The 144,179-nt window shown below is 41.7% G+C and overlaps 5 protein-coding genes across 8 annotated transcripts; 3 read left to right on the top strand and 2 right to left on the bottom strand.

Annotated features, from left to right (window-relative positions):
• The first annotated feature begins 19,912 nt into the window (after positions 1-19,912).
• Positions 19,913-21,108, top strand: LOC121997977 (zinc finger Ran-binding domain-containing protein 2-like). Its single transcript, XM_042552718.1, has 3 exons — positions 19,913-20,393; positions 20,734-20,807; positions 20,902-21,108. The coding sequence occupies exons 1-3, from the start codon at positions 20,038-20,040 to the stop codon at positions 20,913-20,915; spliced, it is 444 nt and encodes a 147-aa protein (XP_042408652.1). The 5' UTR covers positions 19,913-20,037; the 3' UTR covers positions 20,916-21,108.
• A 24,364-nt stretch (positions 21,109-45,472) lies between these two features.
• On the top strand, positions 45,473-67,548 carry LOC121978428 (mediator of RNA polymerase II transcription subunit 17-like). 3 transcript variants are annotated; one of them, XM_042530784.1, is made up of 9 exons: positions 45,473-45,676; positions 45,748-45,961; positions 46,882-46,995; positions 47,732-47,817; positions 47,891-48,284; positions 48,355-48,819; positions 48,913-48,977; positions 49,068-49,230; positions 67,110-67,548. In XM_042530784.1, the coding sequence occupies exons 1-9, from the start codon at positions 45,576-45,578 to the stop codon at positions 67,428-67,430; spliced, it is 1,923 nt and encodes a 640-aa protein (XP_042386718.1). In that variant the 5' UTR covers positions 45,473-45,575; the 3' UTR covers positions 67,431-67,548. The 3 variants fall into 3 exon arrangements, with proteins under 3 accessions (XP_042386718.1, XP_042386711.1, XP_042386720.1); XM_042530777.1 differs by having other exon boundaries at positions 48,913-49,230; XM_042530786.1 differs by lacking the exon at positions 45,473-45,676 and having other exon boundaries at positions 45,826-45,961; positions 47,743-47,817; positions 48,913-49,230.
• Positions 67,549-89,852: 22,304 nt separating this feature from the next.
• On the bottom strand, positions 89,853-129,131 carry LOC121997901 (RHOMBOID-like protein 5). Its single transcript, XM_042552603.1, has 5 exons — positions 128,747-129,131; positions 126,969-127,132; positions 125,428-125,591; positions 125,078-125,337; positions 89,853-90,224 (listed from the first exon to the last, which is right to left on the bottom strand). The coding sequence occupies exons 1-5, from the start codon at positions 129,031-129,033 to the stop codon at positions 90,155-90,157; spliced, it is 945 nt and encodes a 314-aa protein (XP_042408537.1). The 5' UTR covers positions 129,034-129,131; the 3' UTR covers positions 89,853-90,154.
• A 345-nt stretch (positions 129,132-129,476) lies between these two features.
• LOC121978417 (UV radiation resistance-associated gene protein-like) lies at positions 129,477-136,294 on the top strand. The gene is made up of 6 exons (XM_042530768.1): positions 129,477-129,863; positions 130,455-130,661; positions 134,216-134,396; positions 134,830-134,993; positions 135,161-135,391; positions 135,902-136,294. The coding sequence occupies exons 1-6, from the start codon at positions 129,639-129,641 to the stop codon at positions 136,016-136,018; spliced, it is 1,125 nt and encodes a 374-aa protein (XP_042386702.1). The 5' UTR covers positions 129,477-129,638; the 3' UTR covers positions 136,019-136,294.
• Positions 136,295-137,626: 1,332 nt separating this feature from the next.
• Positions 137,627-140,342, bottom strand: LOC121978403 (probable auxin efflux carrier component 1b). 2 transcript variants are annotated; one of them, XM_042530760.1, is made up of 6 exons: positions 139,121-140,342; positions 138,597-138,888; positions 138,435-138,520; positions 138,209-138,366; positions 138,058-138,134; positions 137,627-137,975 (listed from the first exon to the last, which is right to left on the bottom strand). In XM_042530760.1, exons 1-6 carry the CDS (start codon positions 140,232-140,234, stop codon positions 137,909-137,911), a joined length of 1,794 nt encoding a protein of 597 aa, XP_042386694.1. In that variant the 5' UTR covers positions 140,235-140,342; the 3' UTR covers positions 137,627-137,908. The 2 variants fall into 2 exon arrangements, with proteins under 2 accessions (XP_042386694.1, XP_042386690.1); XM_042530756.1 differs by having other exon boundaries at positions 138,597-138,891; positions 139,121-140,339.
• Positions 140,343-144,179: the final 3,837 nt, after the last annotated feature.

Below are 144,179 nucleotides of genomic sequence, written 5' to 3'. Positions count from 1 at the left end.
ACTTCAGGTCTCTTCCAGTTGCTGACCGCTTCTACTTTGGCTGGATCTACCTGAATGCCTTCTTTTGAAACAATGTGACCTAGAAATGCCACCTGCTCTAACCAGAACTCGCACTTTGAGAATTTAGCATAGAGCTGCTTTCGCTGAAGGGTCTGCAGGACTATTCTCAAGTGCGTGTCATGCTCCTCTGGGGTTCTGGAATAGATCAGAATGTCATCGATGAACACAATGACAAACTTGTCAAGGTATTCACTGAACACTCTATTCATCAAGTCCATAAAGACTGCAGGTGCATTAGTCACACCAAAAGGCATGACCACGAATTCATAGTGTCCATATCTGGTCCTGAAAGCAGTTCTGGGTATATCACTCTCCTTCACTTTTAACTGATGGTACCCAGAGCGCAGATCTATCTTGGAGAACACTGTTGCCCCTTTCAATTGATCAAATAAATCATCGATCCTGAGCAGTGGATACCTGTTCTTGATGGTCACTTGATTCAAAGCTCTATAATCTATGCACATCCGCATAGATCCATCCTTCTTCTTGACAAACAACAGGAGCTCCCATGGTGAGTGACTAGGCGAATGAAACCCTTGTCAAGCAGCTCCGGTTGTTCTTGTAGCTCTTTCAACTCTGCTGGGGACATGCGGTATGGAGCTTTGAAATTGGCTCCAGACCAGTTCAATCTCAAACTCCACCTCTCTATTGGGAGGTAGTCCAGGTAGCTCTTCTGAACACCTCTGGATACTCAGACTACCCGAACTTCCTCCTGCTTAGGTCTTTCTTCTTCCTCTGTACTCACAATGAATGCAAGAAACCCGGACACCCTTTAGCTAACATCCGGTGAGTGTGAGAGAAGAGAGGAATTTCGGGTCTTCCTCTTCCTATAAATTCAAAGGATGGTTCACCTTCCGACTAAAGATCACTTTTCTTCCAGTTCTGACTATACTTGCCGAGGAAATCCATACCCAAATGATATCGAAATCGCATAGCGAGGACTACCGATTAACACATAGCTCTCCGAAATTGACCGCATGCACCAAGCCATCGACTAGATTCCATGACTTCCCCAGAAGGTTGTCGTGAACTTGGAATTCATGCTTTCTGAGGTACCTGTAATTCTTTGGCAAAAGGTATGGATACAAAAGAATGGGTCGCCAAGATCAAATAGTGCAGAGCTATATGTCAAAAATAACTACTTGACTCACACCGTGGAGGCACTAGCACTTCCTCTTTGGTAAGGAGTATACTCGCATTGTCAAAGGCCGGAACTGTGGAGCTCCAACCTTCCTTGACCGATCGAGGTCCTTCCGAGTTGCGGGCATATAATGTAGTTGAGGCTTGGCTCCATATTGTATTGGCTGGGGTGCTTTGAACAGGACACTGTTTGGCCATGTGTCCTTCTTGACCACAAGAATAACATCCAGTCTTACCCAAGAGGCAGGCTCCTGGATGTGTTCTCCCACATTTAGGGCAGAGAAGGAGCTTAGTCTGCTTGGTTTCTGGTCCTCCCTTCGGTTACTTCCTGAATCCCACCGCTTTCTTTTAGTGCCCTTACCTTTCCAGTTCGATTATTTGATGGGGTTTCGATTTCCAATCTTGGTCTCCAGCTTGATTGGCTTGTGTTGCTCGCTTTGTGCCTTCATGCTGCTCAGGTAGTGCTCAGCTACTAAGGCTCTACTGACCAACTCTTCTCCAGTCAGGGGCTGATGAGTCCCACTGCTCACATTAAGTGATATCACAGGCTTCAACATTCTGAGCATTAGTCTGACTCGCTCCTTCTCTGTACTTACTAGTTCTGGGCAGCTAGCCTGTTGAATCTTTTAACTGCTTCCTCCACTGTCAGATCCCCTGTCTGAACTCCATAAACTCCTCGTAGTGCTTGTTGGTGATCTTTTGGCGAAAGAACTCATCGTAGAACTCGTCTCAAAATCAATCCATCTCATCCGATTGACCGCCTCTTGCTTTGACTCTCTCCCACCACATGCGTGCGTCTCCAGTGGCAGAAGGAGGCACACTTGACCTTCTCGACTTGCGGAGTCAAGAAGCTCCATGGTGCTATCCGATGTCTTGAACCAAGCTCGGCATCCTGTGGCTCACCGTGCTCGAGAAGCTCTCGGTTTCGACCGTATAAGGTAAGCTTCTTGTCTCGGGTCGTGGCGACAGGTGGTAGTGGAACCTCGCTACCACTGGAGTCTCCACAGTCATTGTTTGAGGAGTAGGAGGGATCGTTGTTGATTTGCCATCAGATTGGCAATTACTTGCTGCTGCTCAGCTACTTGTTTCTGAAGTTGGGCAACAACTTCAGAAAGATTGGGCTCAGTTGAGCCTGGCCTCTCTTCCTCCTGAACTTGGTCCTCAGTACGAGCGGTACGGGGACGTCCTCTTCTCGACATCTAGTTAAACAAATAAGAAAATTTGATGATTTCTCTACCCTTTCTAAACATACCAATTTATATATTAAGAAAGGAAATAGCTAAAAGAATAAAACTCTTATCTTACTCATTCACTTATAACTATCAATCCATACTGCAAATAATAATGTAAATAAAGGAAAGCAATAAAGAAAGAACTTAAATACTTTCTTACTTGAAAGCGGCAAGGATGATGCTGATGTGTGTGTGTTGCTGGAAAATGGACCTGCTCTGATACCAACTGTAACGACCACCCTTCCTACTACTACTCTGAGGGTGACCGTTACTTACTTAAACTCTACTTAACTGATGTTACTTACTCTAATATCAGAAATATTAAAGATCTACGGAGAAATAATCTGAGCATAAAACTCCATCGTTTATTTTAGTTCTTACTACACTTTATAGCAAACATACATGGCAATTGCTATCAAGAAAATTATAGAAGATTAATGCCTCTACTTGTCAACAGCTAGCATACATACAAGAAAGTTGTAATTATTCTGCCACCAATTAAAAACATCTCACTGCAATTTCTTAGCAACTACAATAAATTCGGCTACCTACAGCATGAAACTTATAGCTACTGCAGCATACTAGAATTTGAATTGAGCATGCAATCAAACACTGAGAACAAATCTCTAATTTTTTTTCTAATATCTTGAATAAAGAATCTAATTAAACTTTTAGTTATATCAAAGGAAATCAGCCACAGTACTTCCAAACCGAACCAATTCAAACAATGAATTAGCTTATTTGCAATGGTTTAAAGCATAATTATATAATGATGAAGGCATGCTACGGTTTAGCTATATAGACATGCAATTTACTACAACTGAAATGCATCAAATCTGTTACTGCCTTCTAATGGTCAAAACATAATTCCTCGCTGTTTTTCATAAAACAATGACTCATATAAAAATACAGAATACTAGCATATCACTTCACCCTTCTAACAAAATTTGCAAACTACAACAATTAGGGACTCACGGCAGACCAGAATTTCAGCAGCAATTAGAGGATGTTGAGCACGCTGCTTCACAGCAGATTGAATTTCCAGCAGTAAACAAAGGAATACCGAACATAGAAACTTACTAGCTATTCATGTATACTACTTACAGCAATTCAAAATCCCAGCAGTACAACAGGATTCCGAGCATAGAAAAGTTGCTAGCCATTTATGTATACTACAGCAGAAATTTATCATGTGGCAGTTTTCCATTAAAGCAAAACTCATATAGAATACCAACATGCACATAAAAGTACTGAGCTTATAACAACCAACTGTAACAATATTACTGAGCATAAGAATACCACTGAAAATATTGAGCATATAACAATCCAGCATGCATAAAACTTCTGAGCATTTAAGCAAGCATATAACCATGCATTTAACCATCCGAATGGTTCCAGAAATTCAACAGAACAAAAGCATCTGAACAACTTCAAAACAGCAAAACAGAAAGAGCAAAAGAATCTGTATCTCTCTAAATTCTCCTAGTTATTTAAGAAGAAAACTAATTAAATTAACTTGCAGAAATTTATTAGCAAGGTCCCAAGCTCCCATAACAGCCATCACACACACCATCAACATCTCCTTGTCGCCTTCTTCTATGCCATTTTAGCCTTTCCTTTATTTTTATCCATATCTGCAGTAGGAGGAAAAGTAGCATCTATAAGCTAAAAGCTTAGTAAGTGCTTTCTACTCACAAAATCCGATAAGGAATGCATAAACATTAAAGAAAGCAGAGAGTACATGCTCAACATGAAAATAGCAATATAGAACTACATCATGCATCTCTAAAGGAAACAACCATTTAACTTGCTAGAATTTGCAACTTGGATAAAGGAACTTGTTCTATTTGTTTCCAAATTAATACTTTTAATCTTTAAAATAATATTCAACTTTACTTGGGCCCGGCATTGTACCACTTTGCGCGCCTTTCTTAATGAGAATTGAGGTAGCTAATCCCAAGACCATTAAGACACTTCTAGACTTTATGTCTAGGGGCAACTTGGAGCCCATCCCTTGGACCTTGTGTCCGGTACATGCCCTTTAAAAGTAAAATACTTTTCTTTATATACTTCTTTAATCACTTCTTCTAAATAAATGCCTTGGCATCTATTTAAGCACTTAGTGTGCCTTGATTCTAATTTCTGAAACTTAGGATCAGATTGCATCTTAGTATTGCTTTGCTTGTACTTCTCTCATTTATTCAGCAAACAAGAGATATTTAACTACATGGCACTGATATAAAATATTATCCAGTACATATTCAAACAAAACTCCACAATAATTAAAGAAAGAACTACTATATCACTGAAATGTAACCGGATATATATTCAAACCGATTCCAACAGAATTCCTCAGCCACTAAAAGGAGAATACATGGTCATAAGGAACAACTTTTAAGCAGCTCATGGCAGTAAGAGTTTTCCACATTTCAAGCTTGTAAAAACTAACTTATTCATGAACCTAACAATCTTTCATCATGCTGTAACTTGAGGTAATTTATATCCACTTAAGCATGCTTGAATTTGTGAGGTAAACACATCAAAAACATGCTGTGATAAAACAAGGGAAACCTCAAGATTCTGTCCGTGCACTAAAAAACATCAAAGGAATTGAAACCCAATCTTAAACCGGATTGTTAGAGCAAGGGTTGAGATCAAAACCGTATGCTAGAATGAAAATCTGCTCTTGTTCATTACACAACAGCAAAACGCAAACGAAAACCCCGAAAGCTACTCCTACCGCAGGTGAGAAGCACTTACATCCGGTTCTTGGACTTACAATCCGAAGGAAACGCTCTAGGGTTTCGGTGGAGCTCCGATTTCTCCCTTTTTCTTGTGTTTCCCGAGCTCCCCTTGCCGGAATGGTCACCCACGCGTGGAGACCGGCCGGAAAACGCCTCGCCGACGTCGAGAGGAGGAAACCCTAGCCTTGGCTGCGGTTTCGCCCGAGAGAGCCGGCGCCGTCGCGAGAGAGGAGAGGAGAAATTTCGAGAGAAAGTTTTTTAGGTTTTCCTCTCTTAACTTAACCTCTTTTTATAACCTAATTTTAATTCGATTCCAACTATGCTTAAATCTATTTCTCTCCATACTAGGTTAATAAAACCGTGTAGTCCAGTTGGTTGGGCTGGGTTCGGCTGCGATTCGGCTCGGGTCAAGGTCTCGGGTTCGAGTCTCCCCTTCAACGTTTTTTTATCAAACTTCTTTCTTTTTATAACCCTACTAAACGATCTCCAAAAATTACATAAAAATACTCTAAAAATTCCTAAAAATCTCTAGAATATTTTAAAAGTATTTCCAAATATTTTTATGGACTTTTAGAACTTAAAATAAGGAAAATTGGGTCGTTACAATTCTCCATACCTTATAAAAAGTTCGTCCTCGAACTTAGAATAGCTCTGGATACTTCTGTCTCATACTGTCCTCCCGCTCCCAAGTGACTTCCTCGTGCTTCTAGTTCTGCCAGACGACCTTCACAAGTGGTACTTCTTTGCTTCTTTGCTTCTTAGCCTCTTGACTGCTCTGTCCACTATCTGTGTAGGTCTACTCTCAAAACTAAGATCCTCTTGGATCTGCACTGACTGAGGCTCAATCACTTGGCTAGGGTCCTGGAGACACTTCTTTAACATGGAGACATGAAACACCTTGTGAATTGCTGACATGTCTTGTGGTAACTCCAGTTTGTAAGCTACCTTCCCAATCCTGTCTGTAATCAGGTAAGGTCCTACATAGCGAGGACTCAATTTGCCCTTCTTGCTAAATCTCATCACCCCCTTCATAGGAGCAACTTTGAGAAAAACTGAATCTCCTACTTGAAATTCCAGTGGCCTACGGCGTGTGTCAGCATAGCTTTTCTGTCTCAATCCTCTGTCTGATTTTCTGAATAGCCTGAGTGGTTTCTTCTATCAGCTCTGTCTGAATGCCCAGCTCTACTTCCATTTCTTTTCTTTCACCTGCTTCTTGCCAGCATATAGGTGATCTGCACTTTCTGCCATACAACACCTCATATGGTGCCATCCTGATGGTGGCTTGGTAGCTGTTGTTGTAGGCAAACTCAGCTAAGCACAGATACTTGCACCAACTACCTTTAAAATCTAGTGTACAAGCCCTGAGCATATCTTCTAGGATCTGATTTACTCGCTCTGTCTGTCCATCAGTCTGAGGATGGAAGGCTGTGCTGAATTTGAGCTTGGTGCCTAGTGCAGTCTGTACACACTCCCAAAAGTGAGAGGTGAAGCGCCCATCTCTATCAGAAATAATAGATTTGGGAACTCCGTGAAGTCTGATCACCTCTTTAACGTATAGCTGTGCTAACTGCTCTATAGAGTGTGACACCTTGATGGCTAGGAAATGAGCAGACTTGGTCAATCTGTCCACTATCACCCATATCGCATCGTATCCATTTGTGGTTCTTGGGAGACCTGTTATGAAATCCATGGATATGTCTTCCCACTTCCACTCTGGTATAGGAAGAGGTTGTAGAACTCCTCCTGGTCTCTGGTGTTCTTCTTTGACTCTCTGACATGTCAGGCAGGTACTGACATATTTAGCCACATCTCTTTTGAGTCCAGACCACCAGAATTTCTGTTTCACGTCTTGGTACATCTTGGTAGAACCAGGATGCATAGAGTATGGCGTACTATGGGCCTCTTCTAAAATTCTCTTTCTCAGCTCTTCATCATTGGGAACACAAAGGCGATTTCCCTGATAAAGAATTCCACTGTCTGATACTCGAAATTATGAATTTCCTTCTTCTTGTATTCCTTGCTTGATCTTTTGGATATCTGGATCTTCACTTTGCTTTTTCTATATATCCTCAAGCAGGGTTGACTCTAGGGTCAATGCAGAAAGTTGCCCATAAATAATTTCAAGTCCGAAATCTGACAACTTACAGTGGCGGGGCTAATGATGATAAGGACATCAAGGATGCCCTGGACTTTCTGCTTAGTGCATCCGCCACTTTATTAGCTTTACCGGGGTAGAGGATTTCACGGTCATAATCTTTGACCAACTCTAACCACTGCTGTCTCATGTTTAAGTCCTTCCGAGTGAAGAAGTACTTAAGACTCGGATGGTCTGTGATTCTGCACCGGACTCCATACAAGTAGTGTCGCCAGAGTTTCAGTGCAAAGACTACACCGCCACTCTAGATCATGAGTGGGTAGTTCTTCTCATAGTCTTTGAGTTGTCTTGAAGCATAAGCTATAACTTTTCCTTCCTGCATGACGACTCCTAAGCCCATCTTGGAAGCATCATCGTAGATGTCAAACTCTTGTCACCCTCTGGAACAATCAAGATAGGAGCACTGGTCAGTCTCCTCTTGAGTTCTTGAAAACTCGCTCACATTTATCGACCATTCAAACTTCTTGTCCTTCCCGGTGAGGGCTGTAAGAGGCTATCTGGAAAAGTCCTCCACAAATTTCTGTAGTACCCAGCTAAACCAAGGAAGCTTCTCCCTGGCATTCTTGGGTCTCTTCCAGTTGTTGACCGCTTCTACTTTGCTGGATCTACCGAATGCCTTCTTTTGAAACAATGTGACCTAGAAATGCCACCGCTCTAACCGGAACTCGCACTTTGAGAATTTAGCATAGAGTCGCTTTAGTGGTCTGCAGGACTATTCTCAAGTGCGTGTCATGCTCCTCTGGGGTTCTGGAATAGATCAGAATGTCGTCGATGAACACAATGACAAACTTGTCAAGGTATTCACTGAACACTCTATTCATCAAGTCCATAAAGACTGCAGGTGCATTAGTCACACCAAAAGGCATGACCACGAATTCATAGTGTCCATATCTGGTCCTGAAAGCAGTTCTGGGTATATCACTCTCCTTCACTTTTAACTGATGGTACCCAGAGCGCAGATCTATCTTGGAGAACACTGTTGCCCCTTTCAATTGATCAAATAAATCATCGATCCTGGGCAGTGGATACCTGTTCTTGATGGTCACTTGATTCAGAGCTCTATAATCTATGCACATCCGCATAGATCCATCCTTCTTCTTGACAAACAACACAGGAGCTCCCCATGGTGAGTGACTAGGGCGAATGAAACCCTTGTCAAGCAGCTCCTGAAGTTGTTCTTGTAGCTCTTTCAACTCTGCTGGGGACATGCGGTATGGAGCTTTTGAAATTGGACCGGTACCAGGAACCAGTTCAATCTCAAACTCCACCTCTCTATTGGGAGGTAGTCCAGGTAGCTCTTCTGGGAATACCTCTGGATACTCACAGACTACCCGAACTTCCTCCTGCTTAGGTCTTTCTTCTTCCTCTGTACTCACAATGAATGCAAGAAAACCAGCACACCCTTTAGCTAACATCTGGTGAGCTGTGAGAGAAGAGAGGAATTTCTGGGTCTTCCTCTTTAGTACTCCTGTAAATTCAAAGGATGGTTCACCTTCTGGACTAAAGATCACTTTTCTTCTGCGGCAGTCCACTGAAGCACTGTACTTGCTGAGGAAATCCATACCCAAAATGATATCGAAATCCTGCATAGCGAGGACTACCAGATTAACACATAGCTCTCGGTCTGAAATTCTGACTGGTACAGACCGAAGCCACTGACTAGATTCCATGACTTCCCCAGAAGGTAGGGTTGTCAGGAACTTGGAATTCATGCTTTCTGTAGGTACCTGTAATTCTTTGGCAAAAGGTATGGATACAAAAGAATGGGTCGCCCAGTATCAAATAGTGCAGTAGCTATATGCTGAAAAATAACTACTTGACCTGTTACGACCGTGGAGGCACTAGCAGCTTCCTCTTTGGTAAGGGAGTATACTCTGGCATTGTCAAAGGCTGGAACTGGTGGAGCTTCCAACCTTCCTTGACTGATCTGAGGTCCTTCCAGAGTTGCAGGCATATAATGTAGTTGAGGCTTGGCTCCATATTGTATTGGCTGGGGTGCTTTGAACTTGTTAGGACACTGTTTGGCCATGTGTCCTTCTTGACCACAAGAATAACATCCAGTCTTACCCAAGAGGCAGGCTCCTGGATGTGTTCTCCCACATTTAGGGCAGAGAAGGAGCTTAGTCTGTTTGGTTTCTGGTCCTCCCTTCTGGTTACTTCCTGAATCCCACTGCTTTCTTTTAGTGCCCTTACCTTTCCAGTTCTGATTATTTGACTGGGGTTTCTGATTTCCCCCAATCTTGGTCTCCATCTTGATTGGCTTGTGTTGCTCTCTTTGTGCCTTCATGCTGCTCAGGTAGTGCTCAGCTACTAAGGCTCTACTGACCAACTCTTCTCCAGTCAGGGGCTGATGAGTCCCACTGCTCACATTAAGTGATATCACAGGCTTCAGCATTCTGAGCATTAGTCTGACTCGCTCCTTCTCTGTACTTACTAGTTCTGGGCAGAGACGAGCTAGCCTGTTGAATCTTTTAACTGCTTCCTCCACTGTCAGATCCCCCTGTCTGAACTCCATAAACTCCTCGTAGTGCTTGTTGGTGATCTTTTGGCGAAAGAACTCATCGTAGAACTCTGTCTCAAAATCAATCCATCTCATCTGATTGACTGCCCTCTTGCTTTTGACTCTCTCCCACCACATGCGTGCGTCTTACAAGGAGGCACACTTGACCTTCTCGACTTCCAGTCAAGAAGCTCCATGGTGCTATCCGGTGTCTTGAACCAAGCACAGGCATCCTGTGGCTCGATCGTGCTCGAGAAGCTCTCGTTTCGGCCACCGATAAGGTAAGCTTCTTGTCTGCGGGGTCTTGTGGACGACTGGTAGTCGGTGGAACCTCGCTACCATGGAGTCTCCACGATTCTTGTTTGAGGAGTAGGAGGGACTGGTTGTTGATTTGCCATCGATTGGCAATTACTTGTTGCTGCTCTACTTGTTTCTGAAGTTGGGCAACAACTTCAGAAAGATTGGGCTCAGTTGAGCCTGGCCTCTCTTCCTCCTGAACTTGGTCCTCAGTACGAGCGGTACGGGGACGTCCTCTTCTCGACATCTAGTTAAACAAATAAGAAAATTTGATGATTTCTCTACCCTTTCTAAACATACCAATTTATATATTAAGAAAGGAAATAGCTAAAAGAATAAAACTCTTATCTTACTCATTCACTTATAACTATCAATCCATACTGCAAATAATAATGTAAATAAAGGAAAGCAATAAAGAAAGAACTTAAATACTTTCTTACTTGAAAGCAGCAAGGATGATGCTGATGTGTGTGTGTTGCTGGAAAATGGACCTGCTCTGATACCAACTGTAACGCCCACCCTTCCTACTACTACTCTGAGGGTGACCGTTACTTACTTAAACTCTACTTAACTGATGTTACTTACTCTAATATCAGAAATATTAAAGATCTACGGAGAAATAATCTGAGCATAAAACTCCATCGTTTATTTTAGTTCTTACTACACTTTATAGCAAACATACATGGCAATTGCTATCAAGAAAATTATAGAAGATTAATGCCTCTACTTGTCAACAGCTAGCATACATACAAGAAAGTTGTAATTATTCTGCCACCAATTAAAAACATCTCACTGCAATTTCTTAGCAACTACAATAAATTCGGCTACCTACAGCATGAAACTTATAGCTACTGCAGCATACTAGAATTTGAATTGAGCATGCAATCAAACACTGAGAACAAATCTCTAATTTTTTTTTCTAATATCTTGAATAAAGAATCTAATTAAACTTTTAGTTATATCAAAGGAAATCAGCCACAGTACTTCCAAACCGAACCAATTCAAACAATGAATTAGCTTATTTGCAATGGTTTAAAGCATAATTATATAATGATGAAGGCATGCTACGGTTTAGCTATATAGACATGCAATTTACTACAACTGAAATGCATCAAATCTGTTACTGCCTTCTAATGGTCAAAACATAATTCCTCGCTGTTTTTCATAAAACAATGACTCATATAAAAATACAGAATACTAGCATATCACTTCACCCTTCTAACAAAATTTGCAAACTACAACAATTAGGGACTCACGGCAGACCAGAATTTCAGCAGCAATTAGAGGATGTTGAGCACGCTGCTTCACAGCAGATTGAATTTCCAGCAGTAAACAAAGGAATACCGAACATAGAAACTTACTAGCTATTCATGTATACTACTTACAGCAATTCAAAATCCCAGCAGTACAACAGGATTCCGAGCATAGAAAAGTTGCTAGCCATTTATGTATACTACAACAGAAATTTATCATGTGGCAGTTTTTCCATTAAAGCAAAACTCATATAGAATACCAACATGCACATAAAAGTACTGAGCTTATAACAACCAACTGTAACAATATTACTGAGCATAAGAATACCACTGAAAATATTGAGCATATAACAATCCAGCATTCATAAAACTTCTGAGCATTTAAGCAAGCATATAACCATGCATTTAACCATCCGAATGGTTCCAGAAATTCAACAGAACAAAAGCATCTGAACAACCTCAAAACAGCAAAATAGAAAGAGCAAAAGAATCTGTATCTCTCTAAATTCTCCTAGTTATTTAAGAAGAAAACTAATTAAATTAACTTGCAGCAATTTATTAGCAAGGTCCCAAGCTCCCATAACAGCCATCACACACACCATCAACATCTCCTTGTCGCCTTCTTCTATGCCATTTTAGCCTTTCCTTTTTTTTTATCCATATCTGCAGTAGGAGGAAAAGTAGCATCTATAAGCTAAAAGCTTAGTAAGTGCTTTCTACTCACAAAATCCGATAAGGAATGCATAAACATTAAAGAAGGCAGAGAGTGCATGCTCAACATGAAAATAGCAATATAGAACTACATCATGCATCTCTAAAGGAAACAACCATTTAACTTGCTAGAATTTGCAACTTGGATAAAGGAACTTGTTCTATTTGTTTCCAAATTAATACTTTTAATCTTTAAAATAATATTCAACTTTACTTGGGCCCGGCATTGTACCACTTTGCGCGCCTTTCTTAATGAGAATTGAGGTAGCTAATCCCAAGACCATTAAGACACTTCTAGACTTTATGTCTAGGGGCAACTTGGAGCCCATCCCTTGGACCTTGTGTCCGGTACATGCCCTTTAAAAGTAAAATACTTTTCTTTATATACTTCTTTAATCACTTCTTCTAAATAAATGCCTTGGCATCTATTTAAGCACTTAGTGTGCCTTGATTCTAATTTCTGAAACTTAGGATCAGATTGCATCTTAGTATTGCTTTGCTTGTACTTCTCTCATTTATTCAGCAAACAAGAGATATTTAACTACATGACAATGATATAAAATATTATCCAAGACATATTCAAACAAAACTCCACAATAATTAAAGAAAGAACTACTATATCACTGAAATGTAACCGGATATATATTCAAACCGATTCCAACAGAATTCCTCAGCCACTAAAAGGAGAATACATGGTCATAAGGAACAACTTTTAAGCAGCTCATGGCAGTAAGAGTTTTCCACATTTCAAGCTTGTAAAAACTAACTTATTCATGAACCTAACAATCTTTCATCATGCTGTAACTTGAGGTAATTTATATCCACTTAAGCATGCTTGAATTTGTGAGGTAAACACATCAAAAACATGCTGTGATAAAACAAGGGAAACCTCAAGATTCTGTCCGTGCACTAAAAAACATCAAAGGAATTGAAACCCAATCTTAAACCGGATTGTTAGAGCAAGGGTTGAGATCAAAACCGTATGCTAGAATGAAAATCTGCTCTTGTTCATTACACAACAGCAAAACGCAAACGAAAACCCCGAAAGCTACTCCTACCGCAGGTGAGAAGCACTTACATCCGGTTCTTGGACTTACAATCCGAAGGAAACGCTCTAGGGTTTCGGTGGAGCTCCGATTTCTCCCTTTTTCTTGTGTTTCCCGAGCTCCCCTTGCCGGAATGGTCACCCACGCGTGGAGACCGGCCGGAAAATGCCTCGCCGACGTCGAGAGGAGGAAACCCTAGCCTTGGCTGCGGTTTCGCCCGAGAGAGCCGGCGCCGTCGCGAGAGAGGAGAGGAGAAATTTCGAGAGAAAGTTTTTTAGGTTTTCCTCTCTTAACTTAACCTCTTTTTATAACCTAATTTTAATTCGATTCCAACTATGCTTAAATCTATTTCTCTCCATACTAGGTTAATAAAACCGTGTAGTCCAGTTGGTTGGGCTGGGTTCGGCTGCGATTCGGCTCGGGTCAAGGTCTCGGGTTCGAGTCTCCCCTTCAACGTTTTTTTATCAAACTTCTTTCTTTTTGTAACCCTACTAAACGATCTCCAAAAATTACATAAAAATACTCTAAAAATTCCTAAAAATCTCTAGAATATTTTAAAAGTATTTCCAAATATTTTTATGGACTTTTAGAACTTAAAATAAGAAAAATTGGGTCGTTACAAAGATGCCAGCATTTATGATTGATGAGCTCTTTGTACCTCTTCCGACCAGACCCAGTCCTCGACCTCTCTTTCCGTAGAGGACTGCCTTGCTAGACTTGATGAGTCTTCTGCATAGATTTAACAGTCAGTCTCGGAGGGATTCACCTCTCTCTGGGGAGAGATGACCACTGGATTTAGGTAGCTAGACCTACAAAGATGGGCTATACTTTAGGCCTTATGAGTGACTGATCAACCCTCACCTCCACCTGCCGATAATGACTAGACACTATTTTGTTCAGTGTACTTATATATATTGTTTGTTTTCTTGACTGGATCTATCTATTCAGTTATTTATTGACTACTTTATTTGGATAATCTAATGAATTTCTTTTTGAAAATCTTATTAAAGGGTAGGATGTGTTTCTCCTTAAACAAACTTTCAAATTCTAGAAAAATTCATTAATTATATTTTCTCAAATTTCTATTTCCCTAGTATTTTAAAATTTATTTTAGCCTTAGTCTAGGACAAACCCGTAGAAAGCATGATCCTATAGATTTAGGTAACGAGTATCTCACAAACACACTAGGTCTATCTTGATTGTGTATTCAAAAACTTAGAAAAGCATGAGATGTGTCTGGACTTAGATGCTTATATCAGTGCATCAATATAAGTTTGGGTGAAAAATATGACAATATATTGATCAAGTTAAGTAGTCCTTTTTAAAGTAAAAATCTAACTAGACAACAATACTTAACTTGACTAACTAAGTGAACACTGTTATCTTCTGGTAATTAGTTAGTAACTAAAGACTAAAAATTTAAAGACAATTTGTAGATGAATATTATTTTTAAAGTAATATCAGGTTAAGAGAGAGGATATTTAAAAATTATTATTTTTTGGAATTTTTTTATTTTGAGACAAATGCCTTTTGAAAATATGTTATAAAATTTTATGTTTTCAAAAATCATGAAAAACTCTCTTTTGAAATATTCACCTTAATAGCCTTGAAAATTAACTTTAAATTTGTAAAATATTTTCAAAACTTACTTTGAAAAATACTCTTATACTTTTTCAAATGTGTATTTTGAAAAATGAAATAAAAAACATTTTGACAATTACTTTATAACCTTAAAAATGTTTGAAAATTACTTTGAAAATATTTTAGAAAAATAATTTGAAAAACTCTTTTCAAAATTTGCCTTGAAATTTTACAACACCTCTCTGAAAATTATTTTTAAAATTACTTTTGAAAAGTGTTTTGAAATTTGTCTTGAAAAATAATTTGTAGAATTCTTACAAAATTTAGCTTTGTAAAATTATTTGTTTTTAAAAATTCAATTTTCAAAAATTTGAAAACCTTTTTAAAAATTCCTTTCAAAATACTTTGGAAAATTTTTCTTATCATTAACTCCTTCCTAAAATAGACCTGCAAGTTTTTATGAAAAACTTTAAAAATTTTGTTACTTGATATGCCTACTTGTTTGCTTACACTTACTTATTTGTATGTTTTTTGATGAATGTCAAGGAGGAGGGTAAGGGTTAAGTGAGAAAAACTAAAGACAACTCCTAAAAAATTAAAAATATTAACTATAAAATGATTAAGAGAATAAAATAGAAATTGAAGTTACTTATTTTTTCTCTTTTTATTGCTATTTCTTTTTCTATATTTTTCTAACTTTAATCCATATTGTCATTGCATCAAAAAGGGAGAGATTGTTGGTGCAGTTAGCATAAATAGTCAAACCTGAGTTTTGATGAATGACAAGTGGATTAAACTTAGATATGTTGTTTATTTAACCTTTCTACCAAGTGTGCAGGACTTGACTGGTCTAACACCAGGCTAAAATCCAGCTAGGTATAGAGGACCTGATAGTTGGTGTAGAAGTCTAGATAGGTCAAGAGATGATGGCAGAAAATCCGACTGGGTTCGCAGGACCTGACAGCTAGCCGAAATCCATTTGGGCATGCGGACCTGACAACTAGCGCGAAGGCATGGTGGACTGAGGTAGAGTCAAGTGATTTTGCAAGGTAAGTAAGGTAAGTCACTGGAGGATAGTGTTCGAGTGAGGGCGAGTCTCAATTTGGGACTTTAGGCATAGGTACAATTTAGATCTATTTTAGAAATCTAAATTAAGACGCTGTCTAGATCTTGGCCTCAGGGAGATGAGACCTAATTACTAAATTATTTATTTTTATTATGCTAACTTTGTTTTGTAGATTAGATATTTTGTGTTGGACTAACACATTTTACAGGGTGAAAGGAGTACAAAATGCCTTGGGTGAACAATACCTAAGACGCCTTCTATGCAAAAGAAGGTGCCTTGAGCTGGGCATTGGAAGGCGTCTTCGAGAGCTTGGAAGGCGCCTTTGGTCGGATAAAATAGAAGACCTTGGCGATGATATGACACTATTTTTTATGGATAAAGGTTGGGGTTGAAGATGCTTTCAATGCTATGGAAGGCGCCTTCAACGCTCAATAAAAGAAGGTCTTGCCCAATGCTTCTACACAACTCATACACACTTCTTCTACAAGCTTCTACGCGTTCGTATGACTCTCTGACCTCATCCTGCTGCTCTGCTGCGATGTTGCAACGTCCAAATATTGTTGAGGAGCCATCCAACACCGAGCATGATCCGATCATCTTCGAAAGTGTTGGGTAACGAAAGTTTAATTTTGTACTTAATTTCTGCAAAAAGGAAAGTGTAGCATGTTACACTTATCCTAATTTTTCTATTGTACTTGTTTCCTTCTTCTGATAATTTCGGAAGAGGATTATAGTAGATTGTCCATCGATATAGTTTGCATGATTGTGGGTCTTGGAGTAGGAGTCGCTAAAGGTTCCGAACCAAGTAAAAATCGGTTGTTTTCTGATTTTCCTTTTTATCTCTTTTTGTCTTTTCCACTGCATACTTGTTTTTCAAAACCAAAGAAAAGTTAAGTTTTCAAAATCATGTGATTCACCTCCTCTCTCTCATGTGCGACACGATCCAATATTTTCATCTTTGCAATGTTAGGGTCTTGAATCTATTTAAACATATGTTTAGTTATTTTAGGGGAAAGTTTTTTATCAATAAGAATTTACAGCCTTGTCGATTCTTCCCAAACTTTGAGTTTCGTTGCTTATCTCTTGGCATTCTATGGAATCAATAGGGTTTTGAAGATCACTTCTGATATTCATGTGTGAATCAATAGAATTGATAATTATCCATTGCATCAGTTTGTATCAAAGCGAGGGTGATTTTGTGGAGTCAGTTGCCATCTCATTCTTCAGGAACGATGAGTTTTGCTATTCTATTTCTTGATATACTTGCCCGAATCAACAGGGTTTAGAAAATTACTTCCGATATTCATATGCGAATCATCAAATTTAATAGCTTTCCACTACATCACACCAAGAAGACCACAATACGTCAACAATGCTTTTGATGATGATATGATTAGCAATTCAAGGTAGAATTTTCTCTACCATGGGGAGAATGATGCCAAACAAAAGAACAATTTTAATCTTTTTATTTTTTTTGTCGTATTTAGCATACTTTTAATAATTTCTATTTTTTATAATTTAAAATTTTGAGTCCGTTTAGAGTATTTTGGATTTTTAGTATGTTTCAATTTTTTTTGTCAATATTTTTTTTTCCTTTTTTTTATGTCTTAAAGTCTAGAGTGTATATAAATAATTGTTTGAATTAATTACGACCATGCCTTTTCTTCACAAACATCAAGTTTAATTGTCTATCTCCTAACATTTTGCGAAATCAATAGTGTTGATCCTTTGGCGGCTAGCAAGAGGGGGGTGAATTGCTCTGCATAATATAAAATAAATAAAATATCTTTCTCGACTTTTCAAACTAAATTAAGACACACTTGTTTAATAGTAAACTAATTAACAAGAAAGAAAGAAGAAGTAGATCTTTTTACTTGATTTGCAATCAGAAGATTATTAATCCAAGACATTGAAAGCTCACTATCAAATCTCCTTCTAATAGAGAAACCTCTTACAGCAGTTAAAGCACTAGATCACAAAGTAGAACAGAAGAGAAGATTGTTTACAAGTGTTGTTCTAACTACTAAGATCAGGGTTGTATTTATAGCCTTACTTCAGGCGCCTAGAAGGGTTCAGGATACTTGGGTGTGGATAAAACTTTATCCACGATGTAATGGATCACAACAGCTCGATTTGGATAATTTTTTTTTGTCCGGGTGCCTGGAACAACTCCGAGTGCCCGGACCGCCTTCACACAGGGGCGCCTCAGCAAGGCGCCCCAGTTGACCAGACTAGTCTGGGCACCCAGAATAGCTCCGGGCGCCCGGACCACAGTCAACTTCAAGTTGACCTTTTAACCGAGTCTTCCGCTCCGGCTTCGCTTACTTGGGTGATTTCGGTCATTCGGAATAGAGCTCATCCGAACTCATTTTCCGACCTTCTCCTTGAGCAAGCTAAGCTTCTGCTCCAATTTCTCGTCCCTCAGAAACGTCGTGCTCTTCCTTCTCGTCCGCTAGCGTACTCTTTCGCTGCTCCTCGTCCCTCGGACGCATCGAACCCTTCAACTATCTCCCGTGCTGTCCTTCTCGCTAGCTGCGTGTTTGCTCGACTTTTTGTGCTCCTATGTTCCTGCACATTTAGACACAAGGATCAAATCACAACATGACCTAACTTGACTTGGTTGATCACATCAAAATTACCATGAGGTATTTACAATCTCTCTCTTTTTTTTTATATGAGCAAACCAAGTTAAGTTAGGGTAAAAACAAAAAACAAAAAATAGTAAGGCAATAAGTATAGATTTTACAATTAAAAAAATATGCAAAAACCAAGATGTCACACATTTCCTTCGTGAGTGCTTATATGTTGTCAAAGAGCATCTTTATGTCAGCTGAAATATCATCATTGTGAGAACTGACTAGGAGGCAAGATCCAAAAGTCATTGATTGTCGCTCTATTTATCCAGTATCACATGTTCATAGGAGAGCATCTAGGGGACCAACTCTGTCAACCTTGTAACCACTCCCCATTATCAAGATGCCACACATCCTAGAATATTTGTAGTTACTGTCAGTAAGCTCGTATATAGCGTATGCTTGTCTTGAAGCTAAAAATGTGAGGTTGATGATAAGTCTGTTAGTGAGATTGAGAGGAAGTCTATTGCCGAAACTGAGAGGGAGTCAGTCAACAAACTCTCCCTCTCAACCTTTCGGCAAAAAATACATGCAAAAAATGCATGCCGCAAAAAATGCATGCCGAAACTGCGAGGGAGTTTATCGCCAAGGTTGAGAGGGAGAGTTTGTCGTCGAAATTGAGAGAGTCGGTTAGCCAGAATAAGTGGCAGTCTGTCGCAGAGACTGAGAGGGAGCTTGTCGTCAAGACTAAGAGAGAGTCTATCACCAAGATTGAAAAGGAGTCCGTCGACGAAACCAAATGGAAGTATGTTGCTGAGACTGAAAGAGAGTGTCTATCATTGAGACTTTGTTTAACTTTACATCTCTAGAGTGAGTGTATTGGGCTTACCTATATTCAAATTGAGTTCATTCTATGATGAATTTAACCTTCCATAAGAAGCATCCATCGTTTTTCTTTCAACATGACTTTTTGTCCTACAAGGCATGTGGAACGGTAGAGCTCTGCTGCATCACATGTATGATTACTTGTGTTAAAGGTGCATGCGATTACTAGAATTAGATCACATCTACATCAATATATCTCTTTCCACGTACTCCTAAGCAAGAATCTAAAACTTAGGGCTAAGGAGCTCGAGATTAAATGTCGCACCCGTGTACTAGTTTGGATGTGCGTGCGCCAACATACAGAGCACACACCCAGAACACGAGAAGTCACGAGGAAAGGTTCCATTTGGCCGCATGGGCGACGCATGCATGCTACAGCCACAACCATGAATGAATTGTGATATTATTATAGCTTTCTTCGTCCCTTTTCAGGTGCAAAATAATTAAAATGCGATATAAACGTATATCTGAATGTCGAGGTCCATCTCCCTTTTACAATTATACATATGGAACATGAACTCCCCACATAAAACCTTCCTTGGGTTTTCCTTGTTTTATAACTTTATAGGAGAATATCGCATAAAGAGCAGTGAGACGCTAGCTAGGTTGGAACAGGAGCCACAGGTACCACTCCAATAATCCCATGCACCTCTATAAATCTCCTCCCTCGCCATATGCAAATCTTATCCCTCCACGTCTCTTAATTAATTTATTATTAACAAGATCATTCAGTACTTCGTTCGTGGTTCAACTAATTAATCAAGCAATATTAACTTCATTTGCTCGATATCAAAATGAGCGGGGGGATGACGAGGAAGCCTGGGGACTGGGTGTGCAGGTCGTGCCAGTACGTGAACTTTTGCCGGCGGGACTCGTGCCAGCGATGCGGCGAGCTGAAGGTTGGAGTACAGCTCGAGCGGGCGGACTACAGCAGCATTAGCGGCAGCTGGGACGTGAAGCCCGGCGATTGGTACTGCGCGGCCTGCGGGGTCCACAACTACGCCAGCCGCCCCTCCTGCTTCAAGTGCAGCGCCTCCAAAGACGACTCCGCCTCCGTCATCGCCAACTCCTGGGGCTTCCGCTGCAACTCCCCCGGCGGCGCCGCCAACTGGTCCTCCTCTTGGAAGTCCGGCGACTGGATTTGCTCCAGGTACTCAACCAATCTATATTATTTCTTTAGCAATTAGCACCACGCACAGTTACAGCACTTAGTTGATTATTATATCCACGCACCGGTACGACATTGCTCATCAGGTTGCGTACTATCAGCTCGCTCAAGAGATGCTGTGTGACGAAGAGATGCCAAGTGTCGATGATAAACACGACTTTTATATATGCTCTTGCTCTATATGTCACTTTAGACAATTACGTGAATATTTTGTAAAGTAACTATCATTTCAGGAGATGCCATGCATTTTCTTCCCATTTGGATGATTAAGGTAGCTGAGTTAGTGATCTTATCTTACATATGCTGTCTGTAATATATGCAGATTAGGTTGCAACGAGCACAACTACGCGAGCAGGACGGAATGTTTCCGATGCAATGCGCCAAGATCAGACTGTGGTAAATAATCATCAGTTTTTTTTTTATATTTCACATTTTTGAGTTACGAAAATGCCAATTAAATATACATGTTTTCATTGCTCTTCGATATCAGGTTCAGGATACTAATTAATGATTGGCAATTAAGCAGAGAAGTCGATAGATCCAAGTGAGATGCTCTCCGAATGGCTCAATATATATGTATTGTTCCCCTTTTAATTTTGTTTCAGCTGGCGCATGTGGTGTAATTGTCGTACTTCAATATGTAAGGCTCTCTTCTTCGTATAATCTAAGGCATCAGGCATGCATGATATGACCAGAATGAACCGTGTGTATTTATTAACTCTTCTTCGAGCAATAGTATCTCTGCCTTTTTCATAAAAAAAATTTCTAAATTCTAGGATTAATTGAGTCCAACATCCAGACACCTGATAATTAAAAAACAAAAAAAATTCTCTCCCTCTGATAACAGTACCTTGTTATGTTATGGATTGTAGATATGGCACTATGCCCTTCTTAGTTGGTGAACAATGATACAATATTCTCATGAATTATTAAGTGGTCCATGTAAAGGGAAGGGTGTCTATATCAGTCAATAATTTGGCACTTAGATGAAACGCCTCTTATTGAAGCAACCCTAAGCGATTCAATATCACCGGTTTCATCGTAAAATACATATATATAGTAAATTACGAGGGACATTTTATCCTATCACAGCTACTCCTCGTATGATACATCTAACGAGACATTTTGCACGATTAAACGCCTCATATGAACGATTGATAGGTACAAGAAAGGTACCGGCCATAAGGGACGTGGTTAACTCAAAAGAATCAATCCAATTGATCAAATTATAAAGTTCTATTCGAGTAATTTGATTTTTTTTTAAATTTATTTAGATGGATAAGGATTTTGGAATTTTAAATTCAATTAAATCAAATCAGTATCAATTATATTAGGAGAATGATATATTTTACTATAAAAAAAAAGTCAATTTATAATGAATTTTGCTACGATAATTGCTACAATTTTTTTTTTGTCGCAAATTCTACTATGAAATTATGAAAATTTATCGCAAAGTCTGAGACAAATTTCTTTTTTGTCTTAGAATTTGTTGTAAATTTGCGATAAAAATTAATTCGTTGCAAATTTTATAATCTCAAATTTGCAACGAAAATATTTTTTCATCCCAGATTGATGATGATTTTTTTTTCGTCGCTAAAAACATTGTACATTTGCAAAGAAGCCGTGAGATTCCATGAGAAAAAAAATCCCTTTTTTTGTCACAAATTTACTATGAAAACGTATTTTCATCACAAATCTATGACGATTTTTTTTTCCAGAGAAAGATCATGAAATCATGTGGCTTCTTTGTAAATATGTAACGTTTTTGGCGATGAAAAATAATTCGTCATCAATCTGCGACAAAAATAATTTGTGCTAGATCTGGGATGAATCTTGATTTGTTGTAGATCTATGATGAATCAAGATTTGCTGCAAAATTATGATAAATAGTGTTACGATAAGTTTGTGACGAAAATATATTCCTTCTTACTAACCCTATTTGAAATAAATTAATAGTATTAAAAAATATATAAAAAAATAAATTCAATCAAATAACAAATGTTCATATAAAAGAAAATCATGAAGAATCATCACCACCACCATCACCATCATTGTCACAATCATCACTGAATCAGAAGGAATCTGACTTGGAGCGGAACCTAACTGAAGATGTTCATAATAAAGTCATGTTGTCAACATATTTCTCTCATTTACCGATCCATTTCCAATATTATGCCCTTTAAATGGGTAACCTTTTCAGTTAAATTATGTATAGTTGTGTCCTTACTGATGATGAGGAGAAAGAAGATGTATGAATAACTCTTTGGGTTCTGCTCAAAGAACACATTCCCAATATCCTTCCTCCTCCATTTGGCCCCCACTCGCTTCCAGCCATAAATCCAAATTATTACCAACAAATGCCTCAAATCCCTCAATATTATCGCAAGCACATGAAATTCTCTGTGCTACCTCTAGCTCATCATATTTGTCTTGTGTTGTAATAAAACAATTAAAATAAATTTACAATAACAATATTTTAAGAAAGCAAGAATATAAAATTAGAGCAGGTACATAACTAATAGAATCTAAGTTATAAATTAAGATCCAAAATTTATCTAAACCTCGATTGCCTTAGTTCTCTCCCAGCTCCAAGCCTTGTTTTTTTTTTCTAAAATGTACGAGTGAAAGTATATATAAATGCAGGATCCTTTCACATTTCCTTGGTCTAAAAAAGATGATTAGAAATAATGAAATAGTGTAAAATAGATTAAAAAAATAGTGGGGGAGTTAAAAAATTATCAATATGTGTCTATACTCATCGATATTGATAGAACCTCCCACATATGTCCCAGACAAGTCTCCAGAATTAAAAGATTGATTTGTTATTCTGGTGACTCTTTTGTTTACACTCCTCGATTGCCCAAAAATTGGAGATCCTAATCCAATTTTCCTCAGTGATTCATGGTGGTTTTCCCTTAGTCTTAGTATGATTCAGTACATGTCAGATGTGATTGTCACATTTGTTCTTGAAAACCCTCTTTATTTCCAACTCATCACTAGGGTTCCAAGTGAATGACCACTACAATGGAAAAATTAATTATTTATATATTCACTTTTATTTAAGATATAAAATGAATGAGATATACCATAAACTCGCTCCACCACAGCTCTTTTGTCGGTGCTTTAGTACTTGTATAAGTCATTGAATCCCCTCCAAAGGTTATTCACGATTCTATTAATCTCATGAATAACACATACATAATTATCAAAGCTATCATAAAATTACAAATAAAATATGTTAAATAACTAAGATAGTAAAAAAAAAAACATTTTGATTTTCCTTACGATTCTCCGTAAGGAACTATAAACTCTTGAGTGTCTAGCATCTCAGTAACCAAGTGTCTAGAAGGAACATGAGTGGGTACTGGTGATGAGAGCGACAAAGGTACTAGCGAAGGTGAATGGGAAGGTTCTAGTGATGGTGCATGGAAAGGTATTTGCGAAGGTGCATGCAAAGGTCTTGCTTGATAGGGGAGGCATAGGTATAATGTCTGGTGCTGAATCAGACTCTTTAACGCCCCGGCCCAGGCGGGCCCCACCCAGACCGTACCGGGAACGTCACTAGAATTGCCCATCGGGTTGACGACTAACTCCACAGACCACCGGAGGTCCTTTCAGCGTGCTTTGTCCTCACTCGCATGCACCCTGGAAAACTTCCCAGGAGGTCACCCATCCTCAGATTTCTCTAAGCCAAGCACGGTTAACTTTGGAGTTCTTTGAGTTTGGGCTTCCGAAAAGGAAGGTGCACCTTGGTGACATGGATAGTACCATCTAACCTTTTAAGTCATATTTAACCAGAATCTCAGAACCGGGCTATGAGACCTCCGTCTACGACCACCTTGTCAAAAGATATTTTGAAAATTCAAAGATAGGATAAAGTAAATACAAATATGATGCATAATGAATAACATGAACAAACTTACCATATGTGCTAAGAAATGAGAGAGTGCATGAATATTGGGACGACAAGATGTCACCTCTAATAATGATCTATAGAAAAAAATACAGAGCATTAATAGATAAAATATATAAATTTAAGAAAAAGACACTACATAGACAGTTTTGTAACTAATTGAGATGGATAATCTAATTAAGATATGAGTTTTGTAAATTTATAGATTAAAACTAAATTTACTGATAAAAATCAGTATCATATATGAAAATAAAATATCATAAATTTTGTTATATTAAGATAAAAAACTTACCAATTATCAAAAATTAAAGTCCTCATTGTCATTGTTATTCTCATCCTAATCATGTCATCATTGTCATCGTCCTCCTCCTCCTCCTCCTCCTCATCATCATCATCATTGTCATTATCATCATCCTCATCATTCTCATGAATTTAACTTGTATCCACATTTATTACTACTCCGCTGGGATCTTATAATGTTAGAATAATATATTCCTCGGTATGAAATGTACTCACAACTTTCTCTTATTAATATGCAATGCCCTCCCAACGTTCCTCAATTTTTTCCGTGCTTTTGTTTTACAAACAATCCACCAATCAAATTTGTCATGTTTCAAACTAGAATATAAAGCATACAATACTTGAATTGTTTGTTGTGCCAACACAAATGATTCATATCTCTTATACAATCTCTTATAATTTATTTCAAACAAATTATACCGTTGATGCATATTCATCCCTCTAATAGGGTCAAACCAATGACACATGAATCAAATAACTCGTATTTATGGACAAAGTATTCTACCTCTATAATTTCATCCAGCAAACTATAAAAAGCAGTGCTTGCATCTCCATCATTGGTTGACTTAACACAAACTCTACTATTCATTATAGTCTTTCCCATTCCATTTTCTTAAGTATGAAAATTATATATATTTATGAAATATGTTAGTCAAGTGTGTATCAATATTTTGGATTCCATGATAGATAGATTAACAAATCATGTTCAAGGTGAGCTTAATTACCATGAACCTAAATTTAAATATGACAATTGTTATGAACCTTCAAATGTGTAAACCAAAATTTAAATTATCGACTTACACATGATTTGAAACATGGTACAAATTCTTCTTAGCATAAGTGATCAAACTCTTGTGTCGACAATTCAGAATATAAGCTTTCAAAAATCCTACCATAAAAAAATAAATTATAACACTAAAAGTTATGACATAAAAAATTATATATATATATATATATATATATATACTAACTCGTAATATGACAATACTTCTGGATAATTTAATAAAATATATATATGGGTTGCTTGCCATTTTTGACCAATTAAGTATCTCTACGTACATAATCTACTTGGTCGATCAAGGTACTTAAAAATTGAGAATGAGTTCAAATTGGGATCAATAGGACCATCATCATTTTCATGGTCTTCACCTTTTTCTCTTCACATGAGGTTCAAAATAATATTATGCAAAACTTGTTACTATAGGAGGTAGGGATAACCTCGCTTGTGACATTCTTGGTGACTTTCTTAGACTTCTTTGAAGTCTTAGTCACATGAGTCTTTTCAAAAATACTTCTAGGAATAACTTCCCTTATATCTTTGGCTTGACTCCTAGACCTAGTATGGAACCCTATGGTATGATGTCACATCCTTCTTGGCTTTAGGTTTGTATCACAAACCTCTATGGCCATTGGATGACTCCTGTTTTCCTAAACCTAGGTTCTTGTTCTTGGGCCTTTGTTATTCATTTGTGAATTTTCTAAGGGTCTTCTCTAAATTATCAACTCTTGACCTCAAGACTTGATTTTCCTTCTATAAATCCTCAAGTTTAGATTTTTCTTTAAATCCTTGAGTTTGTCTTTTCATAGGCATATATCTAATTTCTTTAGATTTATTGCCTAATTTGTTATCTACCTTTCTATCCTTAGGTTGAGTTTTTTTAGTATGATATGCTACATATTTTTATTTTATCCTATCATGCTTCCTATTTTCATGATAAATAGCATTAAAATGATATAAACTAGACCTAGTATGCTTTTTATCAAGTGTCAAAGGAATTGGTTCAATAAATAATACCTTAAGTTCCCCCTTAAAAGCTCTCCCTTGACTTGAGCTTCCTCATTTGACTTTGGTCAGATCCTTCCCCTTTAGACATTGGCTCTGGTAATGTCCATTTTACTTGGACAAGAAGCACACAATGTGCTCTTTACCCTTTCGTACCATGGGGCCAGCGTTCTTAGACTTCTCCTTGTCCTTTGGTGCCACTTGACCCTTTTTCTTGACCAATTTGAGACACTTACTATTGTAGTGCCCTTTTTCCCTACACTCAAAATAAATGATGTGATCTTTATTATTTATAATTGAAATTTCTATACCTTTACTTGTAGGGGTAACATTTTCTCTATTTGATCTGGATGAAGAGACTTCTTCTTGATCCGACCTTGATGTTCCACGCTCCCCCTCAATTCTTGAGATGGAGGCCTCTTCATCTTCATCCCCTTGCACATGAAACAAAGAGTATGCTCCCTCTTTTCCTTTTTCATTACACTCTATTGAGGATGAAGCTTCTTGATCTTCTTCTTCCGATATTGAGCATCTCTCAACTTTGGACTCCTCTTCTTCTTGATCCAATGAGTTGCCATCTTTGGATTTGTCTTGATTTGGTGTAAGAGGGTTCTTCATTAATCTTTGCCAATTTACTCCAAAACTCCTTGGCATCCTTGTATTCTCCAATTTTACACATAATAATCCTAGGCAATAGGCTAACCAATAATTTAGTTACTTTATCATTTGCCTTGTACCTTTGAATTTTCTCTTGACTCCATTTACTTCTCTTGATGCTTTTGTCTTTGCTATTTGTTGGATCTTCAAAACCTTCCATGAGAGCAAACCATTGCTCTATCTCCATCATAAGAAAATTTTTGGTCCTTGATTTCCAAGGATCAAATGAATACAAGGCACAACAATGTCATATATGTTGGGACACTTTGGAGCTAGAGGGGGGTGAATAGCTTCTCGCGTTCGTCGATGATGATGTGCAGTGGATAAACTCAATGCAAAGCTCCTCAATGCTAACAAAATGGATTTACTTGGTATCCACCTCAAGAAGAGGTAACTAATCCAAGGATCCGACCCTCACTCACACATCCACTAAGAATACACTCCTTCTCGGAAATACTCCAAAGGTGGAGAAACCTCGTATAAGACTCTCAATTACAACAAGAAGAAAGAAGAAGTAAATACAATGAAAATCTTACAAGATTAACACCAATGAAACCCTAGCTAGCTTCTTCTTCTTGTTTGGAATGCCTCTTGACCTTGGAAGTGTAGCAACACTTTACTCCAAAAAACCTCAAGAACTAGTGAGCTCGGTGAAGAGAGTGGAGAAGAAAACTTGTGAGCGATCTATGGAATAGTGCACGTGAAACCCTTTTATCGGGCGCACAACGACTAGTTTTCCACCTTAAGCGATTACACTAATTTCTTAAGGATTCTTAATCGATTAGCCGAGTTGATTAAGAACCTTTCTGTTTGCGCAAAAGTAGACCGTAAGCAATTAAGCTTCCCTTCTTAATCGCTTAAAAAACTCTCTGTATCTTTTGCAAAAACCTGCTTAAGCGATCATCCTGATCGACTAAGCTGCGGTAATTAACTAACCTGGTCGATTACCAAACCCTTTGTTCCTTTCGCAAAAACTAGCTTAATTGATTGTCTCAATCGATTAAGCTTTCGTAATCGATTAACCTAGTCGATTACCAAACCCTAACTTCCAACTCGAAGTCTAGGGTTCACCTACCCAACATCTGGTCAACCGTGACCTGTTGGGATTTCGCATTACTTAGCATCTGGTCAACATTAACCTGCTGAACTTCTTCACCAAGTGTCTGGTCGAACCTTTGACCCACTTGGATTTTTCTCCTTGCGCTAAGTATCCGGTTAATCCTTTGACCTACTTGGACTTCCGCTAAGTATCCGGTCAATCCTTTGACCTACTTGGACTTCCAATCACCAAGTGTCCAATCAATCTTGACCCACCTGGATTTCCACTTCCTGGTTTCACTCACCAAGACTTCCTCACTTCCTAGCTTCACTCACTAGGGCTTTTCACTTACCTTCACTCACAAGGGCTTTTACCTGGCTTCATTCACTAGGATTTCCCTTCTGCCTAGCTTCTAGTCAATACTGACCCACTTGGATTTTCATCTTCTACCAACCTTCCCGTTGGACTTGCCCTTGCTTAACCTCCAGTTAGGACTTCCTAGTCAAATATCCGATCAATCTTGACCTACTTAATTCTTCTTCACATTAAACTAGTCAACCTTGACCAATCTCCTCAAATGGATGATTGCTCCTATAATCTCCATACATTGTCAAACATCAAAAATCAAATATCAAGACTCAAACTTGAGCTAACTCAAGTTTAGTAAACTGGTCAACCTTGACCTAGGAAAATTACACCAACAATACAGATAGGAAATTAGCAAATCCATGAGTTCTTATATTAATCCACATCACAAGTACTCCCTTAATTCTAGAATCTCCATACATTGTCAAACATCAAAAATCAAATATCAAGACTCAAACTTGAGCTAACTCAAGTTTAGTCAAATTGGTCAACCTTGACCTAGGAAAATTACACCAACAATATAGATAGGAAATTGACAAATTCATGAGTTCTTATATTAATCCACATCACAAGTACTCCCTTAATCCTAGAACAATATGTCACGCCCCGGAGGAGTCTCTGTCCGAAGAAATTTCGGCAGCATCTCCCCTGTACGGCGGACAATCTGAAATTTTTCTACAAGCACTATATACCTCAGCCACATGCGGCTGGAATAATAACAATAAAAGAAAATAAACACGACACAGTTAATATCAAATTCAGTCTCTGGCTGACACAACCACGCAGTTAAAAATAAAGCAGCTCACTCGGCTGTACCAAAACCAAAACACAAAACTGCTAGCCGGCTAGGCTTACACAACCAATAACAAATACAAAATACCACATAACAACATCAACACTCCAAAAATAAAATCAGAGTACAGAGCTAAACAAACTGATACATAAAACAAACAAAACATACGTGAGACCGATAAGTCTTCTGATGTGACGTGGGGACCAGTAGACAGGATGCTCCAAGCGACACCATAAATAACCTGGTACCTGAAAAAGATAGTGTCAACGGGAGTGAGTTCAACAACTCAGCGAATATCAATGGACATGAGTAGTAAGATATATCTAACAGCAACAAAACATGGAATACAGCTTCCTAATCATATATAGGGAATATGCAAAACTGAAAGATAACTGAGGAAGCTGTACTCACCAGGAACTCCTATCCAGACAAAAGGGTCGTCAAACCGAAAGTGTCAATAATCCTGTATGCAGGTCAAAAGTATGCATCCAACCAAAATGCAGTAACCAAATGCAGCAAACACAATCGTAAGAATATAAATACATCAATGCATATGATGCTAATGATGCGTCCTGGTCACCCCTGACGCCAGTCAGTCATCTCACACACAAATGGCGAGACCGAGTGGGTAGGGCTATGACAACCGTGCACTCTGTCGTCACTGCTCCTGATGAGTGACCGAGTGGACGGGATGCTGTCGGAGTACCCCATCATAAATGGGGAGCTCAATGCTCTCAACTCCCGGTACACGATGACGGGGAGGTATCTCTGCCGGCTACCACGCTGAGTCACCTGACCAACGGAGCCAAACAGAGTCCACCGTCTGCCGGCTACTACGCTGCTACACTAAATGCCAGCGGAGCCAAACAGAGCGAAACTGACTGCCGGCTACCACGCTGGGTCATATGACCAACGGAGCCAAACAGCAGAACCGCCACACACCTGCCTGATATACCACTAAACCATGAGTGGGGGTGTGTGCAGTACATGTAACTGGCGATGGGCTCAACCATAGTGGAGCCGACAATCGCACAGCATGCAATCATGATGCATGTCACTATGCATAACAAAAACTGATCAACATAACCATATCCATATATACAAATAGGGTACTGTAAAAGCGATGGTCACATACCAAAATCTATAGTACACAGGTCAGATAGAATATCAAAAACCTATGTCCTGAACATAATAAGTATGGAATATCCTGATCAGCATAGAAAAAAAAATCCATATATACATAATATGGGTACCACAATATCAGTAGGTCAAATCCACGGATCTAGGGTATACAAGTCCTCTAAGGTATAACAACCTAGATCCTAAACATATCCCTCTTCCATAGCATGTGTACCAACAATATACACAGATCAAAGAATCAAGGTCTAGGCACACGAATCATATATGATATACAAATAGAGGTACACACGTCAGGTATGGTATAAAAACCTAGGTATCAGATAATCTAGATACACATGCCAGAAAAATAAAATCCAGAACCTAGTCCGAACCTCAGTAGGTATGATATGCCACTTACTCTAGAAACCAAGGTACTCATGGCAATAATCCTGAAACATAAACATGGATACATAACAAACGGCCAACAGATCATGGTATGGGTATCAAACCGTGACATACCAAGGCAAACATGATCATTGCTTGCAGTTATAAAATACTATGCATATCCAATAGACAATATCATAAAGATAAGTCAAGAGGTACCCGCCTCAAATGTAGATCGTGTGTCCTCTAATTAGAGCTCTTGTCTCAAATCAGAACCCTGAAATAAATATACAATCAATCACTTAGGGTCATCACAGATCGGATAATGCAAGCCAAAACCTCAATAAATCCAATCTAACGATCTCATCCTTTTCTTCCAAAAATCCATCCAACACTTGATAATCATTTTCTGTTAATATAATCCACCTTAACTCTACCTCAGACCTAATTCAATATTTAGATCAATAACAACTCAACACGAAACTTACCCAAATTCTGATGCCTCAGTGCTGCTCGCAAGGACCACCGGTCCAGATGGAGACGTCAGGCAGAGATGCCCAGAGAAAGCTCCACCCTAGGGCATGCGTGGCTGCAGTGGAGTCGGAAATGCATTTGCGCAGAGAGGCAGCAGAGGAAGAAGTCGGCATCGGTAAAAGGCCCAGCGTGGAGAAGGTCGGCGCTAGGGTTCCTGTGGGATGCAGCGACACCACCTCGGCTTGGCAGTGAAAGCTAGGGCACAGCAGCGATCGGGGCGATGAGCAGAGGAAAAATCGAGAGCACCGGCAAGGGAGGAGAAGCACATCCCTCGGCCACAGCTCCGGTACCGGAGGAAGAAGCAACCGGCGCCGAGAGAAAAAGACCTAGGGCTCGGTGTGTGGCCGGCGACAGGGCTTTATCCTCGGCTCTCGTCGGCCGGCAAGGATAGATTGGCCGAGAGGAGGAGCCGGCGGTGCCCTCGCGACGGTTAGGGCAAAGATCGAGAGAGGAATTTCGGCGTCGGCACATGGTTTCTGCAGGGGAGAAGAGTTCGGCTCGTGTGGGATGGGGAAAAGGAAAATGAAGAAAAGAAATAAAAACAGAAAAAGAAAAAGGAATAAGGAAAAAGAAATTAAAATTTTTCCTCATTAAAAACAGGATAGCCTAAACAGACTTTCCCGGACCCCATTTTATCCCCGTAAACTTAGTCATATGAGCTCCGAAAAATCCCCGAAAAATTTCCAAAAATTTCGGAAAAATCCCTTATCATTATTCGCTAATTTTCAATATTTTACATTCTCCCCCACTAATAAAAATTTGGTCCCCAAATTTCGTTATCTACCATCAGCAAATACTAACAACAGGTAAAGAGTATAAATGCTGAACGGTAAATAATATCACACACCCCAAGTGAGAAGATGGGGTATTGAGCTCGGATAATATCCTCGAGCTCCCAAGTAACCTTCTCGTCCAAATGATATTGTCATCCGACTTTAACCAGTCGGATCATCTTGTTCCACAACTAACGCTCTTTCCGGTCTAGTATCCGTACCGGAATCTCCTCATAAGCGATGTCGAGCTGAACAGAACTGAGATATCTGTCAGTGCATGTGTCGAGTCGAGTAGGTATCTGCTTAACATAGACAAGTAGAACACATCGTACACGCCTACCAAGGATGGTGGTAGTGCTAACCAGTAAGCTACCGCTCCAATCCTCTCCAAGATCTGAAAAGGACCAATGTATCGCGGAGCTGGCTTACCTCTAAGGTCAATCTCTTCACCCCTTTCGTGGGTGAAACTCGCAGAAATACATGATCGCCAACAGAAAACTCTAGTGGTCTGCGTCTCCGATCAGCATAACTCTTCTGGCGATCCTGTGCCTCTAACATTCTCCGTCTGATAGTACGGACCAACTTTGCGTCATGCTGAGCTCTATGAGGTCCTAATAACTGGGCCTCCTCAACCTCATCCCAGAGGATGGGTGTCCAAACAAGGCCTACCATATAACGCTTCAACGGTGGCATTTGGATAGCCGAATGCAAACCGTTGTTGTAGGCAAACTCTACAAATGGCAGATGGTCCTCCCAACTGCCTCCAAAATCCAACACACACGATCTCAGCAAATCCTCTAGAGTCTGAAAGGTGCGCTCTGACTGTCCATCTGTCTGCGGATGGAAAACTGTACTGTAACAGAGCTCAGTGCCTAAAGGCTGCTGTAGACTCTGCCAGAAACGAGACGTGAAACAGGGCCTCTATCCGAAATAATAGTCAACGGGACACCATGTGATCTGATGATCTCCCGGCAAAATAGATCTACCAATCGATCCAGGAAATCAGTCTTCCGGATCGCTAAAAAGTGCGCGGATTTGGTTAATTGATCAACGATTACCCAAATCGCGTCTTGGTCTCGTCATGTCCTCGACAAACTCACCACAAAGTCCTTAGTAATATGTTCTCATTTCCACTCAGGAATAGAAATCTGCTGAAGTAAGCCGGTAGATCTCTAATGCTCGGCTTTCACTTGCTGACAGACGAGACATCTAGCTACAAAATCCGCGATGTCTTCCTTCATGTCGTTTCACCAATAGAAACACCTCAAATCTTGGTACACACGGGTACCGCCTGGGTGGACAGCAAATCATGAGCGATGAGCCTCCGGAAGTAACTCTTATAAGACCGGATGAGACTGAGGTACGCATAATCTACCTCGGAAGTATATAATACCCTCCTCGTCTCGTGTGAACTCGGTCTGCTACCCGGAAGCTATCTGGCTGCAAATAACCCGCAAATACAGCCTAGGGCTCTCGGATCCTCGTCCTGATCGACGACTGAGCAACCATGGTAACCAGTCTGTGACCACAACTCGGTGGCGAACCAAAGTCACTCTAGACTTCCGGCTAAGTGCGTCGACAACCACATTAGCTTTTCCTAGGTGATAGCTAATGCTATAATCAAAATCCTTCAGGAACTCCATCCATCTCCTCTGTCGGAGATTAGGTTCCTTCTAAGTAAAACAGATATTTGAGACTCTTATGGTCAGTGAGAATCTCAAATGTAACGTCATATAAATAATATCGCCAAATCTTCAAGGCAAAAATAATGGAGACTAGCTCCAAATCATGTACTAAGTAGTTCCTCTCAAGCTCCTCCAACTGCCGAGAAGCATAGGAGACTACCCTCCGTGCTGCAGCAAAACAGCGCACAAATCCTATAGAGATGCATCAGTATAGAGCACGAATCCGTCATCTCCAGAAGGTAAACTAACAATCGGAGCCGACACCAATCTCCGCTTCAGCTTCCGGAAGTTGGTCTCGCAATCCTCGGACCACGTGAACTTCACGCCTTTCATAGTCACCCGTGAAAGTAGCATAGCTATGCGGAAGAAACCCTCGACGAAAGGTCTGTAATATCCTGCGAGTCACAAAAGACTGCGGATCTCCTACACTAATTTCGGCTGCTCCCAACGGTAACAACCTCTATCTCCTGTGGAACCACGGTACGCTTCTACTGGTGACCGTGTGTCCCAAACATCATCACAAAAGACAATCCAAATCAGCACTACTGATAATCACATATAGATGTTCTCGTCGAATCATCTCTAGATCTATGCAAAGGTAGTGTACATGACTCACCTCGGATCCGAAATAGATCACATCATCGTCAACAAAGACAATGGAATTCGATCTAAACATCCTCGAAATACCAGAATCATCAAGTCTCTGAAAACATCTAAGGCACTGTAAGCCTATATGGCAAAACCAAGACACATAATGTCCGTATCACAGACATTCCTAACCATAAGATCCTCAACAATAAATAGATCTGATCACCAACGATATAAATCACCAAAGAATATATCCTCCAGTGTGAGAGCAACGCTTCATCACACGAAACACCATATATGTAGGAGCAACGCTCTACTACAAGAAATCCTCCATATGTGGGAGCAACGCTCCACTCCAAATAATCCAAAATATATATCTACAACAAACATGGGAGCAATGCTCCGCTACAAGCAATCCGCAATATATGGAACGCTCCACCACAAAACAATCCCTAAATATGTGGGATCCAGACTATGTGAGAGCTACGCTCTACCACAAACGATCCATAACATGTGGGAGATACTCTCTACCACAACAATACATAAGTGCCCAAAGTACCTAACTATCTAGCTAGAGACTGCACAAGATCTCTCTACCACAGATCACTGTGGGTAACCTATGGTATAACCACCCAGTAAGCAAATCAAATCCATAGTCAACTATATCATCCTCCTAGTGGGTCGGTCACCCACTAATGGGAGAATTAGTTGACAGGGTAAAACAACCAATATCATAACGTAGACATTTAATATTCTACATTTAACATAGATAGAATCATCATGATGCTACCAAGCATACATCTGACACACGTGCACACACAACATATGTATGATCGACATAATCCTCTAATTGGTACACACCAAAAATACTCACATCATAGGTATAAATTACCGTGATACCTCCAACAATGTATACCGAACCCGTGTGCATATATCATCGTAGGTAAAATCAACAATACCCCTCAAACAACACTCACATGACAAATATACACATATGTCAAGAGTATAATCAACATATACTTCCAATAAGGCATACTAAAACCCAGGTGCATTCACAAATCACACATAATCAACAAGATACCTCGGATACCACACCAAACACATATGCACATATCACGACACCGATGTAGTCGACAAGATACTTCCAACATGACATTCACACCCATGTGCACATACCACTACACAGATTTAAATCAATAAGATACCTCCAATATGTCAATCAGACACGTACAGCTAACTAAATAGCTATAATCCACAAGGAACTTACAATAACCACATCGAGATGGGAATACCCACACTATCTGCAAATGAACTATCCATCATAGAATTCCTTCAACTCATAACAATCATATCTACACACCACATAAATATGCATAATCAACATATTTTAAATCCAATCTACCACACAAACCCTACGCCACCTTTTAAGTTATCCTACAAGGTACATACAGTCTAAATTTAAAGTACACATGGAATAAGATACATCGATCCTCTATCGACTGACCAAAACGACAATAGTATATGGCTAATTCAGTCCTTTCCCACGTCAGTATAAGCTAGGTACTCGATGTGCTCAAGATATCCAACTAAGCACGAATAACTCAAGATTCAAACATCTAAAAGTAAAGTAGGTCAATCCCCTACTGATCGGATCAACAAAACTAATCGGTCATCCACTAACTAATCAAGAATAAATAAAGCCTCTACAAGCATCTAAGGTAAATCGATCACAACTACCCAAATCAAATAAATGTCAATCTATCTTCTACTGACAGATCTAACAAGAGTAAATCAATATTTACTGATGAAATTTACTAAGATAACATGGTATACTATTGGCTAGGTCAACATAAAGATATAAATACTATCCACCACCCAGCTATTAAAAACAGAGGCTGGTATGTGCCTCAATCTGCTAACCAACTAGTAATAACATAAGCTAAAAACTACTAGTGTATGATATGTAAAATCACCAAAGCCTATAATCCTTAATCTCTATTAAGGTCAATCAAGATCAGTGGTTTACCTAACACACAAAATATATGCTATATCAACTAGACAGGTACTAATAAAGAATACTAATACATGTCATAAACGGTAACAGTGAACAGGTCATATACTAACAAAAATGTAGGATAACAGTATACCAACATACCTCCTATAGTTTGGAGATGTCCTGCTGCTGCCAGGTCCCAAAACCCGAAAAGTCACATCGAGAAGACCAAAACACGAAATCCAAAACACGGCTATAAAACACGTACCGTACTCTGATACCAAATAAATTGGTATCAGATAAATCTCGAAAATCCAAAACACATAGCAAGTATCGTATACCTGCTCTGATACCACTAAATTGTCACGCCCCGAAGGAGTCTCTGTCCGAAGAAATTTCGGCAGCATCTCCTGAAACTTTTCTACAAGCACTATATACCTCAGCCACATGCGGCTGGAATAATAACAATAAAAGAAAACAAACACCACGCAGTTAATATCAAATTCAGCCTCTGACTGACACAACCACGCAGTTAAAAATAAAGCAGTCCACTCGGCTGTACCAAAACTAAAACACAAAACTGCTAGCCGGCTAGGCTTACACAACCAATAACAAATACAAAATACCACATAACAACATCAACACTCCAAAAATAAAACCAGAGTACAAAGCTAAACAAACTGATACATAAAACAAACAAAACATACGTGAGACCGATAAGTCTTCTGATGTGACGTGGGGACCAGCAGACAGGATGTTCCAAGCGACACCATAAATAACCTGGTACCTGAAAAAGATAGTGTCAACGGGGGTGAGTTCAACAACTCAGCGAATACCAATGGACATGAGTAGTAAGATATATCTAACAGCAACAAAACATGGAATACAGCTTCCTAATCATATATAGGGAATATGCAAAACTGAAAGATAACTGAGGAAGTTGTACTCACCAGGAACTCCTATCCAGACAAAAGGGTCGTCAAATCGAAAGTGTCAATAATCCTGTATGCAGGTCAAAAGTATGCATCCAACCAAAATGCAGCAACCAAATGCAGCAAACACAATCGTAAGAATATAAATACATCAATGCATATGATGCTAATGATGCGTCCTGGTCACCCCTGACGCCAGTCAGTCATCTCACACACAAATGGCGAGACCGAGTGGGTAGGGCTATGACAACCGTGCACTCTGTCGTCACTGCTCCTGATGAGTGACCGAGTGGACGGGATGCTGTCGGAGTACTCCTGTCCTGTGACCCCAAATCATAAATGGGGGAGCTCAATGCTCTCATCTCCCGGTACAAGATGACGGGGAGGACATCTCTGCCGGCTACCACGCTGAGTCACCTGACCAACGGAGCCAAACAGAGTCCACCGTCTGCCGGCTACCACGCTGCTACACTAAATGCCAGCGGAGCCAAACAGAGTGGAACTGACTGCCGGCTACCACGCTGGGTCATATGACCAACGGAGCCAAAAAGCAGAACCGCCACACACCTGCCTGATATACTACTAAACCATGAGTGGGGGTGTGTGCAGTACATGTAACTGGCGATGGGCTCAACCATAGTGGAGCCGACAATCGCACAGCATGCAATCATGATGCATGTCACTATGCATAACAAAAATTGATCAACATAACCATATCCATATATACAAATAGGGTACTGTAAAAGCGATGGTCACATACCAAAATCTATAGTACACAGGTCAGATAGAATATCAAAAACCTATGTCCTGAACATAATAAGTATGGAATATCCTGATCAGCATAGAAAAAAAAATCCATATATACATAATATGGGTACCACAATATCAGTAGGTCAAATCCACGGATCTAGGGTATACAAGTCCTCTAAGGTATAACAACCTAGATCCTAAACATATCCCTCTTCCATAGCATGTGTACCAACAATATACACAGATCAAAGAATCAAGGTCTAGGCACACGAATCATATATGATATACAAATAGAGGTACACACGTCAGGTATGGTATAAAAACCTAGGTATCAGATAATCTAGATACACATGCCAGAAAAATAAAATCCAGAACCTAGTCCGAACCTCAGTAGGTATGATATGCCACTTACTCTAGAAACCAAGGTACTCATGGCAATAATCCTGAAACATAAACATGGATACATAACAAACGGCCAACAGATCATGGTATGGGTATCAAACCGTGACATACCAAGGCAAACATGATCATTGCTTGCAGTTATAAAATACTATGCATATCCAATAGACAATATCATAAAGATAAGTCAAGAGGTACCCGCCTCAAATGTAGATCGTGTGTCCTCTAATCAGAGCTCTTGTCTCAAATCAGAACCCTGAAATAAATATACAATCAATCACTTAGGGTCATCACAGATCGGATAATGCAAGCCAAAACCTCAATAAATCCAATCTAACGATCTCATCCTTTTCTTCCAAAAATCCATCCAACACTTGATAATCATTTTCTGTTAATATAATCCACCTTAACTCTACCTCAGACCTAATTCAATATTTAGATCAATAACAACTCAACACGAAACTTACCCAAATTCTGATGCCTCAGTGCTGCTCGCAAGGACCACCGGTCCAGATGGAGACGTCAGGCAGAGATGCCCAGAGAAAGCTCCACCCTAGGGCATGCGTGGCTACAGTGGAGTCGGAAATGCATCTGCGCAGAGAGGTAGCAGAGGAAGAAGTCGGCATCGGTAAAAGGCCCAGCGTGGAGAAGGTCGGCGCTAGGGTTCCTGTGGGATGCAGCGACGCCACCTCGGCTTGGCAGTGAAAGCTAGGGCACAGCAGCGATCGGGGCGATGAGCAGAGGAAAAACCGAGAGCACCGGCAAGGGAGGAGAAGCACATCCCTCGGCCACGGCTCCGGTACCGGAGGAAGAAGCAACCGGCGCCGAGAGAAAAAGACCTAGGGCTCAGTGTGTGGCCGGCGACAGGGCTTTATCCTCGGCTCTCGTCGGCCGGCGAGGATAGATTGGCCGAGAGGAGGAGCCGGCGGTGCCCTCGCGGCGGTTAGGGCAGAAGATCGAGAGAGGAATTTCGGCGTCGGCGCATGGTTTCTGCAGGGGAGAAGAGTTCGGCTCGTGTGGGATGGGGAAAAGGAAAATGAAGAAAAGAAATAAAAACAGAAAAAGAAAAAGGAATAAGGAAAAAGAAATTAAAACTTTTCCTCATTAAAAACAGGATAGCCTAAACAGACTTTCCCGGGCCCCATTTTATCCCCGTAAACTTAGTCATATGAGCTCCGAAAAATCCCCGAAAATTTTTCAAAAATTCTGAAAAAATCCCTTATCATTATTCGCTAATTTTCAATATTTTACACAATATATCTACTCTATGACATGGAGGAAAGAATCCAAAGATATAGGAATTACAAGCATTAACACCCAAACAAGAAAAAGAGGGAGAAGAAGCTTATCTGATGCATTGAGTGATCTTCAAATCCAATACTTGCTTTTGGAGTCAATAAGATGATGAAAATAGCTTCGGATCATTGAACGGAGAGCAAGAGTGTAGATCGGAACCAAGATGGATCTCCCAAGGGGAGAACCTTCCTCCCCTTAGAAAGGGGAAGAAACCCTTTAAATAATACTAGGCACGGGCCAGGCACGGTGATAATAAGTCTGTCACACTTGCAAATCAAATTAACAAATGTATTTCCACTGAACCCCTTAACTACACAATCATGTTGTAATAACGAGCCCAGGATCGAACCTCGAGGAACCAACGGTAGGATGTAATTTAGGATTGTATTTTATTCTCATTTTTGGGGTTTTTAACATGAAAATGGGGGTTTGAACTTTGAATCTAAATCTAACTAAAGTAAAGCACAGCAATAAAGAAATTCATCTAAAGCAATAATGAAACCTAACTAGGTGCCAATGATCAAATCATAACGTATTGTCACCCTACGTTTTGATTAAATCATCAACACTCACTTAAACTAAGAATGAACAACAAAACATAAATGAATCTAATCTTAAGCATAGAAATAAGTAGCAAGACATCAAAAAAATCTAATCTAAAGCACCAATTTAAACCCTAATTTAAAACCTATCCACTTAACAATTAACCAAGCACAAATTAAATACAAGTAGAGCTTCAACAATGAAATGAAATGCTAAATTATTTACTAAATCCAATACAAACATAAAAGGAATTTATGATAAGCTATAAACAGTAACAAAATAAACTAAAAAGGGTAAACCGATCCATTCTCACAACCAATCTATCAATCTTCACTCTCTTGTCGTCACTCAAGAGTGTAAAAGTCGAGAACACCCAACTCTGGACCTCAATGAAGAACCTCAGTTGCGTTTCAGTTCGAGGTATGCTCAAAAATGCCGGCGGACCACCTCCGGCGAGCTAGAACAACCCGAAACCCCATAAATGGCTGAAAATGCTGGAAATCTGCAATCCGAAATCTCTAGATCTGGGATGAAGTTGCGGATGATGGTTTGCTGTCGGATGGAGCTCAGGAACACCGGAGGACCACCGCCGATAGTCGTTGATGTGAATCGGAGTCGCCGATTGGAAGAACACCTCCAAATCGCGCTGGAACAGAGAAATGCCGGGAGCCGAATTTCGCTGGAGGAAACACCCTCCGATGGCTCCAGAAGATCGGGATGAAACAGCTGAGAAGCTCTCCACTGAGGTTGAAGCTTGATAGGATGATCAGAGAAAGAATCGGGGTCGAAAATCCCGGGAGAAGCCGCGCGACGCGAAGCTCAACAGAGGAGATCGACAACCATGAACACTATAGCTGATCAAGAATTTCAAGGTTATCTAAGGGACAATGGTATATTATCTTAATAGGCTCCACCTTATATGCCACAATATAATAGTGTATCAGAAAGGGCGTAACTGAACCCTGTTGGCCATTATTAGGTCAATGATGGATTGTGTAAATCTTTCCAAAATCTTTTGGGGTTATATACTCATGACAACTATTTGCTTGCTAAACAGAGTCTTGACAAAGCCAATTTCAACTACTCCATATGAGCTATGGACTAGTAAAAAATCTATCATATCTTATTTAAAGATATGGAAATGTCCTACTTATGTCAAGAGGACTATATCAAACAAGTTGGATGCTAAGTCTGATAAGTATTTATTTATTGGATACCCTAAGGAAACTAAGGGTTACCAATTCTATCATCCCTTAGAATAAAAGGTGTTTGTTTCAAGGCATATTGTATTCCTAGAGAAAGAGTTTCTCTTGTAGGAAGCAAGTGGGAGTATAGTTGAACTTGATAAAGTTCAAAAGACTCTAATAGACACTAATGAGATGCCTAGTCAAGAACCGCAACCGATTATGACACGACCTCCTCAGAGATCAGATAGGACAAATAATATTCCTGAGAGATATGGATCTCTTATAAGATAATCGAATGATATGTTACTCATTGAGGATGAGGAATCTATTGATTATGAAGAAGTTCTAAATAGTTCAGAAAAGGACAAGTGACTTACAACCATGAAGTCAAAAATGGATTATATATATGAAAACTAAATTTGAAATTTAGTGGACCCACCTGAAGGCATTATGCCTATAGGGTGCAAGTGGATTTTCAAGAAGAAAATTGACATGAATGGTAATATAATTACCTACAAGGCAAGATTGGTGGCGAAAGACTATCGTCAAAGACAAGATATTGACTATGATGAAACCTTCTCACCTGTAGCCATGCTTAAATCCATTCGGATATTCATGGTCATATCAGCTCATCATGATTATGAGATATGATAAATGGATGTGAAAATAGCTTTCCTTAATGGAAACCTGCTCGAGGACGTGTATATGATATAGCCCAAAGGTTTCACATCTATTAACATGAATAAAGTATGCAAGCTTTAATGGTCCATTTATGGACTAAAGTAAGCATCCAGGAGTTGGAATATCTATTCTAATGAGGTGGTCAAAGAGTTTGATTTTTTATAAAATCCAGATGAACCTTGTGTGTATCAAAAGGTTAGTGGGAGTGTAGTTATATTCGTAATATTATATGTTGATGACATATTACTTATAGGAAATGATGTGTCAATTCTATAGTCAGTAAAAGTTTGGTTGTCTACGATATTCTCTATGAAAGACATGGAAAAGCAACTTACATCCTAGGGATAAAAATCTATAGAGATAGACTGAAACAGTTATTTGGTCTTTCACAGTCGACATATATAGACAGAGTGCTAAAAAGGTTTAGCATATCTGAATCCAAGAAATGTTTTATACCTGTGAGGCATGGAATTTACCTTTCGAAGTTTATGTACCTACGCATAAAAGATGAGATGATTTACATGGATAAGATACCTTATACGTTCGTAATGGGATCTATCATGTACGTTATGTTATGTACAAGGCTCGATGTATCGTATGCTCTGAGTGTTACGAGCAAATACCAGTTAGATCCAGGAATGGATCATTGGGCGGCTGTCAAAACAATCCTTAAGTACTTTAGAAGAACTAAATATATGTTCTTGGTATATGGAGATGGTGATATGATCATATGCGGGTATACGAATACCAGTTTCTAGACAGACAAGAATGACTCCAAATCCTAGTCTGGATTCATATTCATATTAAATAAAGACGTAGTTAGTTGGAAGAGTTTCAAGAAATACACTGTTGTAAATTCTACTTGTGAGGTGGAATACATTGCAGCTTTGAAAGCAGCAAAGGAAATAGTTTGATCAAGAAGTTCGTTACCAAACTTAGTATAGTTCTATCCACTATTGAAGCATTACCTATTTACTGTGACAACACTGGAGTCATTGCATAAGCAAAGGAACCTATGCCTCATCAGCGATCTAAAAATGTGCTTCGCCACTATCATCTAATTAGAGAAATCATTAGTAGGAAAGAAATACAACTCGAAAAAATTTTCACAGAAAGAAACCTAGCAGATTCTTTGACAAAGGCTCTACCACAAAGCATGTTTGAGAGTTAGATCCATGCTTACGATTTAGGACATCGTGGTGATTGGCATTAGACTAAGTGGGAGTGTTAGATTTTGAGAGGTGTCCTAGGGTAGTAAGCCTTATGATTTTACTATTTATTTGATCAATATATATTCACTATTTGAGAGCATATTATATGTTTGAATAGTCTTAAACTCATTTATTGAATGCACACAATACAATTCATAACATGAGAGAATTTGTGATTGAATTACAACTTGTGATTATCTCTACATGTGCAATTATAAACATATTGAAATTTCCTTAGTTGTCGAATTGGTGCATTTGAATATCATCAATTCTATAAAACTAGTATTAGTTATACTCTTAGTTCGGCCAAGTAGTTGTTTCTCACTAGCTAGAGGCATTGTGATGTCAAGAGTTAAACATCAATGCTAGTTATGATAACTAGTTCATTGGAGTAGCTTGCTGTAAGACTTCATATAGTTCTCTACATTTATGGATATGTCTGTGAAGTTTTTACTACAGCTCGAGTGCAAGTTTCCTTCGACTTGAGATATACAAGTTATCTTGGTCATGGAGACTTATACTTTGGCATCTTAAGCAAGCATCTCTTAGAGGTGTGGACCCGAGATGATTAGGTATAAGTCGAAATGTTCGAAAGTATTTGGATAGCCTACAGAGGATTCACCGCTCCTTGCGAGGAGACGTATACCTTATGGTCACTCGTTAGGATTATTACTCAAAGTCTTTGGCCAAAGCATTACATGTTAAGAGTATGAGACTCTTGTACACATGTACGAGTAATTTAAATCCACAGAACAAGAAAGTATTACTTGAGCTAAGTGTGACATAGTTAGCCTAGTGGGGCAGATATATAGATCATGTCCTAAACCAAGTGGGTATAAGATGAGTGAAAGGAATGAGGCATGACTCACTGTAACTGCTGAAGGATTCAGAATTAGTTATGAGATCAATTGTGATTTTCCAATTAATTGAGGATTATGATGTACTACTAGGTGTCACTCATGATTATTCCATAATTAAGTAGTTAATTATGAACGACCAAGATAAATCGGGAACCTATTAGATTACACGCATTATGAGTCTCTAAAAGACGTAAAATAAGTTAGAGAATATGATTCTTAGATCAAGAGATAAATATTTGGTTGAAACATACATAAGACAAATATAAAAATATTTGTCGAAACGAAAACACGAATGATCCACATCTCTTATGAAAGAGTTTGACCCTATTTGGTTTAGTTATGAACCAATTTGGTTTAGCCATGAACCAACTTGATTTAGTCATGAACCAAACTAAAGGGTTAATGAGCCAATTTTTTGTTAAGGCATAATGAGTTGGATTTGAGCTTTATAATCCAATTCATTAAAGAGAACTATATATTGATATGGTTAAAAGAGAATTAACACACAATTCATTATTGACTTGATTAAATTTTGGAAACCTAAACACAATACCTCTCTTCCTCTTCCTCTCCCTCTCTCTTGTCGCCGACCACAATAAGAGAGTCTCCTCTTATTGCTGTGAGCCACCCAAAGGAAGAAAATCTTCCTTTTACTTCTTCGTCTTCTTAATTCTTCTCTTTCGCTCATAGTTAGTACCTTTCGAAGGTTTTCTTGTTCTCTTAGAATTGTCTTGAAGAGCTCGACATAGATATGAATAGAGGTGATGTTCGATAAATTAACGCCATAAAAGGTTGATGTCTTTCTCATTACTAATTATCTATAAGGTATACATAGAATAATGGTCATTGAATTTTATTTTATTTTATGATTTTATCTGTGTAATTATATTTTACATGTGTATAATATGTCTGATATAATAAATTAACTTATTTATTATTTAATCCTGTAGATATTTACAAAATATATTTTAACATTCCAACACCTCACTGTCATTTAATACCTGCTTCCAACGGACATGAGATTGGATGTTTTTGGGAAAGGTACAATGAAAAGTAAGCTCACATAAGAGACTACACGATTTGTACAATACCAAAACACCTACGTAATTAGAGGAAAATGTAGAACGAGCTATGCACATGGGTAAATCGACGAATTTTTTAACACCCGATTATTTTTAAAAAAATTTATTTATGATTGTAATAATCCGTTTTTCGGAAAATTTAAAAACAAAAAACAATGCATGATCTCATAGCTTGCTTTGTTAAGCCCCAAGCGCACGCCTCGCCCCTCGAGCCCTATTGGGATTGCTTAGCAAACGCAGGTTGCGTCGGACTGGCGAGTTAACATCCGGCTCCGAGAGTTCGACTGTTCGAGGCCATGGAGGAGAGCAGCAGGAAGAGGGTGGCAATCGATCTCGACAGGCTCCCGATCAAGCGCTTGAACGCCATCGATGAGATCGGCAACGAGCAATTCCTTCCGTGCGAGTCTCTCCTCTCCTTTATCTTTCAGTACCGTGGCAGGAGTGCTCTGAGCCTCTTCCTTTTTTCAGAGATGTTAGCAATGAGGACAAGCGGCTCGGTATGCTTCGGCGGATCGACTTCTCGTCCATAGTGGCGGATAGCATTGAGACGAGGAGAAATCAGAAACGAACCTCCAAGGAGGCCGCTCCCGGACCTCAGCAGACTTGGCCTTGGCAGGGCTTTGTGGAGAATCTGCAGCTTGCCCACCAGGAGTTATCAGTCATCATTGATCTGATCAACACGGTTCTTTCTTGTCTCTCTGGAAGTTGCGCATTCTAGTTTAGACAAAAAAAAATGTCCTTTTTCTCGTTAACTCGGGCTCAGGAGTAGCTGTCACTATCTCGATTGAGGAGTAAAATGAACTTGGTAATGTTCTGCATTAAGGTTGTGTATTTGTTTACTTTGGAGATCCCTTTAAGATTAGGCATTTGGGGCTTTTAGTTTAAATAGTTCGTTGGACACGCACTTGGTTTTAGGGCTTACTTTAATGAATTAATTAGTTGTATGTTTTTTGGTCAATGATTAATTAGTTGTAATATCCACAAATTGGTGGTTGAATTCTTATTCCTTGGTGACAAAGTTTTGTCATTTAATTCTCACACAGCCATTGACAACACTGTCCGTTTGCTTCCAGGGTCTTGAATCTGACAGGATTGAATATCATTCAAAAATCGAAATTTGATGAAATAAGGTTAGGAGAGTTTTAGGATCTTAGCAGTCAAAATAGATAGAAAGGATTAAATTTCTTTCCTGTTAAATCCTCCCTTATTATGGCACCCAAGGCTCATTTTCACTTTTGTGATGGTTCATGGTTATTTGCCATGTTGTAATGCTTGCTATAAGTTAAGGCATGTAATGCTCTAGTTGGTTCATATGTGGGTAGTTAGAGATTCTATCTCTTTCCCAATCCTTTATCCTTCTTTGGGACATATGTTAGATTTTGATTTGCAGGTATAGCTAGTTGGTATATCCTATAACACATGATATACCAGTCAGAATTAAATAAGCTGATAATTCTCATCCTTTTCATTTTTGAACATGTTGAGGGTTATTGAGAAGTACAGAGAGGATTTTATGTTAAAGATCTCTTTCATGTAAAATTAATAGATTTTTTAATGTAATTAGATATTATATTATGACTTGTTTCTGGACATCAAATGTAGGTTGAAGCCAATGATGCTGTAGCAGTCGCTGGAATGCAGAGGCCAAAGCAGCTGCCAAATGAAATTCTGTCAGACCTTGCAGTATCTGCAGCAACTAAGCTTCAACGCCTTCGGGTATTATATTTCATTTAACAAAATTTGATAACATTTTTTGGTTTTCTACTCATATTTTTTCAGGTTGAACTGGATTAATTGTCCAACTTAAAACAGAGTTTCACATGTAATTGTAGCCATTTTCTTCCTAAAGAACTCAAGCATTACTATTTTTGTAGTTGCAAGTATTGCATGTTTATACTTCATATGCATGTCGAGGTTCTACAATGCATGTTTGTCTTTTATATCTGTTTCAAAGATTCACACAACTAGCATTTGACCTGAAGCTATTGATGAGGTGTTAATGTGTAGGCTTATATAACTTTAGTTTACAATTTTAAAAATACGGGGATTAAGTTAATAAAATTGGATGCCGAAAATATTTTCAAAGATTAATGAGAAGTTTAAAAATGATCTAATTGATTTATATTTTTTGTTTACACATCTAAAATTTTTCATGGCTTTATGAATGGAGTAAAATGTCATTTTTGAATGTGTGAGGGAACATGGAATATTTCCCAAACTCCAATGGAAGTATATATGATTTACCCTAGCTAGTGACAAACTATATATGTTTAGTTGTTAATGTCAAAGGAAAGGCGCCAAATGTTTTCTTTTGGCACTGATTACTACTTTTCTTGGCAGATTGTTGTGATTCTAATTTCTTTTCTCCAAGCAACCAACTACATTTTATGATGAATATTTCCAAATATGCAACAGTATACACAGTTGTTCTGTGTCTCTGAATGTCATGCAGAATCTTGGTAGGTACTTCAAACAATCTTCCAAAGCATTAGAACAGAGAGTCTCAAGAGAGGCAAGATTTTATGGGTCACTGATTAGGTACTTACTCCATATTTATAACAAAGTGTTTTCCGATCTGGGAAAAACTAATTCATGTTCCATGTGCTGGCAGATTGCAGCAACACTGGAAAGTTAAACGACAGCGTGTGTCAGCAACAAGTCCAGGCAATGAGGGGTTCTCATTTGATTTGGTAGACAATACGTCATCAAATACAACTATACTCTCTCATCCATTGCCCAACACTCTTGTTCACATTGTTCGGGAGACTGCAGGCCTTTTGGCCATACAAAGACCACAAAAATCACATCAATGCATATCAATAAGTTATTCTGCCAGTGATTTTAATTCTAGAAATAAGAAGTCCCTTAAAAGGAATATATACAAGTCAGATGAAATTCTACAAGCAAACAGGAAAGAAACTTTAACTGATGAAGATGTCAATTCATGGGTCAAAGATACACATTCAGTTCTCCATGAAATTCATCAATCAATTTTTTTACAGCAGGTACTTCTCTATTGATTTCTTCAGCATTTCGTAGTTTGTAGGTGCTGATTTTTGTTGTCATGAAATTCAGGTTTTTGATAGGGTAAAGCATGAAAGTTACAGCCCTTCACCAGGAATTAATGTCACTGGGATGCGAGAAGACTTTTTACAGTTAGCAGTTGGTCAAGATACTACTATTTATTTATCGCTTGTGCCCTTCAAGAAAGAAGATGAGTTTCTTGACTCCATGGGGCATTCACAGAATACCACTAATGAGCACCCTCATTCTGACTCATCAGCACTAGTAGTGATTAATGAGAAAGACGTGCTCAATGAAAACAACTTTGGAGTTCCTAGTTCTGCTGGCTTAGAAATTTATGTGATGCATATTTTCCACAAAAATTCTGTGGTAAGATTGAAGGAGAAAAAAATTTCTGCCTCAAGAGCAGCTGTTGCTGGTCAGGCTGCTGCTGATTCTTGTGGGCTCAGTCATTTCTGTAAGACAATTGCTCATAGAATTTTTTCCAACAAAGTTCTGGCAGAAATAGAACGTCTTGTAAGAAGTGTTCCTTTCTCTCAATTTGTTTAATAGTGAAGTTAAGGTGGAGAAAAACATAGATGTTTTGATGTTGTCTTCCTTTGTATGCAGGTCAGTAGGATTCCGTTTGTTCAGTTGTTGTCTCACCCTCCTTGGCATTCCAGAACATCATCATGGTCTCTCTCCTTGAAATTTCCCGAGTCCGTTTTTCATTCTGCCTGTCTGTCTGAGTCTTCAAATAATTATGATGCAAAGGGTTTAATTAGGTCACAGCTTCATACCAAGATAGTGGTCAAGGATGACCAAGTTACAGTGAGCGGAGAAGGTGCACCGAGTACTCTCTGTTCATTCAGAATTTCTCCCAATGTTTCTTCAGTGAGTAGCTATGAGTGTGACTTGGATGATCTTCCACTAATTCTTCTTCAGCAGGTATCCTTGTATCTGTTGCACATAGTTTTTTTTTTTTTTTTGTTCAAGAACAAAGATTATGGTTTTACTCAATTTTTACTTAGACTTTCTTTTCCTAACATCTAATGGGTGAGTTGTGAGTCTGGAATCAACAAGAAGCATCAGTAATTAACAAATTAAACACAGACAAACTAACTACCTTATTGGTTAGCATAAGAGAACAGTCCAAAACAAGTGTTCCAAATGGATTACTAGGCAATTATGAGAGCTTCAAGGTGGCTTCGAAACAGTGCTCTGCCATTCTTTTCATCTTGAGGAATTGTAGCATCAAATTCTTTGGTGCCTGTGGACGCCAAGTTCTGGAGGGGTGAAACTTTATTGATGCACTACATAAAGGTTCAGGGATCGAGTTTGCTCATCAAAGATGTAACAGTGATGCGCCTTGCTAGGGTACAAAAGCAACATCCTCAACTTTAAATGGTTTCTATCAGAAGCTTTTGAATGGCTTTCTATCTTTCTCAACCTCGTTCTTTCTTTACTCTCGTAGCCTGGTGTTCTGCTGATTCAATCTTGTCTTCTGATAACCCTGCTTGGTCTTCACTTGAGCTGATCTGATTTATTCTCATTTTTCAAATCAACTTCTATTTATGCCTTAGACTCATGTTGAAAAGGAAAGCATTTTACAGTGTGTGCATGTTCATATATGTTATTGATGAAGGCGTACTAAAATCTCTCTGTGTGGCCATGGTCCTAGATAATCTTACTGAATCCCATAAAATTTTTCTACTTTTCTAATTCTTTTACTTCCTCTTCATGTTTTCATGCTTCCTGCTTAGAATAGTGATTTCTAACAGCAAGAAACAAAACTATGCACCTAGCTTCACAGTTACAGTGGTATCCAAGCTGATTGCATCCAGGATTCATCTCTGTTTTTCCCCACCTTATCTCCATCAGTCGAGCATGGGCCAGAGACTTTAAATCATCCATTCCAATGGCATGGTTCAATCAGATACCTAGCTTTGATTGGTAATGTGTTCCTTTGAAGCTTGAGCTGTTGTAGCTAGTACATTTTTTTTATAGCTAGGCACATAAGAAGAATAGGTATTGAAAGGATTCTTCTATGTGCAGTGTTCGAAAACTCAGGCTAGGCGGCCGCCTAGGCGCCACCTAGGCGTTGCACGGCAGCAAGCCGCGCTGGAAACCTCCCAGGCGGGTGCCCTAGGCGGCTGGGCCGCCTAGGCGGCTCTCGGCGGCCCTCGGCGGGACTCGGTGGAACTCAGCGGGCCTCGGCGGGCCTCGGCCGAGTTATTTAAGTTTTAAACTTTTAATATTTTGTTCCAAATTTGCTGTTTACGTCTTCGTCGTGCGCCGCTTCGTCTTCCAAATTTGTTGTTTCGTCCTCATCGTCGCTGCGTCGTCATCGTCGCTGTTTCGCCGTGCGCCGCTTCGAAGGCTTCGTCGCTCCGGGCTCCGGTAAGTTTTTATGTCTTGTTTCGTTAAGTTGTTAACTGTTGAGTCATCGTCGCGCAGTCTCCGGCGACGTCGGACGCGTCTGCAGCCGGCGGAAGCGTCGTAGCACGCGTCCGACAGCATCTCGTGAAGCTTCCAGCGGCACTGGAAGCTTTCCGCGACGCTTCCAGAGCCGCTGGAAGCAACGTCGGACTTCGCCGGACACGTCCGGCGGAGCTTCTGGCGGCGTCGGAGGTCTCCCGCGAGGCGCCGGTGGCGTCCGCGCAGTGGTGCGAGTCGCGAGACGGGGACGGCGTTTTTTGTTTTTGTTTTTTCTTTTTTTTTAGATTTATTAAATTAAAACAATTCCTAACGGGGATAATTTCAAATTCAATAATAGGTTGGTTCGTAAAACCTAATAAAATTATCATCCCAATTAAATATATTTTAAATTTATTTTTTTTATAATAAATTGTATTAATTTTTATAAAAGAATTTTGAATATATAAAATTATATATAAAATTAAGATTCCATTATTAATTTTATAACTTATATAATCAGATTTAAATATATAAATAATATACTTAATTTTTTTAAATAAATAATATTAAATATTAATTTATATATTAACAGATTTAAAAATTATAATAAATATTATCATTTATCAGATTTAAAAAATAAAAAATATAAAAAATATTTTAAATTTAAAAAATATAATACATATTATTAATTTATATTTTATATAAATCATATTTATAAATTTTATATATTATTAATTTATATTAATCGGATTTATAAATATTAAAATTATATTAAAATTTTAAAAATTCTAATAAATATTATTAATTTATATAAATCAGTTTTAAAAATATGAAAAATAAATTAAAATTTAAAAGATTCCAATAAATATTATTAATTTATAAAAGTATAAAACAGATTTAAAAATATAAAAAATATATTTAAAATTTAATTTATTTAAACAAATATCGAATAAATTTTATTAATTAGATTAAGATATATAAAAAAATATTCTCAGACTTGTTAATGACTTAATGTTATTGAAATATTTTGTATTGTATGTCTGTATGGTATAATTAAATTTTATTATCATGTTAATATGTTATGTGATTATGTCTTGTTATATATAATTTTTTCAGATTATCTGTTAGACTGTTATCAATGGCAAGCAATCCATTTTCGACAGCATCTGTCACTCAACCCGAATCCGGGATTCTTAGAAGAAAGTCAAATGACATCGGATGGGAGTTTGGGATATTGATTGATCCTAAGAACCTTGACAAAATTAAATGTAAGTTATGTGGAAAAGCAATGTCAGGAGGAGTATATAGGATAAAGGAGCACATTGGAAATATACCTGGAAATGTATCTGGTTGTCGAAAAGCATCTCAAGAAGACAAAAATAAGTGCAAACAAGCTATTTTAGAAGGGAGGAACAGAAAGAAGAACAAAATAATGGAAGAACAAAGTTGTAGAGCAGAGGTGGCTATTTCCGTAGATGAAGAAGAAGGTCTTGAAATTGAAGGGATGGATGGAGTTAAAAAACCTCTTCCACTTGGCCCCATGGATAGATATGCATCGGCAATTGCTCCAGAAAATGCAGGCTCCAGTGGAAGTAAAGTACTTCGGCAAAAAAATATAAATAAGGCTCTTTTCAAAGAGAGAACTCAACAAGTTCAACAATATGTTGGGAGATGGGTTTATGAAAATGGAATCTCATTCAATGCTGTCGATAATGATAGCTTCAAGCAACTAATGAAGGCAGTGGGTCAATTTGGACCAGGATTCAAGCCTCCAACTCAATATCAACTTAGGGAGCCACTATTGAAAGTCGAAGTTGAAATAACAAAACAATTGCTAAAGAAACATGAAGAAGAATGGGCAAAGAATGGATGCTCGATCATGACAGATGCATGGAGTGATAGAAAAAAAAGAAGCATCTTAAATTTGTGTGTTAATTGCAAGGAGGGTACTACATTTTTAGAGTCTAAGAGTCTTCAGAGGAGGCGCATACAGCTGAACTTATTTTTGAGTATGTTGACAAGTGTGTTGAACAAGTAGGAGCTCAGAATATTGTTCAGATTGTTACAGACAATGTCACCAACAATATGGCTGCAGCTAAATTGATGAGAGAAAAACGACCCGGGATCTTTTGGAGTTCATGTGCAACTCACACTATTAATCTCATGCTTGAAAGTATTGGCAAACTTCCACGATATAAAAAGGTGATTGAGCAGTCCAAGGCTTTTACCATTTTCATCTATGCTCACCATAAGACTTTATCATTGATGAGAAGTTTCACGAAGAAGAGAGACATAGTCCGACCAGGAGTTACCAGGTTTGCATCAAATTTCCTCACATTGCAAAGTTTGATTGAAAAAAAAACTAGTTTAAGGGTCATGTTTACAAGTGATATGTGGGAGAAATGTAAATGGTCAAAAACAAACAAAGGAAAATTGGCTTACTCTACAGTGATGAGCATGAGTTTTTGGAATGGTGTAACACTTTGTTTGAAAATATTTGCTCCTTTGGTAAGAGTTCTTCGATTGGTAGATGGAGATAGAAAGCCATCGATGGAGTTTCTATATGGGGAACTTCTTCAAGCTAAAGAAGATATCAAGGTGGCTCAAAATAACGTGGAATCAAATTATCAACATATTACAGTGATTAATGAGTCAAAAATATAGGATAAACTTGATATATCATTGCATATTGTTGCTATTTTGTTGAATCCTTATTTTTACTATAAAGATGGTTCCATTGCTCTTTACGAGGAGGTTGCGATAGGGATTTTTGAATGCATGGAAATTTTGCATGTCAATGAGTTTGATCTATAAGATACAATTATTAACAAGGAATATGTAAAATATAGAGACAAGACTAGGTTATTTGGGAAAACATTGGCAGTAAAAGTATGTGAAAAAAATGATGATACATTTGATCCATGTGCATGCTGGAGTACCTACGGTACTCACAAACCCAACTTGCTAAGAGTGGTTTTGAGGATACTTTCATTAACTACAAGTTCATTTGGGTGTGAAAGAAATTGGAGTGTATTTGAAGTAGTAGCTTAAACTTTAAGTCTTTAATTAAAGTAAAGTGTACTAATTTTTAAAGTTTATATTCATGTTACTAATTACAATATTTACTTTCTTTTTTTTTTAAGATTCATACAAAGAAAAGAAATAAGTTGAATGTCAACAAGTTGAACAATTTAGTATTTGTCCAATTTAATACTAGATTGTTGAACAAACAAAAGAGAGAGAGAGGAATGTCGATGTCTTTCTTGCAAAAGATGCTTCAAATGCATAAAGTTGGATTGTGGATGGTGAGGAAGATGATGAAGGTGAATCAGGTTCCGAGACCACTTGGCAAATAGTTGATGAAGCAACTCGAGCAAACGAAAATCTACAACCCCAAAGAAGCTATGGCGTGAAACAACTTCATGAGGATGATTTTGTATCTGAAGAAGAAGAGGCGGATCACAATCCGGCCGGACGTATGCGGTGATTTACTTGGGAGATTCTCCATCACGTGCTTTGTGGAGACCATTAGCAAATATTTGGCGTGCCTTGGCCAGTGCGCCGGTCTTGCGATCTTTCCCCGCGCGTAAGCCACACTTGCGCCATCAGCCCGACACCGGCCGGACGGCCGTCCGGTCGGACCCAGCCCTCTCCGGACGTTGACTCCACCGAACGGCCGGTCGGCCGTTCGGACATCCCATCTCCGGACGGGCATCCTTCCACTTTGACTCCCACGTGGTGTTGACCTCACCGAACGGGGTCCCCTGTTCTTACCACCGGATCACTTGCCTCCTCTTCAAGTCTAGTTGAAGGAGGCGAATTGTCCGACTGATTGACCGTCAAGCTGCGGCAGTCCTCCGCTAGTATCTTGATCGGCGTCTGGCGGATGATGGCCTTGAACAAATCAACAATGACATTCACCGGATCTCCTGGGGTTTTGCGCCAATCTTCGACATTAAGGTTGAGCATGCTTTCATTAAATGCTCCGAATGGTAGAATGCCACGTGGCGCAATGCCATCAGCCTACGGCGGCGGCGGCGGCATGGTGTTTGGATGCGATCGAAGCGATTCGAAATGGACGGCAAGATGCACGCTTTGATTCCCGTGACCTGGATCCAACGGTGGAGGCCGGCCGACCTCCGCCCTATAAAGCCTTCGTTTCCTTCTCTCCCTCATTTGCTTCCGCGATCTCGACCACTGCCTCCAGTGCTTGGGAGCTCCGGCGATCCTGTTTCTGCTCTCCGACGCTCTCCGGCGTCTTTTTCGCGATCCCTTTCCTCGCAGTAAGATTTTATATTTTTCCTTCCTCCTTTCCGGTGTTTCCTCCGCATTTTTTCCTCAGTTTCGATCCTTGAAACCTCCTCCCGCTTGCTGTCGTTTTTCTCCTGCCTTTTCGCCTTTTGATTCCTTCCGATCGGCCCATGGCTAGCTCTTCAAATCCCGAAGACCAGTCGCTCGGCCCATGGTACACCACCATGCAGTCCCGCTTCGAACAGCGGGACTTTGATATTTTGACAGACAATTTCGAAATCCCAGAGGATTTCGAAATTCGTTTAGCCGGTCCTTCCGCTCGGCCTCATAGGCCGCCGCGCGGAGCTTTCTGTGTCTTCCGAGACCAGTTTACCGCCGGTCTTCGCTTCCCAGTACATCCTTTCATCATAGATGTTTGCAATTTTTTCGGTGTGCCGCTCGGCAGTCTAGTACCCAATACCTTCCGTCTCCTTTGCGGTGTTGTCGTTTTGTTTAAGATTCACAACATCCCCCTCCGACCGGAGGTCTTCTTTTATTTCTATTACCCTAAGCAAGCCGAGCCGGGCACCTTCATGTTCCAAGCTCGACCCGGCTTGGTCTTTTTCAACAAACTCCCTTCTTCCAATAAGCATTGGAAGGATTATTTTTTCTACATCCGTATGCCCGATCAGGCCACCTTCCCGACAAGGTGGCAAGTCAGCTTGCCCCCTACTCCCGAGCTGAAGAAGTTCAAGACCCGACCGGACTACCTCCACGCTGCAAACATACTAGCCGGTCTGCGACTCGACATCAATAAGCTCCTTCATGAAGGAGTGATGTATATCTTCGGTCTGAGTCCTATACGGACTCCTCTTCCGGCCAGCTTCGGTAAGAACTTTACTTGGACATTTGCTTTGATCGCTAACTGATTTCCTTTCTTTCTTTTGCAGCGGACATCGTCATGGATTCAGTGATGGCCGGCGTTTTGAAGAGAAAGGCGGCCGCTCTGGAAGCCGCGGCGGCCAGAGAAATGGAAGCTTTGGGTATCCATCCGGTCGGATCCCACGAAGGGGAGAGCGGGACTCAGGCTGAGTCGGCCGCTCGAGCCTCTCAACAAAAGTGGCCCGGAGCCACCCCTCCCCAAGAACGAACTGCACCCGAGGAAGGTTCCGCTCGGGAGGAGGAGCAGCCTCTACAAAAGAGGCGCCGAGTGGAGACTCCTCTGCGCTCGGCCACATCAACGGTCCAACCGTCCGAGCGAGCAACCGCCGCCGCTCGAGGCAAGGCGCCAGAGGTCGAAGCCATTTCGTCCGACCGGACTCCTTCTGAATGGGACGAGCCGGAAGCCCCCATTGAGGCTATTCCGGTCAGCACCCGTCCACCCGCTCGGCAATCGGTCAAGCGCTCATCTATCCATTCGCAGTTTTCTGCGCCGGCTTCTGATCCCGGTCGGACAATCCCTGGTCACGGCCGCACAGTACGGGTCACCCTTCACCTTGAAAGGGCCCCTGGCCGAGATGTGGGCCGACGCTCGGGCGCGCATTGCAATGATCCCCCTCCGGAACTTGGCCAATAGCCATATGCAGGAGTCCACGGGGGTAAGTTTTCTTTTATTAAGCTTCACTTGCATTTTTCCGCTCGGCCTTTGACAATTTCGCCTTTTTGCATCAGCGATGGGTGGAAGAGATAGCCGTCTCCAACCGCCTGGCTATGGTGGACGAGGAGCTGAGGCAACTGAAGGCGGCAGGCGGTCCGTCCGGCTCTCAGGGCCCGTCTTACTCCGAGCAAGGAGTGAAGAAAGCTCAAGATCTGTTGGCGGCGCGAAGTAAGAAAGCCGATCGGGCCCACGCTGGCCGAGTCCGGCGACAAGTCAAGTCGCTCGACACAAATAACCTGCCACCACCAGAAAAATACGGCCATCTCCGATTTGGAGAAAAGAGCGTGGAGGCTCGGGGCACGAGCTTAAGGTAAAGAGGCGATGGAGCACTCGACGGAGAAGGTGGGCCGCTCCGGCGCAGTAAGCTTCAGTCTGAATGAGGCCCTCGGCGGCTCAGCGGCCTTGAAGAATATCAAGATGTCGAGCCGAGTTGAGTTCTTTGCCTTAAGGCAGGGCTACATCCGCTCGCCTGAATTCTCGGAGAAAATCTGCGAGCGGATGTACACAGCCTTCGACTTGGCTATGACCGCGACCACCAACTATCTGAAGTCTAAGGGTCTTCTTCCAGAGTCCACTACCATTCCGGCCGGCGATCAAGTGGCGCTCCTGGAAAGCATTCCCAAGACCCTTTACGATTACATAGAGTAACTTTTGTAATTCGGCCACTCGGCTAGATATGATCCCTTTTGTACTTAGGCTGCCCGGCCTAAAGTTTTAATTTGAATGCAGTGTTTTCCTTTTGCACGCTGTCCTTTTTAAGTTAGCATGTGTGTCGTCCACTCGCCTATTATCACTCTTCTGGCATTCGAAAGGGAGTGTAGCGAAGTACTTGGAGTTACCTTTCCGCTCGGCTATTTATTTCGAGTGCGTAACCTTTCGCTTAGGTAGCAGAGATCGCTCACTAGAAGCCGACAAGTACCTTTGTGCTTTGAGCCGAGCAGGACGTGGAGTCGGTTTTATCGATATTGAAGGCGAGTTTCCGGAGGAATTGCATCCTTCTTATTGGCCTCACCACACGACGATCTTCCACTCGGGCGTTTATAGACGTCGGCTCGTCTCTCGATATTTAACGTCGGAGCTCGACGGCCTTCCGCTCGGAGGGTTTATAGACGCCGGCTCGTCTCTCGATATTTAACGTCGGAGCTCGACGGTCTTCCGCGCGGAGGGTTTATAGACGCCGGCTCGTCTCTCGATATTTAACGTCGGAGCTCGACGGTCTTCCGCTCGGAGGGTTTATAGACGCCGGCTCGTCTCTCGATATTTAACGTCGGAGCTCGACGACCTTCCGGTTTATAGACGTCGACTCGTCTCTCGATATTTAACGTCGGAGCTCGACGGCCTTCCGCTGGGAGGGTTTATAGACGCCGGCTCGTCTCTCGATATTTAACGTCGGAGCTCGACGGCCTTCCGCTCGGAGGGTTTATAGACGCCGGCTCGTCTCTCGATATTTAACGTCGGGCTCGACGGTCTTCCGCTGGAGGATTTAGCGACTCTTAACGTCGGAGCTCGACGGTCTTCCGCGCGGAGGGTTTATAGACACCGGCTCGTCTCTCGATATTTAACGTCGGAGCTCCGACGGCCTTTACGGCTAACTTTGATTATATACGCCCTGCCGAGGGGCGAGGGGTCTTCGTTATCGAGCGTGCGGCTCGTACATTTATATGCTCGGCCGAACGGCACGGGCTTTTCACGCAGTAAGCCGTTCGGCGGAGAATGCTCAATGTGTTTTCATCTTTTTGCTTCCTGCATTACAAGTACATAGGCGACTAGCACATACACAAAAATGAATTACATTTGTGCACCTTTCATCCAGCTCGATAAGGCTGGAGATGATTTGCACTCCACGGTCGATCCAGCTTCATCCTCAAATAATATGCGCTGGCGAGCTTTTCATAACCTTGAAGGGTCCGCCCACGGTGCCTCAATTCTGAGCGTCGTAGCCGGCTTGACTTTCTTCAAACAAGATCATGGGCCGGAATGATCTAGGGATTGGCGATTGTAATTTTGCTTCATCCGCTACCGGACGGACGCCTTAGCTCTTTCCTCTTGACCAGATCCACTCTGTTCCTCCGCTCGGCGTTGCCCTCATCATAGCTTTGGATCCTAGCGGATTCGACTCCGACTTCAACAGGAATGACCGCCTCACGGCCATAAGGCGTGGCCCGTCCCTTCCTTTGGAGCTGTTCGGATGGCCCATAAGACGCCGACACTTCATCCGCCAACTTCCTCCCAAATGGTCGAGCGGAGCGCGCAAAATACGTTGGTTACTTCCGCTTGGACGTTGCTTTGGGGATAAGCCACGGACGTGAAGTGTTGCTCGATCGTAGCTTTGCACCAATCCTCTAGCATCTTCCACATGAATTGCCGCCCGTTATGCGAGACCAGCGGCGAGGATGCGAACCCGAGATGATGTGTTGCGGATAAATTTTTGACCATCCATTCGGTGATCTTGGCTAGCGGCTCGGCCTCCACCCACTTGGAGAAATAATCAACCGCCACTAGCAAAAATTTCCGCTGCCCGGTCGCCATCGGGAATGGACCAACAATATCCATTGATCGAACGGACATGAAACTGTTGATGCCTTCATTTCTTCTGCTGGTCGGTGGTTGAAGTTATGGTACTTTTGGCATGAAAGACACGTCGACACTGTCCGAGCAGCATCTGCTTGTAAAGTCGGCCAAAAGTATCCAGCTAGCAGGATCTTCTTAGCTAGTGCTCGTCCGCCCGGATGTCCTCCGTACGATCCTTGATGAGGATGTAAGCCGAGTCCTCCGAGCTCATGCATTTCAACAACGGGCGTGAGAAAGCCTTTTTATAAAGCTGATCGCCGATGAGTGTGAACCGACCGGCTCTCCTCCTTAGCAGCTGGGCTTCATATTCATTGGATGGTGTGACGCCCGAGCGGAGGAACTCTATGATGGGCGTCCGCCAGTCGCTTGGAAATGTGAGGTCTTCCATCCGGTCGACGTGCGCCACCAACAGTACTTTTTCAATTGGCTGCTGAATGGCGACCGGCGTTATTGAGCTCGCGAGCTTGGCTAACTCATCAGCTGCTTGATTTTCTGCTCTGGGTATCTTCTGGACAATAACTGCTCTAAAATCAGCTTTGAGCTTCTCGAAGGCTTCAGCGTAGAGCTTGAGCCGAGCGCTATTGATTTCGAAGGTACCAGAGAGCTGCTGAGCGGCCAACTGCGAGTCCGAGTGGAGTGTTACCCGACCGGCTCCCACATGTCGTGCTGCCTGCAAACCAGCTATGAGGGTCTCATACTCTGCCTCATTGTTCGTAGCTTTATAATCCAGCCGGACGGATAAATGCATCTTTTCTTCTTGCGGAGATAGCAATAATACACCAATACCGCTCCCGAGCCGAGTGGACGATCCGTCCACAAATATCTTCCACATGGCTTCTGACTCTGGCCTTTGCACTTCGGTGATAAAATCTGCCAAAGATTGTGCCTTGATTGCCGAGCGGGGTTGGTATTGAATATCGAATTCGCTCAATTCTGTAGTCCATTTGATGAGTCGTCCGGACGCTTCTGGATTCAACAGTACTCTTCCTAGTGGACTATTCGTCCGGACAATGATGGTGTGAGCCAAGAAATATGGTCGAAGGCGCCGAGCGGCTAGAACCAGAGCAAAGTCCAACTTCTCGAGTCCGGTGTAACGAGATTCAGTATCTTTTAAAATGTGGCTCAGAAAATACACCGGCTGCTCATCGCCGCTCGACCTCACCAGTGCTGAGCCTACAGCATGCTCAGTTGAAGACAGATAAATATAAAGTGACTCACCCCCGATCGGCTTGGCAAGTACAGGCAGAGAATTAAGATATGCCCGATCGCATTCTTCGTCCCAGTGAAATTTTGTAGCTGCGTAAGATCTTGAAAAAGGGAAGGCTCGTCGGCCGTTTGGAGATGAATCTGGATAGGCGGTTATCCGACCGGTCAAACGCTGCACTTCCTTTGTATTGCGGCATGTCTTGTAGGGCTTTCACCTTGCTGGGATTTGCTTGAATTCCCGCTCGGTCACTATGTACCCGACGAACTTGCTAGACACTTCGAGGATTTAGCTTGACTCCGTATTTGCGCGTTCGGAAGGTTTCCTCCATATCTTTGAAGAGATCTGCCGCTCGGACGGATTTGATGAGAATGTCGTCACATAAACTTCTAGGTTCCGCCCGACCTGCTCTCTGAATACTTTATTCATTAAGCGCCGATATGTGGCTCCCACCATCACGTTGTAACAATAAGTCCCATCGACCGTAATGAAGGTGACCTTTTCTTGATCTTCACGCGGCGACACTTGGTGATAGCCACGGTAGGCGTCGGCATCTGATTAATTCATGACCGTAGAGTCCACCACCGTCTATCAGGCGGAGGATAAAAATCTTCGAGCAAGCTTTGTTGAGATCCCGAAATCTATGCACACTCTCCATTTGTTGCCGGTTTGGAGACTAATACTCGTTCGCCAACCAACTCGGAACCGAACCTCTCGTATATGGTCGGCTTCGGAAGCTTCTCCACCTCACTTGGGATGATGACGTTACGCTCGTGAAATCTCTTTTCTTTGCGTAGGCGTCCGGTCGGACATGTAACTCGTGTTGCGCTATGTTCGGCGAAATTCCGCTCGTGTGACCAGACGAAGACATCATGATTTCTTCGGAGGCATTGATCAGCTCTTCTTTGCTTCTCCTCCAGATCGGACGCAATAAAGGTTGTGGCCTCCGTCGGGATGGGTGAATCTGCACTTCCTCTTTTCTTCATAAATTAAAGAGGGTTTTTCGGTGATGGCGTTTACCTCGATCCGGGCGCCTTCCGAGCGGAACAGGCCTCTGCTCGGACCATCTCGATGTAGCACCGCCGAGCTGCTAGCTGATCCCCACGTACTTCTCCCACTTTGTCCTCTACGGGGAACTTGATCTTCTGATGGAAGGTTGAGACGACCGCTCGGAATTCGCTGAGCGCCGGTCGTCCCAGAATGACGTTGTAAGACGAGGGAGAGTCGACCACCACAAAGTTTGTAGTCCTTGTCCTCTGGCTCTTCTCCCAGCGAGGTAGCCGTAGGATCTGATCGGCCGGTGACTGCGTTACCATAAACCCGTAGGCGGAGTTGTCATGGTATGACTCGGCTCGATCGATTCACGGTGATCGAACGCCTTCTTGAATAAGATGTTGATGAGCTCCCTGTGTAAAATACGTGGTGAATTGTGTAATTGGCTATTACCGCTTTGATGAAGAGAGCGTCGTGGGGTACTTCAACTCCTTCCAAGTCCCCTGGCGATTTCCTCCTTTGTCGGTCACTAGGGTTCGTTGAGCTGGGACGCTTGCCTTTCGCTCGATTGAGTCTCCTCCGGCCGGCGCAATAACGTTGATCTCGCCTCGAGAAGTATTGCTTATATTTCTTCCCGAGCGGACGGTCGAGATCGTTCCCTGGACTCTCCCGCCTTGGAGAGCGATGCCGATCGGGAGTTTGTTGTTGTGCTACCAGCTCGAGTTCGATCGGCTTCATGAGTTCTCTGTCGCTTGGAGCGAGGGAGACCGTCGTCCGGCATTCCGGGACACAGGATGGAAGACTTGGCAATCCCTTGTATTGTGCGTGTCCGTCCGGTGGAAGGAGCAGACATCGGGTCCATTTCTTCTTTGGCTTGGTCCTTGTAGGTGCGAGATAGCCATGGGGATCGGTGCTTGACCCTTGGTCCTCTGGGCGTGATGAGTGGCGTGTGGTTTCCGGCGGAGGAGGCCGCTCGGTGGAATTTCTTTCTGGCGCTTGCGCTTCTTCGCGTGGATGTACTCGTTGGCGGTGTAGCGTGTGATCGTAATCCGGGCGGCTTTCGGATGAGCGATCGGAAGAAATCTCCATCCACTAGGCCTTGTGTGAAGGCATTCATCATAGTTTCCAGGGTGGCGTTGGAATGTCCATTACTTGGTTGAACATTGGATGTAACCTCGGGCGATTCAGGGCTTCTTGCTTGATGGTGAGCAGGCTCGCTCGTTTTCGGTAGCGTCGCTGCTCAGAAATGGTGGAGGAAGGCCGTTCGAAATCCTTGAAGATCGTGATGGATCCGTTCGGCAACCTCCGAACACTGATCCAGAGAGAGGTGGTGAGGAAAACCCGACATTTCACCCCATCCGTGTATTGATGTAGGGTTGCCGTGTTGTCAAACTTACCCAAATGATCATCGGGTCGGTTGTCCCATTATACTCGATCGTCGGAGGCACGTAATGCTGGGCAGGGGCAGAATAGCCTCCGAAAATTGGCGATTGATCCGCTCGGGAGATGACCGGGGGCTTTCCCTTCGCATCTCGCCTAGGCATTTCATCCGAAGAAGATCCTATCTCTGTGGTGAGTGCGGCTGTGCGGAGGGCTCGATGAAATCTGCGGTGGTGGTGGCGCTTGCTCGACCACCGAGCCGATGTTGCTTCTTGCTCGGCCGCTCGGCTATAGCTTTCTTTTTGCTCCACGAGCTTGGCGGCCCTTATCTCGATCGGGCGTCGAGTTCCTCGTTCGAAAGCGTCACCGTGTGTTGTCGTCGGCCTCGTCCATTATTTACGATCGGATGGGGCGTTCCCGACGGCGCAATTGATCTGTCCGAATCGCCAACCAAAGGGCCTGGGCACGTGTCGCTCTCTGGTCGATGGCGTAGGCCTCCAAGCTCCGTGAACACTGAAGTCGGGCGGGAAGGGTTCCGTGGCGACTCTCGCCTTCAAGTCGGTGAAGCTCGATAGAGAAAGGGCTCTAAACTAGTCGTGTGCGTACCTCCGTGATAAGAGGGCCTTTATATAGGCGTGAAAGTGGGTGTACACTGGGGTGTACACGTGTCCACCCATACCCGTGCCGATGAGCTTCCACGACCCATACACTCTGATCCAGTATGTCCTCGATGGGACAGCGAAATATCCTGTCATAAGATTTGGAGCATGGCTTGCGCGTGAAACATACCTGCTGTCAGAAAAAGACGTCCCTTGACCTTTTCCCCTTTGCTCCAGATCTGTCGTCCGGTCGGCCAGCTCCTTCAACATCCGGTCAGACGTATGCGGTGATTTACTTGGGGAGATTCTCCATCACGTGCTTTGTGGAGACCATTAGCAGTATGTTACCTTGTGGCCTTGGCCGAGCGTGCAGTCCGCTCGTCCCTGCGATCTTTCCCCCTGAGCGCCAGAACCCTGACTTCCTACAGGGCGCCTTTAACCATCAGCCCGACACCGGCCGGACGGCCGTCCGGTCGGGCCCAGCCCTCTACGGACGTTGACTCCACCGAACGGCCGGTCGGCCGTTCGGACATCCCATCTCCGGACGGGCATCCTTCCACTTTGACTCCCACGTGGCGTTGACCTCACCGAACGGGGTCCCCTGTTCTTACCACCGGATCATATAGTATTTACTTTCTCTGTTTTTTTAGATTCACACAAAGAAAAGAAATAGGTTGGATGCCAACAGGTTGAACAATCTAGTATTTGTCCAATTTAATGCTAGATTGTTGAACAAACAAAAAAGAGAAAAAGAAAGAAATGTTGATGTCCTTCTTGCAAAAGATGCTTCAAATGCACAAGGTTGGATTGTGGATGGTGGGGAAGATGATGAAGTTGAACTAGGTTCCGGGCTCACTTGGAAAATGGTTGATGAAGCAAGTGGAGCAGATGAAAATCTACAACCCCGAAGAAGCTCCAGAGTGAGAGAACTCCATGAACATAATTTTGAATCCGAAGAAGAAGACGAGGATCACAATAATGATATTGAGTTTGTGTCCGATGAAGAACAAGTTATTGAAAATTATGGAGAAGAAGAAGCAGAATAAATATGAGTCTATGAGATATTATTAGTTGTGTAATTTTGAACTCATTTTGTTAAGACATGATTTATGTTATTTAACAATTATATTTTGCTTAGTGGTTACTAGTTCACAATGCATTGCAATCTTGAATGAACTATTGCTACTATTTTCCAATGTTCTACTGTTTACTATTGATTATGATAACTTACTGCATGTTCTATTGTTTAACTGTTTCTTTTACTCATATTTACTGAGCCTAGTATATTTCCTTTGCACAAAACTATTAGTTTTCTTTTATAGTTTTTCATTTTTTGATATTGGAAAGTATGTATTTATTTTAGCATACATAGTTAGATCTTCATTGCTATGAAATTGTTTAAGACAACATTTAGATTTGCATATGACATTGTCCACAGTCCACATGAAACAAGGGATACCGAGGAATCCGCCTAGCGAGGCCTAGTCCCCGCCTAGGCGGCCTAGGCGCTAGGCACTGGTCTGCCGTCCGACTAGCGCCTAGCGAATTTTAGAACCTTGTCTATGTGGTTGCACCAGCTACACCAATAGCTAGCCAGTTGGCCATTTTTTGTGCTGCTTCAGCTGACAATGTACTTTTGTTCTAGTTTTGAAGAAAATTTTTCTCACAAAGTAGTGTTGCTTACACTTGAAATCATGTTCTATCGAGATGGAAATTGTCTTGTGGTTTTCAAGCCAGTTCAGTTTCTTGTTCTTCACCTAGTTGGAAATTTTAAGGCCTGAAATTAATAACTAAAAAACTTTCTAATTAGAATTTTACAGTGATTCAATAGACTACAAGGTAGAGTTCTCAAATTAGAATGATTTATCAAGACAATTTCGATTACATTATTTACTACACAATTAGAGGAAACCCATTCACTGAAGTTGAAAAAGGCTTTAGTATCATGTTTTACCACATGAATGGTATTTTGAGTACAAACTCCTTGACACCAAATTTGAAGATATGATGAGTCAGATGCCTTGTATTATATTCTCCTTGAGTGTCTTATTCCTTGCCCAGCTCCTTGACTTGGGTCTCCAGGAGATGGATGCCATTGTTTTCCAAATACTTTTTGGTTTAGATCTTTGATATCATATGCCCACAAAGAGTCACTATGGAGTTGGTTGTAATAAATTTAAATTTAAAACAAGCAATTAAGGAAATTAGCTTGTGTGTCAATATAATATAATACAAGAAACTTCTACAGTATTAAGTGTAAAATGTTGGGGGGAAATGTATGATGTTTCAATTTCAAGTTTCTGGTTTGTAGCACCAACTAGAAAAGAATGAACCAAGGTTCTGAACCACCACAATAACATAGAAATTCACATCAACAGCCTCTTAAATAGAAGCTATTGCTTTCATGAAGTAGAGTGTCTTGCCCATCTGAGCGTGAAAGCCAACGTTACTGAGAGGTGTTTGCATAATGAAGTAGAAGACCTCTGTAATATAATTTGTTGTCCGAACCTTTAATTCTTTATCATTTTTTATAATTTTTCTGTACATTGTTTTGAAGTTATATTCATCTAGCATTGGCATGACACTACTGATCTTAGGTGGTGTTTGGTTCTCTTCTAGGTATCATAATATTGTGGAATGGAAATTGATATGAATTTGGGTATCATTCTTAAAAATAATATTTGGTTAGTTGAATATTTTCAATCGGAATGAACTTAAATTTCTTTTTTTATTCTTAGAGGAAAATAAGAGAAAAAATTAGATGGAAGAGAAAGTTGAATGTGAGAGAAACATATGATGAGAGAGAAAGTATGATGAGAAAGAAAGTGTGATGGGAAAAAATGAAGAGGGAAAGTGTGATGAGAGAAAATGAGGAGAGAGAACGTGATAGGAGAGATTGAGAAGAAAAAAAATATAATGAGAGAGAAAGTGTGCTGAGAGAGAAAGAGTGATGGGAAAAAAATGAAGAGAGGGAAAATGTGATGAGAGAAAATGAGAGATTAAGGAGAGAAAGTATAATGAGAGAGAAAGTGTAATGGGAAAAAAAAATGAGGGAAAGTGTGATGAGAAAAAATGAGAAGAGAGTGTGATGGAAGAGAATGAAAAGAGAGAAAGTGTGATGAGAGAAAATGTGGAGAGAGAGAGTATGGTAAGAGAGATTGAGGAAAGAGAAAATATGATGAGAAAGAAAGTATGATGAAAAAATGTGTGAATGAAGAGAGAAAATGATGAGAGAGTGTGTCTGATGAGAGAGAATACATTGAGAAAATGGTAGAGAATGTGTGATGAGAGAGAATGAGGAGAGAGAACATGTGATAATAAAATAAGGAGAGAGAAAATATGCTGAGAGAGAATAAGGAAAGAGAGTGAAATGAAAGAAAAATTGAATAAATATACTAAGGATATTTTCGTCCAAAACTTAATTTTTATTCTCATTCCATCAAAATCCAAAGGGGGGGTGAGTTTCATGTATATTCAAGTTTTTAGGTTTCATTCCAAAATCTTGATTTCATTCTCATCAACCAAACACAAGATTTAGAAATAAATTTATTCCCTCATTCTCAAACCTCTAAATCAAACGTCACCTTAATTTTCGGTCAGCATATAGGTGTTGTATTGCATGCACGTAGTACTGATTAGCTGGCTCTTGTCAAACATGACAATTTCTTAGATAAAAATGCCTAACGACAGGTATCAAGCAGGATTTTAATGCACAAATTCATGTCACCTGTTTTTACTCCAAACAAGGTTGCCTCAACTTCGTTTCCTTCTGCAGATTGCTGGTCGGATTATTCAATGGCTTCATGATGAAGCTTTGATAGTTGGGATGAAGGTGAGAAGAGACTTTTTGTGCCTGTATTTTGATCTTGACCAAGGCGACATGCTTGGTCTAGTGGCCCGCGTGGACCCAGACGATGTCAATGGTTGCATCTCATGGTGGTTGATCACGGAGGATGCTTTGCAAGATGATGGGAAATTCTCTACAAGTACCGGCGAGTACAAGAATCGAAGATTTCTCGGGCATCTATCACTTGAAGCACTGTACTTTATGTTGATGGATCTAGTGAATGTAAGTACTGATAATGGATTCAGCTAACATTTGGATGGACCCTAGATGGTGATACCTTACCGAGAAGGGGCTTACAAGTGCTCATTCAGAATTTGTGATGCTTGTAACACGTTGAAGTTGCCATTAGGAATTATGTTTGAGTATATTTCCTTGATCCTCCACGGCAGATTATTTGGTGCGCATGGGCTGTATGAAATTGAAATGTTTTATTCTCGTTTTAATTAGAGTTGTCAGATGGAATGACTAGTGGCGCACCAGTCATTTGGCAGGGTGGGACTGAATTGATACGAATTGAGAAATCTCTAATCCCAGACGAGTTGTGAGTTGAGTTAGGTGGGTCAGCTCATAAGCCTACCATAAAATAAAAAAATAAAAAATAAATATTGAAAAGTTTAAAATTTTTAAGTCTGGTTTACGAATTTCATTAATTTTTTTTAATTTAAATTTTGAAAAAAAAAAATTCTCAATCCGTGAGTTAGACTCAAGTTTGCGGTGGGTCAATCCACGAGGGTCACAGACTCATACAGATTGGCTAATCTAAATCTGTTTTTAAATGAGTTTGATTAAATTTTAATCTAATTTATTTAAATTATTTGATAGTGGCGGGTCAAATTTTAAAATTTACGGTATGAAATTGAAATGTTTTATTATGATTTCATTTTAATGTTTAAATAAATGAGTTGAAGTGGAATTTTTAAATGATTTATTTCATTTGATCTATACCTTAATCTAAACTCTATTTCATTCACTATTAAATATTTGTTTGACAAAATGAGTGATTGAGCTTAGCATAGGATCGAATAATAGACCATATCAATTAAATTGGTACGAAAAAATGATTAAATATAGAGTGAAACATTTTATTAGTTAAACACTTATTCAATTATACAATACTTCTGTAATGGAATCGCATTGTAATGTTAGTTCATCTATTAAATCTGAATTGGCTGAGATAATGGAATTGCTATTCTTAATTTTAGCTCAAAGTATCAACCATAAAAAACAATTATTCTGTTCTTTCTTATTAAGTTTAATTCATCTTAATAATCTATAAATCTATAGACGGTTTAAACAGAGATATAAATGAATAAGGTAACACGGGCTGGCATAATTGGTATTTGATGTGATATTACGATCACGAGGTTAAACTTTAAGAGGTGAAATTTGCTGATCTATTTTTTATGGATAAGGGAATGATCTATAATGTAATTGTGGTTAAATTATGGTCCTAATTCGATCAAAATTAGCTATGATCTCTTCCTGAGTTCATCTTCCTACTTAGGTTATAATTTGGATCGGGATGGACGCCCGGAAAGTGGAGGCCGCCTCTACTCGGTGCCCGGTAGCCTGGCCACCCGCTCTCCACCTGTGGTCTCCGAGCGGCCTCCGACTGTTCATCCCGATCCAAACTATAACTTGAATGGGAAGGTGAACCTAGGGAGGGATCATAACCAATTGTGGTCAAATTGTGATCGTAATCCAACCATAATTTTATTGTGGATCATCTCTGATTCATAAAAATTGGACCAGAGGATCTTTACTCAATTTTCAATGGGTATGAAATAAATCATGAATCACCTAACTTGATGCAAAGGACCACTGTACTTGATGAAACCATATAATTTACCTTTCTTCCAATTCCATAAGCAATCATAGAGAGTCCCGAATTAGGGTTAATAAAAAAAATATAAAATTTAGTAGTTGTTTTTAAAAGCAAAATGGGCATACATAAGCATAGCATATATAGATAGACCTATGACAATTCAGAATCGATAGTAGGGTTATAAATAAATCAAGCATTCGTGAATAAATTTGGTGTTCAGTTTGGTAAGAGCTGATTTATGTTCATTCAATATACATAAAATTAATTAAACAAACAAGCTGGAATAGCTCATTAAGTTAAATAAACAAGCTTGAACACATATGTATTCAGCTCGTTAATATTCGTGAACAACGTTCGTGAATAATATTCGTGAACAACGTTCATGAACCATATTCATTAATAAAACTCTTTTCAATATGCTAAATAAATAATAAAATAAAATAAAAATAAATAAATAAATTTAAATTATTAAGCTCAATAACCAATCAAACAACTAAAAGTTTCAAACAATCAAACAAGCTTGAATTGAGAGCTTGATAACATCTAAATGAACCAAGCTCAAACCAAGATCAAGTCAAGCTCGAACCAAGCTCAAGCCAAACTTGAATTAAGAGCTTGATAACATCTAAACGAATCAAACTCAAGCCAGACTTCAAACAAGCTCAAGCTCATAAAAAAAATAAATCAAGCCAAGCTTGAACACTCATTTTAAAAGCTTGGTTCATTTTAAGCTCGGCTCGGCTGGGTTACCTTATCAAACAAGCTTGAACACCTCAAAGCTCGGCTCGGCTCGGCTTGTTTACAACCCTAATCGACAGTTCGATGGTTTGAAATCATCAGTGATCCTGTCCGGAATCTGAGTCAAATGAAGGCCAGGTGAGTTGTTGCTGGCGTTGATGGAGGGGCAACTGAGACACCTTTCTCGTATGCGCTTCCGAAAATGGACTCCCACGTGGTGCTGATGAACGACGATGACTGAGCCGACGATACCTGAGTTCTGCGCACACTCAGACAAGTACATGGGCATTAGAGGCCAGAAACTAGGGAAAAGGTCCCCGGAGCAGGGCCTCCGATGCTCAAGTTAGGTACTTTTTCCCCAGAAGAACAGTGTACGAAAGAAACAGAAAGTAGAAGACAAGTTGCCTATGTCCGAGAGAGCATCCTTACGTAAGGGAGAGGACCTCCCTTTTTATATGACAGTGCGTACCTTCTAGAGCCTGATTGATGTCAGAGAATATCGGGTGTCAGGACTTGTCGGGTGTCAAGACTTGTCGGGTGATGGAGGACACTTGGCATCCTCCTGTAGATTGAAAGAAGGTTCCATCCGTAGGTGACTGTAGACTGTTGGAATATTCCCTGACACACAGCAGTTATTCTCTGACAGGCGGTTACGATTCCTGACTCGGTTGTCATGTAGCACTTTCTGTCCCGACTGGGCAGGAATAGGGCAGCCCGGGATGATCAGTCGGGTATAACACCTGGCCTAAACCTTGGGGGGTCAGGAGCCGTGGAGAGATCGTACAAGCGCTGACCAAGAGTTAGCTGACTGAGAATTTTAGCTTACTGAGAGCATCGGGCCTAAGTACCACCAGGCCATGAAAGCCCAACCCGTCAAATCTCGGTCAGGTGTCATCCCGACTATCTACCCAAATACCTTATATCTAGAGTTATGGTCTGTGAGAACCCAACCGGGAATCACGTTGCTGACATCGTCATCCGGTCTTACTTCCTCTTCCCATACCTATTGACTGTCACGTCCCCTTAACTTCTGATTGTCATATCCCTTTTGACTTCTGACTGCCACATCCCCTTGACCTCTGTTGCCCAATCCTTATCGGACCCCATCGTTATGGACCGTATCACAAGCCTCCCCCTAAGTCTAGTCGAAAGACGCTCAAGTCCGACTGACTAGACTCATGCTCTAGTTTACTTGTTCTACCACGACATCCTTAAATGATGATCCTTTCCCCAGATACTCGAATACGTAACCTGTTTAATCACCTCATCCACCTTGGGAGAAGGATCTCACCAACCCTTCGAAGCCGACTCTTCACGTCTCCCTCTTTAAAAAGGGTCGAGTCCTCCCACACCATTGTACTTTTATTGCTGACTTCTTCTGACCATGGAATCTACTTCTGAGTCTGACGAGGTGTCGTCCTTGCCCCAACAGCTAGTTCATTTGACTCAGCTACTTGCCTAAAAGGATACTGTTTTAACCGAAATAACGCATGACAAAGATCTTCAGTCTTCTCTCCGTTGAGACATTAAGGAACTTTGATTAGCTGCTAAGTCTCAGGCCCGAGCAGAAGTAGCACTGAAGCAGAAAACTTATGCGGATATGGAGAGTCAGGCTCAATTCCTGATCTATCTAAAAGAGAAACATGCCGCTTCCATATCCCTTCTTCAAGAAGAGAATCGGCTCAAAGATGAAACTATTGCTCAATAGCGTCGTATTATTCAATTCACCAAGGCAGAGCTAGTTCAGGCGCGATCTAACTCGGGGCAAGCAGGTCATGCAGAACACCTTTGCTCGAGGTGTCGACCGGCTACTAACACTGGCACGGACTTCTGATTACTTAGATATCCTTAATTATGAAATGAGATTTCGAGAAGTGTTCCCTGTACTTCATTAAATAAATGCAAATCTGGTTGGGCTTCAATCTCTGTTTCTTTTTCCTTTTGCCTAGCACTCCTTTGTTGGCTGAAAACTCGCCCGAGAAAAGGCTAATTTGTGAGTTACCAGGCGTAGTAGTGTGCTTGCTTATAGCGCATGCTAAGATGTGAGGACGAGAGTTTGAAATCTTATAATTCGCATTGGGACAAGAGTCTGGAGATGTGAGAGCATGCTCACTTATAACTTGCACGGGGGCGAGAGTCTGGAATCCCGACAGAGAAGTCGTTGGTCGTGAGAGCAAGCTCACTTATAACTAGCACTGGGGCGAGAGTCTGGAGGCACGAGAGCAAGCTCACTTATAAATCACACTGGGGAGAGAGTCTGGAATCCCGACCGAGAAGTCATTGGTCGTGAGAGCAAGCCCACTTATAACTCGCGCTGAGGCAAGAGTCTGGAGGCGTGAGAACAAGCTAACTTATAACTCGCACTGGGGTGAGAGTCTGGAGGCGTGAGAGCATGCTCACTTATAACTCGCGCTGGGGCGAGAGTCTGGAGGCGTGAGAGCAAGCTCACTTATAACTCGCACTGGGGTGACAGTCTGGAGGCGTGAGAGCATGCTCACTTATAACTCACGCTGGGGCGAGAGTCTGGAGGCATAAGAGCATGCTCACTTATAACTCGTGCTTATAACTCACATTGGTACGAGAGTTTGGAGGCGTGAGAGCATGCTCACTTATAACTCGCACTGGGGCGAGAGTCTGGAATCCCGACCAAGAGGTCGTTGGTCATGAGAGAAAGCTCACTTACAACTCGCGCTGGGGCGAGAGTCTGGAGGTGTGAGAGCATGCTCACTTATAACTCGCGCTGGGGCGAGAGTCTGGAATCCCGACCGAGAAGTCGTTGGTCGTGAGAGTAAGCTCACTTATAACTCGCGCTGGGGCGAGAGTCTGGAGGCATGAGAGCAAGCTCACTTATAACTCACACTGGGACAAGAGTCTGAAATCCCGATCGAGAGGTCGTTGGTCGTGAGAGCAAGCTCACTTATAACTCGCACTTGGGCGAGAGTCTGGAGGCGTGAGAGCAAGCTCACTTATAACTCGCACTGGGACGAGAGTATAGAATCCCGATCGAAAGGTCATTGGTCGTGAGAGCAAGCTCACTTATAACTCGCACTAGGGGGAGAGTATGGAGGCGTGAGAGCAAGCTCACTTATAACTCGCACTGGGACGAGAGTATGGAATCCCGATCGAAAGGTCGTTGGTCGTGAGAGCAATCTCACTTATAACTCGCACTGGGGCGAGAGTCTGGAGGCGTGAGAGTAAGCTCACTTATAACTCGCACTGGGGCAAGAGTCTGGAGGCGTGAGAGCATGCTCACTTATAACTCACGCTAGGGCGAGAGTCTGGAGGCATGAGAGCATGCTCACTTATAACTCGCACTGGGGCGAGAGTCTGGAATCCCGACCGCGAGGTTATTGGTCATGAGAGCATGACCAGGAAGGGATCGGGAGGCCTGACTTTGAATGAATCTGGAGGTCTGACCAGAAATGAATCTGGAGGTCTGACCAGGAATGGATTTGTAGGTCTGACCAGGAACGGATCTATAGGTCTGACTAGGAACGAATCTGGAGGTCTGACCAAGGATGGATCTGTATGTTTGACTAGGAACGGATCTGGAGACTTGCCCATAGATGGATCTGGAGGTCTAACTAGGCAGTGATTCAGATAAGCAACATCTGTGACTTAAAGGGATTGTGCTAGAGGACTAAGCTTAATGCTCCTGCGATCACAAGGTGCAATTCATAAGGCTTTAGTCAAATTTAAACCTTACTCTAATTTTGAGGAGGCATAAAGGCGCTGAATTTGGAGCGACACTTCCCACCGCCTTCTTCTTCGTTTCCCGAGATAGCCGCATGGAATTTTCAATCTCCGAGGCATGGTCTTCACAAGGTAAGGCATTCCTGTCCGCATATCCCCCTCCATGATTTTCCTATCACTTCCATCATAAATGCCTTTCCTAGGGAGTTGACATGTGACCCACTAACTTAATTCGCCATAATGCCTAACGTAAGTTTTTTTGCACGCGACCCCAAATAGCTTCCGCTTCTCGATCTGACGGTTGACGTGTGCTAAGCCGTTTCAGTTGTTCGGCTTGCTTTCCAATGCTTCATAAGGGTTTTGGTTTAAAAACCCTAAAGGTCGTCCGCCGTTGTTCCTTATCACTTCAACTTCCTTCGAGTTTCCTTCTCCTTCTTGCTTTTGCTTGCTCGCCTCCTCCTTCGTGAACTTCCTTTGTCTTCTGTAAGTACTCTTCATTTTTCCTCTCCCACTCCTTCTGATCTTGTAATGGCCGGTGAGATGGAGGTGCCCTGGTATGCATATTTCCGCTCTGACATGGATAATAGTGACCTTAGGGCAATTCGGTCAAGTTCAGAACTTTCTGAGGCTTACAAGCTTCGTTCCCCAGGGCCGAATGACCATCCTTCTTCCCCTCCTGCTGGTTTTGTGACCTTTTTTAAGGACCAGCTCCTTATCGGTCTTCATTTTCCCATCCATCCGTTCATCTCTTCTTTGAGCAGGTATTTTGGTGTTTCGTCGTTCCAATTCACCCTCAATGCCTTCCGCGCTATGTGCGGAATGGTGATTCTTTGTCACCTATATCGAATACCTCTGACCCCACAGCTTTTTCATTATTTTTACACCCTTAAACGCTCGGAGCCGGGTGTTTTCATGGTGCAGTCCAAGGTCGGGTATAAGTACTTTGACGGGATGCCTTCTTCTAACAAAGGTTGGAAGTCTAGATTTTTCTATGTTCAGTTGTCCGATCCAACATCCTGGCTAGCTGAGTGGTGCTATAATCTTCCCACTCCCTTTGAGCAATGCGACCACCAACATCAACCACCCTGCCACACAACATCCGAAAAGTTGGAGGGCGTGCAACTGCGGCTCCCTTTTCTGCTAAGAGAGAGCATGTTATATACTTTTAGGTTCAGCTCCATCCGGACGCCTTTGGGTGCTCCTTTTGGTAAGATCCAATACCCCCACTTCCCGATCTTTTCTAATTGAGGTATTTTCTTTATGTTTGCAGAAGCAACCATGTTTCGCGCCTATGCCCTTAACTCTTCCAAGCTACCCAGCGATATTCTGAAGAAACTGGGTCTAGAGATTTTGGAGGAACATGGAGCTCCTTATGCCCCGCAGGCCAGCGCCTCAGCGGAGGCCTCTTCTCAGCCGTCCGGGGACCCCGAGACCCTTGGAATCGACGCGACCGTGGAGGAGAGGACCCCCTCTCCTCCTCTAGAGAAACGTCTGCGCCTCCAACACAAAAGTAAACAGTTCATCCCATCAGTTCAATTTTCTCCATCAAGGCCTCCTCTTTCCTCCAAGGCCAAGGAGAAAACCCATGCCTGGGTAACCTCCTCTCCAATAATCGAGGCTGCAAGTTCTCCCTCCCAGTTTTTGTCCCAAAGCAAACCATCTCCCGGGCGGGAGACTAGCCTGAGGATTCTGCGACCCTGTCTCTTCCACCTCCTGCTCCTACTTCAACCCCCGCCTCTTCTTCGCGCCCCAAGGAGTGCATCAAGGGCAAATATGCCTTCACCTCTTCCTTCCAGCTATCTTCCCTGTAGGTGCAAGGTCCTATCCCATCAGCCAGCGCTTCTCCTCACTATGGCCAAGTGAAGTTTCATGGGGCCCTGGCCGAGTCGTGGAAGACTGTTGCCGACCAGATTTTGGAAGGCCCTCCTCTGGAGCTAGCTGACCTGTTCTCCAATCTGCTCGTATCGGTGAGTTGTCTATTGTTCCTTCTCATACCCTTGAGATAAAGCTAATATTTTCTTACTCCGGATAGGCCTGTGCCATGAGTCTAAGTATATCACAGTACATGGCCGGCCCAACGAGAGAACGAGTCCTTGAGGGCTCGCCTTCGAGAGTTGGAATCCCCTGCTACCACCGACCACATTTTTTATTTGACCACCTCTGATGCCCCGATACAATCTTGTCTTCAGACTGTGGGGGAAAATGCTCAAACTGCCCGGGACCTAGCTCAGGCAGAATCAGAGAAGGTGCAGATCTTGCAGTCGGCCCTAAAGACCAATGAGTCCAAGCTCAAGTCTAAAAGGTTGAGGCGCATCCAAATTTTGGCTAATTTAGAGGAGAAGGAAACTGAGGTGGTGACCCTCTCTTTGCAACTGAGGGAACTACAGGAAGCGCACGCTGCTCTGGCGAAAGATCTGGAGGCAAAGAAGCCAGACCTTATCGCTAGTACTGACCGGGCAGCTGCTCTTCGGAAGCAATGGGAGGTAGGCTCGGCTACCCTGAAGTCCCTCCAAGAAGATCTATCCAAGGTCAAGGATGAAGCTGCCACCACCTGCCAAGAGTTGGCCTTGGTCCGAGTTGATGCGGACAAGGTCAAAGACCAGCTAAAGAATTACCAGGTTGGTGAGGCTGCTCGTCTGGAAGCTTATAAGGCCTCTTATCTTGCTTCCGAAGTATTTGGGGTGAAGATAGGCAGTCTCATCGATTGGATGGTCTGCTACGGAGGTGTGGGGGCCCTTCTACAGCTTCGTGAGAAAGGCTACCTCCGGTTGGCCCCTCTTGAGGATTTTCTGGACAGGGGTCGCCTTCTACGAGAGCTTTCCGACGATGCCTTCCTGTCTTTTGATGATTAGCTAGCACTTGCCCTATATCCTTCTCCTTCACTAATGTGTATTTAGACTTTAAAATTTATTATAGGCATGCGTCTGGGTGGATAATCCTAGTGTCTTGTGTTGTCTACTATATTCACATATATCCCCCCACTTATTCCCTATTTGCTACGTTCAAGTAGTTTGTTCACTCCACATCCTTCATGCAGAGGACTTGTCGACTTAGTCTCCATGTAGGTGTTAAAGCGCACAACCAGTCGAGTTTTTGTTACCCGACCGGGCATCTAATCTAACTAGTTTGTTTAATGCACCGACTAGGTTTGGTGATTGGGCTACCTGATCAATCGCTCTATCTGATTGGTCTATTTTAGGGCACTCGACCGGGTTTCGCGCGACCGAGCTACTCGTCTGGTCGCGAGCCACTGTACACGAGAATTCTGAGGGGGGATCCATTGTAGCCTCTCCTATTCCCAAAGTCACAGCAACCCCTCATTTCCCCTTATGTCTTTCATCTACACATTTTCTGACACGCCCCCTCGGCTCGATTTTCTAGAAGGATCTGATGGCAGTCACTGCTCTTAGGTTTACGGCTGACGTCAGCTACTTTGAATACAAATCGTTTGATGGGCGCTGATGACGAGGCTCTCTATGCCTCCTTGGTAGCTATAAATATCCTTTCCCCTCATCTTTACTGAACTTTTCGCCTCAAGCATAAGGCTTCCTCTTGTTTTCGGTGCCGGCTGTGCTCTGCCCCTTGTGTTTTACGTTTGCATCATCCCATTGATTCCCCTGCACCTAGCTATGCTCCTGGAGTTTCGACCTTTACTGGTGTAGATCTGGACGATCTTCGCTTCACTTATGAAATTCCTATGGTCATGCACATCATCATTCCTTCTGAGATCCATTGGGTTTCTTTACCCCTAGTAGGGTACACGACCTTCTTCAAGAAGTAAGTTATTGCTAGCCTCCGCTTCCCCATTCACCCTTTCTTTTTCCAAGTGAGTCGTTACTTCCGCATCCCCCTCGGCCAACTTACCCCTAATTCCATGAGGATCTTGTCTGGGTTCGTCCTCCTCTACAAAGTGTGTGACATATCCTGGACTCCCTGTTTATTTCACTGGTTCTTTATCCCTCGCAGTCACAATGAGGGCATTTTCTGTCTCTAGGCCCGCACCCGAACCACATTTTTTGTTCCTCTTCCATCCTCGGACTCGGAGTGGAAAGAAAATTATTTCTTCCTGAGTTTTCCCATAGTCGTAGAATGGCCTACACAGTGGCGCTGGGTTGTACCTCCAGCACCGCCTCTAGGGGATTTTCAGACAGACCCTGAATTTACAGAGGCCTCCGTACAATTGGGATGCTGGCGCTTGGACTTGTTCAGATTGCTATCAGAGGACGTACTATTTCTATTCAGGCTAAGTCGCACCCCTTCAGAGCTACCACGTTCCTTAGGTACGACTTGACCTACCTCGACTGACCTTTGCTTTCATATTCTGATTTTGGTGTTCTTCTTACAGCCGACACCCTGGCTCGGGCGTTCCCGATCAGGCCTCTTCCCTTGAGAAATATGGAAATACAACACTGGAGACGCATAATACTGGAGAGGAGGGGTCTATCGCACCTTGATCCACTTCCCATAGGGGCTACTGCTTCAACCGCTCCTCGACCAGCCGCCCGAGCAACTCCGAACGTTCGCTTCACTCTTGAGTCTTCCAAGCGTGCGCCCCCTGTGCCTCCTGCTCGTCGACCCCGAACATCCTCAGAGGAGTCGGGTTTGGATGAGCAACCACTTTCACGCTGTGCTAGACACCCACCTATGGGATCAGGCTCCACCCCCAAGGCCTCGGTTGCTGCTCCGTCATCCCAACCAGCCTCTACGTCCTCTCCAGATCCCTTGCCCCCGAGTGAGGCTGTCAGACCGCCTCGACCCGTGGGACTCGACCCAACATCCGAGGTCCCGATTACCACTCCATCACCCCGACCAGCCTCTATGTCCATTCCAGATCAATAGCCCCCGAGCGATCCTGTCATACCGCCTTGACCCAGGGTTAAAACTGACCAAGGGAAGACTCTGGCTGTTAAAGAAGAAATTGACCTAGGGCGGCCACCTAAATCCAGCACCCCAGTCAGACCTTCTCCTCGACCGATCGCTACCTCTCATCCTGATCCTTCCGCTCATCCTGCGCCGGCACCCTCTTCATCTGGCCCTTCTGCTCCGCCAAGATCTAATCACACCTCGCCTAGACCATCTTCTCAATCAAGGTCTGCTTCCACCCAGACTGGTTCGAGTGGGACTGCTCCAGATTCTTCCAAGCCTCGGTATTTCCGCTACTGTGCCACTTTGCCTATAGAGTGGGGATTGCATCATGCTCTCCATGTTCCTGCTCGTAATGTCCTGTTACGGGGTCGCTTAGCATCTCAGTGGGAGTACACCATGCAGGTGATGGACACCTGTACCCTTCCTGGCCTGGTGCACTCGTCCACTAAAACGGCTATTAGGGTAAGCTTCCGCTCTCTTTTGCGGTTATGCTCCTCCTACTCTGTCTTTCTACTCATACTTCCACGTGATTATGAACAAATGTTTGCCCAATCGCTCCGCCTGAACCAGACGATCCTGCACATATATCGACTCGATAAAATCTTAAAGGACCAAGTTGCATACCTGGAGTCTCAAATCTCCGATCCTGAGGTGGTTGTGTTTGGGCTTAGGGCAGAAGTGGAAGCTTTGAAGAAAGCGAGCACCTCCCGGAACAGACCTTGGAAGAGGCCTAGTCAGAAATCAACCGTCTCCAAGAGGACAAGAGCAGGCTTGAAACTCTCTTGCAGACCTCTGAGACTAAGTGTCAAGAGACTCAATCGGAGCTAACTCAGCGATCTGCAACTTTGGAGGATGTAAAACTTGCACATAAGCAGGAGATAGATCATATGGCCCAAGAGCTGAGTTCCCGGGGCTTGCTTATTATGGACCAGAGGCGGGACCTAGAGTCCCAGGCAACAAAACTGAGTTCTCTACAAGCAGAGCTATCTCAGGCTCAATCTGCACAATTGAACTCTGTTATTGCCCTAGAGACCTACAAGGCTGGGGAGAGCGACTGCCTACAAGCGAGTCGAGAAGAATATTTGCACTCTCCAGAGTTTGGCGCATAGGTAGGGGACCGCTTCGTCATGTCTGTGGCCTACGATGCAGTGGAGGCCCTTCAACAACTTAAGGAGAAAGGGTATTTTCCCTCTGTCCCTCTTAAAAATTTTTTAGATCATCATCGCATCCTTATAGAGATGTCTGATGATGTATTTGTGGAATTCAAATAACCTATGTATGAACTTTATGCACACTTTATTGTACTCTACTTTTTAGAGATGTTATGTCTTTTTCTTAGCCTTGACTCAGTGGAGCCTGAGCTGCTTAACTCGAGCGCGAGGTCCTAATCTAGTCTTTAAGAAGACTCGTGAATGTCCAAAACCCAGGTATCCTGACCTGGCACTTTACGCCCGACCGATCATATTTCCTCGATCTAAAGTCTTACAAAATACTAACTTAAGTATGATAGGGTTGAAGGTAGTTAGCGCTCCAGGAACAGTCTAGCTTCCTACCCTGAGCGTTCTGTAAATAGTAGGCGTCCGATGCTAACCGTTTAACAATTTTATAAGGATCGCCCCACTAAGATGCTAATTTAGTTACCTCCCCCACGAGTTTTGTCCTCTTCCATACTAAGTCCCCTTCTCCGAAGAACCGAGGGACAACCCTTCTATCATAGTTTTGACGCATCCTTTGTCGATATGCCGTTAAGTGGGCAGCTGTGCATTCACGAATTTCACTGATCAAATCCATCTCTGAGAGTCGTCGCTCGGTATTTCCTTCATCGTATAACATTCTTTTGACTGAAGGCACCCCAACCTCTATAGGCACCACAACCTCACTGTCGTAGACCAAGTGAAATGGTGTGAGCCCTGTGCTTTCTCGAGGGGTCATGCGGTAGGCCCAGAGGATATTAGGCAACTCCACCCAATCACCTCCAACATGATCCAATTTGACTTTCAACCCCCGAACTATCTCCCTACTGGTAACCTTAGTCTGCCCATTACTCTGAGGGTAAGCGACAGATGTGAAGTCCTGAGTTATGCCAAACCCTTGACACCAGAATCAGATCTTACGGCCTTGGAACTGCCTTCCATGATTTGAAACCAGTTTGTGTGGTATTCTGAATCGACAGAGGATGTTCTTCCATAAGAATTGAATAACGGCTCCTTCAGTAATCTTGGTCAGGGATTCTGCCTCCATCCATTTAGAAAAGTAATCTACTGCTACGAGAAAGAATCTCTTCTGACCTGGGGTCATCGGGAACGGTCCTACAATATCCATGCTCCATTGGTCAAAGGGGCATGAGACTATTGAGGTTTTCAGTGTGTCAGTCAGCCGATGGGTCGAATTATGATGCTTTGGCAGAATAAGCAAGTGTTCACCAATCTTTGAGCATCTTTTTACAGAGTGGACCAGAAATACCCGGCCAGTAATACTTTTCGGGCCAGCATCCTTCCTCCCACATGGTTGCTGCAACATCCCTGATGTACTTCCTGCAAAGCATACTCCGCTTCTTCCATCCCTAAGCATTTGAGTAGCGGTTTGGAGAATGCTCACTTGTACAGCTGGTCCCCGATCAGGGAATACATATAAGCTCTTTTCCTGATCAACCTGACCTCTTCCAAGTCAGCGGGTAAGCCACCCTGCTCAAGATAAATGATCATCGGGGTCCTCCAATCGATTAACTCCTCCATATTATTTTGCAGGTCTACTTGAGTTATTAGGTAGGTCTAGGCTATTGACTTATCTAACACCCAAGTGGTCAAAGAGCTGACCATTTTAGCTAATTCATCAACTCTCTGATTATCTACTCGGGGGATCTTAGTCACCGTAACCTCTTTGAAATCTTCTATCATCCTCTCATATGCCTCCCTATATACCTGCAGCTTGTCACTGTTGATTTCGAAGTTGCCTGCTACTTGTTGAGCTATAAGCTGAGAGTCTGAATAAACAACCACCCGGGCGTCTCCAACATGACGAGCTGCTTGCAACCCTGCCAATAGTACTTAATATTCCACCTCATTATTCGTGGCTCTGAAATTTAACCTGATCGTCAACAGCAAGATGCCTTCCTGAGGGGATATCAGGAGGATCCCAACTCCGCTTCCTTGCTGGGTAGATGACCTATCCACATAGATCTTCTAAGTTTCTTCGGAGTCCGGTTGATGAACCTCTATCAAGAAATCTGCTAGAGCTTGTGCCTTAATTATCGTTCGGGGTTGATACTGTATATCATACTCTCCCAACTCAGTGGTCCATTTGATGAGGTGACCTGCTACTTCCACGTTAGTGAGAGTCTTACCCATGGTGCTGTTGGTCAGGACTGTGATGGGGTGTGCCAAGAAATAGGGTCTTAAGCGGCGAGCCATGAGTACCAATCCGTAGACCAAGTTTTCCAGGGTTGTGTATCGGGACTCGACCCCTTTTAATAAGTGATTGAAGAAGTACACTGACCGTTGTACATCGTCTTGCTCTTTCACCAATGCCGCCCCTACGGCCTTAGGGGTGGCTGACAGATAAACCCAGAGCAACTCTCCAACAGTAGGCTTGAATAACGAGGGTAAGGCCTCCAGGTGCTTCTTTAATTCCTCGAAGGTCTGGCTGCATTCTTCGTCCCATTGAAACTTGACTGCTCTCCTGAATACTTTGAAGAAGGGTAGGACTTTATCCGCATATCGAGATATGAATCGGGACAATGCAATTATTCGACCCACCAACTTTTGAGCTTCTTTCAGATTCTGAGGCGCCTTCATATCTCGAAGTACCCTGACCTTCTCCAAATTAGCTTCAATCCCTCTCTCAGTAACAAGATATCCCAAGAACTTTCCCCCTCGAGCTCCAAACAAGCATTTCAAGGGATTCAACTTCAGCCCATACTGTCGCAGTGTGTCGCAGGTTTCTTCTATGTCAGTGATCAGATTTATGGCCAAAGTGGATTTGATGAGGATGTCATCTACATAGACTTCCACATTTCACCCTATTTGCCCCCGGAAGATCTTATCCATCATCCTTTGATAGATAGCTCCGGCATGACGGTATAACAGAAGGTGTCATCTACCGTGATGAAGCTAACATTCTCCAGATTTTCTTGCACCAAAAGGATCTGGTGGTACCCTTGATAAGCGTCAAGCATGCAAATCCTTTCGCAGCCCGAGATCGAGTCTACCATCTGATCGATCCTGGGTAGTGGGTAGCAGTCCTTAAGACTGACGTGGTTAAGGTCCCGGAAGTCGATGCAGACTCTCCACTTATTGTTGGGTTTAGCTATTATAACCACATTAGAGAGCCAGGACGGGAATTGTACCTCTCTAATATGACCTACTTTCCTGAGTTGATCCACCTCAGCTTGGATGATCTTATTTTGCTCGGTCGAGAAATTCCTCTTCTTCTGCTTGACCGGTCAGGAATCAGGCAGAAGGTGAAATCTGTACTCAGCCACCTCGGGCTTGACCCCAAGCAGCTCCTCAGGGGACCAGGTGAAGACATCCCTATTACGAGTTAAGCATTGGACCAGGTCCGTCTTGACTTCGATAGGCAAGTCGCTTGATATGCGGGTGAGGCTTTTCGGGCGATCAGGATAGAGTTGTACCTCCTCCCAAGGGATAGACTCCTCTATTATAGGCAAAGGCTCCTCTTGAATGACGTGAATTCCGACATCCTGGATTCGCTGAGCCTTGTGAGCCTCCACCTTCACCATGTCAATGTAACACCTGCGAGAGACCAATTGCTCACCTTTAACTTTCCCGACTTGGTCTCCCACCGGGAATTTGATCTTCTGATGAAAAGTATAGACTGCCGCCCGAAACTCGTGCAATGTTGGTCTTCCTAAGATGATGTTGTATGAGGAAGGTGAATCCACCACTATGAAGGTGCTCCTCTATGTCCTCACTAGGGGCTCGCTACCCAAAGATATGGCTAACTTGATCTGGCCCATGAGTCGTACTTCATTATTGGTAAAACCATACAAGGAAGTAGCCGCAGGCTGGAGTTCACTAGCGTTGATTTACATGCTCTCGAACACGCTCCTAAACAACACGTTGACAGAGCTTCCAATATCCACAAAAACCCTGGCCACGCAACTGTTGGCAATAGCGGCCTTGATTATTAGGGCATCGTCATGAGGGAGCTCCAGCCCCTCCAGGTCTTGTGGCCCAATGCTGATGACAAGCTCTGCAGCTTGCTCCTTGCTGCACCCTACTGCGTGTATTTCCAAGCGTCGCTCATGAGACTTCCGAGCCCTAGCGAAGTCTCCATCTGTGGGCCCTCCTGAGATCATACCGATCTCGCGGATGACCGCGGTTCCCTTGTTCTCCTCTTCTCGGGCTTCCCCTAGCTCCTGGTTACAGTCGGGCTACTGATTTCCTTGTCCCGCATTGTCCGGAAGGGGTCTACCCGACTGACCCGCCCCGGGTTGTTGGTCGGCTAGCATCCTCTACTAAGTCCTAGGTGCGATCTCCGGCAAAAGCAGGCCCAACTCCGCTGTGCGCCGAGTCTCAGGCAAACTGGAAACAATCACTTGTGGCATGGGTGTGAGAGCGATGGTAAGTGCAATAACGCGGTCCCCATTTCCCGGGCCTTGGGGCTTGAACGGCTGCCACACGTTGTGTTGGTCGGGGATCCTGACAGGTGGGAAGGGTGGTTCGGCATCCTGGGCGCGTGGAAGAGGCTGAGCTGGTGGTTGGGGCAACCTCTTCTCTGGCTTGTTGGCGGGAGTAGGCGCCTTGTCCGCTTTGCGTCGAGTAGCCTGAGCCTCCTCCACGTTGATATAGCTAGCTGCCTTCCCGAGCATCTCGTCGAAGTTCTTCACGGGATATATCTCGAATGAGATCTCTGAAGAACTCCCTATCCACTAGTCCATGAGAGAAGATGCTCATTAGTATTTTCAAGGTGGTAGATGGGACATCTTGCGCCTGATATAACTTCGCAAGAGCTCAGCCGGCTCCTGGTTAAGAGCGAAGAGAAAGTGGTCTGTCTTCTAGTACTTCTTGCTGCTGGCGAAGTGGCGCAAGAAGACAGTCTTGAAATCATGAAAACAAGCGATGGACCCATTCGACAGTCCATCGAACCATTTCTGTGCTGAGTCAGATAGAGTATTCAAGAATATTCGACACTTAATAGCGTCGCTGTATTGATGTAATAGCGCCGCGTTCCTGGACTTGCGGAGATGATCCTCCGGATCTTTACTGCCATCGTATTCTCTAATGGCTGGGGGCTTGTACCCCTTCGGTAGCTTCACCTCTAATACCCTTAGAGAAAAGGACACTTGCTCATCGGGTTCCCCTCGGGGCTCCTCCCTGAGGACTATACCTTTCCCCTTCTTTGAGTCCCTGGGCGGGGAGTTTTCCGACATAGAGGCCTGCGATTGTTCTTTTTTATTATAATAGTCCGGACCCTTATGGTAGTAGTCCGGGACTGCTTCTCGGTAGAAGGCCGAGGGGAACTCCTCGGGTTGCTTCCTCTTAGACCCTCTGTCTGAAACATGAGTCGGGTCCTTGGAAATGGCAGACATTTTGTATGGTCGCGAGGCAGTAGTCTATTTTTCGGAAGCCGCTCGTCTCTTAGCTTCCTTTAACAGCTTGTACTCCCCTGCCGTCATGGTCACGTTGATTCGTCCAATCTCCTCCATCTTCACGCTCCAGAACAGGTGGAGAAAGTTCCCACAGATTGCGCCAAATTGATCCTATCTGGAATCTGAGTCAGATAAAGGTTGGGTGAGCTATTGCTAGCATTGACGGAGGGGCAACTGAGACACCTTTCTCATATGCGCTTCCGAAAATGGACTCCCACGTGGTGTTGATGGATGACGAGGACTGAGCTGACGGTACCTAAGCTCTACGCACACTCAGACAAGCACACAGGCGTGCGTCCATGCGTAAGGGAGAGGACCTCCCTTTTTATATGACAGTGCGTACCTTTTGGAGCCTGCTGATGTCAAAGAATGTCGGGTGTCAGGACTTGTCGGGTGATGGAGGACACTTGGCATCCTCCTGTAGACTGAAGGAAGGTTTCATTTGCAGGTGACTGTAGACCGTTGGAATATTCCCTGACACGCAACAGTTATTCTCTAACAGGCAATTACGATTCCTGACTCGGTTGTCATGTAGCACTTTCTGTCCCAATCGGGCAGGAATAGGGCAGCCCGGGATGATCAGTCGGGTATAACACCGGGCCTAAACCTTGGGGGGGGGGGTCGAGAGCCATGGAGAGATCGTACAAGCGCTGACTGGGAGTTAGCTGACCGGGAATTTTAGCTTACTGAGAGCACTGGGCCTAAGTACCACCAGGCCGTGAAAGCCCAACCCGTCAAATCCCGGTCAAGTGTCATCCTGACAATCTATCCAGGTACCTTAGATCTGGAGTTCTGGTCTGTGAGAACCCGACCGGGAATCAGATTGCTGACGTCGTCATCCGGTCATACTTCCTCTTCCCACACCTGTTGACTGTCACGTTCCCTTGACTTCTGACTGTCACGCCCCTTTGACTTCTGACTGTCACGCCCCCTTAACCTCTGTTGCCCAATCCTTATTGGACCCCACCGTTATGCACTGTATTAATCAGTTTGACGATTCCTGACAAATCGACCCTTAACCTTAATCATCCAAGACAGTTATGGTTCACGATTCGGTTCACAGTTCATCACGGTTCAAGATTATTATATTAAAAAATTACAAATTTATTTTAAAAAAAGGCTTGCGCTTATTTTAGTTGCCTACGTATCCTCTTAGGGTATATGAGAATCAAAGTCCACACAGTTCTTTTATATTTTTACCCTTTTACATTTAGAAGTGGCATTGTTACTCACTTTCATTTTCCGTTCCTGTTGTATTCGTTCCTTTAGTATCAAAATCTTCGACTTTGTCATCTAAAAATTACATTCCTTGGATTCTTTTCTCGGCTTTGATCGAATCGTCGAGTAATGCTTGACCTTCCAATGAGTTGGAAGACAAAGTCGATCCCCATCGATCTAATATGTTGTCGTTGACATTGAACATCTGCTCTACAATAATAGTTGATACTAGATAAGCTAAAATTTCTTTGGCGATCATGGAGAGAACGAGAAAGCTTTGAGCCTTCTGTGACCACCACTTTAGAATATCAAAATTTTCATTATCTGCTTCATTAAAATCAAAAGAATGCGTAAAATAATTCTCAAGTTCTCGTGTGGAGCTTAACATTATATATAATATTAACGGGATTAGAGAAAGAAAAATCTTTACATAGAATTAAAACCTTATAATACAAAGTTAATATTTCTTGTAAATTTTCTAATTTAAATCTAGAATGCTAATGTAATTAAATAAATTTCAAGAATAAAATAAATATAATAATTCTTTATAATAAAATGAATCTGGTAATAATTAATACGATAAATTCTAACTTATTGGTATACGGCGTGAAAATTTTTTAGATCTCATTTCATTAGTTTTATAAAACCTATCACATTATTTTATTATAAATGAATGCGATCATAAATAAGAAATTACAATTTTAATTAGTTTAATATGATTTTATAAAATTGTTAATCCATCTTGAATACATAAATTTAAAACATGACATACAAACGAATATGAAAAAATAAATCATCAATAACAGATTGACAAATAAATTTTAGATCTTCTATACAAACAGTATTAGAACTAGCATTATTTAATGATATTGAAAATACTTCATAAGTTAATCCATATTCTTCTAAAATTAAACATAATAATTGTGTGATGTTATGAGCAGTATGTGATTCATCAAAAACTCTATAAGTTAACAATTTTTTTAGAGGTTCCAAGAGTTATCGATCCAATGATAATCATACACATATACGAATGTATTTACCAATGATAACTCCAAATATTAGAACATAAAAAAAACTTTATTATTTAATTTACTAAATTCATCAATCAAATTCTTTTTTTCTTGTTGTAATAATTTTTCAATTATACAAATATAGTTCTAGGAACACGTTTAACACATAGAATACTGAATTCTTTACAAAAATATTCAAATATGCATTTAGATCCAAAACTAAAAAAAAAATATTCTATGGAAATAAATTTAACTAATAACTCCCTTAATTTATTATCAGCATATAAAAATAAAATATAATCAGTACTACCGCTAGTTGAAGAAAATATAAATAATTATGTTTGAGAACGATCGAGTCCATATTCCGACGGGTGCTTCATTTCTATGTATCGTCTCTATGACCCATAACTGTCGCCGACTTGGAATTTGTTTGAAGCATTGACGATGCTTATATTTTGCACCCAATTCTCCCGACGAAATAGTGATATTCTCAAAATATTTAGTGAAAATAAAAGTTTTTGGAAGAGAAATTTCTCAAACCTTAGAAGTAATTGTATCGGTACTTCCTTATGTTTTGGGTGTTAAAAGGTGCTCAGTCTTATGTTGAGGTTCTCGTGCGGATTCACTATTTCCTTTCCCCTCAGAGATTGAGATGATGAACCTTCACGGTCTTTTTCCATTATAGTTGAAAGTTGGAAATGAAAGTACATAGAGACTTGGAGTTGAAAACGGAGAAAGTGAAATTAAAAATGAAAATAGAGAAGATGTGTGTAGAAATAATGAATGAACTCTCTATTTATAGAGTTTGGATAGTAACATACACTAAATCATAATGATCAAAAAAACGATCAGATGATTTTAAGCGTTAAAAAATATTAAAAAAATATCCTCCAACAACTAAGAACCGTCGATTTCCAACTAATACAAAGCAAAAAAAAAACAAAATTGAATCTGCTGAACCGACGGTTCGTCGATTTTTGAGGACCTAGAACCATAACCAATCCAGCATCTTACCAGGCCGGTTATAGTCCGGCCCACTCAGGCCTATATATTGTTTTTAAAAATGCCACATAATAATTGACATAAAAATTAGAATTTGCCTCGACATGAAAGCCTTTCTGCATAATTATATTTTATTATAGTTCTTAATGGTATTTTCTTAGTATTAGTAATACTTGCTGTTCGTAGTATATTATTACTCACAACTATTTATATTATGCAAAATAGTATACAATAATGTAGAATAATATGATAAAACATAAGTGTTTCATTAAAATGCGAGAGAAATCAAATATTAATTGATCGAGGGGGATAAAAGGGATGGAACGCATATCATACTATAATATGATGTGGAGATATTACTCGATCAGAATATATACAAACGAATGTGACCAAAAAAAAAAAATTGAGAATATGAACCAAAAAACATGAGCAATACACACACAGATTCGATGCCCGTGTGACTCGCATGCACGATACCCGTGAGCACCTCTCTCCATTAGAAGCGCCTACACAAAGTTGATATCCTGTACATCCTAAGATGAGCAACCAAGGGCAACATTTGATTTGGCCACCTAACACAGCTAAAATTTAAATTTTTTTATCTCTATCATATGTATGCAACTCTCTTTTCTATCTTGCATGTCAAATATCATCCTCTTCTCTCTTTTACATGCAAGGTAATATTGATTTATAAAAATCAACACCAGGAGGATGCTGGTCTTTAAAAACTAAGATCAACATGTTGAAGTTGGTTTGTACCAGCTCACCACAATTAGTGTTGCTCAATACACGTTGGAGATGATTTGTACAAAACAACACCACAAATCAATATCAAGCAGGTTTGTACTGTTGGTTTGTACAAACCAACACCATTACACGTGGTGTTGATTTATACAAACCAGCACTACTAGCACCAATACTGCTAGCTTCTACAAACTAACATTAATTATGGTGCTAGTTTGTAAAAATCAACTTTAACGTACTGATCTTTAAAGATCAGCACCAACATATTAGTGTTGATCTTTAAAGACCAGCACGTTGGAGTTGGTTGGTCTTCACCTTAGTGTTGATTTGTAAAAATCACCACTACCTTGCATACAAGAGAGAGAAGAGGGCGACATCTTGCATGCAAGAGAGAGAAGAGTTGCATACATATGAGAGAAAAATTAAAAATTTTAAATTTTGGCCACATCATGTGGCCACGTCAGATGTCACCCTTGGTTAATCACGATAGCAGGGTAAAATTTTCTCTTTATATATAATGTTAGAGAAAATTAATGTTAGAGAAAATTAAGTTTTTAGTACTGTAACTTATAATTTTTTTTCAATTTTAATCATGTTCTGAGTCCATTTATATTTTTAGTCCTGTAACTTGTAATATTTTTCAATTTAGTCCTTTTTCCTCTAAAATTAAAATTTTTCAACGGAAAATGATGAGTTGTAAATTGAATTTGGGGATTTTGATTTTTTATGACCCATGTGCTTTTTATATTCCAACCACAAACTAGATATTTTTCGTTGAAAAATTTCAATCTTGGAGAAAAAAAGACTGAAATTGAAAAATATTACAAGTTATAGGACTAAGAACGTAAATTAACTCATAATAGAACTAAAATTAAAAATGATACAAATTACAGGACTGAAAATGTAATTTTCTCTATAATGTTATGATCAGCTTTAAAACATTCCTATTTATCAAAAGAACATGGTAAAAGCATAGAAACATGAGATCAAAACTACATAATATGCATTTCTGTACTCAAGATATTAATAGAAACATGTGATCAAAACTACATAATATACATTTCTTTACTCGATATATTAAGGGAACTCTACAGAAAAAAATGGTAGACACATGTACAAGGAGATTCATAGACGACTTCTGGTATCAATTTCAGCAAGGAGAACAAACAAGGCCAAAGAATGGTTGCATGCTATTTTCTTCCTAGATTTTGTGATGATGAAGATATTCTTACAAACTTGCAGCAAATGGCACAACTGCAGAGTCCCATCAGTTTAGTAGCCAGATTTGTTGTTGGTCCATATTCAACAGCTTAAGTTTAGTGAATCCATAACCAAATCTGAAGATGAGAAAGAAAAAAAAAATAGTAAATGATGTCAATAGGAAGCATTCACTAAGAAAGCTTTGAGAAAATAAACTAATTGTATGAAATTCACTTCATTCGCTAGGAATTGACAAATGAAATTCACAAATGAAAATTTGAAGTTTCAACATGAAAAATTTTCCGTGGCAAATCCCGCGTTAGTATGCTCCACGCTGTTGTTGATAGGAGAGTACTAAACGGTAGTAAATTGTACCAAAATAGTAAGCATGTAATAAACAGGTAAATAAAAAAGTAAGAGTTAGAAATTGGTATCTTTCGGTTGAAGCGTCGGCGTGCCGACTGTCTTTAGAGAATTTATTGTCGCCCACGGTGCAGAGGTTCTCCGACAAAATTCTCCCAAGATCCGACAACCACTCGTGTCGTCCGTAGGTGCACTCCAAGACGAACGTCGCACTCGGACTCAACCTCAGATCGCGGAAACCAAGCCTCAGGACAAGGAAAAACTCTCGGAAAAGAAGAAGATAATGCACGCATACACAGAGAGGGTGCGTCGGTGGTTCACGCGGGGCAGAACCAAACCAAACCAAAGACTGACAAAAATAAACCAGGTCGCCTGCAAGCGTGAGGCTCACGAGCTGGGGATTTGCACCCCCCTGCGCGCGATGATCGCGTGCGTCGCGCCCGATTTATGGATTTCCGGCTCGAACCCCCCGAAATCACCTGATTTGGGCTCGGCCCGCGCATGAGTGTAGGTCCCCTTAACTTTGCTAAGCAAGGATGGAAGGGATCCATATATAAGCTCTTCCAACTTTCTTGGCTTAACAATGTGGGACTAAATGCATACACATATGCATTACCATAACAACTAAAACCAAGAAAAATACTTTGAATTAAACTCAAAACTCAACAATCCCCCACTAATTCAAATTATTTTGGTCGAAAAACAGAGACTTGTCCTGAGGCTTGGTTGCAATGAGCTTTTAGTGAAAATACCTTCCGGTTTGAATTTTCACCTAAGTACACCAATCTTATTCACATAGGTTTGAAGTGAACTCAGTCTTGAACTTAAACCTTTTATATGTGAAAATCAATTGGTAACAACTCATCACGGGCGACGGTTGAATCCTTCTGGGTTGGTGCATTACGGTCATGCCACCGAATCTTGTTTCATAAGTGCTAAGGAGAGTTGTCTAGACCCCCCACACTGCGGCCCCACAGTTACACTTACATAGGTGAGTTCTCCAAGGATGTACTGCGAGCATCCTGTCATTAAGACCTTGAACTCATTAAGAGCTCATAAGCTCATCCTTACTAGCAGTCAAGCATCTATCCAGGGAAGAGACTATGAGATTACATCTCAATCAATTTGATGCTTACGGTTCACCCTTATAACTTGTTTATATCACATTGAACCTACTTCTTGGGATCTCCAATCAGATAGGTTGGGTTGCCGCTATAGGTGAAACCAGGATAGGCCTCAGTCTCATTCCCTTACTGAATCTCTTGATTTTCTCAGAATCAAGTCCTTTAGTGAGTGGATCAGCAATATTGTCCTTTAAACTTACAAAGTCCAATGACACCACTCCAAGAGACACTAGCTCACGAATAGACTTTAATCTTATTCGTACATGTCTCTTCTATTTCTGGTTATACTTGGAGTCTCTAATCTGAGCTATTATTGTTTGATTATCACAGTGTACTGAAATAGAAGGTATTGACTTCATCATCAAGGGAATTTCAGAAAGAAGACCCTTAAACCAATCAGCTTCAGTTACTATGGTATCCAAAGCACACAATTCTACCTCAGATGTAGAACGGGTTATAATCGTCTGTTTAACAGACCTCCAAGCAACTGCACCGCCTCCAAGTGTAAAGACATAACTAGTAACGTCTTTACACTCAGTAGTGTCAGCTATCCAACTAGCATCACTATATCCCTCCAGGACTGCAGGGAATCTCCCATACCACAAGCCCAAGGATATAGTGCCTTTTAGGTATCTGAGTACTCTGTCTAATGCATCTCAATGCGTTCTGTCCGGACAGCTGGTAAACCTGCTTAATTTCGTTATAGCAAAAGAAATATCAGATCTAGAACAATTTGCTAAATACATTAGACTACCTATGATTTGTGAGTATCTTAATTGAGATACTGTCACACCACTCTTATTCTTGTGGAGAGTTTTTGAAGGATCATAGGGTGTGACGACAGATTTAACTTGGCTATAGTCATATTTCTCTAATACTCTCTTAACATAGAGTGACTGAGAAATTGCTATTCCATCAGTTGAACGAGTCAACTTCAGCCCTAAAATCATGTCAGCACAACCCATATTCTTCATATCAAACTTACCACTTAAGAGGGCCTTAGTCTCATTAATAATAGAAAGGTTAGAACCAAAAAGTAGAATATCATCTACATATAAACATAAGATAATACAATTATCACATTTTATTTTAGCATACCCACATTTATTAGAGTCATTCATTTCAAAGCCAAACGATAGCATAGTTCTATCAAATTTTTCGTGCCACTGCTTTGGGGCTTGCTTCAAACGATAAAGAGATTTGACTAACCTACAGACTTTATTCTCATTTCCAGAGACTACATGTCTCTCAGGTTGATCCATATATATCTCTTCTTCAAGATCTCCATTAAGGAATGTCGTTTTGACATCCATTTGATGGACCTCAAGATGATATATGGATGCCAATGCTATTAATACTCGGATTGTAGTAATTCTGGTAACAGGAGAATAAGTGTCAAAATAGTCAATCCCTTCTTTCTGTTTGAATCCCTTAGCAACTAGGTGGGCTTTGAATTTATCTACTGACCTATCAGGTTTTAGTTTTCTCTTAAACACCCATTTACATCCTATAGTGGTACACCCAGGAGGTAAATCTACCAACTCCCAAGTGACATTAGAGATAATAGAGTACATTTCACTTTTAATGGCCTCTTTCCAGTGCTTAGCTTGAGGAGAAGTTATAGCATCTCTATATGTCACAGGGTCACCTTCTATATTATAGGTGATAAAATCCTGGCCTAAATCCGTAGACACACGTTGCCTCTTGCTCCTTCTCGGTTCTGTATACTCACTAGATTCATCTAGTCTAGAGTGACTTGAGGAAGGTGTATCTACTACGGATAATGGAACCTCTACGGCAGTAGGATTATCTCTAGTAGGAATACCAGATATAGACTGAGGTGTTCTCGTCTTCATAGGAAATATATCCTCAAAAAATGTAGCATCGCGAAGTTCTACAATAGTATTTGCATCTATTCCAGAAATTTCAGATTTAATAATCAGAAACTTATATACAATACTATTTTGAGCATAACCCAAGAAGATACCATCTACGGTCTTTGGACCAAGTTTTTTCCTTCTGTGTTCAGGTACTAGTACCTTTGCAAGGCACCCCCACACTTTAAGGTATTTCAAACTTGTCCTCCGGCCTTTCCAAAGCTCATATGAGCTTTTATCCCTAGATCTCATGGGGACTCTATTTAACACATGACATGCAGTATATAGAGCCTCCCCCCACATAAAGTTGGATAACCCAGAACTGCCTAATATGGAATTAATCATATCTTCAAGGGTTCAATTTTTTCGTTCTGCTATACCGTTGGATTGAGGACTATATGGAGCAGTTACCTCGTGAATTATACCTGTATCTTGACAAAATTTTTGAAACAAGTTCAAGGTAAACTCTCCACCCCTATCAGACCTTAACCTCTTAATAGATTTATTTGTTTGATTTTCAGCTTCAGATTTAAAAATCATAAATGTATCTAAAGCTTCATCCTTAGTTTTCAGCAAATAAACATAACAATAACGAGAGTGATCATCAATGAAAGTAATGAAATACCGTTTATGGTCTCTCGTTATTACACCGTTAAACTCACAACAGTCAGTATGAATCAATTCTAAAATATCAGAATTTCTATCAACTGATTTGAAAGGTTTACGGGGTTGTTTATATTGCACACAAACTTCATATTTTTTTCTTATCATTTATAACATGCTTAGTAACCATGTCTAGATTCATCATCCTTTTTAGGATATTAAAATTGACATGTTCTAATCTGTCATGTCATATATCATAAGACTCAATGTTATATGAACAATCAATATCAGTAGATTTATTTAAGTAGCATTTTCTACATTGAGTTTAAATAAACCTTCATTAAGGTAACCTTTTCCAATAAATGTTCCTAAATGTAATATTACAACTTTATTACATTTAAAGTTCAACTCATAACTAGCACGGACTAACTTTGACCCGCTAATCAAATTCGACGAACCGCTGGAACATGATGCACCTCATACAGTGACAGAACTTTTCCAGAGATGAACCTCAGGTCAACTTGTCCTATCCCAAACACCCTGGCTGCAGAATGGTTCCCCATGATCACGGAAGTGCCTTCAATTACCTGATAAGTAAGGAAGGCAGAGCGATCAACACAACAATGCACATTAGCACCTGTATCAACTAACCATTCATTGGGTTGATAGATCAAGTTTAGTTCGGGTTTGAAGGTAACAAACCTATCGCTGGTGCCGTCACTAGTAGTCACAACATTTGCTTGTGCCTTGGTGTTGGACATATTGCTCTGGTTTTTCTTCTTGTCCTGTCTCTTAGGACAGAATTTGACATAATGTCCAACTTGTCCACATGCCCAGTACGACTTGGTTCCATTTTTCTTTTGAACTTTTGGTTTGGGTTTCATCTTGTTCTTCATTTTCTGATTTTTGAATTTTTTCTTATCAGATGAGACTACTACGTTTGCCTTTGGAATAAAATCCATAGGCATTCTTTTATCATCATCTTTATGTTGCTTCCGATGTTCTTCTTCGATATTTAAGGCAATCATCAAATCTTCTAGAGAGATTTTACCTCTTCTATGTTTAAGAGTCATGCCAAAATCTTCCCAACTCGGAGGCAATTTTTCAATGATAGACAAGACCTGAAATTTTTCAGGTAATGACATATCTCCTTCAGCAAGACCATGAATTTGAACTTGGAATTCATGTGTCTGCTCAACCACAGATTTGCCTTCAACCATTTTGAAGTTCAAGAATTTTGCCACAGTGTACTTTTCTAAACGAGAATCTTCGGAGTTGTATTTTTTATTCAAAGATTTCCACAGCTCTTTAGCCAAAGCCGTTGAGCAGTATACATCAAATAGTGCGTCTGAGAGGGCAGACAGGATCCTCCCATGGCAGAGATAATCCCTTTGCTTAAACCTCTATAAGGCAGCACTATAGGCAGGTTCCTCTTCATCAGGTGAAGGAGGATCTGTTTCTATAACGGAGAACAGCCCTAGCGTAGTAAACCAAAATTTCATCCGTTGTTGCCAACGTCTGAAGTTTTGCCCGAAAAATTTCTCGGGTCTGGCGCTAGCCTCATCAGATCCCGTTACCCTATCATTCATCATGTCTATTGATGCTTACAATAAATTCTCTAAAATTGTTGTTGATAGGAGAGTACTAAACAGTAGTAAATTGCACCAAAATAGCAAGCATGCAATAAATAGGTAAATAAAAGAGTAAGAGTCAGAAATTGGTATCTTCCGGTTGAAGCGTCGGCGTGCCGACTGTCTTTAGAGAATTTATTGCCACCCACGGTGCAGAGGCTCTCCGGCAAAATTCTCCCAAGATCCGACAACTACTCGCGTCGTCCGTAGGTGCACTCCAAGACGAACGTCGCACTCGGACTCGACCTCAGAACGCGGAAAATCAAGCCTTAGGACAAGGAAAAACTCTCGGAAAAGAAGAAGACAATGCACACATACACAGAGAGGGAAGGAGAGAAAGCAGACTGCTTGAGAGTGAATGAACCACGAATAGAGGTAGTGTATTTATTCACCCTGAAGCACTGCTTCGCCAGCAAACCAAAGCGTGCGCCGGTTTGAAGTGCGTCACTTCCTCACGCGCCTCGCCAGGTGCGTCGGTGGTTCACGCGGGACAGAACCAAACCAAACCAAGGGCTAGCAAAAACAAACCAGGCCGTCTGAGGCCCACGAGCTGGGGATTTGCACCCCCCCTGCGAGCGATGATCGCGTGCGTCACGCCCGATTTATAGATTTTCGGCTCGAACCCCCCGAAACCACCTGATTTGGGCTCGGCCCGTGCATGCATGTAAGTCCCCTTAATTTTGCTAAGCAAGGATGGAAGAGATCCATATATAAGCTCTTCCAACCTTCTTGGTTTAACAATGTGGGACTAAATACATACACATATACATTATCATAACAAGAAAAATATTTTGAATTAAACTACACTTGATGGTGCTTCATACCAATTTTGCTGGCAAGTTGCTTAAAATCACCATATTAATGCAAGATATTTAATGATTTTGGACCCACAAGGAATGCCGAAGCTAAATATAGCAAATTCTATCCAAGTTCATGAAATTTCTTTCACTATTATTGTTATCCAAACATGAAATGACCACTTAGCTCGAATTTGGAAAAGACATGAAGCACCATTCTCTTGAACAACCTCACCTTCCTGTTCATGGTATCCACTGCCGATCAACAAAGAACTTTATATTCTTAACAAAAGAAATATTTATTTGGCATTGAATCTAGAATCGCTGCCTCAGCAAAGCTGAATAACAACAATCTCTACATCATGGTCCTAAAAAATTGAAGAATAATTCTGACACGTAGGCATGGTGATGGTGTTCAATAGGTAAAAGGCATTAAGTGTCTGAACTTGATATAATATGTATCCTGGTGTGTTTGATTTGCTGAATGAAATAGTTACTCCTAAGAGATGAAATAGACAAGTAATAAAATGAGAATAAGAAATCTCTAGTTTGGTTCATGGAATAAAATAAACATAGATAGAATAAGTATTCTTATATTTGGCTCATAAGAATATTATAAAGAATAAAAAAGGAATACATTTTCTCATAATAATGAAATATCCCCACATGAAGAATTTTTTCCATCTCATCTAGCTGGCATGAGCTACCAAGTTCACTTATCGCATTGATTTGCTCTAATAGTTTGATGATTAAACTAGCACATCTGGCATGACAAGCCCCCTTTCAACTAGACCAATATGTTTGACTCGCTCCTTTCAACCTAATCAATCACCCAGGTCTACCTGATAGAGGCAAGCGATAATCTCCTCTAAAAGTCAGAAATAAAGATTTCAAAGCTCTATTTGCCCTAGGTCAGTTTGGCCAGGTCGATTAAGTTTGAGTTGGCTCAAGCTTGAGTCTTGATTTTTGAGTTTCGATATTTGACAATATATGAAAATTATAGAAACAATCATCCGTTTGGAGAGATTGTTGGTGCAATTCCCCTCTGGTCAAGGTTTGACCAATTAGATGTGAAGAAGAGTCAAGTAGGTCAAAAATTTAACCAGATACTTGACTAGAAAAGTCCTAACTAAAGGTTAGGCAGATGAAAGACCTAGTGAGTGAAGCTAGGCAGTTGGGAAATCCTGGTGAGTGAAGCCAGGTGAAAGTCCTGGTGAATGAAGTCAGGCAGTACGAAAGTCTTGGTGAGTGAAGCCAGACAGATAGAAAGTCCTCCTGGGTGAAGCTAGGCAGATACAAAGACCTAGTGAGTGAAGACAGACACGTGGAAATCCAGGTAGGTCAAGGTTGACCGGACACCTGTTGTTGGGAATTCCAAGTAGGTCAAAAGAGTGATCAGATACTTGGCACAAGGAAATCTAGATTGATTAAGAGTGACCGAACATATGGTGGAAGGAAGTCCAAGTGGGTCATGCAGGACCGGACACTTGGCACAAGACGGTAAGTCCAAGTGGATCAAGGTTGATCGGACACTTGGCACAAGGAGAAAAGTCAAAGTAGGTCAAAGGATTGACTGAACACTTGGTGAAAAAGTCCCGGCAGGTTAAGGTTGACCGGATGCTAGGCATGAGGAGTTCCAACATGTCACGATTGACCGGACGTTGGAATTGGGGACCCTTGAGCTTGAGTTAAGCAAGTCAAGGGTGGTCAATCGATCAGCCTATCAATTGAACCGAAGCCCAATCGATCAGCCGATCGATTGGGAGAGTGCTGCGATAAACAGCAGCCCAATCGATCGGTCGATCGATTGGGGGTGTTTATCGCGAGCACAGAAGCTTCCCCAATCAATCAGCCGATCGATTGGGGGCTGGTTTTCTCGCGCGATCGCGAGAAAGCCTGAATCGATCGATCGATTCAAGCAGTTTCCAGCAGAGCACAGAGGCGCTATGAATCGATCAGCTGATTGATTTAAGTCTCCCCAATCGATTAGTCAATCGATTGGGATATGACCATTGCGAAGGAAAGCACACAAAAGCCTTCTTCCTCGCAGCGATTCGAGAGCTTTTCACTCTCCACTCCTTGCGATCATTTCTCATAGGTTTACGCCAGTTCTTAAAGCTTCTTGGAGCAAAGTGTTGCTGCACTTCCAAGGTCATGAGGTGTTTCACACAAGAAGAAGAAGCTAGCTAGGGTTTCATTTGTGTAAAATCTTGTAAGATTTTCTTTGTATTTGCTTCTTCTTTTCTTTTTGTTGTATTGAGAGATTGTACAAGGCTTCTTCACCTTCGGTAGTTACCGAGAATGAGTGTTTTTTCTTAGTGGAGAGTGTGTCGTGTGTGGATCCTTGGATTAGTCACCTCTTCTTGAGGTGGATACCAAGTAAATCTACGTGTTAGCGTTGTGAGTCTTGTTTCGAGTTTTTTCCGCGTCATATCAACAACACCGAAGCAAGCAAACAAAGCGCAACGAGCTATTCACCCCCCCTCCCCTTTCAACTACAAATCGACCCTAACAAGTGGTATCAGAGTGAGGTCGCTCTTCACCGGAATCATCGCCGGAAAGGACAACAAGCTAGAGGGAGAAAAAGTTGAAGCAAATTTCAACAAGTCAAAGACTTCATCAAAGGCTCAATTTCAAGATGGAATTCCGAGATCGACTCAGATTTGACACAAGGGTGTCTCCACTATTCACATCAATGAGCTTCGATTCTTGGAAATCAAGGATCGAAAATTTCTTCATGATGGAGATAGAGCAATGGTTTGCTCTCATGGAAGGCTTTGAAGCTCCAAAGAATTCAAAAGGCAAAATTCTCAAGAAAAGCAAATGGAGCAAGGAACAAATTCAAAGGTGTGAGGCGAATGACAAGATAACCAAATTATTGGTTAGTCTATTGCCAAGCACAATCATTTGCAAAATTGGAGAATACAAGAATGCAAATGAAGTATGGAGCAAATTGGCCAAGCTTCATGAAGAACCCTCCACTGCACTAAACCAAGAGGAAAAGGACTCCGAAGTTGAGAGATGTTCAACTTCCAAAGAAGAAATCCAAGAAGTTTCATCCTCAAAGGAGTGCAATCAAAAGAGTAAAGAGGGAGCATACTCTTTGTTTCACGTGCAAGATGAAGAAAATGAAGAGGCTTCCACCTCTAGGATTGAAGGAGAGTGTCATTCACTGACACCGGAGCAAGAAGAGGCTTCCACCTCCGGGTCAAATGAAGAAGAAGATGGTGTCACCTCTACAAATCAAGAAAAATCAAATGAAGGATCACAAGCAAAGGTATAATAATTTTAACTGTTAATAATAAAAATCATATCATTTACTTTGAGTGTAGGGAAAGAGGGCACTACAAGAGTAAGTGTTCTAAATTAACCAAGAAGAAGGGGTCAAGTGGCACCTAAGGGCAAGGAGAAGCCCAAGGAGACCGCTCCCATGATAAAGAAGAGCAAGGAACACATTGTGTGTTTCTCTTGCAATCAAAGAGGACATTACCGGAGTCAATGTCCAAAAGGAAAGAAACCGGTCAAAGTCAAAGGAGGAAGCTCAAGTCAAGAGGGAGCTCCCAATAACAAACTCAAGGTATCATTTATTAAGTCTATTCCTTTAAGTAATAATAAAAAAACATGCTAGGAATAGTTTATATCATTTTAATGCTATTTATCATGGACATAGGAAGTATGATAGAATTAAGGAAAATTATGTAGCTTATCATGCTAAAATCACTCAGTCTAAGACGGGAAAAATGGATAACGAATTAAGCAGTAACTCTAAGGACTTTAGATATAGGCCTAAAAATAGAAATGCTCATAGGAATCAAGGAAAATCAAAATCTAAGGATTTAAGGTTGGAAAACCAAGCCTTAAGGTCAATGCTTGATAAATTTAAAAAGACCCTAAAAAGAATGGAAAATATTCTTAAGGGTCAAAATGAGCAAAATCTATGTTTAGATAAACAAGAGATATCCTATGACCATAGAGATTTGAGATACAAACCTAAGGCCAAAAAGAATGTGACTTTATATCATAGGGTTCCATATAATTATGGAACCAACCCTAGGTCTAGGGGTCAAGTCAAAGATACAAGGGAAGCTATCCCTAGAAGTATTTTTGCCAAGACTCATGTGACTAAGACTTCTAAGAAGTCAAAGAAAGTCACCAAGAAGGTCACAAGGGAAGCTATCTCTAGAGTTGACCTAGAGGAAGTGACCAAGGTTTCTAAGAAGCCTAGAAAGGTTATTAGGATGGTATCTAGGGAAGTCATCCCTAGTGAGTACTTGGAGCATCCAAGGAGCACCAATAGATTTTGGGTTCTTAAGAGCATATTCTTTATGCCCTAGATGAGTCAGAAAGTGTCAACTATAAATGGGTAGAGTGGTTAACCCAACCTTGATAAAGTTGGCACTTTGAGGCATTTTCAAGATTTTTGTTAACCTTTGAAAATGAAGAGGATTAATTGATTACTCTTTAGAAGAGTAAAATGTGTCAAACTTTAAGGAAGTGGATTTAATTTAAAGTGGCACAAATGAGGAAAACCAAAAAGAAATGGCAAGTTGTTTTGGCATTTTCTTGAGAAAATGAGGGCAATCTAGGATCATTTTTAGTTTAGCAAAGGATTTAAGATATTTAGATAAATTATCTAGGTATATTTTATTTATGCTAATTGCCATGATTGTTTACCATTATATGTCATGACATCATATTTTGCATTCATACTTGTTATGAAAAACAAACAAAAATACCATGTCATGTCATACATACATCATGTAGCTATAGTATATTTTCTTTTGAAAATTACTTATTTTGATATATGCCATAAATATGCATCATTTTAATTTCCTTGTAATTAAGGACAATGACATTTACTAATAAGTGACATCCTAGGTGGATATTCATAATTCCTAAAATGTGTAGATAGATATGTATGATCCCTAGTTTAGGGCAAAACCAAAATCTACATCTTACAAAAACTATAAATTGACTTGTATGTATTTTAGTGCACATTAGATACAAATGAGATGTTAGGATGATAAACAAGACTCAAGATGTTGATTTAGTGCATCTATTTGAGTTTTGATGATTTAGTGCATCTATTTGAGTTTTGATTTCATTAAAACACATAGTTATGTGTACTCCAATCATTGGGAAAGCTAATGTACAAGTCATGCACATTGAGCCCAAAAAACATTGTTGGACATTGTTTTTGAAAATCATTTTAAATATACTTTGAAAAACCTTGGTGAAGGCTATCTTTTGATAGTAATCATCATTGAAAAGTTAGACACAAACTTGGAAGAAACATTGAAGTTTTTACAAGTTTCCAATTTTGTATCTATCTTTAAAAATAAGGTGTAGTTTCTTAGAAAACTATTTTTCTATGATAGTATATACCCTAAATAATGTCTACAACAGCTTTCATGATTTTTATAATTTTGTAGAATTTTTAGGGCATTTTTAATTTCGCTGAAATTGAATTTCAGGAAATTAGAGCCCCAATCGATCAGCCGATCGATTGGGATGTGTTTCCCGTGAGCAAAAGCTCACTGAATCGATCAACCGATCGATTCATTCATGCCTGGATCGATCGGACAATCGATTCAGAGACATTTTCTGCAAACAAAACCTTGTTGAATCGATCAGTGGATCGATTGAGCAAGTGATAATCAATTGAGTCCCAACTCAATCGATTGAAAAGGCTGATTTTGGCTGGAAAAGTTTGATTTCAGTACTTTAAGTAATTTTTAGTCCCTTTAACCACTCCTAGCCCCTTAGAATATATTTATATACATTTGAGGGTGGTTCTCATGATGAAAACAATGAAAAGAACACTAGATTGAAGTTTAGGATGAGGTTGGTTTCAATATTGAATCTTTTAAACCTCAAAACTTCAAGTTTTTGGGTTTCCTAAAGGTTTAGGGATTCCAAGTCATTATTGGTGCAATGACAGAGGTTAGAAACATGCCTTTAGGAGAAGTTACTCTTTAAGAATATGAAAACTTTTTTCAAATATCATGGAAGGTGGTTAACCTTCGTTAGAGTAAATGCTCAAGGTTGAGCATTGAAAAATAATGGAGAGTGGATATCTTCATTGTTGAGTTGTGGATGCTCTAGTATGAGTATTATGAAGTGGATCAATGTTCAACGGTGAGCATTGGGTACAATAAAGGGTACGAGAACTTCATTGTTGGAATGATGAATGCTCTAGGATAAGCATTGTGAAGTGGTTAATGCTCAAGGTTGAGCATTGGACACAATGAAGGGTATGAACCTTTATTGTGGTGTTGTAAAGAACGAGTGAAGTTGTGAACAACGCATGAGTAACTCTTCAGGGGAAAAGTTTTTGATGTGTGCCAAAGGGGGAGAATGTAGGATTTAAGTTAGGCCTTCTTTACCTAAAGAGGGAGTTTACCCTCTAGGAAAGGGAGAGAATGAAGGAAACCCTCATTCATGATTTAGCATGAAGAAGAAGTTGAGACTACGAGTTTAGCCTAACTTAAAGGTATTGTCAAACATCAAAAAGGAGGAGATTGTTGGTGCAATACCCCCCCGGATCAGGTTGACTAAGTTTGAGTTGGCTTAAGTTTGAGTTGGCTCAAGCTTGAGTCTTGATGTTTGAGTTTCGATATTTAACAATATATGGATATTGCAGGAGCAATCGTCTGTTTGGGGAGATTGTTAGTGCAATTCCCCTCTAGTCAACGTTTGACCAGTTAGATGTGAAGAAGAGTCAAATAGGTCAAAGGTTTGACCGGACACTTGACTAGGAAAGTCCTAACTGGAGGTTAGGCAGGTGAAAGACCTAGTGAGTGAAGCTAGGCAGTTGGGATATCCTGATGAGTGAAGCCAAGTGAAAGTCCTGGTAAGTGAAGTCAGGCAGTAGGAAAGTACTGTGAGTGGAGCCAGGCAGATGGAAAGTCCTGGTGAGTGAAGTCGGACAGATGGAAAATCCTAGTGAGTGAAACTAGACAGATGCAAAGACCTGGTGAGTGAAGCCAGACACGTGGAAATCCAGGTGGGACAAGGTTGATCGGACACCTGGTGTTGGGAAGTCCAAGTAGGTCAAAGGAGTGACCGGATACTTGGCACAAGGAAATCCAGATGGGTCAAGAGTGACCGGGCATCTAGTGGAAGGAAGTCCAAGTGGATTATAGAGGACCAGACACTTGGCACGAGACGGTAAGTCCAAGTGGGTCAAGGTTGACCGGACACTTGGCACGAGGAGACTAGTCCAAGTGGGTCAAAGGATTGACCGGACACTTGGTGAAGAAATCCCGGCAGGTCAATGTTGACTGGATGCTAGGCATGAGGAGTTCCAACAGGTCACGGTTGACCGGACGTTGGAATTAGGAACCCTTGAGTTTGAGTTAAGCAAGTCAAGGATGGTCAATCGATCAGCCGATCGATTGGGGGTGTTTATCGCGAGCACAGAAGCTTCCCCAATCGATTAGCCGATCGATTGGGCATCGTCAATCGATCGGGCGATCGATTGGGGGCTGGTTTTCTCGCGCGATCGTGATAAAGCCTGAATCTATCGGTCGATCGATTCAGGTAATTTCCTGCAGAGCACAGAGGCACTCTGAATCGATCAGCCGATCGATTCAAGCCTCCCCAATCGATTGGTCAATCGATTGGGATATGATCGTTGCGAAGGAAAACACACAAAAGTCTCCTTCCTCGTAGCAGCGATTCGAGAGCTTTTCACTCTCCACTCCTTGCGATCATTTCTCATAGATTTACGCCAGTTCTTAAAGCTTCTTGGAGCAAAGTGTTGTTACACTTCCAAGATCAAGAGGCGTTTCACACAAGAAGAAGCTAGCTAGAGTTTTATTTGTATAAAATCTTGTAAGATTTTCTTTGTATTTACTTCTTCTTTTCTTCTTGTTATAATGAGAGATTGTACAAGGCTTCTCCGCCTTCGGTAGTTACCGAGAAGTGTTTTGCTTAGTGGAGAGTGCGTCGTGTGTGGATCCTCGGATTAGTCACTTCTTTTTGAGATGGATACCAAGTAAATCTACGTGTTAGCATTGTGAGTCGTTTCGAGTTCTTTCCGCTGCATATCAACAACACTGAAGCAAGAAAACGAAGCGTGACGAGCTATTCACCCTCCTCCCCTCTAGCTACAAATCGACCCTAACAAGCTCAACTTTTTATTTGATATGCTTTCAAATATGATAAGCCTACTTAGCAGTTTCAAAGTTAGGAAAATTGGAGAGTTCTAATGTTTGATAGTTAAAGTTTGGGAAATTGAAACTTCAATTAAAAATCTTTAATTTAGTCAAAGAGTCTTCAAAAGTTCGGTCAAAATTTATGTTTCCTATGTTTAAAGAATCCATCTACTGGTATAAGTATGTATATTTGCTATACTGTTGGAATATGAAATAGAAGAGTTGTTAAGATTTGTTTTCAATTTGTGTGATGCAATATACCTAAGGTGTGATACCTAAGATTCCTTAGATGTGATGCCTAAGGTTGCATTTGGTGGAGAGTAATCAATCTTGTAATATAATTAGGTTTACATTACAAGATTAATTATTTTATTTAGTATAATTTTAAACCTGTAATGTAATATAATATAATCTGAATTATAAAAGATAATAAACTTTTGTAATTTGGATTACAAGGCTAATAGCATGTAATCTAGATTACATTCCAACCCTAAAATTTAATATGTCAAATATAACTCTAATCTCAACTCATCAAACCAATTCCTCAACAAATTCGCTGACTCCACCTCTCCCTCGCCTCGCGCACTCATCCCAGCGCCTCCAGCAGCATCGGCACCGACACCACCTCCATATAACGCCTCTATCAGCATTGGCGCCAACACCACCTCCATCTAGCGCCTCCATCAGCATCGACGCCAACACCACCTCCATCTAGCGCCTCCATCAGCATCGGCGTTGACTACCACCTCCCTCATCTTTGCTTCCCATTAAAGCCTTGCCAAGGTTTTGATCCACCACTGCCTCCATCAGCATCGGCATCAACGCCACCTTCCTCGCCTCTACTTCCCATTAAAGCCTTGCCAAGGCTTTGATCCACCGCCTCCCTCAGCATCGACGTTCAACATCAACCTGACATGTATTTTTTTTCCTCCTAAAGTAAACATGCTTTTATTTCCCCTCTAAAATCTCCTGTCTTGTTCTTTAGTTTTCATTAAATTACAGTTACTAATGTGCTTGTTGCTTGTTCTCAAGATATGCGATTTACATATGTGTTGCGTCGATGAAAAGGTTCAGCAGCAAATAATAGAGTACTACAAGATGCAATCACAAGGAAAAAAAATATTAAAAGTCCCACATGATTTGCTAATTACTTTTTCAAAATATTCTAAATACTTTACGTGTTTTGAGTTTGTGATCTATTTTAATACATTTATTCAATTTATAGGATATTATTACCTTGTCGATGTTAGTTACATAAATTGTGAAGGCTTTTTAGCACCATATTAGGAGCCAAAAATATAAATTATTGATTTGTAACCAAAAGGTCATGGGTTCAAATCCTGGAAATGGTCTCTTACAAAAAGTAGGGTAACGTTGCGTACAATGGATCCTTCCCCGGGACTCCGCATGACGGGAGCTTCGTGTTGGTGCAGGGAGCACCAGACGATAGAACCTGAGTTTTGATTATGTCAAACGATCTAAAGTTAAGTTGTCTTATGATCTAACAAAGTTGATTAAGCTCGCAGGAAAGTCCTAAGTTGTCTTAGGCAAAAGTCCTCGTGGATTCTAGGCAGGTGGAAAACCCTAAGGGGTGGTAATCCTAGCTGAAGAAAAATCCTAGCTGCGGTTAGGCAGGTGGAAAACCCTAGGGGGCGATAACCCTAGGTCTTAGGGGTTGATAACCCTAGGCGGAAAGTCTTGGTGGATCGAGTGCTTCGGGCAAAAATCCTAGAGTCGGGGACTCTAGGTTGAAATCCTGGTGGTCGTGAACCGGGTGAAAGTCTAGGCGGGTCGTGGAGCGGATGTCCAGCATGAAGATCGAAAGCCTCAGGTGCTGAACAAAAGTCCAGTCGGTCTGGAGGACCGGACTGGCAACAGGTATGTTGGAACCCCAAGGTTGTTTTGGTATGATCAACAAGTTAAGTTAGGTCATGTGTATTTCTAACCTTGTGTCTAAGTGTGCAGGAGCTTAGGAGCACAGGTAGTAGAGCGGAAGATGCAGCTAGCGAGAAGGACGACACACGGTGCGTCCGAGGGACGAGGCGCTGCGGAAGAGTACACCGGCGGACGAGAAGGAAGCGTGCGGTGGTTCTGAGAGACGAGAAGCCGGAGCGGAAGACTGCGGATGAGTACGCCGGCGGACGAGAAGGAACCACGCGGCGATTCCGAGGGACAAGAAACCAGAGCGGAAGCCTACTCGAGAAGACCGGAAGTTGGGTTCGGGTGAGCCCTATTCCGAATGGCAGAGATCACCCAAGCAAGCGAAAGACTCGGTCTGAGGCGAACGGAGCCGGAGCAGAAGACCCGGGCTGAAAAAAGTCAACGAGGTTGACTTTCCCGCCCGAGGCACCCGGAACGTATCGGGGCGCCCGGAAGTCGATATTTGACCAGATCGAGATTTGACTCGATCTGAACGTTGGGGATAAAGTTTTATCCCCCCAGGGCGCCCGGAACCCTTCGGGGCGCCCCGACCAAAGCTATAAATATAGCTTTGGTCTAGAAGCTTTTCAACGAACTCATACTCTGTTTCTGTGCTTAAACGCTGTAAAAGACTTCTCCGCCTGACGGAGATACTAGTGCTTCATCTTCCTTGGATTAACAATCTCCCCGGTTATAACCAAGTAAATCTCTGTGTGTCATTTACTTCCTTTATGTTTTATTGTTTACTTTATTTATGCAAGTGTTAGTTTAAGAGTTTGAGAAGGGTTGCGTTTTTGTTTTTGTATTTTCAGGCTATTCAACCCCCCTTCTAGCCGGCCGCCGTGATCCAACAAGTGGTATCAGAGCCGAGACGCCTCAGAAGGTCTAACCGCCGTCTGAAGCAACAAAACGATGGCCGGAGATAACATCTATCCACCAGCATTCGAGCGGGAGTTTTCTTTATGGAAGAAACAAATGGAGGTATATCTAAACACTGATTTTGGTATTTGTTCAATAATGAAATCTGGTTTTGAAGCACCAAATATAACGAATGGAGAAGAACTCGACAAACGCCTCTGGAACGAGAAGCAACGTAACGAGTATATGACAAACGCCCGGGCAGAATTTCACATTCTAAGCGTAATACCAAATGAAGATCTCGATAGAGTTGGCGAATATAAAAGCACAAAAGAACTTTGGGAAAAGTTCTTAAAGCTCTACGAAGAACAAGTCAAAGTTGAATCCAACACCGATTCATCATCAGAAGAGTCCAAAACCGAGGTAAGTGTCGCGACAGTCCCAACAGTCGAATTTCATCCCAAGGACAAAGAAAGCTCTTTTCAATGAGCATCAATGAAGGGGGAGAATCTTCGGAAGAAAACAATTCAACAGGGAGAGAATCAACGGCTAAAAAGGTAAGTCAGGTATGGACTTCAACTTCTGATCAATTGAGTGATTCAATCAAAATATCATCGAAAAAGTTTTTTGAATTAGAAAATCTACTATCAATAGATTTTTGCAAATTAGAATTTATGACAAAATATTTCTGCGAATTACAAAATATTTTTTCGAATGAATTTTGCAAAGTAGAAACATTGCCAAAAGATGTTTTACAAATTTTATTGTTGAAAAATTTTATCAAGTTAGAATTTATATTATCAAAATATTTTTGTGAATTAGAAATTCAAAATATAACAAAAAATATTAAGTTAAGAGAAATAGCTTGTCGATTAAAGAATCTCGACAAACTAATAATAGAAATTAACATGATACAATTTTTTGCATGTTTAATATTGGTCGTTTTAAATATGAAAAAGTGCGATTTGAGAAGTTATAATAATTTAAAATGGGAATTCAAAACTTTCTGATAATAGCATTAAAATTAAAAAATAAATAAATAAATAAATGCATAGAAATATTTTTTTCTAAATGTTCTCAAAAAAAATTTTAAAATTTTATTGCATAAAGTTTTCGGATTAGAAAGTTCTTAATTTTTTATGATGAAAACTTAAGAATTTTTTTGAAAAGTTATTTTTGACTTAGAAATTTTCTTTGACTTAAAAATATTTTTCAAAAAATCATTGAAATAGATTTTTATAATTTTTCTAAGTGTCAACCCTTAGATTTTTCTTGTAACCCCAATTTTTTATGTGATCAAAGGGGGAGAAGAAAAAGTATAAGTCTAGGGAGAGGTAGAAATTAAATTTTTTTTGAAATTTAATTTTTCTATCTTGTTGCACGTTATTGCAATATAAATTGTTAATTTTTATCTCTATTTTAACCCTAGCTTAACTTGGGTTGATCACATCAAAAAAAGAGAGATTATTGGAACCCCAAGGTTGTTTTGGTGTGATCAACAAGTTAAGTTAGGTCCTGTGTATTTCTAACCTTGTGTCTAAGTGTGCAGGAGCTTAGGAGCACAGGTAGTCGAGCGGAAGACGGAGCTAGCGAGAAGGACGGCACAGGGTGCGTCCGAAGGACGAGGCGCTGTGGAAGAGTACACCGGCGGACGAGAAGGACGAGAAGCCCGAGCGGAAGACTGCTCGAGGAGCAAGAGACGCAGCTAGCGAGAAGGTCGGCACGAGGTGAGACTGAGGGACGAAGACTGCGGATGAGTACGCTAGCGGACGAGAAGGAACCACGCGGCGATTTCGAGGGACGAGAAGCCGGAGCGGAAGCCTGCTCGAGAAGACCGGAAGTTGGGTTCGGGTGAGCCCTATTCTAGATGGCAGAGATCACCCAAGTAAACGGAAGACTCAGTCTGAGGCGAACGGAGCCGGAGCAGAAGACCCGGGCTGAAAAAAGTCAACGAGGTTGACTTTCCCGCCCGGGGCGCCCAGAACAGTCCGGGACGCCCGGAACGTACAGGGGCGCTCAGAACGTACCGGGGCGCCCGGAAGTCGATATTTGATCAGATCAAGATTTGACTCGATCTAAACGTTGGGGATAAAGTTTTATCCCCTCAAGACGCCCGGAACCCTTCGGGGCTCCCCGACCAAAGCTATAAATATAGCTTTGGTCCAAAAGCTTTTTAACGAACTCAAGAATTATAATTCCAACGCTTGTGTGCTTTAGTTTAGAGTTGAACTTCTGTTTCTGTGCTTAAACGCTGTAAAAGGCTTCTCCGCCTGAAGGAGATACTAGTGCTTCATCTTCCTTGGATTAACAACATCCCCGGTTGTAACCAAATAAATCTCTGTCTGCCTTGTACTTCCTTTATGTTTTATTGTTTACTTTATTTATGCAAGTGTTAGTTTAAGAGTTCGAGAAGAGTTGCGTTTTTGTTTTTTTATTTTCAGGCTATTCAACCCCCCTTCTAGCCGGTCGTCGTGATCCAACAAGGTAAACTCTCCTGAGTGGAGTAGGTGAGGACGCGTTCCCCGGTGAGGGAACAGTAGGCGTCGGTTCGACCTAGGATTTCCGGATGGAAATCCAAAGTCAGAACCGGACAGTCCGGTGACTGTCAAATATTTATCTTAATCTGATTTTATTGTGCTTAACTCTGTTTTGCAGGATGTGTTTTGTATTTTGGACTAAGACATCTTGCAAGGAGTGAAAAAAATATAAAACGTCGGATGAACAGTACCCGAGGCGCCCTCCGTGGAGCTTAGAGGTGCCTCGGGTGCACTAGCCGAAGACCTCCAAGCAGCAGGGCAGAGGGTGCCCTTCATAGAGCTGGAGGCGCCCTGAACGCTGGGTGGAGGGCGCCCTCCATGAGCTTGGAGGCGCCCTCAGGCGGATAAATGGCGAGGGAAGCAGAGCTTATCGACGCTGCGACTTCGACGGGGTTGGAGGCGCCCTCCATGCGGTTGAGGGCACCCTCAACAAACTATATAAGTCTGTCTTGACCAGATGCTTGAATACAACTGAAATTCACGACTCTTCTACTGCGCACTACTGACGAAACAATCTAGCAAAGCTGTAACGCTACTCCAACAACCACAAGCTCGACTTTCTCCATTCTTAAGTTGTTGGTATACTTTTAATTTATTGCATTTAAATTGTAATACTCCTTTTGTAATATTTTCGGATTGATAGTGAATTGCCCAAAGTAAACACTCAATGAGTGTGGGTCTTAGAGTAGGAGTCGCCACAGGCTCCGAACTAAGTAAATCTTGGTGTTCGAGTTTGCAATTGTTTCTTTTATTTCCGCTGCATAACGTTTACTCCGATCGATTGTTTTAAAACGACGTGAAAGCCACGAGCACTATTCACCCCCCCCCCTCTAGCGCTTTCGATCCAACATTTCGTGTATCAGGTTGCCTTTGTTTTTTTTTTAACCATTCGGCTATTAGAAATGTGATAGAGAGATGCTTTGGGCTACTTAAAATACGTTGGGCAATACTTAGAAGTCCAACTTATTATCCGATCCAAACTCAAAATCGAATTATTATGGCATGTTGCCTTCTTCACAATTCTATAAGGAGAGTAATAGCTAGGGATCTTGCAGAAAGAAGGTTGGAGAGAAGGTGATGACATTTGTGAAAACGTGGTATTAACCATTGAGACTTCGAATGAATTTAGCGATTGGAGAAATAATTTGGCCAATGACATGTTTAATGAATGGAAAAGATCTAGATGAGATCATTTATATAATTCTTATGAATTATTAGATTTTTGTAAATGGATAAAGACCACTGTCCTTATTCTGTTCCTTTGTAATTTACATATGGCATGTCTTACGATTTTTAATTTTATGTTTTAGCTTATTTTGATTATGTTGAATCACAATGCTTTGAGGTCACATTTTCTGACCAACTCATTAAGAAACACAATAGGAACCAACACTGAACTATCATGTCATCTATTTTAAGATCCTCAATAATTAAAATGATCCATGTAAGGTCATGTCCTTTCTTCACCAAACATCAAGCTCTGACGAATGACAAACTATACATTGTTTCTATAATCACTTCTCATATGTATGTATATAAAAGCAGTACCAATAGTTTGCTAGCAATTGGTAATATTTTTCATTCATTAGTAGAAGGTTGGATACTATTTCTCTTTTCCATTCATTAGTAGAAAGTAGATTCTCAATAGTTTCTGTAATCTTTTCTCATGTGTAATCTTTTTTCAATAGAAAGCTGGATGCTATTTCTCTTTATTTAAGCTGTTAATTTTTGTAGTATAGGTGAACATGACTTCTAATCCTTCAGGAGAATCTTACAACTCAAAAAGACCAAGAAAAAACAAACATCAATGGTCTACTAAAGAAGATGCTATACTTATCGAAGAATTGATGCATTAATTATGTAGGAACATCTACTTAATACTTATGGCCTTAGTATCACCTCAAGTCAGCAACCCCAGATGCTTAGTTCCAAGTGGGCACACCCTATCTCAATGTTGGAGACAGGATGCGTGTTACTTGCTACGGAGAAACTTGACGGAGTGCCAATGTTCGATAGGACTATGATCCTTCTTCTCAGTTTAAGATCTAGAGACCCGAGAGACTGTCCTTTTGGAGTCATCCTGAATCGTCCACTACATAGAAAAATCAAGCATTTGAATCTTTCAAACACCCACTTAGTGACCATATTTTTCAACTACTTTGTTCATTGCGGTTCAATAAAATTTGATTTGATTTAGTTTAGTCTGATTGATTCTATTCGATTAAATTTAATTTGGTTTAATTCGATCTTGTTTAATTTAATCAAATTTAATTTGATTTAATTGGGAAGAAGAATAAAATTACTTAAATTTAATTATAAAGATATTTTTGTCAATTTATAATAATATGAATTACATTCATTATCAAAATAATGAACACAAAATAAAAGAATGTAATCACCCTTTAATCAAAGATTACATGCATAGTAAATAACTTTTTCACCAAACGGAGTAATGCAATATTAATTACATTACAAATTTGATTATATTACAAGCTTAATTACGCTACCCCTAACCAAACACAGCCTAAGTTTCTATCGCCCGTCTACACTTCTTTATCATTAAATTTCATATTAGCTTCAAACAATCACACTCTTTTCTTGTGTTGCATCTCTACTCCTGATCCTACTCTTGACTCAATCAATTTGCCCACTTGACCTAATTAGTTTATCTAACTCGATTGGCATGTAGTCTGGGAAGTGGAAGAATGATCCATCATTATCTAATGTTACACTAGCGCTCTATGTTCTATTATATACAAAGAAGCTGCATATACTCATCGTAGGTGAACTCGACAGAGTTCAACTTCGGCCGAGCGGCTACCTCGCTCGGCCGAATAGCAGGTCTTGACAGTGGCAGGGTGGAACTTCGGTCGAGCAGACACGCAAAGGAGTATCGAGGTTCTGACTGACCGGCCGAGACACTAGAGCGACGAATCACCGGCCGAGCGGCCAGCCCGCTTGGCCTAGCAATATAGTGCATTGATATCCAACGACATCCTTTTGGGAGTTGGTGCCGCCGACACCCGGCATGGACAGCCAGAAAATCGTACGGCGAAAGCTTCCACTGTCACTTCAGAGATATGCTCGACCAGTTAAGGTACTGTATCAGGGACATTTTACTGACAAGTCTTTTCAGGGAAAGCTTTAAGAAGCGTGCTCACCTTGGGAAGCGTGCACACACACTACCGAAACTCTATATAAAGGGGGTCCAAACATCAACAGAGGTATGCGATATTCACTATTTGCACTACAGTCTTCTTGTTGCTCCGCTTTCCACTTCATCATCGGTGACTGACTTGAGCGTCGGAGGGCTAACGCCGAGGACCCCTTCCCTGGCTCGGCACTGACGTAGTTTGTGTTGGAGCTCTGAGCGGAGTCCAAAGGAGGTCAGCGTGAGCGGCACATCTCCAGTTTTCCGTCTCTTCGACTTTCGGACAGGATCATATTTGGCGCCGTCTATGGGAACGTCACCTGCATCCGAGCCGAGAAGATGGAGGACGCTAGACGACTCACCACCATGACGCTCACCCAGGAAGAGCTTGAGATGCTCGTTCAAGCCCGAGCAGCAAAGATGATCGAGCAATAGCAACAACAGGCGTTAGCCGATCGACAAGCGTCGCAACCTGCAACATCAGCGGTCGGCAGACGAGCGGGACAGGAAGACCGAGCAGAGTAAATCTTCGTATGGGGGCAGAACAGAAGGTCGACCGGCACACAGAGTGAAGCGTCGCCCGCTCCGATCCCCTGCCACCGCGCCTTGTTCCAAACCCCCTGAGAGATAGCCCAAGCGAATCAAGAATGGGGATCGTCTTCGAATGATGCTCCCGTCCGGGATGCACAAAAGGGCAAGGCGCCCCGAAGTAGCGCGTCGCCCGAGCGGATCAACCGACAGTTCTCAGAGGGGATCTTACAAGATCCTTTGTCGAGACACTATACCCCGCTAGCGATCGAGACGTGCAACGGATCGACCGATCCAGATGATCATCTGGACTGGTTCGATAATGAAACCACGCTGCACCAGTATACAGACGGAGTGAAGTGCAGAGTCTTGCTCACTACGCTCTCTGGATCAGGGTAGCGCTGATTCCGAAGACTGCAGGACGGCTCAATACGAAGCTTCAAAGATTTTCGAGCCGCGTTCCAGCATCATTTCGCCAGCAGCCGACGCTACCAAAAGACGAGCTTCAGCCTTTTTGCCCTAAAGCAAGGGCCCAAGGAAGCGCTCCGAGCATACATCTAGCGTTTAAACCAAGTGGTCATGGACATCCCCTCAGTCTCATCCGAGACAATGATAAACACCTTCACCCAAGGGCTCGTCGAGGGAGATTTCTTCCGATCACTCATCAGGAAGCCGCCCAAGGACTTCGACCACATACTCAAGAAGGTCAACAAGTATATAAACGTGGAAGAAGACCAAGCAGCCAGAAGAAAAGAGGTGCCGACCGAACCCTCGACAGCAACCGAACCCTCGGCACCGACCGAGCGCCAACCATCGAGCAGCCATCAACCGCCCAAGGGGTCGAGGGCCGAAGGAGCGCGGCCGCACCAGGAGATCAGGATACATGTCGTGCAGCATGTGGCTTCCGGTCGACCGAAGACAACAAAAGGCAAGTTGCGGACGTCGATGCTATGTTCTTTCCATCAGTCGGTGACCCACAACACCCGTGATTGTCGTAGTCTAACGCCAATCGTCAGTCGATCGGCCCCAAGAGGATACCACCACCGATCTCCTCCCAATCGACGATAGAGGCATCGATCAACTAGGCGGCGAGAGGAAGAAAGAAGGGAGCCCGAGCAGTATCACCAACATCGACGGAGGGACGACATTGATCCCTTCCGAGTCTCGACCGAGTAAAATAGACCATCCGCTCGAGAAGAAGAAAACAGGAACAACACTTCTCGAGGAGAAATAGGCATGATCCCCGGAGGACCGACCGACAGCGACTCCAACAGAGCTAGGAAGTCGTACGCTCAGTGGTTGGAGATCCACGCCGTGGGATGCAGCAAAGAGAAGGCCGAAGGGCCCCAGATCAGCTTCGCTCCCAACGACTTGGAGGGAGTGGAGATCCCTCACGATAACGCGCTCATCATCCCGGCGATAATCACTAATTACACTATTCACCGAACTTTTATTGATACAAGGAGTTCGGTGAATATCATCTCCAAGAAGGCGTTCAATCAATTACAAATTGATCGGAGCGAGTTGCTATCCATGACTGGCAATGAGGTTCTGCCGCTCGGACAAGCTCGACTGGTCATCTCGCTTCGAGAGGAGCCGCTAAGGAGAACTAAGACCTCCAACTTCATCGTGGTGGACGCGCCGTCGGCCTATTATGTTATCTTGGGCCGACCGGCCCTCAACGAGTTCCGGGCGGTAGTATCTACTTACTGCCAAAAAATCAAGTTCCTAGTAGACGACTGGGTGGGCGAAGTCAAGGGCAATTAGCTGGCCGCTCGATGATGCTACGTTGAGATGGTCAAGTTCGAGGCGAGAAGCGCTCGGAAGAACCCGCGTTTGGAGGTAAACGCGATCACTGAAAAACCCCCTACCTTAGTGTACGAAGAAAAGGAGGAGGTTCAGATCCACCCCGATCGAGCGGAAGCAACAACCTTTATTGTCGCCGACCTGGAGGTGGAGAAGAAGGTAGAGTTGGTTGTCTGCCTTAAATAAGATCATGACGTGTTCGCCTGGTCGACCCACGAGTTTCCCAGTATCTCCCCGAGCGTGGCTCAGCACGAGCTTCATGTCCGACCCGATGCTCGGCCGGTGAAGCAAAGAAAGAGGGACTCTAGCGCGGAGCAAAATGTGAACATCCGAGCGGAGATAGAGAAGCTACTGGAAGTCGGCCATATTAGGGAAGTTCAATTCCCGAGCTGACTAGCCAGTGTTGTGTTAGTGTCCAAGCCGGGCAACAAATGGCGGGTCTGCATTGACTTCCGCCATCTGAACAAGGCGTGCCCGAAGGACTTCTATCCTTTGGCCAGGATAGACCAGATGGTGGACTCAACGGTGGGTTGCGAGCTGATCTGCATGCTCGATGCGTACCAAGGATACCACCAAGTGTCGCTCGCTCGAGAAGACCAGGAGAATGTCAGTTTCATTACAGCCGACGGAACATACCGCTACAACGTCATGCCGTTCGGACTCAAGAACGCCGTAGCCACTTACCAGAGGTTAATGAACAAGGTGTTCTGACGGCAGATTGACTGTAATATGGAGGTATACGTCGACGACATATTAATTAAATCCCTCCGAGTTGTTGACCTCTACACAGATATCAACAAGACCTACTAAATGCTGAGGACCTATGGAATAAAATTGAACCCGAGCAAGTGTCTGTTCGGTGCGAAGAGTGGTCGCTTCCTGGGCTACATCGTCACCAAATGGGGCATTGAAGCCAATCCGAGCAAGGTCAAAACTTTGCAAGACATGTCGTCGCCTCGGAACTTGAAGGAAGCTCAGCAGCTGACTGGTCGGATCACGGCACTGTCCAGATTCATATCCAGTGGGACGCCGAGAAAGTGTCTACCGTTTTTCAAGGTGCTTCGCCGAGCCACAAAATTCCAGTGGGACGCCGAGTACGATCGGACATTGGAAGAGCTGAAGCAATATCTGAACTCCTTGCTTGTATTGACTAAGCCGGTTGTGGGTGAACCACTTTGGATCTATTTGTCATCCAACGAGCATGCGATCGGGTCGGCTCTAGTTAGACAGAACGGCTAAGAACAGCAGTCTATATATTTTTTTGAGTCATATATTGAAGGATACTGAATCTCACTACACCGCTCTCGAAAAACTAGCATATGCTTTTATTCTCGCCGCTTAGAGGCTTCGCCCGTACTTCCTAGCGCACACAATCATCGTTCTAACTAACAGCGTCCTGGGACGAGTCCTTCTCAACTCGGAAGCATCAAGAAGGCTAATCAAATGAACGACCGAGCTAAGTGAGTTTGACATTCAATATCAACCTCGAGCGACAATCAAGGCTCAGGCCTTGGCGGATTTCGTCATAAAGGTCCAGAGTGTCGAGCCGGAGGCAACATAGAAGATATAGGTTGACGACTCGTCCACTCGACAAGGCAGCGGAGTCGGCATACTGCTTATCTCACCACGGGAGGACTGGATGCAGCTCTCCATTCGGTTGGACTACCGAGCCACTAATAATGAAGCTGAATATGAAGCATTGATAGTCGGCCTGCAGGCAGCTCGGCATGTTGGAGCAGTCAAAGTCCTCATCCACTTGGACACTCAGTTGGTCGTTCAGCAGCTATCCGGGATGTTCGAGATAAGCAATGCCCAACTCAGGCTCTATGCCTCCCCCTTCGAGAAGCTGAAGACCCACTTCCAGGATGTCATCATACAAAAGATCCCCCGATCGGAGAACCAGGCGGCGGACGAGTTGGCAAAATTAGCCAGTTCGTTATCGTCGATCGTCATAGGGCAATCGATCGAACAAGTCTCGCTCGTGGCGCACATCGACCGGATAGAAGGAATAACCTTCCGAAACGATTAGAGAACGGTCCTAACAGAGTTCTTGCGGTCGGGAGCTACACCTGTCAATCCGAAGGAAGCTCGCTTGTTGAAGAAGAGGGTCGGATGGTTCACCTTGGTGGGGGACTAGCTTTACAAGAGAGTCTTCTCCAGACCCCTCTTCAAGTGCGTCTGATCAGAAGATATTGAGTACATTCTGCGGGAGGTGCACCAAGGTTCTTGCGGAGGTCATCCGAGCGACCGTGCATTAGCCCAAAAGATACTCTTGGCCGGATATTTTTGGTCGACCCTCCAAGAGGATGCCGCTCGGACCGTGGCCACCTGCTTGTCCTGCCAGAAGTATCACAACCTGCTTTACCGACCGATCGAGGAAATGAAAGCGTCCACAGTATCTTGCCCGTTCGACCAATGGGACATGTATATCGTTGGGTTATTCTCAATGATGACCGGTCAACGGAAGTTTCTGCTCGTCGCGGTCAACTACTTCTCTAACTGAGTGGAAGCCGAGCCGCTTGCAAGAATAGTCGAGCAAATGGTCATCAAGTTTGTTTGGCAGAACATCATTTGCCGATTCGGCATCCCACATCGAATAGTATCCAACAATGGAAGACAGTTCACCGGTCAGAAGCTCAGAGAATGGTGTGAGGGTTATGGCATCTAACAAGCCTTCACCTCTGTGGCCTACCCTCAGGGTAACGAGCAAGCCGAAGTCGCCAATCGGGAGATCCTCAGAGTTTTATACGCTCGGCTCGGCCACATTGGAGGTAGTTGGATCGACGAGCTCCCCAGTGTGTTGTGGGCCCTCCGCACGACCCCGAAGGAGGCGACCGGCGTAACCCCCTTCCATATGGTATACGGCGGCGAATCAGTCATCCCCGTGGAGGTCGGAGTAGAATCTGATCGGGTGTAGCACTATGACGAAGGAAACGCCGAACGGAGGCTCATGGAGCTCGACTTGGTGGACGAAACGCGGGCGAAAGCAGCGGTTCGGCTAGCGGCGTACCGACAACGGATAAAACAAAACTACAACCATATGATGATCCCGAGATCCTTCCAGGTCAGCGATCTCGTTTGGAAGAAAGTGAAGTCGATCGGTGACGTCACCAAGCTTGAGGTCCCATGGGCAGGCTCCGTTCAGGCGCCTACTATCTGGAGGCTGAAGAGGGAAGGCAGCTCGAGAGGCCATGGAGCGCGAATCATCTCCAACTCTATAAGGTCGGATGATAGGTGCGCAAGTGAATTTATGTATTCTTGTATGTGTGTTTCCCGAATGCAAGGCAAAACATAAATAAAAAGCAAAGGCCTCTTGAGATACGTCTCCGTCAACGGTTGAGCGACGACCTTAAATCCGAGTTTACATAAACGGTCGAGCGGCGACCTTAAACACGTGTCTTCGTCAACGGTCGAGCGGCGACCTTAAACGCGTGTCTCCGTCAATGGTCGAGCGACGACCTTAAATGCTTGTCTCCGTCAACGATCAAGCAGCGACCTTAAACGCGTGTCTCTGTCAACGGTCGAGCGGCGATCTTAAACGCGTGTCTCCGTCAACAGTCGAGCGACGACCTTAAACGTGTGTCTCCGTCAACGGTCAAGCGGCGACCTTAAACACGTGTCTCCATCATCGGTCGAGCGGCAACCTTAAACGTTTGTCTCCGCCGACGGTCGAGCGGCGACCTTAAACCCGAGATCACATCAACGGTCGAGCAGCGACCTTAAACCCGGGAGCACATCAACGGTCGAGCGGCGACCTTAAACCCGAGTCTACATCAACGGTCGAGCAACGACCTTAAACCCACGGCTCAGTGAGAGGGCAAGTGTCGATGAATAGCTGACCATGAACCCGGGCAACCCAAAAGCTCGAAGTCTTCAAGATATAGTGATCGTTCAGCATTATTCTTCATGATGCTTCTGTGATCGATCGGAAGTCCGTAGAATCATGATGGAACTCCGAATGCAAAAGAGATCGGTCAGCTTGACAGACTAATTATGGATGATCGGAGTGACGAGGCCACGAGTTGCAATACTCAAAAGAGTTATACAAGAAGATAAAGCTTGTCCGAACGGACAAGAATCCATTAAGACTTCAAAATTTTACAAGTCTTCAAAATTTTACAAGACTTCGAAAACTTCACAAGAGCTCTCGACCTCACTCAAGGTAATCCAGGACGTCATTAAATAGTGACTAGGTAAGCTTGTCCCGGCTTATGATGTTACTGGTCAGAGCTGCCGGCAGGTGGCCTCCCTCGCGGAGCTGGTCGATTGCCCCATCGATGGCCAGATCGAAGAGGCGCAGAGCCCGATCGGCGACCTTCTCGTTGAAAGCATCTGAGCGGACGTAATTCTTCTTCATAGCCTCGAATCGGCTAGGCTCGACTTCTTGGTAGGTCTTCAAGGCCGCTCGGGAGGCCTCCAGCTTATCCTTGGAGGTGGCCAGCGCAGTATCCTTGGAGGCAAGTTGGCCGCGAAGGACCGTTTCTTCGATCAACCGGCTGTTCCACTTGGCGACCAGGAAGTTCTCAGCTTCCTTAAGTGTTTGGGCAAGGTCCTGGGCCTTCTTATTCTTCACCTCGAGGTCTTCGATGGCCCGATTCTTCCTTGCGTTGGCCGACTCGATTTTACAGTCGAATGTGGAGATCTGTTTATTGAGCCGATCCAGCATCGTGGCCAGCCCGATGCTCTTGGCTCGTTCGGCCTCGAGCAATTTGTTGTTCTTCTCCAGAGCGGCCCGCAGTTTGGCTACCTCGGCGTTCGTCTGTTCTTGAGCGGCGGAGGATTGGCCACTCGACGCCTTCATTTGCTTCACTTCCTCCTCCAAAAAAGCGAGCCTTTGGCACATAGTCAGGCTCTCCACCCAGTACTGCAAACAAAGCAAATATAATCGCCAATCGGAAGTAAACTATGCAAATGCAAAACTTACCCCAGTAGACATCTGGTTGTGGCTGTCCGCGAGTGCCCTCGGAGGCATCACCGCCGCACGGGCTCGGACATCTTCCTATATTTTGGCAAACGGCCCTTGAATGATGATATGGTGCTCCGGAGCTCGGGACTTGGCACTGGATTCGCGCCATTCCTCGATCGGCAGATGCAGAATCGCCGTAATATGACGTTGGCCGCTCAGGGCTGACTATGCAGAAGTGACCCTCCCGGACGGCCGTGATGAAGAAGCCGGTCGAATGCCCAACTTCTTGGTCTTCGATTTTGGTGGCAGGAAGGCCACCGGCGACGCGCAAACTGTCCCCTGAGGCAGACCGGATAGGGAGGGCGTCTGATCCGACGACTCAGGAATAGTGGACTCTTGGACGGGAGCAGAGGTCGACGTCTCCAACCGTTCAGTGGACCGCACCCCGGAAGTGGCGGAGCGCGATGAAGGCTCCGCCCAACGCCTCTTGCTCCTGGTCAGTGACTCGTCTGAGGAAGCTGAGCCCGAATCCCCCTCAACTGGAATGATTGGGCGCCGTTCAGAAAGAGGTTGGGAGCCACCGGTTGCCCCGCCACTTGCTAGAGCGAGAGCCACCTCGCTCTCGTCCTGCGGCTCCTCTTGTGAGTGGACCAGCTATAGGCCTTGGCTCCCCAGTCCTTTCACAATGGTCGTGTTGATCGCGGCATTCGCGAGCTTCGTCTTGCCGGCCAGACGTGCGCGCAACATGACTTCGGCTGCACGAAAGGAAAAAAAATCAATTAGAATCAAAGAAAGGAGTAAAGTGATCGCATACCTAGGCTGAATGGGAGTCGGGTGCGGATCGGACTCAAGCCGAATATATAAAGGACACCCTCCAGCAGCAACTTGTGGATGTCATACTTCTGACCGGCCAACATCGCAGCTGCATTGAGGTAGTCCGATCGGCTCTTGTACTTCTTCAATGGAGGCTGAGCCGTCACGTCGAGCTGCCAGGAGGTGGGAAAATCCGACCGCTCGAGAAAGCACACGAAAAAGAAGTACTTCTTCCAGTGTTTGTTGGAGGTCGGCATTTTATCAAAGAAAAAAAAGCCCACTCGGGCTTGGAAAAGAAAAGTCCGCGACTCGGACGACTTGGGATAATAAAAGTAATGAAAGAGCCAGGAGTAAGTGGAATATTGTGCAGGCGAAAAAGAATCACCACCCCGGCACTAGATGATGGAGGGAGACTCGGAAATACTTACACACTGCGGAAAAGAAAGGGTGGATGGGAAATCGCAGACCGACTGTAAAATGATCTCGAAAGAAGGTGATACAGTCGGGCGACGAAGAATTCGGCCGATCGAAAGAGGAAGTAAGGATGACTTCATATTCGGGAGGAAGCTCAAAAGCGGCTTTCAGACTCTCAGCATCGCCGGCGTCAAACCGGGACTCGGTAAAAGTGTACCAGGGCCCCAGGATGCCGGCGGGAGGCTGCGATGAACTTGCCATTGCAAAACAAGAAGGAAAGAGAAGGAGTAAAGTGGCGGAATGGTCATCGGAATACTGAGACGCCGAAAAACTCAAGAATAAGGAAGAACAGACGCCAGAAGACGTGAAAACAAGGGGAAACAGGGAGAAAGCTTACTGGACAGAGATCGTCGGAGGAGCAGTAGAGGAGAGATGTCACCGAAGCACAAGGAAGCTAGCGTCGAAGAGCACGAAGACGAGGATGCGAAGAAGCGGCAATACGCACGGGGTTATAAGCCTCGGGGTCGGTCGACCGGAGTCGTCCAATCTAGGTCGTGGAAACTCAGGCCAAGATCTGACCGTTGAATTTGAATTGTCAACGTCACATCACAGCGGATATCCGTCTGTCACGTCAGGCGTGCAGCGGCAGTGGGAAGGACACATGGCGCATCACCACAGGTCGGCATTTAATGACGGCATGGGAACACACTCAGCCTTAATGCGCAGGGATTTGCATGATTTCTCAGAAATCTGGCTGACATCAGCCTGGCTCACATTCACCCAAGACAGTCCAAGCAAAGATTTTACAAGTACAAACCTTCGTTGTGCCGATCGGATTGAGGGAGCATACCTACGGGTGAACGACTAGCTTCAATAGGTCGATCGACAAGGAACGATGCACATGCCAAGGTTGATGTCAAAGGCCGATCGGGAGGAAACTTGCTCAGACAATTGTCCAGTCAGTCGAACTTGCAGCCTCTTTTGACTAGACTTGAGGGGGAGACATGCGATGCGGTGATAATGAGGGGCCCACCCCGCTGCCACGGTGGAGGTCAAAGAAGGTTAAAGTCAAGGCGATCAACGCGTAGATTGCATCGACCGGTCAGGCGAAACATGCCCCGACCGAGGAGAGGGCTCCGACCCGTCGTCGCTTTCGACACGGGGAGCAGTCAAACGACCGACGCTCAATGAACAAGCGACTTCCCTGCTCGGCAAGGCACCAATATTTGTCATCGGTGGACAGAACTACGGCTGAGCGGCTACCCCTCTCCGCTAGACAGCCGAGCATGACATCGACAGAGTTCAACTTCGGCCGAGCGACTACCTCGCTTGACCGAATAGCAGGTCTTGACAGTGGCAGGGTGGAACTTCGGTCGAGCAGACACGCAAAGGAGTATCGAGGTTCTAGCTGACCGGCCGAGACACTAGAGCGGCGAATCATCGGCCGAGCGGCCAGCCCGCTCGGCCTAGCAATACAGTACATTGATATCCAGCGACATCCTTTTGGGAGTTGATGCCGCCGATACCAGGCATAGACAGCCAGAAAATTGTATGGCAGAAGCTTCCACTATCACTTCAGAGATATGCTCGGCCAGTTAAGGTACTGTATCAGGAACACTTTACTGACAAGTCTTTTCAGGAAACACTTTAAGAAGTGTGCTCACCTTGGGAAGCATGCACGCACACTACCAAAGCTCTATATAAAGGGGGTCCAAGCTGTTGGTGCGGGAAGCATCCGACGATCGAACCTAAGTTTTGATAATGACAAAGGGTTCAAAGTTAAGGTCATTTGTGGTCTAACGTGTTTGAATGAGTTTGCAGGAAAGTCCTAAGGGTACTTAGGCAAAAGTCCTAGCTGCGGTTAAGTAGATGAAAAACCCTAGGGGACGGTAACCCTAGGTCCTAAGGGGTGGTAACCCTAGGCGAAAAGTCTTGGCAGGTCGAGGGCTTCGGGCAAAAGTCCTAGAGTCGGAGACTCTAGGTGGAAAGTCCTGGTGTCGCGAACCAGGTAGAAGACTGGACGGGTCGTGGAGCGGGCGTCCAGCAGAAAGTCCTGGAGCCTCGGGCGCTGAGCAAAAGTCCAGTCGGTCTGGAGGGCCAGTCTGGCAACAGGTATACTCTCCTGAGTAGAGTAGGTGAGGGCGCGTTCCCCAGTTAGGGAACAGTAGGCGTCGATTCGACCTAGAGTTTCCGGACGAAAATCCGAAGTCAGAACCGGACAGTCCGAAGATTGTCAAACGATTTTTTTATCATGTCCGTGTTATGCTAACTTTGTTTTGCAGGGTATGGTTGGTTTGTTGGACTAACGTATTTTGCAGGAAGTAAATTGGACATCTTTGTCTCGGATGAACAGTAGCCGAGGCGTCCTCCATGGAGCTTGGAGGTGCCTTGGGTCGCATGCGGAGACCTCCTCGCAGCAGGGCGCGAGGGCGCCCTCATGGAGCTTGAGGGTGCCCTGGACACTGGCACGACAGCACCCTCCATGGGATTGGAGGCGGCCTCAGGCGGATAAGCGGCGACCTGTTCAGAGCTCATCCACGCTGCGGAATCGGCGGGGTTGAGGGCGCCCTCCATGGTATTAGAGGTGCCCTCCACAGGCCTTATAAGCATGTCTCGAGCAGCAGCTAAAGAACAACAACAAATAGCGATCTTTTTTCCGTGTGCTGCTCAAAGGACGATCCAATAAAGCTGTGACAAGGCATCGATGACCCGAAGCTTTAAATTCTGTATTTTCTTGTGTCGGTATAATTTCATTACTGTTTAATATTATAAATATGAATTGTAACTTTCCGAGCTTATAGTGATTGTCCAAAGTAAACGTCCAACGAGCGTGAGCCTTGGAGTAGGAGTCGCCCAAGCTCCGAACCAAGTAAAACTAACATGCCATTTCTTTTATTGCTTTTTCCGTTGCGTATTACTCGATTGCTTTAAACGAACGAAATAACCACGAGCATTATTCACCCCCCCCCCCTAGCGCTTTCAATTCAACACAAGCATCAGCGGAAACATGCGATATTCACTGTTTGCACTACAATCTTCTTGTTGCTCCGCTTTCCACTTCATCGCCGGTAACTGACTTGAGCGTCGGAAGGTCATCGCCGAGGACCCCTTCCCTGGCTCGGTACTGACGTAGTTCGTGTTGCAGGTCTGAGCGAAGTCCACAGGAGGTCAGCGTGAGCGCCACATCCCCAGCTTTCCGTCTCTTCGACTTTCGGACAGGATTAGTAGATAAATCATAGAAGAGAGAAATTAGGACAGAATCACAATAGGTGAATCAAGTTATTGAGAGGTCAATTTGTAGATGATAATTTACTTCCTTGAGGCTAGAGCTCCCTTCAAACTAAATTCTCATAGGTGTGCGGGGCCTATAATGTAATTTAAACAGTGTTACATGCACAAATCTGGGAAGTACCTAAAGAATACTGGTGTTTCCAAACCAATAATTCTAGCATTTACGAAAGCAATAACTTGGATAAAAAATTCAGTGAGTTAAAAAAGATTACCCGATAACCAAGAGGACAAGGGATGTAAGACACAATAGCAATTGGTAAATTTTGAACTTTGGTCTTATAAGTCCCATGTTATAGCCGGGAGGGATGTGCTTACGACTGATATATCCATACTGAGGACGCATTAGAAGCACAAAACCAAGCAAAAAACCAGAAACAAATCCTCCAATATGGGCAGAACTATCCACATGAGGAACCGCTCCAACAGCCATGTTAATGCCAATTACAAGTAGAAGAGTAAAAAGGGCTGTACACTGAAAAGGAATTTTCAAGGTATAAGTCATTCAAGAGTCTATGTAGAAGGCCATAACTGAGATTCTGCAACAGTGAGCAGATTAAGTTACCTTATTAGAGTAAATTGTCCAATTTGTGATTAGTTCAGAAAGCATAGCTCCTAACAATCCAAAAAGTGCACCTGACACGCCAACTGATATGCTTAATTTGTTAGAAACACAGGACACCAAGCTTCCACCAAGGCCAGAAAGGAAATATAATAATCCAATCTTCACTGTTTAAGAAAAATGAAGGAGAAGATACATAGTTCAGTTTTCGAACAAAGAAAAAGGGAGCAAAAGAGTCAAAAGATTGAAAGATACAGCACAAGTACTATATTCATCACCTTTGCAATTATTGGATGTCATTTTAGCTGTTACATTTGATGAGTCATTACTTATTTTGGTTGATTCTTCCTTGTCCTAACATACTACCTGGGATAAGTGTTAGCTACAAGTGTCTATTTAGTGGAGAAATGGCTCTACTGTGCCAAAGCACCCCTATCTCTGGTACATTTATACTAGGAGGCTCAATAGTAGGTACCTCAGCAATGGAAATACAATGATTCATTGATACGGATTACAGATGAAAAATGAAAAAGAAAAAAAAGGAAAGTGCATTGACAAAGCATAATTATGGAAACTCTTGAAGAAAGTCAGTATGGGTAAATGAGTAAAGACAGCAAATTAGTCTCATATATAGAACCAATCTTTTGAAGAGGGGTCGAATCCTTTGCAAACTCAGATTGTGCAGGATGTATTACAGATAGCCTACATATGGGGAAATTTAAGCACATGGACAAGTAAAATAAATAATAGATCATAGCACATAATAGTGCATGAGCAAAATTCCGAGTCATTGCCTGGGGAACTTTTAAGTTAATCTAGTTTCAAAAATTGATAGAAAACTTACAATCATCACTTATCATCCAATAATACTTTATAGTGATAGATTTAATCCTATTCAGCATGACAGGATGAAACATGTAAGAATTGATCAAAGCTTGATAAAGGAGGAGATTGAAGGAGGAATAAAGATTCTTATCTTCCTACAACTAGTTAAGAGGTGTTTACCAAAGTCATGCTAAGGTTGTGATTTGAATCACTAAGCAGTAAGCTCTAGAAACATAGATATTTTTGTTCACAAGCCTGAGAGAGAGTGTTGGAAAATTGGCTGGAGAACACAAATTAATGGATTGATTAATGGAATCATGCTTTATTTTTGTTCTTTTAAAGTTATTTTTTTGAGGACTGCATTCTCGCATAATTATGAGATTTGCCCCCCAGTTAGGGATCCTTTCTATTTTTATCTAGGAACAATAAACACATACCTATTCCTATCAAAGAGACGGAATGGATGTAGGATTCAAAGACGCACACACAAAGAGCCTAAGACTGATGTGTTTTTGATGCTTGATATATGATTCAAATAAATTTTTTACCATAGTTTAATAAAATGAATGTGGCATATCTTGACTATTTCAAGTATTTGTATTGAAAGATGTTGAAAAAGTGTGACGAGTGTAATTAGCTTGGAGCGAAAAAATCAAAGAGGGATGTGGTGGATTACTAAACAAATAGAAGATTACTACTTTTGATTCACATCTTCTTACCAAATCCAAATTCTTCTTCAAGACGGATGCCGGTGAATAAGAGGCTAAACAAATTAGCAAGCAAATGCACTACCCCAGCATGCAGCCACATGCAGGAAACAAGCCTCCATCTTTCCCCATCCATCACTATTTTCTTGTAATCAAGAGCTCCCAATTTATCAAGCCTGCAACAGTAAAAAGATAAAATATCAGAAACTGTTAACAAAATGACACAAAGACAAGGCATCTCTATGTTTCTGGATTCCTGTGATTAATTATGCAGCCCCCAAGGTTAATAAATTATAAAAAAAAGTTTATTTTAAAAAAAAACTACCATAATTATTAGGTGGTTAGAGTTGAAATAATTAAAGTCCATGGTAATGACAAAAGTAATTAATAAAAAATTCAATCAAAATCATTATGTGGCCTAAATAAATAAAGGAGCGGAAAATCCTACTAACATGTAGCAAAATTCTCAAGAGGCAAAAAACCATCAAAACAATGTTGTCTCAATATAAGAAAGAAAAGTAATTTATGCTATCTATAGCCACAATTACCAGTAGATTAATTGGGTTATTTTAGTCTAAGCAGTATCCACGATCTCTCTCAAATCTCATTTGATATCTCTCAATGACAATGATAAGTTTTCTCCACTTTTCTTTCTCAAGTTTTCTAAATCCATCATTGCTAATCTATCAGTTCATATTCCATATCAGCAAGCATTGAATGACAAGCAACAAATGACGAGTAACATTCTTCTCCTATCAAAATTTGAACCTAATGCTAGTAATTTGACGGTTTATATCTGTTAGCAATGAGTGACTATCTATACTCTTTCAATTGTTTCAATTTTGATAAGTGATGGTGTCTTCTAATTCTAAAATCCTAGCAGCTGTACCTTGACAAGCTCCACGTTTGCAAGCCTAGCCAACTCCATCTGTGAGGAGTCAGATAAAGGAAGGCTAGGGAGAAAAGAATGTGGACCTCATACCCCCCATCCCCACTCCCCAGACACAATTTAAAATCATGTGTTTGCCACTAGATGAGAGGATAAGATCTCTGTAGCCAAGCCTAGATAATTGAGTCTCAAGGCTTGTTGTAACAAAAAAAATGGGAAAAATACAAGAGAAAATGATTTCTGTTATGAAACACTAGACAAGGTTGAGGGCACTTTGTAAAAGTGTGAATTCTGTTCTCAGGATATTCTTTTCCTTGTTTCCTACTCTCTTCTTGATAATTTCCATCAAAGATTGGATAAATTTAGAATTAGCAACCTTGTAACTTGTCAGAGATATCCAATTGTTAATAATGAGTGAATAGTTTAGGAAAAGACCTATTTGAAGTATTTGTTCCTATAGAAGATTTGGGATCGGTTAACTTTGGGTTGAAACATTGGAAGGGGAGCGGGACAGGGAGGAAAATGCTCAAGAATTATACATGAATAATTAATCACTGATGATAATTTTTCCTCTTTCCCTCCAAATAATTAATCACTCTTGATATTTTCTTTCTTCTTTCCCTCCCTTCTCCTTTTCCCTTCTAGTTATTCAAGTACCCCTGAAGCAGGGGTTTGCAAAACACACAACTGAAAATACATGTTATAGTCAATTATATGTCCTTACTATCCACGGTTGTTATGATCTTTTGATTTGCTCTTCTACATTCTCCGTTTCATGTGGAGACATTGATAGACATATTTCTTCAATCGGGCTAATGATTTAGCATAGCAAGTAGAAAATGTGCCAAAAAGAATAAACCTTTAAAAAAAAAACAGAATCTTGATAGGAACACAGGCTCACGTTTCAGCGGTAGGGCCAAGGAGCGGGTTGACGAAGAACGGCTCAAAGGAAAATCGACCAAGAGAAGGGTAGAAGACGCAATCGGTAGCATCGTGGTCCTTGGAGGAGGGGCAGTCGTTGACAAACATTGTGAAGGCGAAGGCAAAACTGAGGACGAGAGCCATGAGGGGCATCAGCCACGGCACCCACTCCTGTGGCGGCGGCGGAGGAGGCGGGTAAGGTTCCAACCACTGCCCCATCCTGCCGGAGGTCTCCAAGTCAGGCACATACGAAGACTTCCTCCCCATCCTCCTAATTCCTCTACGACGGAGAAGACAGCAACCACGCAGAGCGGCCTGAGGGAAGATGCTGCGCGCACGCGGCTTATGCGGCGAGACGCCTAAAAAAAAGCAGGGGAGGCGTTTCACAGCTATACAAATTTATTATTAGATTTCTCTAACGCAATTAATTATTTATAAACTATCAATTAATTATTTATAAATTATACAGTGACTGAATACACAGCAACATATATATTTATAGACGTTTGAGAACAAATAAAGAAGCTAAGTAAGTGTGCATGACTTCGGATAACTGTGAGAGTTAGAGGTAAATTTTTAAATAATATTTTAAAAGTTTGAGGGGGTAGTTTACAAAGAGATTAAGCTCTGGGAGCAGAATGAAAAATTTTCTAAACTAAAATAACCCAAAAAAAGAACGATCGGATCATGAAAGAGGATCCGATTCATTTTCTATTTACCGTGATGTGCTTAATTGATCTGCCTTTCGGTTCCCTTTCGCCGGATTTTCCCCGACCCAGCGCGATTTGTCTTCTCATTTGGTACCTCTCGGCCATCATTCGCCGATGAACACCGACCCCGCTGCCCGGAGAAGATGAAGGACACCGACCTCGATGGAATTCGACCGGATTAGTCCACTTGATCCTTCCGCACGTCCCGAATCGTCGGAGTGGACCATCTTTGAGGCACACGAGATTAAGGGCGCGGACAACCCTAAAATCGTCGATTGGGAGGACCTGCAGCAGGAGCTCGCTCGTCTTTGGAGCCTCTCTTCGGCGCTTAAGAAGGCTAAGGAGAGGAAGGAGGCGCTTTCCCAGCGCCTGGAATCGATTATCGCGGTAGGCTTATCTTTCAATCAAAGGCGGCATCTGTTTAGGGTTTCGAATTAGCGTAAAGGCAAAATTACAAAATCTCGATTTCTACTTAGCATGGTTTTAGTTGAGATGCCAGGCTGGTGTTCGTTATTCTTGTGGAAAGTCCATAATAAATTAAATTGAGCAGAAGATCAGATGATCATACATTCCCATTATCTCGTCTTGTTGTAGCCCTTTGCAATTAGTGAAACTCGTGCATCACCATAACATTACATTCGAATTGTATACTCGTGTTGTATATTAAGAGCTGAACCTGGAATCATCGGAGGAGGAAGTTTTTTCCTTGTGTTTAAGAAATTTTAATTAACTAGCTAGTATAGTTGGGTTACATCCACCTGCCAATAGCTAGTTGCAACACCAATGCGTGTTTATCCTTGAATTAAAGCTGCGTTTTGTTTTTATTTGGTGAAACTTGAACATCATTTTTGTTTGTCTTCCTTTATTGTTCATTGGGGAAATAATTATATAATATAGAATATTTGATAGTTGAGTGAGTTCCATTTACCAGATTTTTGTTGTCTTTGCTGCTTTGTGGCACGGTGATGTGATGAACAGGCCAGGAAAGAATCAGTAAGTCAAAATAATGAGTTAGTGGAGATGCGGCAGACGCTGGAAGCTAAGAGACTTACCTTGGGAAATTTGTCTATGTACGTCAAGAAGACATCAGAGAATACAAAAAAAGAAAAGGAGCAACTTTACCATTCTACCAGATTGTTGTTAGTAGCTGGAAAGACGTTAGCTGCATCCCACCAGCAATTGCAGGTAATGCTATTACTGCATTTAGTATTATTGGAGAAACAACACTAAGTTCGAGGACAGAGCTTGCATTTATCTTTATCTAATTCTAGCTTGCCCAACATCTAATTTTTTTTCATATGGAGCTCACAAAACTTGCTTTACTTACATTATTAAGGATTCTTATTTTGCATTGTCAATATCTAAAACTTAAAAAATCATTATAATTTCTATCCACCAGCTTGACTATAATTAGGGTCAACTTTAGATTTACAAACCTAGAAAGGAGCTATTTTCCGTCGTTTCAAGAAAAGGAACTAATGTCACTTTTGACCTACAATCCCAGTGCTTTGGTAATTAACTGAAATTTTTGTAAAGAGCCCCGTGAGTTTTCTTGATGTAAAAGAGACCTCTAGTAGGGAACATGACCTACCCGTGTTACTAAGGGTGAGCATTCGGTTAATTGCAATCAATAACCGAACTGAATTAACCAAAACTGATTTAACCGATTTAATTTTGGCTAACTGAACCAAGTTTGCTAAAACCAAATTAATTGAACTGAATTAAAAAATAGTTATTTTGGTTAACACCAAATTAACCGAATTTGTTTTAAAAAATAATATATATATATATATATATACAAAATTAATAATTGAAATTTGATATTTTTTTAATCATAATTTGGCCTTAAAATAATAAAACTACAAACAATATTAAATATAAAACATTAAACAAATATTATAAATTTTATATAAATCCTAATAGATGAAATTCAAATTTTACTTTTTAAATAATTCGGTTAACTGAATTTTTTAACCCGAAAACTGAATCATAGGGTTGTAAATGAACTAAATGTTCGTGAACAAACTTGGTGTTCGACTTGATAAGAGCTTGTTTATATTCGTTCAATATACATAAGATCAATTAAATGAATAAGCTTGTACAACTCGTTTAACTAAGCGAACAAGTTTGAGCACATATATGTTCAGCTCGTTAACAGTTGTGAACAATGTTCATGAATCATTTTCATCAATAAAACTCTTATCAACTTGCCAAATAAATAAAGAAACATTCAAAATTAACAAACAAATTTGTATTATCAAGCTCAATAACTAATCAAACAAACTTAAAAATATAAAAGTTTCAAACAATTAAACAAACTTGAATTGAGAGCTCGATAACATCTAAACGAACTGAACTCGACAAGCTCAAACCAAGCTCAAACTCATAAAAAAGAAACAAAGTCAAGTTTGAACAATCATTTTAACAGTTTGGTTCATTTTAGGCTCGGCTTAACTCAGTTACCTTGTCAAATAAGTTTGAACACCACAAAGCTTGGCTCGACTTGGCTTGTTTACAACCCTACTGAAACCAAACCGAATTAATCAAATTAACTTCTATTTTTAAAAATAAAAACTGAATTTCCTAATTAACCGAATCAAATTTCAGAAATAAATCGGTTCGGTTAGTTTTTTTGGTTTTACCGAATAGTTGCACACCCCTACGTGTTGCCAGGCACGACTGTGCCCCATTCCGGATGTTGGTGAGGGAGTCTCCATCAGGGAACATGAGCTGGCCATGTTCCCTAGCACGGTCGTGGTGGCGGGCAGACGAGTTAGGTTTTGGGGCCCTGTTTTAGGGGTAGAAATGTCAATAAATTCCTTTTTGAAGGTTTGTATTTTATATATTATGGATTTTATTTTCGTTTTTGGATGGTTAGGGTTTTTTAGACTATTTAAATCATTGCTTAGTTGGTTAGGGACTTCTGGATCAATAATATTTTTAGTTGTGCCATTTCCTTTTACCTATTCCCCATTCCCTAGTATTCTATCGAATCAATAGGTTTTAGAAAATTGCTTCCGATATTCGTGCGTAAATCAAATAGTTTCCGCTACATCATTTCTCCTCTCAAAATATACTAACATAAAGGCAAACACAACAATCTTGAACTTGTTTTTATTAGAAGGGAAATTTCACATACACAAATGAGAGTATTTGGTTTTCACTGGGCAATGTAAGATAACCACTTGAAACAATTTAAACGGTAAAGAATAGGAAATCCTTAAACTTTTAGCTACAGAAAAATTGAAAGTCTGCAAAAGTGTGACCTATCACTGAACTCCAAATTTAGAAAGTAATTGTAAGTGTAAGATGCAAAGTTGGAGCCAAGATCTGATCAGAGATGCACTAAATTTGATAGCTGGGTTTGTTTCATTAGTTTTGATAGGTGTATTATCACCATGTTAAGTTTAAGAATTTGGGCATTGTGGTCTATGGTCTATAACTATCAAAGTTATTATGCCAGTTCTCCTACTATGCCTCATTATATTGCCACTTGTCCGACTAGCGACAATTTTGTCATGAATATTGATATCAGGCCACTTGTAGCTAATCAACTATACTATATGCATTATGCAGTTTCTGAACATGTTTCATTGTAGCCAAGTTGATTAATCAATGAGCCAATCTACTAAGTTCTACCAACAAAAGAATATTCTCCAACAATTTAATATTGATCAGCACCATCAGGTTCAGTGTTTCATCTTTTTGTTCATGTAGTGCATCTCTCTCTATTCATGCCATTAGTTGTATATTTGAAAGTTGATAAAATGGGCAATGGTCCATAAGAATGAAAGTTTTTATACATGTAGTTGGTACAATTTGTGGAAAAATAAGAGAGAGGAGAAAGACAATCACGTAATTTATTCTCGTGTTAAATACACCACATGACACATGTTTGTTTAACATCTTGACAAATATATGAATAATAATATCACGAGACGTAAAGAGGCATGGACTACATGATCTTAAATTTGATGCAAAATAGGAGGATGAGACAAGACTTTCTCATTGCTATTAGAGTAAAGCAATTGAGTATTGAGGATAAAGATACAAGACCTTGATTACTGAGATTTATTACTGATTCATATTCCAGTACAAAAAGTAAAATTAATCAGTCATAAACATTGTCATTTAAATTTGAAATTTTTTATCTAGCTCTGGAATCTGGATTATGAAAAGACAGAAATAAGGGTTAATGAAGAAAGAGAACTAAGAAGAAAAAAATATAACATTGTAGTAAAAACAGAAAATCCTATTGTAAGGGCTTGCTCTTGAAGTAGTGTTTTGTGAGTTGATGATGCAAGGTGGCAAAAATATAAAGAAGAAAATGAAAATTGTTTTCTCAAGTAACAATAACTAAGAAAATTTAATCCATGAATGAATAACTATACGACACTGGTTGGTAATTTGCAGCTATAACTTGTCTTCCTCCCAAATGATCCCTCAGAGTTTCAACGAGTTAGAGAGCCACAGCCTCTGAACAGGCCTGAGCACCTTAATCTGACAGGACATGCCCATTTGGAGCCTGTAATTTGTCAATCTAATATTTTAAAAAAGAGGAAAACATAATGCCCTGTAAATATTAAAATGTTATGTTGCTTGTCATAGGTTGTTATTATGAATATTGAGCTGATTTTGTTACCTTATATAGTTGGACTTGATAAAGCTGAATTACTTTGTCATCTTGGGTCTGGTCTAATAATTCACAATATTGACCTACGGCTTCTTTTTTGTTTTAGGAAGCTAGCAAATTGCTATCTGGAGAAAGGGGTCATGGTAATCTGAAAAAACTACAAAAGTTGCTCAGGCTGAGGCAACAACATATGGTAACTGAAATTTCAACACTTTATCCAGTCAAGACTGTAAACGAACAAGCATTTTGGGAGACAACTGGTCCACAGCATAATGGCAAAATTTCAAGTATGAATTCTTCCTTTGCCAATCTAATTACAGAGGTGCCAACTTGTGCATGAAATATGGAAAGTACAGCAGTAGTAAATTGAATAATAAAGTTGATATATGGAGAAATGGTTTCAAGAGGTGATGCAGTGGTCAGTTGGAATTCTAATGCTGTGTTTCTGGGAATTGATTTGGTATAGGACTTTCAGATTATAATGGAGGACTTTTATAGTATTTATTGAAATTTACTATCATGTTCAAAGAAAGTGATGTAATTACATCCAGTCTCTTTATATACTTTTTTACCAAATTATTGCACTCTACATGTGGCGACCATATTTAGTTATTTGGGTCAATATCCTATGTTTCCTTGGTCTTCTTTTTTTCCTTTTTTTGAAATACTTTATCTGCAGCATTGTTTCTACTTTACTGATATTAGTGAAATTTCTTTCAGGAGTTCCTACTGGATCAACCTCACTAATTTTTCCTAAACCCTCACACTTGTCATCATTGACAATACTAGGTCTTCGACTAACTATACTTCCGACAAATAAGAGTTACTTTAGTGACAAAAAAGAGATTCAGATGTCTGCAAGTGCCTTAGGTTACATTGCACATGTAAGATGCTTACTTTACTGACAATAAATAGTTTGTTCCATCTATTAAGCTATCTGTCTTGGATATATTAAAGCATATCTGAGCTACTTTCTTAATCGAGTATGCCTATCATATGTCAACAGTTCATGTGATGTTACTCATGCTTGTTTATTCACTTGTCTTTTCAGGCAGTCTTTCTTATTTCATTATACCTGGATGTTCCCCTTCGGTATCCCTTGCGCTTTGGAGTCTCACGTTCACATATTTATGATTATGCACCTCCAGTTGATAATGCTTCATCTGATCTGGTGGCAAACCCTGCATCCTCAAGCATGAGTTCTAAGCCCATTGAATTTCCATTGTTCCTAGATGGCCAAGATACCACAAGAGCAGCCTATGCAATATTTCTGTTGAATAAGGTTCATCTTTTATGTTTCCATTTTCATTTGTGTTTTAGTACAAATAGTATCCTCCTCATATGACTGATATCCTAAATTCCTGTTTGATAACATTAAAGGGTAATGAGATGAAATAAACATTCGAGAATATGAATGTCACATTAAATCTTATGACTTTCATTTGGTAACCATTCATGCAGAATAGGTTATTGTACATTAATGCCATAAAACCGTAAATGTATGATCATTGGATCTCTTCATACTGAGACTAACCTTGCACTCTTGTTCATTAGTTTCACTCTCATACACCCATTACAATTCTCATTCCATAAATATAGTTCTGGTTCATTCCATAAAATGTGATAAATAATGTTACACCCTCTATATACCTAGGATACTGAAGTAATGGCAGTGCTTGGTCACTGCAATAATAGTTGTGGAATGCTCATCTATATCGAGTTTTTTAGAACATGCTCCATCCCTTAGATTGCGTCTTAATATTTTATGTGATTTCTCAGTTTTATACTGCAGGGTTTGGAGCAGCTACTGAATTACATGGGCGCTGAAAGTTTGGGCCCGCGGCATGTACTGCCTAATTTAAAGGAACTTATGCAGAAAATCCTGTCAGAGGAATACATTAACGTGTGACTTTTTAACACGTTTGTTTTCACTAATTTCTTGGCAGAATGCTGAATGGCAGCAAAATTTGTTGTTTTTCTTCACTCTTGGTGCTACTATTTTTAAAACTGGATCCGAGCAGACCAGTTCCATCCTGTCGCACCAGGAATCAGTTATAAATCTGGTACAGAAAATCAGTTTTATAAACCGGTAAAAATCGGGGTAATCGTTATTAAAAATGTAAACCAACACTAATGTAGGGTTACTATTTTTAGTTAGCATAAGATATCTAGTCCTTAACTGTTGTTTATATATAAAATATGTTTTGTCATATTAATCGATGACTATTGGAAATTATTTTAATATATAATTCATTAATTAAAATATTCATAAGACTAAGGTATATTTGGGACCAGATCTGTTATCATTATTATAATGTTTAGTAAATTGATATAAAATCAATTTATGCTATAAATTGGCTCTATGATGTTATTTCTCTTGTTAACTGACTCAGCTGGTCGAATAAATGGCTCGGTAAAATTATCAGTTTGATTTTCAAAACATTGCTTGGAGCTGTCTGGGCAATAGCGCAGTGGTACGTGCCTTTATTTTCAATTTTCAAATATCAGTTTTGGTTTTTTTTTAATCGACCGTTAACTTAAGAACGTTAAATTTTTTGATAATTTGTTGCGAGTGTTTTTCGATTTGTTTTAATGATTAATGAACAATTTTGATAGATTATCCCAAGATTATTCAATATAAGATGAATATCTAATCAACTAAAAAACATGATTTATAATTATAGAAATTAGAATGTTATATGTCTCATCTTAGTAATAGATGATTTGCTTACTCTGAGCGTTTCTATCAGTCGGTCTTCAAGTCAATATAGAAGAAGTCAATATAGAAGAGATAAATTATAGATGACTATTAATTTTAGATAATTAAATAGCATATGATATATGTCACTCTCACACCACTGTTGATGGTTTTTCCTCGGCTAGTTATCACAAATATATTGCATTATTAACTTAGTTCGAATTAACTACTTTTTAGATTATTGATGTTAGTGGAATATAGGCACGGGATTGATTTGCATCATTACTCCGTGAATTTGGATCAGGTGATTATAGGAAAGGCACATCTGTTAAATGTGAACATTAGCATGTCTTAGTCTTTTATAAAAGCTTTCTTTCCAGTAAATGAAAGATACAATATTCAAAAATAATATTTAATATTTTAAAATAATTGACACATTATCTGTCCTAAAATAAAATGAAAGATTATCAAGTCGAAGGAAGGGTTGAAAGTCGTCTAACTATTATAAAAATAATAATTATAACATGATCCGGAAGTGATGGTCTTTAAAAAAATTAGCTATCCTAGGATCATTTTTAAATGTTAGTTTCTGGCACAACTACAATTTATAATGCCGAGGCTACCTTAAGAGCCTCTTAAAAGGAAATATGCATGGAAGGATGAACATATAAAGAAAGATTCTCCAAGTATTAGGCATAGGTACATTGTCAATATTCTCAAGATGTAGTGTATTCTCCAAGTACATGTGCATATTATTTATATATGATTTTGTTAGCTCAACTATTACCCACTTGTGCGTTGTCTTTAACATTTTTGCTCAACTTGCAGGCATTCCTGAAATTTGCTTAGCCATGGATGGTTGCTGGTCAGCAATTGTACAAATTGAGTTTAGATCGACATGGAGCTGCCTACATAACTTTCTTCAAATGCATAGTCCCCTTACACTGAAACAAAAGAAATATAAAGACTCGAAGACTACTGTGTGTCAGTATCTTAAACCTAGTTAAGTTCTACATGGTAGTCTATCTGTCATTATACTACTACAAACATCTAAACATCTTCCTAACTGAGATGTTCGCATCGCATTGGAACTTTTCAGCTTCAAAGCCCCAGTAAAATGTAGTAAACTAAAGTAATGGGGAGAGCAATCAGCATCCCAAATATAACCCTGCAAGAATTTAAACAGATTTTAAACACCCCACAAAAAAAAAAAAACTATCGCGCAAAAACAGAGAAACTGAAGCACATACCCCGTGCTTAAAATATCAGGATGCACATTATACTCCTTTGCAAACACAAATGGCACAATCCCTTGGGGAAGAGCTGCCTGCAGCAAAGAACAGTTATTGTTAGCTGCTACGTTCTTCTTTGAGTACGGCGACTATGTTTAGTTTACAAAACCTGTACGATCGCAACGTGTAACAGGACTCCTCGCAACCCGACTACAATAGAAGCAGCAGCCATGACAGCAGGGCCGGTGATGAATCTGACAGCCATGGCGAATGCAGCTAGAGAATTGCCACAAGCTATAATTCTCGGCTGTAATGCCATAAACAAACCTGTAACGAGAACTTGGGTAAATTATTAGACAGCCTATGGAGGAAACATGAAGCAAAGATTTACTCACCGAGACTGAACATGGCCATCCCAAGCCCTGCATCAGAAAGTATCGAGATCGACTTTGCAACGATAGCAGGCATTTCAATTTCCCACCTGAAGGAAAAGGAATGGTTAGTTGCTGTTTGCATTGCACGACGCTGACGCTTAATTTGAATAACAAACGTTGTACCTGAAGGAGACAAGAGACCAGATGAGCCCAAGAAGGCTCGAGTAGGTGTTGGGGTTTCGGATTAGTTTTCGCCAGACCATGATCAGTATAAGTCTGGTCATCACACTCGCAGGCGGCATCAAGGCCTTTGAGACTTCATCGACCACCGTTTTCGAGTGGAGCTCTGTTGAATTAGAACCTGCATTTGTGAGGTTCTGCCCGACCTTCTTGATGGGATCAATTCCCTGCCCGATGGGTTTGTTGCTGAAACTGAAGTCATCTCGTCGACACAGATCATAGGCTTCACGATTGGCTTCTAAGATCACAAAATTTTGGTGAGCAAGAAGCAGATGATTGCAGGTACGTTGAGTTTGAAGAACAAGTGCAAAATTCAAGCAGCAAATTGTAGATATGAACAGTAAAATTGTACCCATAATGGGCAAACAATTCTCCATGAAAGAAGAAAACCTAAGAAATTTATAATTTATAATTCATTCCAATAAGAAAAAGAGTAGGAGGAGATAAAGGATTAAAAAAAATCTCACCTTTCTGGCGGTGATCATCTTGCAGAGCAACGCCATGCTCATTCCGGAACTCTGCCCCGCCGAACACATGCATCCCTCCTTCTGAGACAGGTGACGCGCTCGAACTCCACACGAACATATGCAAATCCTTACCTCCTTCTACACCATTCGCCTTCTTCACTGGCGAGAACATTCCTGTCGCGGGTGGAGTCGGGTACGCCATGGCAGCGCCGTTGGTCCTGGTCCCTGTCTCCGAGTCGAATGTCACGCCGCCGAAGTTGGAGTGCCGCGGGCTCAAGCTGCTCGCCGTTCCGCCGTTGCTGTTCCTGACCATCGAGTAGAAGTCGGCGTGGTTGAAGCTGGAGCCCCTCGGCGTCGGGTTGCGAGACGACTGCAGCGAGTAAATCTCCGCGTTGGAGAGGTTGGAGGGGCGCGGAGTGATGGAGATGCCGCCGGAGTTGAGTCCGCCGAAGGAGCGCCGCGAGCAGGCCTCGGAGCGCGAGCTAGTCGACTTGCGCACCGTCACGTGGAGCTTCCCGTCGTCACCGAGCTCCGCCTGGGTCTGCAGCTGCTCTTTCCCGTCGAGGGAGATGATGTCGGAGTCGACGTGGAAGGAGATGATGGAGCCGGCCGTGTCCGGGAACTGCTCCATGATGAGGAGCTTGGCGCCCCTGTACTCGAAGAGGAAGAGCATGAGGGTGTACCAGATGATGCACTGAAGAACGACGATCTGGACCATGAGACTGCCGGAATCGGGTCCGTACATTCCTTTGAGGAGGGGAATGCCCATCACCAGCGTGTTGGGGAGCGTGGCGAGGGAGAAGAGCGTGATGGCCCACTCGAGACAGCCGCGGACGCTCAACTTCGCCCATGCCGCCAGCACGGCCAGCACGATCAGCTTCTGCAGCGTGTCTGCCGCGATGAAGCGGTAGTTCATGGCGTAGGGGTTGTTGGTCGAGATGAAGTGGAAGGAGAGCAGCGGCACGGCGAAGAGTGCCACGAAGCGGTTGATCCCCGAGCACTGGTCGGGGGTAAAGATACGCCACCACTTCACCGAACCGTACGCCAGGATCATCGCCACGTAAAGCGGCACCACCGCCGTCAGCACGTGGTAAAGGTCCACCGCCGATATCATCTCCTCCTCCTCCTCCTCCTCCTCCTCTGTTCTTCTGAAATCAGAATCGAATGGGGATTGCTCGCGAACCAGTCTAGATGAACTTCAAGAAGCTATATCTTTCCGCAAGCACTGGGCAAGTTATTGTTGCTGTCTACTTTTTTCGTAGAAAAGTGAAGCCGTGGATGAAATGATGACCAGAGCCCCATGCAGAAGCAAAAGAAGCTAGCTTTCTGCAACAATGTCAATGGTGTTCGTTCGACGGAATGATGGGGCGTGCTCGATGCGGATGTTCAGCTCACAGGAAAGCTAAAGACCTCTCAGCAAGGACCGAAATATAGAAAAGCAAATGGAGGAAGGGAGGCGTAGGGAGGGAAGTAGGTGTTACGGCGAGGAGCAGAGAGACAGAAGCGAGCGCGTACTTATTGCTGCTGAGCCTGGCTATCATCATGAACCATGTTTATGATGGCATTCAATGGCAGACAAGAAAAAATATATAAAAAGAACATGTTCTGATGGAGGAAGGCATTGGGAGTAGAGTCGACGGACAAGAACTGCAACAGCTGCCGCAGCTGAGACTTGAGGCTTGAGCTGAGGGGATAGGAAGTAGCCAAGGGATTCTTCTTCCTTAAATTCGCACTCTTCGACTACGTACGTAAATGCTTTCTTCGGCTCTCTGCATATTTTGTGGTTACCCAGGCCCGCGACGTTCAAACACTAATTAGTGCTAGGAACCAATTTGCTGTGTGTTAATGCTTTTAAGTTAGAGGAGGAGAAAATTAATATGACACTTTCCATGAATCATTAGAGATATCAGAAATTTTGTATTTGATTTATGATTCGGTTTGCAAACTGAGTAGACGAGTGACTGGTGAGGTAGCAGGCATGTTAACGAAGGAAAAACTTTGAGCCGGGACCTACGGACCTGGAGCAGGAGCTACGGATCTACGTACACGACAATCAGAATCAACAAAAACATAGAGTGAGAATCAGGAAGGAGTTCCTGATACAAGACACTCAAGTTAAAACGATAATTGAGTAAAAATAGAGAAGAAAATAAATAGTAGAATAGTAATATGAATGTGTATTCGTGCGTGTCTATCTGATCAATAGAAAGGATCTTTTTTATACTATCTCTCATAACCTTCGTAATAATAAAGTATCAGATAATGTCAGGTGTCAGAATATGTCCAGTAGTAGAGGATGTACAATCGTCTTCTCCTAGACAGAGGAATGTTTTGTTTCGTATATATGTAAGAGTAGGGAAATCAAGGTTTAAAATTTCAATATGTGCTGAGGTTTCGATCTCAGATCGAAACTATACGATTTCGGTATCGTATCGTGTCGTGCCGATATAGTTTCGATATTTTTTATTTATCTATAGTAATTATGAGATAAATGTGTTTATTGTGTATATAAAAATAAGTTGTATATTGATTTATTATAAGTTCTTAATTATTCAATAATTTATTATTGTTAGAAAAAATAATTAAAAATAATTTTATTTAAATAGAATTGATATATCAATAATTCAAATTAAAATAGGAGTATCTATTATAATAATAATAATAATAATAATAATAATATAAATTAATAAAAGCTATTACTTTATATTAATAATAATTATATAAATTAACTATTTATTCATTTAATTAATTATTAATTAAATAATATATTTTTTAAATAGTAAAAAAATATCAATTAAAGAAATTTAAAAAAATAAAAAAAATATCGGAATATAAATATAATTTATTAGATTTTTTTTAAAGAAATTTTTTAGAATTTTTTTAAAAAATTAAATGAAATTTAAAAAAATAAAAAATATATTAGAATATAAATAAAAATTATTATATATTTTCTAAAAAATTTAAATGAAATTTAAAACATTATTTTTTCAAAATATTAATTAATAAAAATTATTTAATTTATTTTAATTTTAAATATATTTTTATATATTTTATTAGGATAATTAAATTATGGTTTATAAAAACCTCTTCGAAATATCACGCATCCTCCTTAGAAATTATTTAAATTAATTAAATAAAATAAATAATAATTAAAAAAAAATCTGCATACCTACATACATGAGATCGCCCGCGATCATCGCGGGCAATCCCGCGAGGGGAGTCCAGCGGCGCTGGAAGCGTCGCTGAAAGCGTCCGGCAACCCTGCCAGACGCCTTCGCATCGCAGAAGGCATCGCGGGACAACGTCTGAGTCGTCCTGCATCTCCTCCGGCTCCGACGGAGGCGTCCCGCATCTCCTCCGACGCCGTCGAGATGGGGAAGCCTCCCGTGCCGGTTTCGGCCGCCCGACGGAACGATAAAAATCGTCTGTGCCGAGCGGCAGGGAACGACATTTCATACCATGTGGGAATATTCCCTGGCGAGATAGTTACCATTATTCTTTGATAGGTGGTTGTGTTTCCCTGACAAGACTATCTCCTAAAGGGAATCCGATCGACTATAATGTTGATCGAGTTTATGCTTGAAGTCATGCCCATAAGAAGTGAGGAACTGAGTCCCAGAGATCTGACTAGCTCTAGTGTTGGTCGGGCTTATGTTGAGAGTCATGCCCATACAAAGTGGGGAACTAAGCCCTGGAAGTGCGACCAACTATAGTGTCGGTCGAGTTTATGTTGGGAGTCATGCCGATGAGTAAAGGGGAACTAAGCCTTGAAGGTTAGATCGGATCTAGTGTCGGTCATATTTATATTGGGAGTCGTGCACATTAGAAGTGGGGAACTGAGCCCCAAAGATCCAAGAAGCTCTAGAGCTAATCGGGCTTATGTTGGGAGTCATACCCATAAGAAGTGAGGAACTGAGCCCCGAAGATCCAACTGACTCTTGGGTCGATCGGGGTTTTGTTGGGAGTCATGCCCATGAGAAATAGATAACTGAGCCCCGAAGATCCGACTTGCTTTAGGGAGGGTCGGACTTATGTTTAGAGTCATGCCCATAAGAAGTAGGAAACTGAGCCCCAGAAATCCGACTAGATATAGGGACGGTCGGGTTTATGTTGGGAGTCATGCCCATGAGAAGTGGGGAACTAAGCCCTGGAGATCCAACTGACTCTAGGGTCGGCCGGCTTTATGTTGGGAGTCATGCCCATGAGAAGTGTGGAGCCGAGCCATGGAGCTCCGACAGGCTCTAGATCCGACCAGCTATAGTGTCAGACAAGCTTACGTTGGGAGTCATGCCCATGAGAAGTGGGGAATTGATCTCCGTATGTCCGACCAGCTATATGGCCGGCCGAGTTTATGTTGGGAATCATTCCCATGAGAAGTGGAGAACTAAGATCTGGAGATACGACCGGATCTAGGGTCAGTCAGGTTTATGTTGGGAGTTATGCCCATAAGAAATGGGGAACTAAGCCCCGGAGATATGACTGGTTATAGGGACAGTTGATTTATATTGGGAATCATGCCCATGAGGAGTGAAGAATTGAGCTTTAGAGGTCCGACCGACTTTAGATCCAACCGTCTCTAGTGCCAGTTGAGCTTATGTTAAGAGTCATGCTCATGAAAAGTAATGAACTGCGCCCGAAGGTCCGACCAACTATAGAATTGGTCAAGTTTTTGTTAGGAGTCATGCCCATGAGAAGTGGATAACTGAACCCCATGGATCCGACCGACTCTAGGGCCAGTAGGGTTTATGTTAAGAGTCTTGCCCATAAGAAGTGGGGAACTGAACCCCGATTCGGATACACACCTTGACTTTGACTGTCACATCATTTTGACTATCAACCCTACATTACCTTTGGGGTTACTCACAACATGCCGTATCACAAGTATTCTCTTCAAGTTTAGTCAAAGAAGGTCCATGACTTACTGACTAGACACTTACTGACTAGACACAAGTTCTTCTGTTATCCAATCATCCAGTCAGCTAGCGACTCAAACCATCGCCACTCAATGTTAATGTTAACATTATCTTCCTAAACAATGTCTGTTAGGCACTTTAAATGC

The sequence above is a fragment of the Zingiber officinale genome, chromosome 1B (assembly GCF_018446385.1).
Source record: "Zingiber officinale cultivar Zhangliang chromosome 1B, Zo_v1.1, whole genome shotgun sequence".
NCBI classification, from domain to species: domain Eukaryota; kingdom Viridiplantae; phylum Streptophyta; class Magnoliopsida; order Zingiberales; family Zingiberaceae; genus Zingiber; species Zingiber officinale.
The sequence above is the reverse complement of the archived record's forward strand: the minus strand, read 5'-3'. Positions and strand labels throughout refer to the sequence as shown.

Coding starts and splice junctions, on each gene's coding strand:
- LOC121997977 (XM_042552718.1), top strand. CDS start 20,038: ATGAGCGGGGGGATGACGAGGAAGCCTGGGGACTGGGTGTGCAGGTCG. Junction 20,394..20,733: donor GGCGACTGGATTTGCTCCAG/GTACTCAACCAA, acceptor TAATATATGCAG/ATTAGGTTGCAACGAGCACA.
- LOC121978428 (XM_042530777.1), top strand. CDS start 45,576: ATGGAGGAGAGCAGCAGGAAGAGGGTGGCAATCGATCTCGACAGGCTC. Junction 45,962..46,881: donor TCATTGATCTGATCAACACG/GTTCTTTCTTGT, acceptor CATCAAATGTAG/GTTGAAGCCAATGATGCTGT. Junction 49,231..67,109: donor CACTAATTCTTCTTCAGCAG/GTATCCTTGTAT, acceptor TTCCTTCTGCAG/ATTGCTGGTCGGATTATTCA.
- LOC121997901 (XM_042552603.1), bottom strand. CDS start 129,033: ATGGGGAGGAAGTCTTCGTATGTGCCTGACTTGGAGACCTCCGGCAGG. Junction 125,592..126,968: donor TGAAGAAGAATTTGGATTTG/GTAAGAAGATGT, acceptor TTTCTTAAACAG/TGAAGATTGGATTATTATAT. Junction 90,225..125,077: donor CTTGTCCTCTTGGTTATCGG/GTAATCTTTTTT, acceptor TCTCATCTTCAG/ATTTGGTTATGGATTCACTA.
- LOC121978417 (XM_042530768.1), top strand. CDS start 129,639: ATGGAATTCGACCGGATTAGTCCACTTGATCCTTCCGCACGTCCCGAA. Junction 129,864..130,454: donor GCCTGGAATCGATTATCGCG/GTAGGCTTATCT, acceptor TGTGATGAACAG/GCCAGGAAAGAATCAGTAAG. Junction 134,397..134,829: donor GCATAATGGCAAAATTTCAA/GTATGAATTCTT, acceptor AATTTCTTTCAG/GAGTTCCTACTGGATCAACC.
- LOC121978403 (XM_042530756.1), bottom strand. CDS start 140,234: ATGATATCGGCGGTGGACCTTTACCACGTGCTGACGGCGGTGGTGCCG. Junction 138,521..138,596: donor TGGTCTCTTGTCTCCTTCAG/GTACAACGTTTG, acceptor CTTTTCCTTCAG/GTGGGAAATTGAAATGCCTG. Junction 138,367..138,434: donor GATGGCCATGTTCAGTCTCG/GTGAGTAAATCT, acceptor TTCTCGTTACAG/GTTTGTTTATGGCATTACAG.